The sequence below is a fragment of the Equus caballus genome, chromosome 6, assembly GCF_041296265.1.
Source record: "Equus caballus isolate H_3958 breed thoroughbred chromosome 6, TB-T2T, whole genome shotgun sequence".
NCBI classification, from domain to species: Eukaryota; Metazoa; Chordata; class Mammalia; order Perissodactyla; family Equidae; genus Equus; species Equus caballus.
The window spans coordinates 17,994,831-18,113,686 of record NC_091689.1 but is presented as its reverse complement, the minus strand read 5'-3'; the positions used below and the strand labels follow the sequence as shown (position 1 = coordinate 18,113,686).

At 39.8% G+C, this 118,856-nt stretch overlaps 1 protein-coding gene, 1 long non-coding RNA gene and 1 pseudogene across 52 annotated transcripts; 1 reads left to right on the top strand and 2 right to left on the bottom strand.

Annotated features, from left to right (window-relative positions):
- Nucleotides 1-5,372: 5,372 nt before the first annotated feature.
- Nucleotides 5,373-6,447, bottom strand: LOC138924741 (bcl-2-interacting killer-like; annotated as a pseudogene).
- Nucleotides 6,448-26,873: 20,426 nt separating this feature from the next.
- On the bottom strand, nucleotides 26,874-118,540 carry SP100 (SP100 nuclear antigen). 50 transcript variants are annotated; one of them, XM_005610682.4, is made up of 30 exons: nucleotides 118,277-118,430; nucleotides 100,260-100,298; nucleotides 87,118-87,280; nucleotides 85,851-86,019; nucleotides 82,670-82,753; nucleotides 81,211-81,270; nucleotides 78,141-78,290; nucleotides 77,603-77,686; nucleotides 74,966-75,106; nucleotides 73,893-73,976; nucleotides 71,911-71,994; nucleotides 70,995-71,048; nucleotides 70,459-70,551; nucleotides 69,258-69,311; nucleotides 68,875-68,934; nucleotides 68,539-68,622; nucleotides 64,525-64,581; nucleotides 63,503-63,556; nucleotides 51,143-51,187; nucleotides 47,532-47,603; nucleotides 43,557-43,601; nucleotides 42,126-42,230; nucleotides 40,001-40,143; nucleotides 37,716-37,754; nucleotides 35,256-35,300; nucleotides 30,603-30,718; nucleotides 29,007-29,127; nucleotides 28,651-28,722; nucleotides 27,975-28,118; nucleotides 26,874-27,193 (listed from the first exon to the last, which is right to left on the bottom strand). In XM_005610682.4, exons 1-30 carry the CDS (start codon nucleotides 118,306-118,308, stop codon nucleotides 27,086-27,088), a joined length of 2,601 nt encoding a protein of 866 aa, XP_005610739.2. In that variant the 5' UTR covers nucleotides 118,309-118,430; the 3' UTR covers nucleotides 26,874-27,085. The 50 variants fall into 50 exon arrangements, with proteins under 50 accessions (XP_005610739.2, XP_005610741.2, XP_005610740.2 ...); XM_005610684.4 differs by having other exon boundaries at nucleotides 35,256-35,297; XM_005610683.4 differs by having other exon boundaries at nucleotides 74,966-75,103.
- On the top strand, nucleotides 48,904-65,041 carry LOC111773857 (uncharacterized). Of its 2 annotated transcripts, XR_011439855.1 has the most exons (4): nucleotides 48,918-49,267; nucleotides 52,587-52,640; nucleotides 52,767-52,932; nucleotides 64,231-65,041. It is a non-coding gene; the product is annotated as an uncharacterized lncRNA (long non-coding RNA). The 2 variants fall into 2 exon arrangements; XR_011439854.1 differs by lacking the exon at nucleotides 52,587-52,640 and having other exon boundaries at nucleotides 48,904-49,267.
- Nucleotides 118,541-118,856: the final 316 nt, after the last annotated feature.

Sequence of the window (118,856 nt, the reverse complement as noted above, 5' to 3'; positions counted from 1 at the left end):
AACCGCACATTTCACAGAGAGCTCCCATTGGTAAGAAGGGTCCTCTTTATGTCACCTCTGGTGTGGAGACACTTCTCCATCACACCTTGCCTCCAGAGCAGGTGTCAGATGCTGCCTATGAACTCCTGCTAGTAAATACTCACACTGCTGGGGGATGAAGCTCTCCCCATGATGGTATCCACTTACAACCACCCACTTCATGTCTCCCCTTGAAAGACAACTGTCTGCTGTGGTTATACTTACCTTAAGACCCAGCTTTTTCTTCTCTGTTCAAGCCACCATTGAGATTCCACTTGCAGGAGGCACTCATGGAACGGAGAATCCGTAGGGCAAGCCAGTGGAAGCCAATAGATTGTGCTCTGGTGGAGGCTGTCCAGATGGGTATCCAAATGCCACTTCACTGCTTGGTGACTTCATATACCACTCTCCCCCCTTCCCGGCTCGCTGCCTGAGTCCTCTGCATGGAGCTCACTTCAGAGCATTGCAGCCTAAGGGGAAATCCAGAGGGCAGCATTCCTGGTCCTTGGGGACTCCTAGGCCCAATGAAGGCCCCAGGGACCTAGGACAGTGGACAGTTCAGAAAGCAGATGGAAAAGAGTCAAAGACACAAGGGTCTCCTCACAATTTGACCTGAGATTTCTTGGTCTAGGTCATAAATCCATTTATAGGCACAGGAATGTCCATATAGGAAAACCATCTCATGCACCAAGTCATTATGTTAATTCACTCTTACTTAGAAGGAAATAATTGTACTTCTAACCTTGATTTTGAACTATTTGGTTGGAGGGTTGAGAAGAGAGTTCTGCTTTTCCAGGATGGACGGCAGGATGAGTTCGGAGAGGAAAAGGTACAAGACGCTTCCCAAGAGGTCTGTGCAATAGCAACATTACGTCACCAGAGGGCAGTGTAGACTATCTGGAGATTCTTGAGCGAGGCAAGGTATCAGAGGACCAGCAGGTAAAAGAAAAAGTTTCACTGTTAAAGTTAGAATAAGCAATAATCCGGGTAGTAGAGTCTTTTCTTTCATTCTGCTCTATGTTTATCTTTTCATAATCTTATTGGCCATTTGTATATCCTCTTTGGAGAAAGGCCTACTGAAGTCCTTTGCCCGTTTTTGAATTGTCTGTGGTTCCTGGTTGTTGACCTTCAGAAATTCTTTATGTATTCTGAATATTAATCTTTATCACATATGATTTGCAAATATTGTCTTCCACTCAGTAGGTTGTCTTTTCACTTTTCTTGATATTGTCTTTTGAGGCACGACATTTCTTAATTTCGATGAAATCCAATTTAACTATTTTTTCAATCGTTGCCTGTGCTATTGGTGTCATATCCTGAAATCATTGTCAAATCCAGTGTCGTGAATATTTTCCCCAGCTTTCTACGATTTTTATAGTTTTTTTCTCTTAATGTTATGTCTTTGATCTATTTTGAGTTAATTTTTGTATATGGGATAGGTATGGGTCCGACTTCATTTTAGCATGTGGATATCCAGTTTCCCCAGCACCATTTGTTGAAAAGACCATCCCTTTGTCTTGGCACCCTTGTTGAAAATCAATTGACCATGTAGATGAGGGCTTATTTCTGAAGTCTATTCAAGGTCTCTTGCAATTCCATATAAATTTGAGGATCGGCTTTTCCATTCCTGTGAAAAAGGATGTTGGAATTTCGGTAGGAATTGTGATGACTCTGTAGATGGCTTTGGGTAGTATGGGCATCTTAACAATGTTGAGTCTTCCTATCCATGGACACGGGATGTCCTTCCACTTATTTAGGCCTTCGTTAATTTCTTTCGGCAATGCTTTGTAGTTTTCAGCACACAAGTCTTTCATTTCCTTGGTTAGATTTATTCCTAACTATTTACTTCTTTCGGATGCGAATGTAGATGGAATTGCTTGCTTAATTTTTTTTAGTTGCTGAAGAATATCTCTGGGCTGGGGATCAGCCCGAGGAGAAAGCTTAAGATCTTTTTCAGGTCTTTTCTGAGCCTACATCTGTCCCTGGGCTTGTGTGATGCCTTTCTAAATTCCCCTGTATTTGTGGTTACTTTTGAGTGTCCTAATCTTAAACGTCTGGCTTCCAAAAGGGGAGAAAGGGAAAAAAGAAACAAAAACGCCAAAACAAGTGAAGCTGCTTTAAATCCCCAGGAAACCACCTCAACCAGCGGGGGTTGCAACAATGGCTGCTTGCACCTCAGCAACGAAAACAGCAATCAGCGATAAGATCACAGAACCCCAGATTTGGAGGACCAGTTCATTATTGCCTATCCTGGCTCTAGAAAGCCACCTCAGGAACATGGACACAGCTGTCTGCCACCGGGCTGGGGGGTGGGCAATACGTAGCCACTAGAGTGCTCAAGGCTGACATTGGCCAAAACTAGCCACACTTTACCAGTCGAGCTTTCTCCTGGAAGCTGCAAGCATTCAAATAGACTCCAGAGTTTCAAAACAGGGACTTCAGACAGTTTCTGCTAGTTAGTTGTTGTCTAAGGGATGACACAGATTCCTGGTGCTTCCTACTCTGCTGTCTTCCCTGATGTCCCCTCCTATTATTAAGCCCCATAATAAAATTAAGGGACGAAAATGAAATCTCCCATTCTTTGTAGGTTAAGCTCCCAAAGAAATTGTAGCCCCAAAGTCCCCTCTGGCTGAACAATGTCCTTGTTCTGCTCAGACTTAGCTGCAGAGAATTGAGCGCAGTCTAGATTCTTACTGCCCTGTCCACAGCAGCCGGTGACCCTTGGGAGATGTGGCTCTGTTAGTACCAATCCAGGTTCATCCAACCCTTGGTCTTCTATGTGTCCCACATTCTCTAAGTCCAAGAGGCCAGAGGGTCACCAGAATTGATAAGAATATCACTAGTCTGGTTCCAACCCACAAAATAATAACAAAAAAACACTAGCAAATTTGTAGCCAACCTAGCAATGACAATTCCTTGATCCCAGGACCCCTAAATTCATAGATTCTAGCAAAGACTTCCTCTTACCTGGGGTGTGGGGAACAGACAGATCAAACCACAGAGGGAGGAAAAATCATCAGTCAGTGTCTACTGTTCATTGTGGATCTTCATTTTAACTGGGATTGGCTTCCATCTGAATGTCAATTGTGGCCTATGTTTTCTGCATCCTGGAGAAGACCTATTTCAATGGCTTCCTTCTTCAGAGTGGTATTTGTCTTCCACAAATGTTGTAAATTTTCAGTAATAGCACCCCCTGTTCTCGAGGCTTCTTGTGGCTCCCTTTTCCCCCACGGTGTCCATCCTGGATATTTAAAGCTTCTTGATTTCCATTTGCCCTTTGAGCCCTGTGCTCTGGCACACCAATGGTGAGTCCGTGTTGGACCTATCTATGAAGCAGCTTCTTTTCCAGCAGGCCCCTCTCCAAGCAAAGACTATAGCTACGTAGCTCTCTTGGCATTTGTGGGGATTTGAGGGGCCCCCACAATAACGCCTTTTATGTGCTTGATTTCAGAGCCACTTAAGAGAGATAAGAAGTCAGGTAGTTGGAGATCATAACATCAGCTTTATTACTAATCAAAACTTGACTGAGGGACATGCTTAGATATGTGACCACAATGGATTTCCTCATACTGGGCGCCATGATTAGGGAACCTGCCCCAGCCAGGCAGGACCTGCTCTCGCAATGCCTATTCCAGTCTAGAAGCCTCTTCTCTGCCCCTAGGATGGCTCCGGAGAGATAGGCAGGAAGAGCCCATACTTCACAGCCTGTGCTCCCTCTCCAGAAACATCTAAGAATTTATGTTTCATGGAGAGGAGGAGGATGCAGGGAGGGACCAGGAGTGTCACGCTGATTGATGTCCTCCCTCTGAGAAGGAGACATTGGGAGCTGGGAATAAATGTTCCCACCCAAAGTTCTCAGCCTCCTGCTCTTTGCTTCCAATTTTCATCCACAGGAAGAAGCCTGGGCTCTTCATTCTTCAACCGTAGTGGCCACTGTTGCTGCTGCTGCCTCCTGCCCCTGAATTCTGAGGGCCCAGGGACCCTACTCCTCTGGGTGATAAACTCCTGGTGTCAGCTTTGACTCCTCCCTCAATACAGGATCCTGAGCTGAAGCTGTTTTTGGTGACGCTTACAAAGACAGTTACCTCAGTGGTCCAGTAAGGACCAACGTGTCTGCTGACCTGTGCTTCTCCCCAGCCTCAAATCGTCCCCTACTTCTGAGTGTTGTAGGCCTTGAATAATCTGAGCTGTCTCTGTGGGAGCAGAAATGTCATGTTTCAGTCCTTTCCCTGAAGCCATGAAAAGGCCTCTGTTATTACATACTTCCTTAAGTTGTTCCAGCAGGATCTCTCAAAGTTCAGCCCGCTTCTTAGGTTAGTTCTGCCCTTGTTCTTCTATATGTGGGTAGGATGCTGTTTCTAGGATCAGAAAATCTTTTTTCTTTCTCACTCTTTTTGTCTTAATCACTAGACCAAAACCTAGTTCTTAAACCGATCTCTATTTCTTCCAAAACCTTTTTTCTTCACATACTGAATTCTGAGGATTTTTTAAAGTTAGGAAACTTTCTTTCATAAGTTAACAAATACCCTGGCTCAAATTGGCCTAAATAATGAGAAGATGAGAGATAATGAGAGATCTTTCATAATGGAAAGTCTAGCAGTAGGACACAGGTGTCAGACTTGGTTGATTCAGTCGCCCAATGATGTCATCAGGCCCTTAGGTACTTTCCATCTTTATGCTCTGATGCCATCAGCGTTAACTTCACCCTAAGGCTGCTGGTCCCTCTCGTGGTCATAAGATGGTTACTAGCAGCAAATAGGTGACCTGCCGTCTTGTTTAAGAGCCACACAGAGAAAAAGACTGAATGGTTTTACACAAAAGCACCAGGCTTGTCTTTTCACTCTCTTAATGGTGTCTTTTGATGAACAAAAGTTCTCAATTTTAGGTAAGTCTAATTTATCAATGATTTCTTTTATAGTTAGTGTTTTGGGGTCTTGTATAAGAAATCTTTGCCTTCTTCAAGCCAAGAAGATATTATCCTACATAGTCTAGAAGATTTATTGCTTTACCTTTCATATTTAGGTCTATGAGTCACTTAAAATTAATTTTTGTGTGAGGTAGGATATTCAATTCCTCCAGCACCATTTAGTGAAAAGACCTTCCTTTCCCCACTGAAACGCATCAGTGTCTCTGCTGTAAATCTGGTGACCACGTGTGTGCGTCTGTTTCTGCACTTTCTAGTCTATGGATCTATATGCCTATCTTTGTGTCCATGTTGCATTGTCTTAATTACTAAAACTTTACATCAAGTTAAACATTGTTATTCTTTTTCAAGATTGTCTTGGCTAAGCTTGGTCTTTTGCATTTCCATTTATATTTTAGAATCAGTTAGTCAATTTTCACAAAAATCCTACTTGAGTTTTGGAAACCAACATTTTATTGAGCTCTCTCCACCCCTCGGAAATCTATTCCAGCAGATTTTCTTTTTGTTGTGGGCATTACAGACAGGGAGGTGTGATCAAGACTCTCCCAGTGCTTGCCATATGACCAACCCAGGAGAGGAGGACTCCTTCTCCGGGAAAGGCAACCATAAAGTGGGCTGGGGTCAGGAGCAGAGCAGGCCCTGCCAGTCTTGGGTCAAACAGTTAACTCATAACAACTCCAGAGAGATAATCAATTAATTTCTTTCACAAAAAACAAGAAAAAACTAGTATGACACCACAGTAGTATCCTAGCACTCAGAGTTTAAATATAAAAAAGGAATCACAAAACAATTAAAAAGACAACAAAACCAACAGGGCCACCTCCAGGTGGTCAATGGGGAAGGGCGGGTCCCATCCTCCGCGCTGACCGGCAGTGGGCGTCACTGGAGGAGGAGTCCCTGACTGAGCGGCAGCATCACAGGCAGCACCAGCTCCTTCCATGGTTGGGGGACACCCTAGTTTCTGAGAGTCAGGAAGCTCCCGAACCTTATGTTTTCCCTGAGGTTAGTGAGACTATCGATAAAACTTCTAAAAACACCTTTCACATCTGTCTGGTTGTAAGGGAAAGCCAAGCTGTACATGGCCATCTGGGGCAGCTGAGCAAGGTGAGCAGCATCCATGACAATTCTTTCTCGTCATGATGAAGGCCAGCTGCAGGGCAACGTCGTCGGGGTTGTCACTGTCGGGGGAGGACTCACGGTCAACGTAGTCCGTGAGATCGATCGTGCCAGGAACCTCCTCAGGTTCCAGAACATGCTCACACAGGAAGGTGTCCAAAAAGAGGTCCCTGGAGAGGGAGCCTGCTTGAGACATTTCTTCTCTTGCGTTGGTAGTGATGGTGGCAGCGTCTGTAGTACTCGAGCCAGGAATCATATTGTCTACCCTTACTTGAATTTTCTTGAAATTATATTGGATCTATAGATCAACTAGAGAGAATTTACATCTTAACAATATTTAGTCTTCAATCCAGAAACTTGGTATACCTTTCCATTTATTTAGGCTTTTAAAAAATTATCTCAGAAAATGCTTTGTAATTTTCAGTGTAGTATTCTTGCACATCTTTTGTTAGATTTATGTTTATTATTGACAGTTTTTGAAGCTTTTGAAAGTGGTATTGTTTTCTATTTTTATTTCAACTTATTTGTTACAAATATATAAAAATTTAATATGCAAAAATAAACTGTGTTTCTTTAAAGTTACCTTGCTAAATTACTAATTAATTCTAATAGTTTGTCTATAAATTATTTAAAATTTTCTACACAATCATCTGCAAATAATGGTAGTTCTATTTCTTTCTTTTTACATTATTTAAAAAATTTATTTTCCTTGCCTTATTGCATTGGCTAGGATTTCCACTAAATGTTAAATAGAAATGGTGACTGTAGACATCTTTGTCTAGCTTCAGATTGAGTGAGAAGTAGTTAATATTTCACCTTTAAGTATGATGTTAGGCATAATTGCTGGGTTTTTCTTGGTATACATTACTTAGAGTAAGAAAGTTACTTTCTATCCTTCATTTTTGGAGAGTTAAAAAAATAATGAACAGATGTTGAATTTTATCAAGTGCTTTTTCTGGATCTATTGAGATTATTATATGATTTTCTCCTTTGTCAATGTAGTGATATACATTCCTTGATTTTTAAATATTAAAGAATTCTTGTATTTTTAGAATAAGTCCCACTTAGTCAGGATGTGTTATTCTTTTTATCTGTTGCTGGATTTGGTTTTTAAATGTTCTGTTGGAGTTTCTCCATCTATGTCTATGAGAGATACTGACCTATAATTTTCATTTTTATAATGTCTTTTTTATTAGGATTTTGCTGCCCTCCTTTGGCAAGTGGGGGTGTGTTCTCTTTTTTTACTCACTGTAGATTGGTAATAATCCTTCCTTAAATGTATGTTTTGAAGAATTCACACGTGAAGTCATCTGGGCCTGGATTTTTTTTGTTTGCTTGTTTTCTTTTTTTGTTTGTTTGGGAAGGGCGTCTCAAAATCTTGATGTTTATTTACTTATTGCATTTTTCCCCCCTTAGGATGTTCGCAATAGTCCAGAACAAGGAGAAGATTTTCCACAAGAACTTTCTGTGTCACTTCAAGGAAAATCAGGTGGAAATGGCAAATGCAATAACAAAGCCATTTCCTTTCCTTGAGAGCCTCAGAGATCACGCCTTCATCACCAAAAAAATCTATAATGTACGTGAAGTTTATTATATCTCCTCATGGTAATTCAGCCCCATATTAATTTATGTCTGGCACCCTGGATTCAAAATTTAGTATATCAATAATGGGCTGATAGTCCTTTTGTGCATTTCACGGGAAGACTCTTTTAAGTTAATCATCCTGTAAGGTGGAGGGTAACATGGCAAGCAGACATCACTAAAGATATTTCTATTCTCGCTGAAGACTTTCTCTTCTGTGGCATGTGCTGGAGTGGGGGTAGATGGTAATGGTGATATGGCTGGATTGAAACGGATAGGTTTTGCAAATGGACGGCAATTTATACCACATAACAAAATAAAACAAAATTAAAATAATTAAGAGAACTGGGCAGTATTCCATTATAATATCCACTTACATCATATGACATCTCCAGAGAATCTGTGCTATTATAAATGCACTTTCTGCCTGCTGTTGTCTCCTACAAAGTGTGCAAATTTTGTTAGGTGGTTCTGGAGTCTCAGAATTCAAGTAAATGTGATTTATCTCATGGAGAAATAGAGGAGGAAGCCATCTCTCCACCGTGTAACTGTGCGGTTCCTTTGTGCACTTTACAGCGAGGGCACGACCATCTCCCTACTTCCTAGAGTTATTTCACGACTTCTCACACCTGGGGTTGGGCAGTAGCTGCTGTGCGGTCGACAGAATTGCTATAAGATCCATTCTTGAAAACGCCTGGCAAGATGAAAGCTCAAAAGTTAAGAGAAAGAGTTCCTTTGTTATTTTAAGCAGTTGATCAAATATTTAAGAAGCTCTAAAGTATGACATGAAAAATAGTAGTCTATGTACATTGAGAAAGTAGAATGAGTGTTCTATGCAATTAGGTCCTAGATGCTTGTTTAACTTTGCAACTATTATTTTATATACTTTTTCCATTGCACTTTCTAAAAGGATTCTCAAGAAGCCTGTAGAAACTTGGTTCCTGTAGAGAGAGTGGTATATCATGCACCCTGTCACCTTGAGAAGGCATTTGATAGGTGACTTCTACAGGCCCTGTGCAGCGGGATACATCTGAGGGAGTGTCCTGACTTAATTCAGGTTCACAGAAGCTTCAAAAATGGTAATCAATTCTCTCCTCCCTCTTGGGGTCCAGGTCTACTTCCCATTCATTCACTCAGTCATTCATTTAACAAGTATCTATGAAATACTTACCATGTCCCAGGCCCTGTGCTAGTCAGTGTGGGTGTAAGTAACAAAACCAATGTGTTCTCTGATCTCGTCACTGAAATGATCAGTCACACGACTACTCTGCCAGGGCCTACTTTGGGTTTAATTATGTCCTTTTTTCTTCTTCTGGAAATGTGTGATTTATCCTCTTTCACAGGTGCCTGATAAAGAGGAGGTGCTCCTGGACACGTTGTGACGTTTATTTTAAGGTGACCAGAGTGTCGTTGATTTCAATATACAACTTTATCTGAGACAGTTTGGCAAAAAATTAGCTCTCCAAATAAAGAAGAGAGAAGTCGTAAGAGCCCACTCAGCCTAGAAGGCTGAGCTGACTCCGCACACGATGGTCGGTTAGAGGCAGACTGGGCAGTTTCTGACGTCCTAAACTGAGGATAGGAATTTTATTTTCACAGTAACAGGGGAGTAAGTTCTTAAGCAAGGAAAAAAAATCAAAAGACACTAATATAAGGTATGGAGTGTATTGATTTGTGAAAATAGTACATTGATTAAAATAAGAGTAATCTAATTTCTATACTGATACCTGTGTTAGAGAAAGAAATAGAGAGAATCAAATACCTGGGCACAAATTTCAAGTCAATAATTTTTAAAGGCCTTATTGAGATATGATTCACATACTTTCAGTCAATATGTTTGTAACCAGGATGTCCCCAGGCCATGAGTAAGAAGAGAATGGCAGTTACCTCTCCTGCCCACATCTCAGGAGCTCTGAACCTCTCCACAGATTTTGAGGACTCCTCTCATTGAGCCCAGAGTCCACATCATACATGTTAGTTTCTGGGGCTCCCCATGCTGAGGTGACCTCACCTACACTCGCTGCTGTCCACCTGCCCCCGAGGGAGGTCGCAGTGGCTGCCTCCAGGACCGTGTTGTCCACAGGAGCTGCCAGTCAGTGACTCAAAGCCGAGAAGCTGGGGACTGTTGTCCAGGTGCGACACCTTCTCCTGCTGACTGCTTCCCACCTTCATCCCTCCACCCCATCCTAACCCAGCCCCTTATCGGAACGCCTGAGCACGGTCTCCTTCACCTTTTCAGGGCTTTCGGCCCTTTGTTCTCCTCGTGTCTTCCACCTGATCTTGCCTGGATTTGAAGACGTGCCCTGGGATGACAAAGCATCTGTGGTCCCCACAACCCTGTCCATCTCATCTCCCATGTGCATTGTCCCAGGAGGAGCTCCTGCCATCAGCCCTGGGGCAGCACGGGCCCCACCACCTCCCCTGGCATCTCCTCCTCCCTGGACTCCTCACAGAGACTCATCCTGGGCTTCTTGGTTTGTTTCATTCCTCCTACGTTTAATGGGTCATCCACATGTAGGTGCCCTGGGCTGGTGTCCTGGCCTCCCCTTGCTGGCAGCCTCCTGGTCCAGGTGTCTCTGGAGGTCCTCCAGGGCCGGAATATGCACTCCTTGCTTGTAGCTTCATAGAGTCCTTGCTTTGTTCCTGGGATCTGGGCCCCCCTGGGAGCTCTGTCCAGTTCCTTCTCCTGTCCTCTGGTTTGTTTCTTTGGGAATGGCTCATCTTCCAATTAAGCCCAACTCTCCCCTTGTTTAGCTGCATCTTTAAAACTGATAGACTTGCTCTTTTATACACATGGATCTCTCTACGATCTTCATTTTTCTCTGGAGGAAATACCTATTTCTTCCCCAAGGTTTGTACACTTCACAGACATTCCACCAAAGAATTTATATTGAGATAAGCTTTCACTCCTTTCTGATCATCTTCTTGGGTGATTAATTACTGTTTGTAACTTTCCCACTGCTCCACCATCCTCAAAACCCGAGAGGCCCATCACCTATAGGATTTCAGTGTTTCTTTGTTTGTTTGTTTTTCTCTTCGTTATCCTTGGAAAGGGTCAAGCAACACCAAGTCAGGAGCCACTGACATTCAGAGTGATCCAAGGGCCAGAAGTTCCCCACTGAAGTAGGTGGATTCATGCGGGGTCCAGATGTGTGATTATGAGGTGGCATCCCTGGTCACTTGCCTGAAACCTCTAATTAAATTTTCCCTCTGTTCAGTGATCTAAGACAAATATTTTTCCCAGGAAAGTGATAGAAAAGAGACATAAAAAATGCCCAGCACTTAGCCACGTTATGAATGAGGTAATTATGTAGGGATGAAAATTTTGTTTTCGGGTTACTAAGAGGAAAAGGAGGCAAAGGAACCAAGCTCTGGAAGGGAGACTGATGCTGGAGAAAGAATACCAGAGCAACATGGGACAGGTAGATGAGTGTTACTTTTTATTGATTCCAAAATAACCTGACTTAAAGTGGAATCCAAGACATTAGCAAGAGGAGGCAAAGAAAGACTTTCTTCCCAATAACCTGGTAGGTGGAATAAGAATCTAAGTGTGAATTGTGAGTTTCCATATGGAGACCTTCAGTGTGAAGCTGTGAACGGCTAGACCTATGGGCTCATGGTCAACATCAAAGAGGAGACTCTTGATGACGGTGGAAGAAGGGACTGATTTAAATGTGGGGGATGTTGTTCAAGAGCAGGAATAGTCAAGGAGAAAGGCAGTTATAGAGACGGAAGAGAGGAAGTGGTCAAGATGTGGAGAAGAGGATGTGGGCAATTTGAGAGAGAGAGGAAGAGGGAGGGAAATGACAGGCAAGAAAGGGGTAAGGGGCACAATAAAAACAACCATATTATTCACATCTCATTTGACTGAGCATTTACTCTGGCATTTGTGGGTCTAGTGCTCATGGCTGCCATTGGAGGGTAGTATCACTTATGTGCCCATTTTGTGGATAAGGAAGCTGAAGTCTAGAGACCATGTTTATAGCTGGCCTGAGGTCAGATAAGCAAGGATGACCCCAGGCATTCTGAATCCAAAGTCTGTGTTCCTTTTTTTAAAGGAGGTAAAATTCACATAACATAAAATTAACCATTTTAAAATATACAATTGAGTGATACTTAGTACATTTACGGTGCTGTATAACTATCACTTCTATTTGTTCCAAAACATTTCAATCACCTCAAAAGGAAGCCCCACACTCATTAAGCTATCACTTCTCATTCCCCTCTTCCCACTGCCAGGAGACATTGGTATAACTAAGAAGTGCATCTTTTAGTTTCTGTGGGTTGAGTCGGGGAAATCACAGAGAGACAGAGAGAACAGGAATGGATCCTGAGATAAGGGGTGGGGAAGACGTAGAGGAAGAGAGTTGGGAGGGAAAATAGAGATAGCAAGGACTGAGCTGGAGAACATCACCGGAAGAAGAGAGAAACAGAGACACTAGGTGACAGGAGAAGCCAGGGAGACAGAAGCCAACGGAGGCCAAGATGCAGAAATTTCTTCCTAGGATAGAAGCAGCACTGCCTGGAGATTGGACTCTGGTAGAAGATTGAGAAAGAGAGAGACAGAGAACGAGGTCTAACGAGATGGAAAGAGGCAGAGCAAAGCTTGGTTGGATTTCCGGTGGGGTTCTTGGAGCAGGAGGATTTCTTCACCAGGAGAAGTTCACTTTCGTTTCCAACCTCAAAGCTCAACATGGCCACACTTTAGTCTATTTCCTGGCCACTGCCTCTGGTCTCTCCTTTCCTTTTCTCTCTCTTCAATGCTGGGTAAATCCAAAGCTCTTGGAATGAAAAGGGGGAGAAGTCAGAAGAGTTGTGCAGCCCACTGCTGAACGGTGGACTAGGTAACTATGATTGAATGCCACATTTTAAATGACCAGTTACCTTGTTAGATCACTATGCGGAAGGAAGAGAGGCCAGCCTCTGGCTGCTTTCTAAGGTATGAGGGAGGCAAACTGAGACACAGGCGAAGCCTAGGGTACAAAATTTAAAGAGACTTTTACTTGCATGAACCTGAGAGTAAGTGCCTCCTTGAATTTGGCACCTTAGGCTTCTTGCTTTTCTCACCCTGGCCCTGCCCTGGAGGCAAGAGAGAAAGGAGAGCTGAACTCCTCAGTGGAGGAAGGTGACCAGGTGGAGAACATGAGGAGAATGAGTATAGAAGAGGTAGATAGATTGCCTGTCAAATAATGCGTTATAGGAACGAGCCTGGTTTTACCTAAGTATCCAGGAGACGTAAACATTTCCAGGTTGCAGGGTGTTGGCAGGGAGATAATTTTTATCCTACATACTTGCCAGAAGTTATCATAGGAACAAGCAAATAATGTGTGCGACTGTCATATTGGCAAGTAAGAGAGATAATTGTAGAAGACCCTTAGAAGGGAGAAGTCAGGGGGAAGGGGCTCTGAGGTATGGTCAAAGCCAGAAGAAGAGACCTGTAGCGATGGAGGGACACAACCTTTGAGACAAAGACAATGCATGGCAAGACAATGATTGGAAGTGCAGAGGCCAACGGGAGCCCTAGAGAAATAGAGAAGAAGGGGAGGAAGTGAGAGATTTGACAGAGAAGACATGAACTCGTGACTCAAAAAAGGGACAGTGAAAAAAATCATATGCAGAGAGAAGCATAGGGGGCAAAGTCAATACCAGGAAAAGAGTAAGTGGGACAGAGGCACAAAGAAACTGTGAAGATGGAGCGTTAAGTGAGAGTGAATGAGAAATTGGTAGAGGTTGCTGTGACGGGGAGAGAGGAGACACAGCGAGATATTCAGGATTTGAGGGGAGGGTCACTGGACAGAAGCTTCTGGGACAGGGGGTTGTCCCTGTTAACAGTGAGTTTTCGGGATAAAGCTTCCCCATTTTTCAGAGTGACATCTGTAAACTGTTCAGATTAAATAGGCCTCTCTCCAGCACCCATGTGTGGCTTCTGTCAACATCTGTAGCCAATTGATCCCAAGTGCACATGGCTAGACAAGATCTGTCTTCTCAGCTTATTCATCTAAGAGCCTGAAACACACCTCGCCTGGATGTCTTTCAGGAACCTCAAATTTAGCGCTTCCAAAACTAAGCTCATTTTCTTCTACCATGAAACCAGATCCTCCTCTTTCTCCTACTTTGCCTGGGTTCTCTCTAGAGTTATGGTGTCACTACTGTTCAGATTTTGTAAGCAAGAAGCTCAGGAGTCCTCCGGAGTCCTCCTCTCCCTCAACTCCCATACCCCACCAGGCACCCAGCCCGTTGACTTCACCTCAGCAGTAATTCCAAGCTGACAATGTTCCCATCGCTAGTGCCGTGATGCACCAGAATTAATCAGTACGGCTGGCTGAGCGAGTCTGTGATGGGATGACACTGCATGCGTCACAGTGGAGGTGACAGGCAGTGGCTCAGGGAGCGTGGAAGGATGCAGAAGAGGGAGACTGGTGCTCAGTGGAGGGAGCTTCTACTTAACGAAGGAAAGTTGGGGTGAAATGGAAAAATACTGTGAGACTTATGAGGAGATGTGTAGAGCAAGATAGCAAGAGGGGATAAGGAGACAGGCACATCAGGTCAGAGGAGGCAGAACAGAAAGCACTGGAGAGACACACGCAGAGGTTGAGAGAAGGAAAAAGAGGTAGAAGCCACAAGAAAGAGAAGCAGAGGCAGAGAAATGGGGAGAGATGGCTGGAAGGGGAAGAAGAGAGTGAGCAGTCAGAAAATGGAGAGCAAGATGAGCAAAGCTGGCCACTGTGGTCATCATTCCTCGCCTCAGCGTCCAGTGAGAGAGACCTGCAGGCCACAGGACTCTATGGGAAGACTGGGACCGTCTTGAGCAGGGACATTCCTGCCTAGAAATTATGCAAGCTGCCAGATCTTTCCTGGTGTCCCGTTATTGTGGGATTTCCTGCTGTGTTGGCTCCCTGGCCCCGGACCGAAACACCTAAGGGGTTTTGTTTCTTTGTGCAGTATCAGCAGTGAATCCAGTGAGGAGGAAGAGCCCCTGGAAGCCTTGATCTCAGATGAAGACGTGGGCCGGGTGCGGAGGGTGAGGACTGCCAGCCTCGGGCTGCAGAACTTCAGGCATCTGAATTCAGAGCTTCTGATTCCTAAGGCACTTTACTCTGAGTGCTCTCCACAGCCAACAGTCCTGTTAACCCTGGGAACCCATTCTTGCATTTACTTCATCCAGCCGTTTGGAAAATGTGGGAGGCTAGGTCCTATTCATAGAGTATGTGTGTTCATATATTGACATTAGAGTTGAAATAAGCTAACGTATTTCTGTTTTTCTTTTTTCTTTCACGTGTTCACGCCTAATGTGGTATAATAAAAAAATATGTATTTGGCCTTTGTCCCTAGTTCCTGGTACAGAGTTCCCAAAAACCAAAGATTTTCCTGAGTGATAAGAGCATCTTTTAAAAACCAACCAGGTGATTAGAGGATTAGACCTTTCAGCTCCTCCTCTCGACCTCTGGGGAAAAAAGAGGGGCAGAAAATTAAGTCCAATCACCAATGGCTAATGATTCAGTCAATGATGCCTACACAATGGAACCTCGATAAAACCCCCTAAACAGTAGAGTTTGGGAAGCTTCTGAGTTGACAAATACATTGAAGTGCTGGGAGGGTGGCGTGCTGGAGAGAGCATGGAAGGTCTGGGCCCCTTTACCTCCACCCCTCCCCTATGCATCTCTTCCATTCGCCTGTTCTCAAGTTGTATTCTTGAAAATAAGACTGTAATCATAAGTAGAGCACTTTCCTGAGTTCTCTGAGTCATTCTAGCAAATTATTGAACCAAGGGGTCATGGGAACCCTTGAATTTGAAGTTTGTCACGCAGAAGCATGGGTATCCTGGGAAGGAGTGGAGAGGGTTCTGATGCACACACGCATTCAGGGATTTGTCTTCCAGTGTTGCCCTGGGCAAGAAATAGAGGCAGAAGAAATGTGTAGAAGTTAGTGGGAAGGATAAGAAGTAGGAAATCAAGGTGTAGAAAAAGGCAGAGCAAGACGGCAGAACTGCCCATCCTGGGTGAATTTTCTCAGCCTCTGCTGATTGTGACTAAAGCAACATTAACCTCAGGAGTCGGTTAATTCCAAAAGCAGACTACAGTGCCAGGAGTGACATGATTTTCTCTGGTCTTTCCTAGTTTCTTTGCTAAGGAATTTCCTTGTCTGTTGGCTCCTTGGCCACACACTGAGGCTTCCAAGGGATCTGATTCTTTTGTACAGAGAGCAGCAATGACTGGAAAGGAGCTTCCCAAGAGAGCAGGAGGCTCTAGGTCACCACCTAGAATTATCAGCAGGAGGATCAAAGAGCTGACTTAAGAGCATTAAGGAGCAGGAGATTATATAGCTGGTAAAAAGGAAGGTCCAGCTAAGATTGCTAAATTAGGTAGACAGTTGGATAACTTTCCACAGAGGAATAAAACCATACCACTTTTGGGTTGACCTCTCCACCAGTCTATAAAGTTATAAGAATATATCAATTTCTGCAGCTCACCTCTAACCTTACCAGGCTAGCTGTTTGAACCTTTATCAATTGTAAATTGTTAATCAGATGTATTGTGATATTCTCCAAGAGCGGCAGATTAAGGTCAATCAGGCTGTTAAGAAAAACGAAATACGCTTGGCAACAAGGCAAAAGGATGACTGCATGATTTGTTTACTATTAATTAGGGCCCTGTCTTTGTGAGGTTATAGATTTAACATATTAACTTATAGATTTTTGTCCAGTCGGGGTGCAAAATATTTGTTTGGTAGAAAAGATCACCCCAAAGATTATGGTTTTATTGCCTTGCAGGATATTAACCAGTTTTGGCTCTAATTTGGGAAACTTGTTTCAGCCAGCATGCCTTTTTTGGCTAACTTTATAAAGCTCTGTTCCTGGACTTCTATGTGGGTGTGTTACACATCTTGAAATTAATAAGCAAATTCATTCATTTATTTAGAGAACATCAGAGGCAACTCTTTGAAAATAAATGTTGGAAAGGAAACTAGGAAGCTTCTAGCTCATCACCAAAAATTGGGCCGGGTAAGGCATGCAGTCCTGGGTTTGAGGATTCCAAGAGTCTGAGTTCAGAGCTACTCTTTCCTGATGACTTTTACTCTGAGCACCAAACACATGAAAATGAATCAGTGATACTAAAATCTCATTCTCTACATTTCTTTTACTGCATGTGCAAAGAGACAAGAAATCATTATAAATTCATATGTAACAGTATGAGCACTATTGATCAAATAGATGTGCTCAGGGGCTGGCCCGGTGGTGCAGCAGATAAGTTCGCGCGTTCTGCTTCTCAGCAGCCTGGGGTTCGCCGGTTCGAATCCCAGGTGTGGACATGGACCACCTGGCAAAAGTTATGCTGTGGTAGGCGTCCCACGTGTAAAGTAGAGGAAGATGGGCACGGATGTTAGCTCAGGGCCAGTCTTCCTCAGCAAAAAGAGGAGGATTGGCAGCAGTTAGCTCAGGGCTAATCTTCCTCAAAAATAAAATAAAATAAAATAAATAGATGTGCTCATATTCTGATGCTCTAGAAATATACTCATAAATGAAATATTTTTGATTACTTATTGTCATGCCTATTAATACTGAAATCCGTAGATTTTTGCACATCATTTATTAGATTTGTTCCGATATATTCTTTTAAAAAATTTTTAATGGCAAAATACACACATAAAATTTACCATGTTAACCATTTTTTAAATTTTCAGTTCAGTGGTATAAAATACATTCACAGTGTTATGCAACTGCCACTACCATCCTTCTCCGGAACACTTTTAACCTTGTAAAACTGAAACTCTACACCCATTAAGCAATAGCTTTCCATTCCCCCTCTCCCTCCTGCTCCTGGCGACCACCATTCTAATTTCTGTCTCTATGATTTTCATTACTCTTAGTATCTCACATAAGTGGAATCATAGAGTGTTTTTTTTTTTTTTTGAGGAAGATTAGCCCTGAGCTAACATCCACCACCAATCCTCCTCTTTTTGCTGAAGAAGATTGGTTCTGAGCTAACATCTGTGCCCATCTCCCTCTACTTTATATGTGGGACACCTGTCACAGCATAGCTTAACAAGCAGGGCGTAGGTCCTCACCCAGGATCCGAACCAGCGAACCCAGTGCCACCAAAACGGAGCGCACAAACTTAACTATGCCGCAGGGCAGGCTTAGCTATGCCGCAGGGCAGGCCCTGGGTGTCTGTCTTTTCGTGACTGGCTTATTTCACTTAGCATGTTGTCCTCAAGATTCATCCATGTGGTAGCGTATGTCAGAATTTCCCTCCTTTTTAAGACTGACTGATAAGGTGGGACTTACTGTCTTTCTCAATCGCATAGGAAATCTTCCAGCTTTCCATCATTAAATATGAAGTATGTTGTAGATATTTTATGGATGACCTTTAAATTAAGGACGCTTCCTTCTGTTCATAGTTTGCTAAGCTTTTTTAAAAATCATGAATATTGACTTTTATGAAATGTTTTTCTGAACCTATGGAAAGGATCAAATGGCTTTTCTCTTGTAATCTGTTAATGGGTTGCATTACAATAACTGATTTTTTTAAATGCTAAAACAATCTGCACTTCTAGAATAAACTCAGCTTGGTCATAAGAACTATACGTTTTAATATATCACTGGCTTTATTTTTAATCTTTGAGAGTTTTTCAACCATGTCCATAAGTGAGATCCTTTTTTAAAACACAAAGTTCTTGTTTTGCTGCTTGTCATGGTTTAGAATCATGATTATGCTGATCTCACAAAAAAGTCAGGCATTTTTCCTTCTGTTTCTATTCTCTGGAAGAGTATGGTAAAGTTTGGTGTAATTTCTTCCTTAAATGCTTGGTAAAATACACAAGTGAAGCCATCTGGGCCTGAAATTTTAATTGAAGAAAGGTTTTTAAATTATAGATTCAATTTCTTTTGTAGATATAGAACAATCAGATTTTCTACTTTCGCATGCATCTGTTTTGTAAGTTGTGTTTTTTCATCTAAATTTTCAAATTATTTGGCATAGAGTTGATCATAACATCCTGTTGATATATTTTAATATCTTTAGGATGTGTAAAAAAAATTTTTTTTTTATTCCTAATATTTGTTTTTGTTACTCCTATCTTTAAAAAAATGGTCTGACTTGGGGCTGGCCCCGTGGCCGAGTGGTTAAGTTTGCGTGCTCCGCTGCAGGCGGCCCAGTGCTTCGTTGGTTCGGATCCTGGGCGCGGACATGGCACTGCTCATCAAACCACGCTGAGGCAGCGTCCCACATGCCACAACTAGAAGAACCCACAACGAAGAATATACAACTATGCACCGGGGGGCTTTGGGGAGAAAAAGGAAAAAAAAAATGGTCTGACTTGTAAGGGGTTTGTTAACTTAACGAGTTTTTTCAAAGAACCAGCTTTTGGCTTTAACTTTATTGATCTCTCCTGAAAGCTTGTTTTCTATATCCTTAGTTTCTTTTCTCATCTTGACTTTTTTCTTTTATTTACTTTCTTAGAATTTATTTTGCACTTCTTTTTCTAATTTTTTGAGATAGATGCTTAGATCATTGATTTTAAGCTTTTCTTCTTTTCTAATGTACGCATTGACGGATACAATTTTTCCTTTTAAGTATTGCTTTAGGTGCATTCCATGAATTTTGATATGTGACATTTTTATTATAATTCAGGAAAAGTTTTTCTAAGTTCAATTGTGATTTCTTCTTTGATCCATGAGATATTTACAAGTTTATTTATTAATTTCCATTTAGATGGGAGATTTCCTTTTTGTTATTGACTTTTAGCTTAATTTTATTACTCTCAGAGAATATACTTGGTACTATTTTGGTCTTTTAAAATTTAAGACTTGCTTCATGGCCCCCCATTTGTCATTTTTACGTGTGTTCCATGTGTATGTGAAAAGAATGTATATCTACCAAGATCAAGTAGGATTTATCCCTGGGATACAAGGATGGTTCAACATATCCAAATAAATCAATATGGTATACCACATTAGTAGAATGAAAGATAAAAATCATACGGTCATCTCAATAGATGCAGAAACAGCATTTGACAAAATACAACATCCTTTCCTGATAAGAATGCTCAACAAAGCAGATATAGAAGGAACATGCCTCAACATAATAAAGACAATAGATGAGAAGCCCACAGTAAACATCATACTGAATGGTAACGTGTTGAAAGCTTTTCCTCTAAGATCAAGAACAAGACAAGGGTATCCACTCTCGCAGCTCCTATTCAACATAGTGCTGGATGTCCTAGCCAGAGCAATCAGGCAAAACAAACAAATAAACAAAAAGAAATAAAAACCATCCAAATTTGGAAGGAAGAAGTAAAATTGTATCTATTTGAAGAAGACATGATCTTATATATAGAAAATCCTATAAACAAAAAAATTGTTAAAACTAATAGGCAAATTCAGTAAACCTGCAAGATACAAAATCAACATAAAATAACAATGGAATGTCTGAAAAAGGAATAAAGAAAACAATCCCATTCACAACTTCATCAAAAACAATATAAATATTTAGGAATAAATTTAACCAAGGAGGTAAACAATGTACACTGAAAACTACAAGACTATGATGAAAGAAATTGAAGAAGACACAAACAAATGGAAAGCTATCCTGTATTCATGAATTGAAAAAATTAATATTCTTAAAATGTCCATACTACCCACACCCATCTGTAGATTCAATGCAATCCCTATCAATATCCCAATGGCATTTTTCACACAAATAGAAAAAACAGTCCTAAAATTTGTATGGAAATACAAAAGACCCTGAATAGCCAAAGCAATCCTGAGAAAGGAGGAGTCATCACACTTCCTAATTTCAAACTATACTACAAAGCTATAGTAATAAAAAAAAGTATGGTACTGGCATAAAAATAGACACACAGACTAATAAAACAGAATTAAGATCCCAGAAATAAACTGTCACATATACAGTGAACTAATATTTGACAAGAGAGCCAAAAATACTCAGTGGGGAAAAGATAGTCTCTCCAATTAATGGTGTCGACAAAATTGGATAATCACATGCAGAAGAATGAAATTGGATTCCTATCTTACACCACTCACAAAAATTAACTTGAAATAGATTAAAGACTTACATGTAAGACCTGAAACCATAAAATTCCCAGAAGAAAACATAGAGAAAAAGATCTTTGGTATTGGTCTTGGCAATGATTTTTTGAATATGACACCAAAAGCATAAGCAAGAAAAACAAAAATAAACCAGTGGGACTATATTAAACTAAAAAGCTTCTTCACAGAAAAAAAAATCAGCAAAATGAAGAGGCAATCTATGGAATGGGAGAAAATATTTCCAACCCACAAATCAGATAAGGAGTTAATATCTAAAATATATACAGAACTCATACACCTCAATAGCAAAAAAACAGTCCGATTAAGAAGTGGGCAGAGGAACTGAATGGACATTTTTCCAAAGAAGGCATACAAATGGCCAACAGTGCTCAACATCACTAATCGTAAGGGAAAGGCAAGTCAAAACCACAATGAGATATCACCTTGTACTGATAAAATGGCTACTGTCAAGAAGATGAGCTAAGTGTTGGTGAGGGTGCAGAGAAAAGGGAACACTTGTGCGCTGATAGTGGGAGTGCAAATTGGTGCAGCCACTGTGGAAAACAGTATGAAGCTTCCTCAAAAAAATAAAAGGAGAACTATCATGTGATCTAGCAATCCTACTTCTGGGTATATATCCAAAGGAAAGAAAATCGCTCTCTCAAAGAGATATCGGCATGCCCATGTTCACCGCAGCATTAGTCACAATAGCTAAGACATAGAAACATGGTAAGTGTCCTTAGATGGATGAATGGAAAAAGAAAATGTGGTATGATATGCAATGGAATATTATTTAGCAATAAAAAGAAGAAAATTCTACCATCTGTGACATCATGAATGGACCTTGAGGCTACGATGCTAAGTGAAATAAGTCAGGCAACGACAAAATACTATATGATCTCACTTATATGTCGAATCTAAAAAACCCCAAACTCATAGAAACAGAGAGTAGAATGGTGGACGCCAGGGGGTCAGAGAAATGGGGAGATATTAGTCAAAGGATAGAAACTTCCAGCTATAAGATGGATACTTCTGGGCATCTAATATTCAGCATGGGGAATATGGTTAACAATACTGTATTATATACATGAAAGTTGCTAAGAGAGCAGATCTGAAATGTCCTTACCACACACACAAATTTGTAATTATGTGAAGTGATGGGTAAACTAACCTTGTTGTGGTATCATTTTGCAATGTATGCATTAAAAAAGAAAAAGAATCTTGCTATGGTCATGATGGTGTTTTGAGTCTCTTTATATCATTGTCACCTTGAGCCCTCTATTCAACAGCCTTTGAATGGGCTGGCATTTACCTTTGGCAGCTGCACAGGGACTCTGGTAAAAGACACTTCAGGTCTCTTTGGAGAAGACTGGGGATTGTTTATTGTATATACTTGTGGCATATAGAGTCTTTCAATGAAGGGGTTCCAAGTCTGTGAACTAGGTTAGATACAAAAACTGGGTAAGTACTCTCAATTTCCCTTTGTGGTAGTGGACATAAGCTTTCTTTCTTCTTGGAACACTGTGGTTGTGTTGTTTTAGATGCCCATGAGTCAAGGTGTTCTAATTGCCATTCTGCCTTTGCCGACTATTTTTGTAATTACATCCACCTGGCCCCTGTTGATTATGTGGCATAGTATCTGGCATTCCCCTTCTAGAATTCCATCAGGCCCATTCATACTAGGAAGTTCCATTACGTGGTACCATCTTGTAGCATCAGCTCCAGTTTACAGAGGAGAGGCAAAAGTGGGGTTCTCAAAAGTGCCAGCACTCCTGCACAAGTGCATTTTTTATTGGTTTCGTGAAGGAAATATCCTCTGGGCTTATAGGCGTATTGAAGCCATAGCGCATGTCTTCTTGTCTCATGTAATATACCCATTTTAACATTCCTACCCTCCTGAGCCTTCTGACTCCTTCAATACTATGCCAAGGCATTTGGGGCATGTCCACCTCATTTACAAAATGCCGTCCTTTTTTCCAAGCTTCAAGGAGCTGACTCAGTCATAGATAGGACCAGCTCCAGGTGCCCTTGCCAGTACCTTATACCTTGACGCAGAGGAGAAGGCCTCAAGGTCAAAAAAGTCTCCATTATCCAATCTTATATTCTACCCTTCCTGGTCCAACACCCTAAAAATCTACTCCTACAAGTGTTTCTCTGTTGTTTCTAATAAATATTAGCCAGGTCTTGCTAGGTTATGCTGTGGCAATTAACAACCCTCAAGTTCCAATGTCTTACACAACAGAGTTTACTTCTCACTTACTCAAAGCCCACAGTGGATCTGGGAGCCTCTCTAGGGTGGTAGTGAATATATATTCCAAGCTGTTTCAATGTGTAGGCTCTGTCATCTCAAAACAAGGCCTCCATAATCAATGAGGTGGGAGAAAGCATGCATGGAAAATTCTCACTGCTCTTCTAGAATCGGCCTGCAAATGACACATGCCACTTCTGATCGTATCCATTTGTCAGTGTACTGGTCATTTGACCCTGCCTAATGCAAGGGGTTGGAAAGTTTAAGGATATATATGTGATATCTGGTGAACACTACTGTCTCTGCCACAAATAAAAATGGTAGACTGGAAAAGAACCGATTCTAGACAATGATGGAATAATGAAGCCACATTACTAAATCCCCTAACTCAACAAAGCAAACAAAAAGGGAGTTAAAAAGAAAAAAAGTCAAAATTTAAACAATAAATCTAAATGAAAAATATAACTTTATCACGAGGCAAAGGATTGAAAACAGAATATGCTACAAGAGAGTGCTCAAGAATAAAATATTTTGCTTGGTCTGCGACGGGACTGGTCAATTTTTCTGGGTAGCTGTAGTCCCAGAAAGCTTATTTTCTGGCAGGATCTCTGAACCTTTTACCTGTTTAGGAGACCATCCTCTTTTCAGTCATCAAATCAGTAAAGAAAGATAGAGCTTTGGATACATTTGTTTCTGAATCATCCCTAAATAATTTTATCAATTGTAATAAGAAACTTTTTTGACTAGGTCTACCATGAGATGGAAACTGCATTTATTACCCAAAACTCTTCTGTCAGACAGTTCATCATGGTGATTCAGGCTCTCAGAATTAGCTGAGGGTCAGTGTTCAATGATCCTTTAAGGACATGGGAATTTTCCTTTTTCCAGTGTATAGTTAACCTTGGGAAATAGACATTTGGGAAGGGTTAAGAAACATATCAACCCTGGTTTGTTTTATTTTTTTGGAAGATTAGCCCTGAGCTAACATCTGCTGCCAATCCTCCTCTTTTTCACTGAGGAAGACTGGCCCTGAATTAACATCCATGCCCATCTTCCTCTACTTTATGTGTGGGATGCTGCCACAGCATGGCTTGACAAATGGTGCATAGGTCCACACTGGGAATCCGAACAGGTGAACCCCAGGCCACTGAAGTGAATGTATAAACTTAACTGCTGCGCCACCGGGCAGGCCCCTCAACGCTGGTTTTTATGGCCTCCATTTGTCTCAGTTTCCATCAACTATCTGAGTCGACACTAGAATTGCTCCCCTTTGCTTGAATTATCATTTTGAATACAGAATCCCTACTATGTGTAGCCACCTGCGCTCTCGTGTTCTGGGAGGATCACAGGGCATCCTGCCAAGACCCAATTAGATCAGCTCATCTGCAGTTGAGTCTTACATATGTGATCTATATGGAGACATGCAAGGTCACCACGATGCCACAGCAGAGCCATTCCCCAACAGAACCAAGAATTATCAGAGGTTTTAGTGCCCAAGTGAAGAATGCTTCCATCAGCTGTACCAAGTATGATTCTATGAATTGAAAATTGGAAATTATATGCAACCATGACAGGCTTCCTGATGCCACTGGGTATGGGCCAAAAATGGATGCTGTCCAGTATTCAGTAAGGTAATCAGTGACCAAAATACATAAATAACAATAGCTTTCTATAACGGGTAATAATCAAAATAATAAAATATAATGGGAAAAGGTTGCTTTCACAATAAGGAGCAAAAAAGTATAAAATATGTGAGAGTTAAAAAAAAGAAATAAGTTAAGTCTTGTGTGAGGAGAAGAGAAAACTTTACTTAAGAACCTAGTAAAAGACTGAAATAAATGAAAGCACAAAATATGATCCTTTACAGAAAGACTTGATATTTTCTACTGTAAATTTAACCCCGTGTTAGTCAATAAGAGAACTTGACAAGACAGTTTTAAATTTTACTTAGAAAAATAAATGAGCATATATGGCCATGTGAGTTTGAAAAAGAAGTATAATATGACGTTGTTTGCACAGCAACAGGCAAAGTGGTCAGTGAGGCCACAGGCACATCGTCGTGAAGGGGTGGGAGAAATGAGGTATGTTATAAAACTATGGGCTCAGAACAAGACAAGGGTGCCCACTTTCACCACTCCTATGCAACATAGTTCTGGAGGTGCTGGCCAGAGCAATTCGGCAGGAAAAAGAAATAAAAGGAATCCAAATAGGTAACGAAGAAGTAAAACTCTCGTTGTTTGCAGACGACATGATCTTATACATAGAAAACCCCAAAGAATCCACAGAAAAACTATTAGAAATAATCAACAACTACAGCAAAGTAGCAGGGTATAAAATTAACGTGCATAAATCAGTAGCATTTCTATACACTAACAATAAACTAACAGAAAAAGAACTCAAGAACTCTATCCCATTCACAATCGCAACGAAAAGAATAAAATACCTTGGGATAAACTTAACCAAGGAAGTGAAGGATCTATACAATGAAAACTACAAGACTTTCTTGAAAGAAATAGGCGATGACATAAAGAGATGGAAAAACATTCCTTGCACATGGATTGGAAGAATAAACATAGTTAAAATGTCCATACTACCTAAAGCAATATACAGATTCAATGCTATCCCAATCAGAATCCCAAGAACATTCTTCACAGAAATTGAACAAACAATCCTAAAATTCATATGGGGCAACAAAAGACCGCGAATTGCTAAAGCAATCCTGAGCAAAAAAACCAAAGCCGGCGGAATCACAATCCCCGATTTCAAAACATACTACAAAGCTACAGTGATCAAAACAGCATGGTACTGGTACAAAAACAGGTCCACAGATCAATGGAACAGAATTGAAAGCCCAGAGATAAAACCACACATCTATGGACAGCTAATCTTCGACAAAGGAGCAGAGGGCCTACAATGGAGAAAAGAAAGTCTCTTCAACAAACGGTGCTGGGAAAACTGGACAGCCACATGCAAAAGATTGAAAATTGACCATTCTTTTTCACCACACACCAAAATAAACTCAAAATGGATCAAAGACCTAAAGATTAGGCCTGAGACAATAAGTCTTTTGGAAGAGAATATAGGCAGTACACTCTTTGACATCAGTTTCAAAAGAATCTTTTCGGACACTGTAACTCCTCAGTTGAGGGAAACAATAGAAAGAATAAACAAATGGGACTTCATCAGACTAAAGAGCTTCTTCAAGGCAAGGGAAAATAGGATTGAAACAAAAAAACAGCTCACTAATTGGGAAAAAATATTTACAAGCCACTTATCCGACAAAGGGTTAATCTCCATAATATACAAAGAACTCACACTGCTTAACAACAAAAAAACAAACAACCCGATCAAAAAATGGGCAGAGGACATGAACAGACATTTCTCAAAAGAAGATATGAATATGGCCAATAGACACATGAAAAGATGTTCATCATCGCTAATCATCAGGGAAATGCAAATCAAAACTACACTAAGATATCACCTTACCCCCGTTAGATTGGCAAAAACATCCAAAACCAAGAACGACAAATGTTGGAGAGGTTGTGGAGAAAGAGGAACCCTCATACACTGTTGGTGGGAATGCAAACTGGTACAGCCACTATGGAAAACAGTATGGAGATTTCTCAAAAAGTTAAAAATAGAAATACCCTCTGACCCAGCCATCCCATTACTGGGTATCTATCCTAAGAACCTGATATCAGATATCTCAAGAGTCCGTTGCACCCCTATGTTCATCGCAGCATTATTTACAATAGCCAAGACGTGGAACCAGCCTACATGCCCAGAAACTGATGATTGGATAAAGAAGATGTGGTATATATACACAATGGAATACTACTCAGCCATAAAAAAAGACGAAATTGGCCCATTCACAACAATGTGGATGGACCTCGAGGGCATTATGTTAAGCGAAATAAGTCAGTCAGAGAAAGACGAACTCTATATGACTCCACTCATAGGTGGAAATTAGTATATTGAGAAGGAGATCTGATCGGTGGTTACCAGGGAAAAGGGGGGGTGGGGGGAGGGTACGGAGGGGGAAGTGGTGTACCCACAACATGACTAACAAAAATGTACAACTGAAATCTCACAAGGTTGTAATCTATCATAACATTAATAAAAAAAAAAAAAAAACAAAAAAACTATGGGCTCAAACTGAGAACTGGTTTTTACTTATTTCCTGAATTGCAAAAATGTTTTTGAAATTATTCTCAAATTTGTCCTCTAGTTGAAGTCCCAGCCGGACGAATTTCCTGTCCTGAAAAAGCAAAGACAAAAACAATAATAGCCATTGTCAATGAGTGTAGACTCCCAAAGTTTCAGAAAATCCAGAGCTTCATTTTAGACTACCCCAAACATTGTGAGAATTAATCCAGTTAAGAGTAGCTTATGTTCCCTGATAGCTTGATCATTTCTCTTTATCCAGAAGACAGAAGAGCAAAAATAGTGCCATAACTGCCGTCTAATTTTTCATGAGAAATTTATTGATTGATTTGATTTTACAAAATTCTAGTTTTTTTATTTTGAACACAGCACATACTACTTGTAACAATACGATAGCACAGAAATGTCTAAGGTAAATTCATGGTGTCTTCTTTTTCCCTTCATTCTCACCCCTTGAGGTAATCTCTGTTAATTTTTTGACACAGCACTAGGAAATTCAGATCTAAAGAAGTCCAAGATTTTGAAATTTGAGAAATTCAATTTCGTATCTTCCTTTAGAGAAGAGAAACACTGGTTGCCTTTAAAATGCACTTCTATTTCTTGTTGAATGGAGTAGGTCTGCAGTCTACTGCTCTCTATGGGAGAAAATCGACTATCTAGAAGAGAGTAAGCTCTGAGGTCGTAGGGTAACGTTTGCAATGACATTTTCTGGTTTGTTGTTATTTTCCCCTCTGTAGACCACAGGGCTTTTAGAATACTTCTAGAATGATTACTTGTCACATCATGAGAGAAGTTGTAACATTTACCTGAGACAAGAGACTGAAAGGCAAAGTGACTTAATTGAAAGAAAAAGGGATGCAGGTAGAGACGCTTACCTTGTAAAATGCCCTGTGGTTCTGAAAGATGAGGCGCATGTCCCGCACAAACCCCTCCACTCGGGCATACATCTTCTTATTCAGCTTTTTCTTGACTTTGTTCAACCACATGGGCTTCCTCTGGCTCCAGAATGCCTGTTTACTCTGTTGACGAAAGTCCCAGAGGGCAGGACCTTAGCATGGTTCTACCTTCTACAGGCTTCCTCTGTTACTGACTGAGTGTTCGTATTCCCACCCTTCTCCCCAAATCATGTGTTGAATCTTAACCTCCAATGTGATGGTATTGGGAAGTGGGGCCTTCGGGAGATAATTAGCTCATGAGGGTAGAGTGCCCGTGAACAGGATTAGTGGCCTTATAAAAGACATCCCAGAGCGTGTGCTCTCTCTCTTTCCTCCCTGTGAGGATATTACTAGCAGTTGGCAGTCTGTAGCCTGGAAAGAGGGTTCTCACCAGAACTGGACCATGCTGGCACCCTCATCTGAGACTTCTAGTCTGCAGAACTGTGAGAAATACATTTCTGTTGTGTAAGCTACCCAGTCTACGGTGTTTCGTTATAGCAGCCTAAGTTGACTAGGACATCCATCAGTAAGGCAAAGATAATGGCAACTTGTACCCTCTGGATTCATATGACAAATTTGACAAATGCCAGTTTGGGGCTTTGTTGCTGTTACTTACATAGTATGGTTTTGAGGCAAAAAAGGGGCTTTCTGAACAGGAGTAGATCTTCAAGAGGAGGAACTCACATTTCTGCAAAATACCGAGGAGATCTTAAGTGAAAAGTCGCTTGGAGAGAATGAACTCTTATGAATGCTCAGACAGAACACACAACTCCCAAACTTGTAGACGTGAAACAAACATGGAATGGAGATTTTCTTTGGAAGACTAATTTTGATGTTAGGTCATGTGACCAAAGCACAGCAAAGGGACAGCAATTTGCCTTTGGACACCATTCCTCCAGCTCCCTGCAAGCCTGTGCTGCTTGTTTCAACTAAACAGAAAGGAAGAGGCTCCAGGTTCACATTTCAACTCACCAACTTCTCCTCATGCAGCATCTGCCTCTTCAGGACCTCAGATTCCTGATGACGTTGTTGGTTTTCTGAGCACCTTTCCTGAATAATCTCCATGCTGCAGAAGATGCAACTCCATGGGTTCCTGAGAGGTAAGACATAATGGGAGCAAGTGCAGGTCCTCTGTGAATCAGCCACCATTCCTATAGCTGCTAAAGTGTTCTGTTCAAGAATGACTAGTGCTTTCCACCTTGTATCCAACTTCTCTCTTGGAGGCACCTCTGCACTAGAGCCCTACTTGGGCTCAATTGCCAACGACACCCATCCCATCAATAGTGGTAGCAGGGCTGACAGTCTATTGAGTGGAGTGGCATGTGGGTGATGGACTGTCATTCACCTCAAAACTTAGGCTTCCCTTATGAGCCCCTGTGAGCTTGGTAATGAGACTCTGCAGAGTTGAGCATTGGAAGTCTATGCCTTAAACACCAGAGTCTTGGGCCTCGATGAACCATCAGACCATAGTAAAAATCAGGAATCCGGCTCTCATTTATCAACTTTACTGAATAAGCACCGAGCACATGCTACAGGCATCCTCCCCTCTGGCACTGCCATAACTATACCTAGAATCTGTGCTGCAGAAACTTCTTGGAAAGGAAGTCTACCAACACAGTGTCAGATATCTTCCATTTGTCCCTAGATTCGTTCTCCACTGTTCTCTACCAGGCTCTCTGTGCTGAGAGGCTTTTGATGATCAGGTGGATACAATAATCCATCCTAGAGATGTCATTTAGCCTCTCCCCTGGGCCACCCAGTACTTGCTCAAGGAGTCCATTACAAAGTGCCCCTGGTACAGGGATGGGGTCCATATGTGGGCTCAACAAGAAAGCAAATTTGCCTTCTGCCGTTGCAGATTGCCCACCTACAGAGGTTTATGCTGAATCCCTGAAATGGTACCATTATCTGGGAGCTACCCGAGAGTAGGTGGATTACGTTAGATTCTTCCCGTTATGGAGGGGCAATGCTCTGTCCTCATAAGGACAGACACATTCCTGGTACACATCATCCTCTGCCCACACCACCACTTATAGAATTGCCTGATGAGTCTCCATGTTATCCCACATACCATCACCTCTGACACATTTTACGGAAGGGGAAATACAGTAGTGGAATTCAGGGTCTTATCATATACCCTGTGACTTAAGTTCAGCTGACTTGATAGGCTACTAGGATGACCTTCTGTAGGCTCATCACAGCCCCAGCTTTGTCTGCTGTGTGATATTCCCACGGCAGGTCGAATATGCTTTAAGCCAGAAGCTAATGTATGGTGTCATCACCTCATCAAAGTGCATGGGTCTGGGAACCAAGTGGGGAAGGTGGTGGTGACCCCTCTTTATACTACACCTAAAAACCACCTGAAGAGTTTTTGCTACCTATTAATATACTGCTGCCAGCACTGTTAAATAGCTCTGGATCATATTTCTGGACCCTAATACTTAAGGATGCTACTCCTTCTGCAGCAAGACACATATAAGCAGAGACAAACTTTGCAGGCTGAGTGTGCATGGTGGGAGGAGCTGTAACACAAGAAGGAAGGGCAAGAGGGGGCTGGGTCTCACTAACCTGTCAGCATCTATAAGCTGGATGTGGCATTTCTCATGAAAGGACCTTGGACACGTATCACAGCAGAACAGTTGTCCCCTTGTACAGCACACCTCACATTCATTTGAGTTTTGTGGCTGGAAGGGGAGATAAGGCAGACATCACTGGGATTAGCGAGAACCTGGAAGGTCAACATATTGGGACTCTAGAAGAAACAGCGTTTGCTTGTAGCATCAAGATGACACTTGTAAATTTCTCCCCTCAAAATATTAAGGAACAATATTGAGCAGAGATTTCAGAAGAAGACATTCTGGTATGCAGCAAAGTTCAGGAGGAAGTGGCTGTGTTTTAGACCAGAAAAGTTTTCCTTATGAAGACAGAGATTCTGATACAGAAAGGCTAGCAACTAAAAAGGGATGAATTAAAGATAATCTGAGAAACTTATCATTCTGCTGGCAAAACATGGCTCATGAATACAGTGCCTTATCTAGTTGTCTACATTGCATCATCTAAGTTAACTCATTGAAGAGTGATTTACTGAGAATTGAATATGATGGAATAAACTTCTGGGATATCACTGCATCCCATTTTCTCAGCCATGAGTTCCCCATGAGTTGAAGGACCTGGGAAGGAGTTCCTGGACTATGAATTCTGTGCCTGGGGGGCCCCTGGGCCTGTGACAGTACCTCTAGGTTGGAAAGACCATGGGCACAGATGACCAAGTGAAAGCCAGGGAGGATGGAGCTCCTCAGCTGTTGGAGCTTGGGGGAAGACGCCCCATGACTTAGCTTGGCATGTAAGGTGTGGAGATGCCATCTCTGAATGGCCAGGGAGTGTAGTAACAGCAACCACTAAGGTTGAAGGCCCAGGCTCTATCCTCACTTTCTGAGCCCATGGAAGAAGACCTGGTGCTTTGTTCTATGTAAGGAAGATGGAGGAGTCCACAAAATTGAGGCTGGATTTTTCACCAATCTCAATATGTAGGACCTTTATCCAGATTTAATTTCATTTAGTGAAGTTAAAAATTTGACAGTGTTTGCATGCAAGTTTTGTAGAATAACAAACACATGTTAAAAATAGTAGAATTTCGGGGCTGGTCCAGTGGTGTAGTGGTTGGGTTCGTGTGCTCCACTTCAGTGGCCTGGGGTCCGCCAATTCAGATCCTGGGCACAGACCTACACACTGCTCATCAAGCCATGCTGTGGCAGCTTCCCACATAGAGGAACTAGAAGGACTTACAATTAGAATACACAACTATGTACTGGGGCTTTGGGGAGAAAAAAAAAGAGGAAGATTGGCAACAGATGTTAGCTCAGGGTGAATTTTAAAAAAAGGAAAAAAAGGAAACAGAATTTATAGACCAAAATAAAAATTGGTCAACGAATGAGCCTATTGGTAGGCAAGGGAAGTCACAATTTTTTCCTTTTTGGTGATAATCTATGTAGCAATAACATGTGAATCCCTACATGCTATAATCTCCATGTATGAGAGTAGTGTGTCTGTGCTAAAAAAATAAATGTCCAGAAGGATGGGTACCTTGCTCCTCTCCTGGGACCACCCGAGCAGAAAGAGAGCAGCTTGAGGAGAACTATGTGGTGGGTAAACATTTCATTCAATGGGTAGCAGCTCTACACCTAGATGAAAACATTCTGTCTACACCATGGGCTGGAAGGAGTAATTCACATCCTGGTGTGACAATCCAGGTACAAAATAATGCACAGACTTGGGGACTGGCCCACCCACTGATGGGTGGTTGGGACTCTGGTGGGTGGTCAGGAAGTTGGGAGGTGACAGGGAGCACTCTTATGCTTTGTTCTGTGACACTCCACTCTCTTGGATTTTTTCTCCTAACATTCTGCCTCTTTATTTTCAGGATATTCTCTTAGAATGCTGGAATTCCTTGGGGCTCTGTCCTATATCCCCTGCTCATTTCACTTTCCTGGATGACCACAACTACTTCATGACCACACCTACCACATTTATCCCCAGACTTTAAGACCTGTATCTCTGGTCTCCTTTTGAGCCTCCAAACATCCAAACTCTACTTTCCCTCAGATCCAATTAGATGTCTTTGCTCGCACCTAAACCCCATCCTACTTCCAACCACATTCCTTGTCTTCCTGTCTTGAATCTGCTCCTCTTTTAGTGCTTCCTGTCTCACCAAGCATCCCACTATCCACCCAGGAGCCCCATTCCAGATATCCAATCCATTTCCAGTCCTGCTGATCCCAATTTTTAAATATCTCATCTCATTCTCAGTGCTTCTGTGCAGTCTGCTGCTATAAGGATGCAGAGGCACTACTTATAATACTATCTTCTGAGCCAAAGCAGAATGGCCTGCTATTTGGGTTACAAATCATAACGATCAGAATACCATCCCTGGGCCCAATGAGCTGAGGTGAACTGGGATATCTCAATTTGTAAATTCTCTTCATTTATAAATTTAATATAAGAAGAAGAGACGCAAAAGTCACATATATGAGGAAATTCTAGGCTGCAAGATGTATCTTGCCCATGTGCTACCTTTCAATAGGACAACTGTGGAATGGCCTGTTAGGGACATCCTTGGGCACATCCCCACATGGGCCTGGGTTGCCCTGGCATGGGGCCATGTAACTGTTTTTCCTTTTTGTCATAACAGATGAGACTCATGTATGCTGACCACTATTTTTAGGCTGCTGGGTCAAGGTTTCTAAACATCATGCTATAAAGTACACTGCAAGTGAGCCCTGAGAAAGACTAAATAACACGTGAATCCTGTGCTTGAAGTTCCATTGTCTAGGAAGCCTGCAAACTTGATGTATACCTCTTTAATCTTTTTAGCAAGAAATTTATCCTTTTGTTTAGCAGTGATTCTCAACCTGCTGTACAATAGACTCACCTGGGAAACGTTAAAGAAATTCTGACTCCCGGGGTCCCCTTCGCAGAGATTTTGGTTCAATTACCCTGAGTTGGGGGATAGGCAATATGATTTTCCTTTTTCCTTTTTTCTTTCTTTCTTTTTTAAACATTGGCACCTGAGCTAACATCTGTTGCCAATCTTTTTTTTTCTCCCCCTCAAAGTCCCCTAGTACCTAGTTGTATATTCCAATTGTGAGTGCCTCTGGTTGTGCTGGCAATATGGTTTTAATGTGCAGTCATTAGTTGAGCCCTCTGGCTTCTAAAGCAGTGGTCTTTGAACCAGCAGCATCAACATCATCTGGAACTTGTTAGAAATGCAAATTCTTGGGCTCCACCCCTTACCTACTGAATCAGAAGCCCAGGAAATTCTGATGGACACTACAGGTTGAACAGCACCAGTCTACAGTGGCCCACAACTTTGTGCATTCAAAGCACCAGAGGAGCTTTGGAAAATCTCCATCCTCAGGTGGCACCTCAGAACCATAACATCAGAACCTCTGGGAGTGGGATCCCCAAGGTGATCGGAATGTGCAGCCAAGATTGAGATCCTAAGATCTAGAGGAATTTCTCCCGAGCAAGGGGCGGGGGTTGTAAGTAGAGTCATTATTAGCCTACAAGCTCTGACACAAGAAAAGTTATGAGAAAGGGTGAGGACATCCTTGCTGGAAGAGTTGCCTTTTCATCTTCACAGAGGGCTTGGCTGTGGACTGTGAGAAATAACTCTCCTTGTCCACTTCAGTCATCAGTAAAGTTACACGGACACCAGAGATGAGAGCTCTTCCACTACTCAATTGTGGATGTATCTAGATCTTGCTGGGCAATGCATTTGCTAGAAAACCAGAGGGATGGCAACTCTTTTCTATCTCCTCTCTCTTGGTGTCTGGTATCAGTCCAGCTGAACAACATTCTATAGTGAGAGGTGCCCCCTGGAATTGTGCAAAAGGGTGACTGACTAAAATGTCCATCTTACTGCAATGAAAGCAATCAAAGTTTGATTTAGCTTAGAGAGAGAAGCCATCTACGATTTTGGCAGACCTTAAATCAGGCAGCCATATGGCCAGCGGAGAATGGACAGGACCTGTAGGATCAGAATGGTCTGCACATTATTGAGCACCAGCCAAGCAGTTTGAGTAAAAATGCCTGTGATTTGCTACATGGTGATCATTTCAATCCTAACCAGCTCAGCACCCTATCTCCCTTGGGATGGGCTACAGGGGTTCCATAAAGGACCCACTTGCCCTGTGTCCATTTCTCTGCAGGACTCACAACAGGGTCCACATCTTGAACTCACCAGCCTGGCCTGGCTTATTCCTTCTGGGTGATGCTTAAACCCATCTTAGCTCTGCCTGCACCTTGGAGTGGAGTTTTTGGGATTTTCCTTCCCTTGCCTTCTTTAAAATGCTGTGATCCTCTCAAATTTACTCTTTTCCCCTAATCTGCAGGCCAGCCCCGCCCACTACCACTTCAAGCCCCATCTCTAGAGATCCCAGTGGTCTAGAGCTCTGCCTCTTGTACTCACTTTCGAGGGGAAATGAGGAGATGGGAAGGTTTCCACTGAACAAATGGAAAGGATGCTTTCATGCTGAGACACCCAACCTTAAAACCATCTACCTGGTGTAGGTGATGCATCAGCTGTTCTCTGCCCATCACACACAGCAACGTGCTCCCACTGAGTGCGAGCATGCTTCAGGGAAAAGCAGCAATGGCACAGATAATGTACTGAGGGAGAAGGCCTGGATTATTTTGGTGGTACAGGTGGGACTTAGTACTTACATAAGGGTCAACAAAGGCATCATCATGAGATCCTGGTACTGCCTGCTGAAAAGAGAGAATGATTGAGTGACAATGTTGAATATGATATTTCATTAACCATACATCTGAGCAGTCTTCTTCATGTAAGAGATTCATGCCAGAGCCCTCTTTTTGTTTCATATCTGCCTTTATGGGTCTATATATCTAATAGAGAGTAAAAAAGCATTAAATTTTGTGTCAGTGACAGTTTGGCCCTATGCAACTTCCATTCCCTGGTTCTCAGACTCAAGGCAGGCCTTTGTGAAGCCATGTAGGGAGTCTGGCTGCCCTGGATTCCACAGACGGAGTTGAAGCTGCAATGAGAGAATCAGGCTGAGGACTCACCACCCACAGCCTCTAGTGCCCACAGGACCCAGGGTCCTGGATGCCATGCATGTGTCCCAGAGAATTCCACCACCTTCGCAAGCTCTCCTAGGGCACAGTCCTGAAGATAGAATGGGTCCAAGGTCCTTCAGTGCTGTCTGAAGGTAAACACATCTCCACTTTCTCCTGAATCCCAAGAACTTGCATTGACCTTGGATATCAGTAGAATGACTTGATCTCTTTCCAGTCTGGAACAATGACTGCCTCAGCTTTTATCTCCAGCTTGGGACAGAGAGGCCATTAACAAACCACCCAGTGTGCTCCACAGCATAATGACTTGGGAGGTGGCCATGTCACTGCTGGCCTCTCTGAATGGCCTAGAATCCCCCACCCCATTAATTATTCTCCCATGTTAGACAATGAAGTTGAAACAATCTTTTGGGTCTGTCGTTTTGGCCTCCTTTGCATCGCCATTGGCCAAGCACATCATCTGATGCTTAGCAGTTGCCCCACAGTTGTTTGTTAAGTGGATACCCAAGTGCACAAACAAACGAAAACAGCTGAGACTCAGGAGGAGAGGTTTCTTAGCAACCAGTAAATTATCAGCTTGGAGTTTTATATCTTACTATCTTGGAGCACCTCAGCTATCACTATTGAGTTTAACAGGAAACTTATGAGTAGGGAAGCTGCCAACAGCACCACCTGTCACTGCCATTTGGTGCTGAGAGTGACACAAGCAACAGAAGCCAAGGGGCTGGGGAAGGAAGAGACCCTCTGGAGAGATCTTCTGAGAACTGCGGTGGTCATGCCTTAGGAGCTATAAGCCTAGAGGGAGCCACAAGAAGGTGCCTGTGATAAAAGAATGGGAGAAGGCCAATTCAATTAACAGACTGAGTTACCTTTGGCTCCTTAGGACCGGCTAGAGATGTTCAGTCTTAGTGAACAGATCAAATAACATCTCTTTCTTCAGAAAACCCAGTGGATTCCTAACCTAGTTAATGAGTCTCTAGCATAAAGTCAGTAGGGGAGGTAGCCCCAGAAACCAGTTTTGGGAAGATCACAACTTCCTGGTGTGGCAGAGATGGCCAGGGTCACCTATGTTGGAGGTTAGGAAAATGGAAGTTCTTCCATCTCTTTCTTCACTGCACAGGTTCTCGCTCACATCCAGTCTTGGGGAGGCCATGGAAGGCATCAGCTATCTCACCACCTTCCCTGGAATCCACACAGCAGGGAAGCCACTGGGCCCTGAACTCCACATACTACTTTGAAGGAACGAGAATTCACCTTCATAGATGGAACCAAGGTCTGCAAACCCCCTCTGATGGAGCCAAAGTGCCTCTCCACAATGGAAAAGATTTTCCAGGTCAGCAGCCTCTCCCACACGACACATCTACCTCCTACCCACTCTATTCTCTGAGGTGTCATCTCCATAAAGGAAAAAAAATTTCCCTTGAAGAAGGATTGCTTGAAGAAGGATTTAGTGTGAGACAGTGTGTGTGTGTGTGTGTGTGTGTGTGTGTGTGCGTGTATGTGAAAGAGAGGAAAGATACAAAAGAAAAGGGGAGAATGTGCTTTTCGTTCTTGGCTTCCCTGGGTGACTTAGGGCTATATATGCATTCTAAAGGGGAATTCTCTACATTAGGTTGGCTGGAGTGACCATGGGACATTTCTGGGGAAAGTTTTGCTCCATTCTTATTTCATTAAAGCTAGATCTCAGAAAAACCAACGAAAAAACAATCAGTGTTGCAAAGGCAATAGTCATTAAATGTATCATTTTGTGCATTTCAAAATCATGCTTTTCCAACTCCAGCCCCAACTTTTATGTTTCATTTTAAGACAGTATGGCATATATATCCTTTTCTAAAACAAACATATAAGGTCAGCTCTCTTATATTATCTACTTGTAAAGGTTATTCCCTCCTCTATCTCAAATGTATTAATGCTCAAAGAAGTCCTGGCCTCATACACTGTAATTTTTGGAAGCAGCAACTGCACCATGTTATAAACCAAGTTCAATCATAATTGGTTAATTTATAAACTATTTAAAACAAGGTCAAAGAGATGGAAAATCAACAACATGAGAGATGAGACATTGGCAGACGGTCATCTGATAATCACCTTTTTTCTTTTTCTTGGTGGGTTTGGTAGAAATCCTTTCTGAAAGAGAAATGAAATTAATGCAATGATGGGTCTTTGCTTCTCTTTTGTGAGGCTGGTATTGCCAGCTTCCTTCTAGATATGTCCCACTGTCAACACAAAGTCAAGGTGTCTTCATGGAAAATAACCTCTCTCCAAATCTGTAAGATGCTGCTCTCTGTTATCCAGACTCAGCTCTAAAAATGACACCCTCTCCCTTGCTCTCCTTATAAAGTCTTGCCAGGTTTTCCTTCACAACCTCTTCTACACCCACTGCTTCCTTTCCATCCCGGCCCCCTGCCCAGTGCCCCTGGAGCTTGTGACTTTATACCTCACATACTACAGCTGCTGCATTGGAACACACCTGGTAAGTGACTGGTGTCAGGCCCCCTCAGTGGCCTTGGGTACACAAAGGTGTCCAGGCCTTTGGGGACACAAGTGGGAAGGGCTAGCATTTAATGGGTAAGGACAATAAAGTGTAAATCATGCTTTCACAGAGTATTTTGCGATCCAGGAATGGGTGAGAATGGTAGGCTGAATAATGTTCCCCCAAAGACATTCAAGTCCTAATCCTCAGATCTGTGAATATGTTAACTTATGTGGTAAAAGGGACTTTACAGACATAATTAAATTAAGAATCTTGAAATGGGGAGATTATTCTGATTCTCTATGGGAGCCCAAGGTAATCACAAGGATCCTTATAAGAGGCAGGCAGGAGGATCAGAGTGAGTAGTAAGAGATGTGATTATAGAACAAGAGGTTGGAATGACGCGAGGAGGGGGCCTTGAGTCAAGCAATGCAGGCGGCATCTAGAAACTTAAAACAGCATGAAATAGATTCTCCTTGGAAGGTTCCAAAAGGAACTAGCCTGCGGACACCTTGACTTGAGACTAATAAAACTGATTTAAGGCTCTGGCCTCCAGAACTATAAGGTAATAGATCTGTATTTTTTTAAGCTACACTAGGCTTGTGGAAAGTTGTTATAGCAGCAACAGGAAACAAATATAGTGAGTTTTAAAGGACTTTAGAGAGTGTGACATTTGATTTGGGCCTTGCAGTTTGAGTGACACTGTACCAGGCAGAAAGGCAGAGAAGGTCATTTGAGGTTTCCACGGCTTTAAGTGCTCCACCCTCCAATCCATCTTGCATTCTCCCATCAGATTAATACTTCTAAAGCACTATTCCAACTCTGTCAGTCAGTCCCTAACTCAAACCTCCCGTGATTCCCCCCATGATTAAAGGAAGGATGCAGACTCCTTCCTCCGGCCTCAGGGCCTCTACAATCAGCCCAGGCCATTTATTGAACCTTATTACCTACAACTTCTTGAGAAATCACGGGGAAGATTTTCATGCCATCCTTTCCATATAGGATCTTGTTCCTTCATTTTTGTTTGTCAGAACTATCCTTCTAAGACCCAGCTCAGTGCAAACTCTTCCAGGAAACTGTACTCAACCTCAAAGCCAGAAATGACTTCCCTCCCCCAAGCTACTGCATCTCTTCCTGCCAGCATCTCTTGTTGAAGCACTGATGTGCTGTGCAGTCCTATGGTTAAGAATGTGCAGCCATCCTCCTGGTTAGGGACCGGGCTTTTGCACCAGTAGTCCCTGCAGCTTTGATACATCTCAATAGATATTTGCTGAGCACAGAGCTTTTCATGGTCATTCAAGTGGCACAAGAAAGGGCTGTCTGGGGCATGTGATGAGTCAGAAGGCACGGGTTCATCAGCAACAAAGACCCGACCTGTTTTGTCCACATCAGGGGGCTGATATGAGGACCAAAGGAGGTATTTTAAAGTGCAATTTATTTATATCCTCTTTCAAGAATGAATTTCATATGGCTATCAAAAGAAATAATATTGAAATATTCTGTAATCCAGGAAACACCCATACTGCTGTATCATTTTCAGAATCATAGTTCTTCTGTGTTACTTTAAACATTGGCCCCAAAGATCTAAGACCTTCCCCCCTCTATTTAAATTACTTTCCTGTGACCAAATTACACAATGGCAATTATTAGTGGCAGAGTCAAGGCCCCGATTTACTGTTCTACCTTCAAAAGGATAACAGTTCATGCATTTAAAGGGTTTAGCTGTACTATAAGCCAGTCAAGATAACACCTGAGTGGAATGTTAGTAATAACATATGCATTGTGACGTGGGCGAGGCGGGTCATGATGGTTTTCTGGACACTGGGAAATTCTGCTAAAGCTTGGAGTTGGTGAATTGGGACACTAAATCCTTGATTTCAGCCCTTTGTCACTAGAATACCTCAATCAGGAATTTCAGGGGCCATCCAGCGCAGCGCACAGACAGCTTCCAGTTCTTGGATGGTCCGTAGTTTCCTTTGACTTCAAATTCCCTCAGGGTGAACCAGCTTTGACCCTCACTCTGGATGCACTTCTCTGAGACTCCTGTGAGATCAAGACAAGTTGAGCTCCCTTCGTCACCAGGGAGTGCCCCTGACTGTGAAAACCCCAGAACTCGGCCTCCTACCACGTGGATCTCGGTCACCTATTTTGGGCTCAGAATCAACAGCTAGAGAGCTGAGTTCCGTCTCAGGGGCCCCACAGCAGCCTGAAAGGCGAGGTGGAAGGGGACTTCCTGCCGTGTGTGCACACTTCTTTGACCTTTGTGCAATAATTACCACCCACGTTTACTTTTAAAAATTATTTCACCACACTCAAAAGAGAAAAAAAAAAGAAAAAAATGAAAAAAAAAAAAAAGGCTCTAAAGAAGAATGAACGGGATTCTTTCCCTTCCCTTCTCTGTCACCTGAGATAGAGCCAGGCTGAGTTTTGGGGGCTGCAGATGAGGGCCACAGGTGGCTGTGTGGCAGCTGCCTCCATAGCCATATCTCCCTCCTCTTGTACAATGTTGATCATCCAGCTAACAGTGATCAATTATTCCTCATATTCTGGACTCGTGGCTATTTTATGTTAAAAGTGATTATGGAAATATTATCAAGTGGAAGAGTTAAATTACACACACGCAATATAGTCATAGGGCAAACATTTATACTTGTTGGTGCCCAAAGAACTGTATTTGGGGAGGGAGGAATCAATCCTGACAGATGAACATTTGTACTGTACTTTAACAATTAGAATTTTCAAAGTATTTTATATCTATCATTTTTTTCTCATAATAATACGGTGAGGTGGACCAGCCTCGCTGGCCTAGCGGTTACGTTCAGCGTGCTCTGTTTAGGTGGCCTGAGTTCGTTCCCAGGTGTGGACCGACATCACTTGTCTGTCGGTGGCCATACTGTGGGGGTGGCTCACATACAAAAAGAGGAAGATTGGCAACAGATGGTAGCTCAGGGTGAAATCTTCCTCAGCAAAAAAACCCCCAAACAAACAAACAAAAAACGGGGATGCAAGTTTTATTATTATTCCCATTTTCTAGAGGGGGAAGTTCAGGTTGAGAAAGACCAAGAACCTTGGCCCGGACAAAACAGCCACTCTTGGGATAGCTGAAACTTCAATCCAGGTCTTCTGATTCTACACCCTGTGCTCCTCCTGGTTAGTGCAAGGCCATCAGATGTTACAGGGAATGGGGCTGTGAAGGCTGTTGTTGGATTTCTCAAATGTGTCCACTTTCCACACCGATATTGAAGTACTTGCTCTTGTGTTGGATGCTGGATGGACATCCTGTGGACCTTTCCCATGGGGGAAAGCAGAGATGGCCTGGTAGGCTAATGTTTATAAATTTTTAAAAGTGTGGAAATGCCATCTTTCCTCCAGTCTATCTGGGATGCTGTGCAGAAATGAGCTAACAGGGCAGAACTGAGACTGCAATCTTTAGAAAGTTCTGCTTGCAAGGTTGGCCCTTGGCTGGCATCTTGGAATTTAGATTTTGGGAAGGGCCTACCTTTCCCAGAACTTAAAGAGTGGTTCACTGTGCCTAAACTGTTTATTCAAACAGTATGGTTTGTGATGAAAACTTGCTTTCCTTCTGGGAGTCTGGAATTTTGGCATGTGCTAGGCAGAGGGTACTTACGTAACTAACCCCTGATAAAGACCTGATAAAGACTCCTAGGCTCAGGGCAGCTTCCCTGGTGGACAACATTTCACACATGTTGTTACTATTTGTTGCTGGAGAATTAAGTGTGTCCTGTGTGACTCCACTTGGAGAAGACTCTTGGAAACTGGCACCTGGTTTCCTTCGGACCTTGTCCCATGTGCCTTTTCTTTTGCTGATTGTGCTTTGTATTCTTTCAATTTAATAAATCATAGCCATGAGTTCGACCATATGCTGAGTCCTGTGAGCCCTCCTAGTGAATCACTAAACCTGAGGATGGTCTTGGAGACACCCACACAGATGTTTACTCCCTGAACGATATATGATTCACATGAGTGTTTTCCAGTTGAAAAGCAAAGGAGACCATGAAACCTACCTTCCTTCATTTTCTCCTTATATAAAATTCCCTTCACCTCACCACAGGTCACGGGAAGTTCAGGAAGTCGAAAATTTATGTTTTCATCTCTGGGAATTCTTGGACCTGCAAGAAAGCATTATTTTTTTCATTCCATCTTTCTCTACAAGTGTGCACTGGCCTTCCTCACCCATCTTGAGATTCTGCTTTTATAACTTAAAATGTATTGGAGGGATTTCCCCCATGAATTGGTTACATTTCTGGGTCTTTCTTTTATGGCATATTAGATACATAAAGAAAATATTCTCCACTCCTATCCTCTAAAATCCCACACAAAATCCTCATGTGGAAGGATCTGAATTCCCAAGCTTGTTGGCTACAATACCTATTGTACAATGATTTTCCTCCTGATGTTTTCAAGGGAGATTTCTAGTCATATTATTGCTTTGAAGTTAGGTCGATGGAGAAAAAACCCTCAAATTTTAGCTTTGTCTCCTGACTGGAGGTATCAACTGGAGGAACGGAAAGCAGCATTACAATGGGGCACCTAGTGAGGGCAGTGTTTGTCTTCCTTCCCTGCTCTTTGCTTTGTTTAACTTCTCTTTCATGTGAGCTTTCTCTGTGGCTAAATAGGAAGCTCAGGGTGGGGTGCTCTAGAAGCAAGTGCAAATTGCTCAGGAAGAGGGCCTCTGCACATTTGGGTGGAGGCACCTGGATCTGATTCTGTTGAAGCAGGTGCTGAAAGTCTTACAATGAAATTTGGTAGCCGGAGCACCTGCTCCTGCTCTTCTGGCCAACACTGAGGGTGATCCATTAAAGACACATGTGGGGCTTCTCTCTGGGATGGCGTGGTGGGCTGTCCGTGGTCCTTCCAGAGTCAGTTCAGAGATGCATAGACCATTAGAGCTGGGAGTTGGGGGGCGGGGGGAGATGGCTAGGAGGCCACTCAGTCTAATTCCCCTGCCACCTACCCATTCACAGAGGAGGAAATTGTGGCAGAAAAGATCAAATGACAAGCCAAAGTCATACAATCAAAGGAAGTTTAGGAATTAGGATACAGGTCTTGTATTACTACCCAGGGTCTCCCTTGGTGGGCAACCTGAGACCTTTTTATGTGGGCAAGAGAAGGGTCAGCTAAATATCATGTGAGTCATACACTTTATATTTTTTTCTTTACATTCTCCTCCCTGAAAGTCATCAGTGTAGTGAAGGGTGCCCTGCACAGGCCCAAGGAGGCCTGCAGTCTCTCACAGATCAACTGGCTAATCAATGGAGTGGGTATTATCACTACTCCATCAGTTGTCGAAATTGACCAAGGCCAATGAATATCCCAATGTTTGTTACTGGCTCTACCAGCCAATTAAGAAAATCGATTGATCACTCAAAGCACAGATTATAAAATAAATATTTAGATGCTTAATTATTAAAAGTATATTAATCACTTCTTTTTACCTCTTCTGCCTCTTTTCAAAGGCCCAGTGGTGACTGTTTTTCTCCCTGAGAAAGTAGAAAAATAACATAAATGTCTCTTGTTGATAACACTGCATTGCAAATAGTAATGCAAAAACACCATTTAAATGTAACTTTTCAGGAGCCTGTCTAATACTTCAAGAAAAGTATCAAATGCCTGAATCAGGAGTTAGGAACTTTTTCTATAAAGGGCCAGATAGTAAATATTCAAGGTCCATAATCTCTCTTGTGACTACTCAGCTTGCTGTTGCATTGTGAAAGCATCCACAGATAACACATAAACGAAAAGATGTGGCTGTGACTGTGTTCTAAGAAAACTTTATTTACAAAACAGTCAGTGGACTGGATTTGCCCCGTGGGCCCCAGTTTGCTGAAGCCTGGCCTAGACTAGTTACAAAAATGATGCTTAACTGAGATTCACCCTATATTTCTTTTATGAGTATCTCCAAATCATTCCAAATAAATACGAAACAGTGTTTTATGTATTTTCCAAGCAACAGGGTGAGAAGAATAATGAAATTAGACATCTATTGAGTGCTTATTGTGTGCCAGGAACTATCCTTAGACCTTGCCTCTACTAAGTTACTTCATCCTTAGAATAAATTTATTAAATAGGGACTAAATACTATCCTCTTTTTACAGATGAGGAAATTGAGGTGCACACATAAAAATACAAATTAAATAAATGTATTGAAGATTTTCTTTGAGAAAGAGACAGAAATAAGAGGCAGTAATATAAAGTCTCAAGGGAGACCACATGGTAGACTCTACTGATCGGAAAGCTGCCACAAATTTAAACTTGAAAGTAGACTTTTGTACTGAAGATCATGGCAAAAATGAACAAAGACTTCAAAACTAACCCAATGAAGGAGAATTTACAGAAGCTGACGCCTAAGCTCTAAAAGTTGTAGGGTTAGAGATAACACAAAGTGTTGACAAAAAGATGTCTTGGAAGATTGTAGCATTTGATTTAGGTGTTGATTGTGTCCAAGAAAAGAGCGAGTCATGTCCACCTGCATGTTCAGGTCTGCCGTCATCCGAATGTGTTTGCATGTTGAAGTTAGGAACCCACAGTGGATGCTCTTTCTTTCTAAAGGTCTGTGCACATCATTCTGTACCCATGGTTGTCCTCCTGGTGTGCTAATTTGGGTAGTGCAGGTCCTAGAAGAAAATCTTCAGATACTCAATCATGACTGATTTTTCCTTTAAGCAGATTATGATCAGATGAGGCTGGAAAGGAATCTTTCCCTCAATCAAGCAGGAAAAATTTTCGAGTTGGTGACGTTATTTCATTGTCTGTGTCTTTTCCCTAACAATTACTCAAAAGTTGTTGTTGTTGTTGTTTTTAACCCCATCAAGATAAAAATGGCCCCATGAGACATTTATTGATGATTCCCTGCCAAGAGGAATCACATCCCAAGATCAAGCACATTCTACTTTATAAGGTGTTATCTTTAAGAAGTTTATCAAGATATTATTGAGGTGCACTAGACGGAGAGATTGCTAAACCTGCCTGAAAGAATCATAAGTAGATGAAGTTTTCTCAAAAAATTGCAAAGAACGTGATTGTGCCAAGTACAGTATTTGGTATGGTTTCCAGGTGCAAAAGGTCATCCACACAGGTGTAGCTCTCTGTGGATCAGTCCTCTCCTGTCACTCATGATGCTGAGTGATAGGTGTACCCAGGAAAACTGGCAAGTTCTCATTCTCTCTCTCTCTCTCTTTTCCTGCAAGGGTCAAGGCCCACTGTCCCCTGAGAAGACACTGTGCTTATTTTGGCTTCCTCCTTGCTCTGTCTGTCCTCTCCTTTCCCATTAGGTGACCAAATCAAAACCGCAGTCTTGGCTGTAAGCTGAGTTCATTCAGCAGTAGCCATTATTGGCAAACATACACTCTCTTGCTCTCAGTTTCTCTCTCTTCAAATCCTTCTGGGACTAGTGTGTGAGCCAGGATCTGCTTTCGTCAAAACCTGTTGCAGACCAACAACTTCAGGGAAAACAAACAGAAACTCATTGTACTCCAGCTTAGTTCTCAGCATGGAGAAATTTGGGCTGAAGACCAGATCATATGCACCAAATTGTTGCTGAGCTTTGCTTTACAACGGTCGTTCGTGTGTTAGCTTGTTCCAGCATCTTCTTGTTATCTTACATCCAGGAAGTAAAATGCCTTGGCAAGGCAGGATTTAACTATTCTTGGGTCTGCCATCTTAATAACCACCTACCAACACTAAAACCTCATGTTAACCCTTATAAATAATAATGTGGTCAGAAAAATTAAGTTGTTCAGAAATAATTTTCTGAATAGTTGGGACAAATCATTATGGGCAAAAAGGTATATCAGAATGTTTAGGTGGCTTTTGTTTGCCTCAGAGAATCAGCAGAGTCCTCAACATTCAAGAACAGTGCAATCAGAACCCAGTATGCCTATATCCAAAGCAAAGTGCTAGTCTAACCCTGCTGCACAGATCATTGTAGGGGGTGGTGAGGCTGGGTCTGCCAGCGTAGGCTTTCCCCACCTCCAGGCCTTATGACAGACACCACCTTTCTTTGGAGAGAATTATCAGACACCTCCCTCTGAGCTAAGAGAGAAGGTGTTAAAAGATCCACACAGGAGATGGACCTCTGTCCTTGGCAATGTCAGAGAAGGAGAGCCTATCAGTCTTGTCTCCAAGAAATGTAAAGGTGAGGGTCATGGCTAGAGTGTTTTGTGGTGGGAGAAGGGCTAAACCAGGAGCCAGCAGAGGAATCAATGAGGAAGCACGATTTCCATGGCTTGGTGGAGGATCTCTGGATGGGAACTGAAATGGATGTTCTTGAGAGGTCCTCTGCCCAGGAGAAACACCTGGATTGATGAGGTAACTGCGGCGGGGGTGTGGATCTTCCAGAAGGATCATCCAATGTCATAATTCCCAAGTAGGTTGGCCACCATCAACAACTGAGAGGCGGTAAAATATATTGCTTTTGCTATACTACTGGGGGGAATTTCTAGCCAAATCTTTTTTTCCAATTATGTGCCCAGAGAAAGAATTTACACTGTTATTTGTCTATAATTTGACAAGTTTGACTGTAGATTTGAGCCAGGGACTGGCTGAGCAGCAAGCAGGGTCACAATGGAGCATCCCAGCAGGAGGTGGTGTCTGTCTTATCTGCTTGCTTCATTTCTCCTTCACAGGAGCCTTCTCCTGGCTGAGAAGGAAGTTCAGTGGAGTTCTAGAGTCATCTGCAAATTGCACACAGAGGAAGCTTTCCATCTTAGAAGCTCTACATGGTGGTGGGAGGGCCAGGAACTGAGAATTTGACTACACAGAAACAGAGGTAAACGTCTTGAAATGAACTTCAGAACGATGAGCTGCTGTTTCTGCCATTCAAGTCAGCAAAATTGGGATTCCATTAAAGATCTAGGGACTCCATTAAAAACTCCCTGTTCACAATGCAGAAGAGAGAACTGTCCATGCTCCTTCCTTAGTCCATTGGGAGATCCACAGGATGCAAAGCTGTATATGAAGCTAGGATGGACCTTGGAGGGCAGTCAGCCTATTTATTATTACTTATGATCTCAGTTTATTTCACTTTACAGATTAGTAAACTAAGGCAGAGGAGGCGAGGCAACAGGCCCAAATCCACATGGTTGTTCCAGGGTGGTGAGATGTGAGGAAGGACAGCTATAGCCCTTGTGTGTTACACAGTGTTTTATGGCCACAACTATTTCCAGCCTTGAAAGCTATCAGTTCAGCAGAGGCAGCACTGCAGATTCATCATTAAGTTACCTGTTTGTGATATTATCAACTTCCTTTTCCTGTCATGTTTTAGAAATTGACTAAATCTGACATTTCTCAACAGTTAGCACAGCTACATAAAACAATTAGGGAAATAGGTTTGTTACTAAAAGCATATATTAAAGCATGGGAATTTAGATGTTTAGTTACTGAAAATCTATCTTTTTTTTTTTTTTTTTTACCTTTTGGTCTGCCTCTTTTCCATGACACTCTTCCCATCAGAGTTTGGATTTTATTTACACCTCTCTTTTTCACTGAGAAAATAGAAAAATATATAAACAGATGCTGCTGAAAAGTTTCGTTGTATATAGAAATGCTTTTTAAAAATTCTGCTTTGCTGTAACCTTTCAAGAGCCTCATGCATAAAGAAAAACATGTGACCCATAGTCTTGCACTTACCAAGCCTTTGATACTTAACCTTGGTTCATCCTATAGTTCATTTTCTTTACCCTCACATTAATTCAAATTCATTTACATCCACATTAATAATAAAAAAAGAATTTAAGTCAGAGTCTCATTCCTTGTATCTCAAGAAACACTGTGAGAATAATAATGAGAACTAACAGGTGGTAAGTGCTTATTATGTGCTTGATACAAACACAAGACAATTAAATCTATAAATTTATTTATGAGATAGGGACTTTTACTATCCCCATTACCAATGAAGAAATGAAGCATCCAGAAATGTAAAAATTAAGTGAAGCAATGCAGATTTCCTTTGGTTGAGAGGCAGACATCAATAGCAGCAATGCAAGAATTTAGGTTGTCTAGAGAGATGTGACGGTGAGTTGCACAGTTGAAACACTGGCCATCATCTTAGTCCTGAGTGAAGGCTTTTGGGGTGAAAATATAGTGAAAATGACCAAAGATCTTGTCCACATGGGTTTGGACAGAAAATTAGGATCTAAGAAGTTAACCAAGAGAATATCACCCAAGGGGAATTTATAGAATTAGAAATTCAGGTCCTAGAAAGCCTTAGGGTTGCAGATACAAAGAAGGGTAGATTAAAACCCTGTCTCAGGGGAATATGCTCTCAGATTCAGCAGGTGATGAGTTGTGGGTGGAAGATGATGAGGCATAAGAAGTACATCTCCTGAGACCCATGTTCAAACATGTTGATCTCCAGGGCAGGGCCATGAAGTGTTCACTCACCCTTCCTTCCTTCCTCTCTTCCCTTGTTCCTCTTTTACTCCTTCCCTCCCTCCCTCTGTCTATGTCTGTCTTCAGTTCTATGGCTGGACTACATTTGAGGCTTGTTCACCCAAAGACATCTTGGACAAACACATTCTTTTTCTGTCCCTCTGTGTCTTTCTCTGCTACTGTTGGATTCACCTTTCACCAAAGCCTGTTGAGGCAAAATGAGCTATGGGTATAAAAGTAGTTTAGTTCAGATTACCAGAGTTTTCCTTACTGCAAAATTCGATGTTTAAGAACTGCTAATAATACAAAGTTATAATACTTTATAATTGTTCTTGTGAATTTTCTTGCTCAAATATGCCACAGGAAGTAGGAGTGGCTGTTAGTGGGTTTCCTGTTCAAATATTGTCTATGAACATCACAGACTTGCTATAGAAATTGAGTAAAGTGCTCCCCTCCCCTCCAGGCAAGTGAGAAGGTTCAGCTTTAAGATAATTGATCTGTGTCTCCAGGAATTTGAGGGAGGCAGAGAAGTTTAAAGACTCAAGTCTGGAGAGTCTAGATGCTCTGTTTATCTTGTTGACTATGTTGAGAACCAGCTACATGCCCACTGACAATAGGACCATGAAGAGGCATGATTCTCATGGGCCTCCCTGAGGAAGGGAGGAGCTCAGTTAGTTCTTCTTGAGAGATGCTCTGTCCGGAAGTATCATTTGGATGGATAAGGTGACCCCAGCAGAAGTGTGGACCTCCTAGAAGCTGGGAGACTAAGACGGAAGTGGTAAGCAGTCAATCGGAGTTCCTATATTAGGGGAACTTCAGTGTTCTTAAGAAGGGGTCTCTGAAGAACTCATAAATGTTGCTAATGAAACCCCCATATTTGGGAGGCATGATGGATCCATCGTAAGAGGGCCACTCTTACTCCTTAGCACTTCTTTCTCTTTCTCCTCCCAAAACTTGAATTAGCTAAAAGTGGTAAATACTAGATGGGGTTAGAGAGGAAGAATGGATGAGAGAAGAGGCTGGCCTCAACCAACTTCCTCAGTACATAGTTGCCTGTTTTAATATTACATCAGCTCCGACTTTTTAATAATGAATAAGAATATCCCTGCTGCTGAAAGGGACTAGCATAGCTCTGGGGCTTACCCAAGACTTCATCCTGGGGCATAAAAAATACTATTTGAGAGAACACATTTGAAAAGAAAGCAGGAGAAGGAACAAATGTGATTTGAACTTAGACTACAAATTCCCACTGTTTTAATAAAGCAGCTAAGGTAGAAAGGTTTCACAAAAACTCAGAAGAAAAAAAATCTTAGACCTGGTTAAGTATAACCTGGGAAATAACCAAGATGATAAAGATAAGCATAGAGATAAAATGATAGAGATGCTAGAAATATATGTATATATTTATTTATATTTAAATGTGTTTATACTTTTGTTATATTACACAAATATATGAATACGTATTTGTGATAGAATTAGTCAGAAGAAATGGAAAGGAAATAAGATGTATCCACATACGTTTTTAACTCTAGAGGAAGAAGCTCTGCCACCTCTACAGTACCATATAAACCTAGTAGCAGTATTTTATATAATGTGATGTTAAAGAATGAACAAAAGAAATAAAGTCTACGAGAGAAACATAGGTAGAATGGCAGAGGGAATGGAAAAAGAAGAGAGGCAAGGAAGAGGAAGAAAAGAAGGAATGCAATAGAAATGAAAAATTGCAGAACCTAATGCAGAAAATGGAGCGCCACTCATCTCTTTCATCCTCTACTGCACAAACAGTGTGATGTCTGCTCTGATTGAGGTTTAAATAACTGTGTTTCCCAGGTTTAGATCTGATGTGGTACCAGGACTCTGTCTTCTGCTTAATTGATTCAAGTTCCCTGTGTATGTTTCTCCTTATTCTGTTGAGGGCTGTGCTCCTTAGTTACAACAAACCTTTCCAACGCTTTCTCCTTGTCCCTCATTTCCCACTCAAGGCTGACTTGTCTCTGTTCACATAGCTCTGTGCTGCATCTGGGTTCCAGTTCCTTTTCTTGTCAGAGGCCAATGGAGAGTCTGAATTTTCCTCCTTGATTGAGGAAATCAGTGACTTTGGATGAAAACATGGAGGGCAAGTAAGCAGATTGCTATTTGTCACCCATAATCATTCTCTTTTTCTGCCATAGGAATAGAGTTACAGCTGGACCTAAGACTGTCTGACTAGAGATCATATTTCTCAGACTCACTTGCAGCTAGCTCTGGTCCTGTGACTAAGTTTTGGCCAATGGGATATGAGCTGAAGACTCTGGGTCTTTCCACTAAAAGAAATAGATAGGTGATTTCCTTGTCCATTTCTCCCATTCCTACTGGTTGAGAGACAATGGTAACCAGATAACTTTCTTGGGCCCAGAGAGAGAAACCATATGTTGAGGAAGGCAGGTTCTTCCTAACATTTCTGGACTATTTGATGAAAGAGAAACAAATTATGTGATTTAAGCAGTTGTATTTTTGGGTCTCTTTGTTACAACGACTTAGCCTGTGTTACTCTAAATAATCCACTAGTGATGAAGCCCATAGGAGGTTTCTGGGCTGCAGCAAAGATGGGGTCTGGCAGGAAGATCAGTGCTGCAGTAAGCTCACACATGTGAATCCTCACATTTATTCTTACCTTTTCGGAGACTGTTTTTTTTATTCATACAACGTCTCTTTTTTCCTGCAAATAGAAAAGAAAATAATCCTTTAGAATTATAAACAGAGATTTATAAGCTTTATGTGTCAGTAACCTTCAAGAACTTCATTTTTGTCTTCATTCCACTTTTGGGATAACTCCCTAGCTACCAACATATCATCTTGGTTGTCATTACACTGAAAATAATAGCAATGAAAACATTTACACGGTACCTGGCATTTACAGTATGCTTTTACATATTCAATGAGGTGTTCTCATTCACAATAAAGGAAACGTAAAAAGCAACAGAAATCAGCAGAAGCTGACAGAAGAGAGGGAAGGTCATAGGGGTCAAGGACCAGTAGATTTCACCAGTACAGTGCACATCCTGGAATTTAGAGCCTTGCCATGAAAAGCTAAGGCTATCATCCATGTTCTCGATACCAAAACTTAAGAAAGAAGTAAAAGAAAAAAAAAAGCCCCTCAGAGAAATGAAGACAAGTTTAGAAGGAAAATAAAAGAGATTAGACGTTTCAGAAATTAAAGTGAAGGGATTGATTATAGAAAGTAGAAAAGGAAACAAAGACGTTTAAGAACAATTTAGAAAACTTTGAGAGAAAATAAGGAAGAATCACTGGAGTTCTTGAAGAAGAAAATCAAAGTAATGGAGGAAATACTTAAAGATAAACTCAAGAAAAACGTTACTGAGATTATAACAAAAAATTGAATATACATATTATAAATACATATATTTTCACTCTGTAGTGGAGAAAATTGACTTCAAACATTTAACCTTGAAATACATTCCAGAAAACTTACTGGACTTTAAAGGTAAAGAAAGAATTAAATGGGCAGACTAGGCAAAAAGATTAAGTCATTTTTCAAAGGAGGGGGACCTTATTGGCTACAGAATTTTCCACAGTAACAGGACAGTGGATGAAAATCTACAAGATACTTCTAGAAATAAATAGTGAGCAAATTATTTTTCAGGTATAAATAACAAAAACAAATACTTTTGAATAGAAAAATTGTGTAAATATCATTCCTATGAGTCCATATATTGAGAAAACTACTGAAGGATCCACTTCAGCAAACCAAGACAAAATCGGAAAATTTGGGGAAAGGGATTCAAATAAAAGTGTGGAGTGAGGTGACAGACCAGAATGATCAACAGTTATCCCCTGGCAATATGGAAATAGTATAATAGCAAAAAGAAAAACAAAAAGTAGGAGGAAGGGGAAAATATGGGTGGTGGAGCAAGGTTATCATCTGTTATATAGCCAGAAGTCAAAGGGTATTATTTGGACAAATCAAGGGGTAAACATAAAGGACACTTAATAGGTGAGAGGTAAACATAAAGGGAACATCAGGGCCTAAACTGGATAAGAGAGGAAAGAGACTGGACAGAGGAAAACGACGTATGCTGATTTTACGAATCTTTCAGGTGGTAAACTAATGAATACTGTCTAAAATAGAGGACCAAAAGTGTCACATACAGGTAATCCTTTTTTTTTTTTTTTAAAGATTGACACGTGAGCTAAGCTAACATCTGTTGAGAATCTTCTTTTCTTTTTTTTTCCTTCTTCTTCTCCCCAATCCCCCCCCCCCCCCCCCCCGTACATAGTTGTATATTCTAGTTGCAGGTCTTTCTGGCTCTGCTCTGTGGGATGCCACCTCAGCATGACTTGATGAGCGGTGCCACGTCTGCGCCCAGGATCCGAACCAGTGAAACCCTGGGCCACCAAAGTGGAGACGCCAACTTAACCACTCGGCCACAAGGCTGCCCCAAGGTAATTCTAAGAGTAATCACTAGAGCAAAAATACAAACCTTTCTAAATATCAGAAATATATAATCCTAATCAATGAAAATATGGGACATGAGCAAGGGCTCAACCACTCATTTCTCTTAAGGGAAAGATGCAAAAGTGGCTCAGATTTCTTCTACTCAGATGCCATTGACCAGAACTTAGTCATGTGGCCAGGGCTAACTGCAGGGACGGTTGAGAGGTTTAGTCTTAGCTAAGCAGCCATGTGACCAGTTGTAGCCATGTGACCAGCTGTAACGACTAGAACAAAAATGCAAATCTTAAATATCAGAAGTACACACACGCACATAAATGTATAGAAGACAGAATGCAGAGAGTCAACATTTTTAATATTCAAGATACTAGAATATATAATACAAATTCATCTAACAGAAATAAGATCAAACATTTTGGTCCTATCAATAAAAGCAAATGGGCTTAACTCATTTAAATAAAAGATTTTGAGATTAAATTACACAGTAGATCTCAACTTTCAATCATGTTAGGGACTCATGTAAAAACATTAAAATATTGAAAATAAATGTATAGGCAAAGGTATATTCAGCCTACATCAGCTGAAACAAACCAGGGAATCATGATATGAATAGCAAAAGAAAACATAACTCAGGCCAAAAAGTTTTAAGCAAGTAGAAATTACAGGAAATACAATGAGAAATACGTAGAAACACACTACTAGTAGACAACTTTATTTTTACCTTCCTCAGTCCATGAGATATCAAGTGGACAAAATGAGGAAGCTATGATACATTTAACTAGGTTGATATGACTGATACATATTCAGCTCCATATTGAGAAAATAGAGAATACACATTTTTTTCCCACCCTTTCTTAAACAACCCTTGGGTCAAAGAAGAAATATACATCCAAACGGCAGGCTATCTAGCAAGTAACAACAGCAAAAATATTGCCTGTGAGAACCTATGCATTATCTAACTTAAAAAACATTAATTTTAGAAAGAATGAAAAAATATATATATACAACCAATCTTCATTATTCATGGGTTCCATATTTGGGAACTCTCTTGCTAAACTTTATTTGTAATCCCCAAATCAATCACTTATGGCACTTTCAAGGTCATTCACAGACATGTGCAGAGTAGTAAAAAGATTTGAGTTGCTGGATGCACATGTTCCTAGCTGAAGTTGAATAAGGTGATGCTCTGCCTTCTTGTCTCAGATCTCATTCTGTAAACAAGCGTCCTTTCGTGATCTATGGAGTGCCGTGTTTTTTGCATTTTTAAAAATTTAATATATGTATGATCTACCCATTAGTGTAGGTGGAGTGTTAAATTCCTCTACTATTATTGTTGACTGTCTATTTCCCCTTTTATGTCTGTTAATAATTTCTTTATATATTTAGGTGCTTCTAGGTTGGGTGCATAGATATTTACAAGTGTTATATTCTCTTGTTGGAGTGTTCCCTTTATCATTATGTAGTGTCCTTCTTTGTCTCTTGTTACAGTTTATGTTTTAAAGCCTGTTTCATCTGATATAAATATCGTTACTCCAGCTTTCTTTTCATTGCCATTTGCATGGAGTATCTTTTTCCATCCCTTCACTTTCAGTTTGTGAGTGTCTTTAGGTCTGAAGCATGTCTCTTGTATGCAGCATAGATATAGGTCTTTTTTTTTTTTTTATCCAGTAAGCCACCCTATGCCTTTTGACTGGAATATTTAGTCCATTGATATTTAAAGTAGCTATTGATAAGTATGTACTTATTGCTATTTTGTTACTTTTTTTCTGGGTGTTTTAGTAATTCTTCTCTGTTCTTTTCTTCTTCTCTTGCTCTTGTCCCTTGTGGTTTGATGGCTTTTTTTGATATCATATCTAACTTCTTTTTTTGTGCCTGGCTGCAGAGGTTGTAGGCACCCTGTCTATGTGGGTCCACAAGCTGCCTGAGGGCTTGCTGTTGGGTGGGGCCAGTCCCTAGGGTGGGCTTCCTGCCCTAGCTGAGCTGGTTTGAATCAGTGCTCCAGTGGGTGCAGCAGACTGTGGGCTAACAGGCCAGCAGAAGAACTCCAATGGTGTCTTCCAGCGTCTGTGTCAGCACGCCTGTACTAGGTCACAGTAATGGCTACCACCAATGTCTCAGTCCCTGGAGAGATCTCACCTCTCACCAAGATGCACCCAGAGCCTATCAGATGAACCTTTTCACCAAAGGACTGTGCACCTTTCTTTCTGGTGATTTTAGGTTGCTTTCTGAAACAGGTGAATTTGTGCATGGGCCTTTTAAGAGCCAGCCTTTCCCCCCTTATGTCCAATAGCTTTTCTGGGGGTATTCCCCATTGTTGTTAGTAGCTAGCACAGCCAGATATTATGACACTCATCTTGGTTGTGCTGAGTCTAATGTGTGTTTATAGCAGTTATGCTCCCCTGCTCAGATCCCCTGCTCCTCCAGGGAAGGCTTCGTACCTTAAGGTTGCTCCTGGCCAGCTGTGAAGTGCCGTGGTTCTTGAAGGTGGCTTTTTTCCTCTCCAGAAAGGAATTTCTGCCTCTTTCATCTCACTTAGCACTGTCCCTTGTGGTGGGGGTTCTTTTTTATCCAGTTTTCAGTTCTCTCTCAGGGGTAATTTTTCCAAGAGTAGTTGTAAATTGGTTGTGTCTGTGGGAGGAGGTGAGTTCAGAGTCCTCTTACCCACCATCTTGACACCGTCTCCAATTTTGCTCTTTAAAATGGCCCCCAAGGGGCTGGCCCAGTGGTGCAGTGGTTAAGTTCACACGTTCTGCTTTGGTGGCCCGGGATTCACCAGTTTGGATCCCCAGTGCGGACATGGCACTGCCTGGCACTGTGGTAGGCGTCCCACATATAAAGTATAGGAAGATGGGCATGGATGTTGGCTCAGGGCCAGTCTTCCTCAGCAAAAAGAGGAGGATTGGCAGCAGATGTTAGTTCAGGGCTAATCTTCCTCCAAAAAAAAAAGGCCCCCAAGTGTAGTGGTGAAGTGTTATCTAGCATTCCTAAGCACAAAAAGGCTGTGCCTTATGGAGAAAAGATGTGTGTTAGAGAACTTCATTCAGGCATGAGTTATAATACTATTGGCTGTGATTTCAACATTAATGAATCTTCATATATATTAAGTCATCTTTAAACAGAGACATTCATAAAACAAAGGTATGTATTGATCAGTTGACAAAAATGTTATGAACAGAGGCTTGCAGGAACACAGCCCTCCATTTCCTCTAGCAGCAATAGTTCAATATTAGCTGACTCAGTGTTTGGGTGGCTTTACAGAACATATCTACCACGAATAAGGAGAATCAGCTGTATATGTATATATATGTTTACATGTATAAATACATAACACACAGTGTATTTTAAGAATCCACCCACTTTTTTCATTGTTTATTTTTTTGTTTATTTTTAAAGATCAGCACCTGAACTAACAACTTGCCAATCTCTCTCTTTTTTTGTTTTTGCTTTTTCTCCCCAACCGCCCCCCCCCCCCGTAGATAGTTGTATACTTTTAGTTGTGGGTCCTTCTAGTTGTGGCATGTGGGATGCCACCTCAACAAGGCCTGATGAGTGCTGCCATGTCCGTGCGCAGTATCTGAACCAGCGAAAACCTGGGCTGCCGAAGTGGAGTGCGCGAACTTAACCACTCGGCCATGGGGCCGGCCCCTTCCTTGTTTTTTATTTCAGTTATTGTACTTTTCAATCCAGATTTCTATTTTTTAATATAATTTCTATCTCTTTATTGATATTTACTATTTGGTGAGAAGTCATTTTCTTACTTTTTTCATATGGTTTACATTAGTTCATTGAATATATTTAAAACAGCTGATTTAAAGCCTTTGTTTAATTGATGTCAAAGAACTGTCTGCCTATATTTTCTTCTAGGAATTTTATAGTTTCAGGTCTTACATTCAAGTCTTTAATCCATTTTGTATTTATTTTTGTATATGGTGTGAGATAGTGGTCCAGTTTCATTATTTTGTGTATAGCTGTCCAGTTTTCTCAACATCATTTATTGAAGAGATGTCTTTTCCCCATTGTATATTCTTGCCTCCTTCATCATAGATTAATTGACCATATATGTGTGAATTTACTTCTGGGCTCTCTATTCTATTCCATTAATCTATATCTATTTTTGTGCCAGGACTGTACCATTTTCATCACTATTGCTTTGTAGTATAGTTTGAAATCAGGGAGCATGGTGCCTCCAGCTTTGTTCTTCTTTTTCAAGATTGCTTTGGCTATTCAGGGTCTTTTCTTGTTCCATACAAATTTTAGGATTCTTTGTTCTAGTTCTGTGATAAATGCCATTGGTACTTTGATGGGGATTGCATTGAATCTGTAGATTTCTTTGGGTAGCATGGACATTTTAACAATATTAATTCTTCCAATATATGAGCACAGTTTATCTTTCCATTTATTTGTGTCATCTTTAATGTCTTTCATCAATGTCTCATAGTTTTCAGAGTACAGATCTTTTACCTCTTTGTTTAAATTTATTCCTAGGTATTTTATCCTTTTTGATCAATTGTAAATGGGGTTGTTTTCTTAACTTCTCTTTCTGATAGCTTGTTATTAGTGCATAGAAACCCAACCGATTTCTGTATTTCAATTTTGTATCCTACAACTTTACTCAATTCATTTATTAGTTCTAATAGTTTTTTTGAGGTAGTCTTTAGGGTTTTAAATATATAGCATCACGTCATCTGCAAATAGTGACAGTTTTACTTCTTTCTTTCCAATTTGGATGACTTTTATTTCTTTTTCTTACTTAATTGCTGTGGTAGGACTTGCAATACTATGTTGAATAAAAGTGGCGAGAGTGGTCATCCTTGTCTTGTTCCTGATCTTAGAGGAAAAGCTTTCAGCTTTTTACCATTGAGTATGATGTTGGTTGTAATTCTACTTTTGAGTATTTATCCAAAGAAAACAAAACCACTAATTTGAAGGACTAGCCTGGTGTTGTAGTGGTTAAGTTCATGTGCTCTGCTTTGGCATCTGAGGGTTTGTGGGTTCACATCCCGGGTGGCAACCTACACATGGCTCATGAAGCCATGCTCTGGCAGCGTCCTACATATAAAATAGAAGAAGGTTGGCACAGATGTGAGCTCAGGGCTGAGCTTCCTCACCAAAACAAACAAACCCCCCCAAACCTCCCCCTAATTTGAAGAGATATATGCACCCCTATGCTCACTTTAGCATTATTTACAACAACCAAGCTATGGAAGCAACCTAAGTGTCCATCAATAGATGAATGGATAAAGAAGATGTGGTATATATACACAATGGAACATTACTCAGCCATAAAAAAAGAATGAAATCTTGCCATTTGTGATAATGTGTGTGGACCTAGGGGGGAATTATGCTAAGTGAAATAAGTCAGATAGAGAAAGATAAATACCACATGAGTTTACTTATATGTCAAATCTAAAAGACAAAAACAAACAAGACTAAACAGAAACAGACTCATAGATACAGGAAACAAACGTGGTTACCAGAGCTGGGAAGAGGTTGAGGGTGGGCAATATAGGTGAAGAGGATTAAGAGGTATAAACTTCCAGTTATAAAATAAATGTTATGGGTATGTAATGTACTGCATAGGAAATATATCCAATAATATTGTAATAACTTTGTATGGTGACAGATGGTAACTAGACTTATTGTGGTGATCATTTTGTAACGTACATAAATATTGAATCACTCTGATGTACACTTGAAATGAATAGGATATTGTATGTCAATTATACTTAAATAAAAAAATAAAACTTTCATCTAGTAATTCCTGTATCTGGTCTTCCTTAGGGACTATTTCTGTTTTTCCTGAGTATAGGAAAATACTTTGTTGTTTCTTTGCATGTCAAGTAATTTTTTAAAAAAGCCTGACATTTTATGTAATACAATATGGTAACTCTGGAAATCAGATACTCCTCTCTCCCCCAATTTTGTTGCTATTGCTGTTTGTTGTTGTTACTGCTAGCTTTTATTGTTTATTTAGTGCTTTTTTTCTGAACTAATTCTGTAAAGTCTGTATTTTTTGCCAGGTGGCCACTGTAGTCTCTGTTCAGTTAGCTTAGTAGTCAGCTAATGATTAGAAAGAGATTTCCTTAAATATCTGGAACTGGTAAGTTTCCCAGTCTTTGCCAAGGGGTCTTTGCCTGTGTTGATGCACGGCTTCAACAAATAGCTAGGCAGTTTACAACTCTACCTTAGCTCTCACTTCCTTCTTGCACAGAACCTCAAGGTTAGCCCGAGGTGAGAGCTCAGGTCTTTCTTAGCTCTTTCCTGAGTGTGCACACAGCCCTAGGTACATGTACTTCCCTAGACATGTGTGTGACCTTCTAGATGACCAGAAACATGTTCGAGTTTTATATATAGATGTATTTATATTTATTATATATATAGCACTTATTATATATAAATATATATGTATTAAATATAATTTTTTATAATATTTATTTATATATAATTTAACATTTATTTATGTATAATTTATATATTTAATATATTTTCTTATAATTTATAATTGTATATATTTATATGTAACATCTTTATATTATATATCTACATAAGCATATTTCTATATTATGTATAAACATTTACATATAATATATAATTATACATTTATATATAAAGTATATGTATTTATATATGTTAGAGTATTATACACATGTGTATTTTCAGAATCCAGCCATCCACTGCCACCAGCTTAGTCCAATCCACCATCATACTTTCCCAAACCATTATAATGACCTCCTTACTGATCTCTCATCCTACACCCTCCTAAAGTCTTTTTCCATGTGAATTCCAGGGCAATCTTTTAAAAACATAATTCAGATCATATCATTCCTCAGGTCACAACTTTCCAATGTCTTCTCCTTTTACTAAGACAAGAATCTAAAGTCTTTACCATGACCTGTAAGGTCTACATGATCCTGACAAACCACTTCCCCCTCCATCCCCTCTACTTCCCCAGCCAGTGGCCTCCGTGCCACTTCCTCAAAAAACCATGCACGTTCTGTCTTGGGCTTTGCACTAAGGTCTTCTCAGCCTCACCTCTGTGGCTTAGTCCATTATCTCATTTGGCTATGTACTTATTTTTCAATTTGCCAATGAGGCTCTCCCTGGACACCCTATATAAGATGGCATGTTTCTTTTACTCTATATCTCCATTACTCCTTATTTTATACTTATTTGTGTATTGCCTATATCCCCCTATTAGAATGTAAACTCAATATAATTTTGTTCACTTCTTTATCTCTACTGAGTGGCTTTGACAATAAATATTTGTTGAATAAATGAATGAAGAATCTAAAAAGAAAAGAGAATAAATAAATAGTGAGATATATCATGTTCATGAATTGGAAGACTCAATATTTTAGAGATGTCATTTCTTTCCAAATTCATTCTATACAATTGCAATAAAAAATTCAACAGGGTTTTTTAGGGAACTTGATAAGATGATACCAAAATTTATATGAAAGAACAAATGATTATAATAGCCAAGACAATTCTGAAAAAGAAAAAAATTGAGAGAAACTTGCTTTACCAGATATCAAGATATTATAAGGTTTTAATATTTAATAGGGTATACTATGTGTTGATGCAGAATAGATAGAGCAATGGATCAGACTAGAAAGCCCAGAAATAAATCCATACATATATAGCAGTTTGATGCATGCCATATGTGACATTACACATTATGGGAGAAGCTGAGACAATTGATTACCTATGTCAGAAAACATTAGACCCCTACCTCATATCACACACACAAAAATCAATTCTAAAAGGATTAAAGATCTAAATGAGGAAAGAAATGAGTGTATTCGCCTGGTATTCCCAGAAGCCAATGTTGAGATAAGAGTGTGTGCTCAGTCAGTTTATTTTTGAAACTACCTTAAGCTTCAGGAATAGAGAAATGGGAAGAAGGAAAGAGTCAGAGAGAAAGCCAACTGGATTGGTTGCCACTGTGGTCAACTGGTTCCTGATCCTGCTGGGGATCCCTTGAGGAGCCATAAAAAAATGATTCTCAAACTGTTCATCCTAAAAATGGAATCACTGGATCCTGTCCTCCATTGGTCAAGATGTCCCATAAAAGAGGAAAGATATGAAAAGATAACCTGAAAGGTAGCTTCAGGTTAGGTCAAGATTTCTTAAATAAGATAGAGAAGCATAAGCACAAGGATAATATAGACTAATTAGATTACATAAAGATAAAATCTTCCATACATAAAAAACATGATACAACAGGTGAAAAGACAGATCAAAGGGTGATATAAAAGAAGCTGGAGGGGATATTTAAGAAATGGAGACCAGGGAAGGCCTCTCTGAGGAAGAGACAGTTGAGCTGAGAAGAAAAGTATTTTATGTAGCGTCAACATCAAGTGCAAACTTCCTGAGGCAGAAACTTACTCAGTTTGTTCAAAGAGGCCAGAGTAGTATGTGAAAGAAAGAATGGTAAGAGATGAGATTTAAGAGGTGATCAAAGGGGCAGCTTATGTAATGCTTTTAGGCATGGTAAGGAGGTTAAACTTTTGTCTAGGTTCAACTGGAAACCGTTGAAAGGGTGTAAGTAATTGGGTGTCAGACTATTGAGTGGAGAATGAATTATACGTGGGCTGATACAGATTTAAGTGACAAGACGGGTGGCTGTAGTAGAAAAATCTATATACTTCCTATTTTACTGCTTTTAGGTAAAATCTTTTTCAGGCCCTTCTCTGTTTCTGCCAACAAAATTGAACTCTATGGGTCTGTGTTTCTTATAAAACTAAAGAAATTCCAGAGACCAGACTTTAAAAATGTAAGTCTTCATAACTAACAAAATTACAGGAAAAGATGGAGGGAAAGTCCTCTCAATTCATAGCTGTGGAAGGAGAGAGACCGTTCTATACCATAAAACTAATGTAAAGAATCTGATTTGACAAAGTGTCAAAATGAGAAATTTCATAAGAAGAGAAGTCTTGTTCTCTTGAAAAATACGGAGATGTGTCTATTCGTAACCATTACCAATTTGTTCTGTTCTCTGTTAACAAAAATTTGTCCTTGGAAGAGTTATTTGAAGGGATCTTGTAACACTCCCCCAAATTAGAAATTGTTTCCACTTCTCATGAAACTAATTTCCAAAGAAACTTTAATTCTGATTGATTGTCTTGAAAACTTTTGGGCCTGGTCATAATATTTTAGGTGATGTCTACGTCTCTAAATTGTATAGACACTTGTAAGATTTTAATGTGATTTAAGAATTTCTGATTTAAGAAATAGATCCTTGGCATTCTGATTTCCTCACATGCAAGTAGTAATCAAATGACCACAGATTTCCTATTTAAATAAAGATTTTGAGATTCTTGTCTCATTTAAATTCACTCCAGCTATAATACAATGGGAAAAAAAGATATCCATAGTAACAGACAAATTTGCACAACATATAAAACAAAAAAAAGTGTAGGAAAATTCTTATCAGAAGAACGTTAAATAAGGTGTGAATAAGTCTACAAAAGTCTCTGTTCTCCTCAAATGAATCTGCAAATTCAATGCATTTCTAATCACAGCTTCCAATGAACTTGGGAAGGAGGTGGGAGGAAGCTTCCTGAGCAGATTCTGAGCTCCACTTTCTTTTCTGTAGCTCCTTCGATTACAAAAGAAAAACCAGTATATAGACAGGTAAAGACACTGTGTGATCAAAGTGATAATTCAAATCACAATGTAGCAGCGTAGGCAATCGCTTTAAAATTTCCACCTCACATACACACAAAAAGGCAAAATCCACGGGATTGTGGATGTAAACATTAAAAATGATCAGGTACTTCAAATGCCCTAGAATCAAATACAGAAAAATATTTAAAAAGTCTTCAGTTAGAAATGGCTGTTGCAAATGATAGGAAACCCAAGACCCAGAGAGCCAAAAGCTGACAAATTTGACTATGTAAAAATTTATAACGTCTCTAAGACAAAAGATTCTAATAACAAACCTATAAGAAAAACAACAAATGAGGTTACATATTAACAACGTATATGACCAAAATTTAACATATATATCATATAAGGATTTCTATATTCATTCAGCATAGTAAGAAAAAGACAAATACCACAATAGGAAACAATGACACAGCATTCTATGACAGAAAATTCTATGAAGAAAAACAAATGACCAATAAACTAAAAATGCTCAATCACACCAGAAATGAAGGGTGCCATGTTAAAGCAGTCCTTAAATAAGACTTTTTATAGATCAATTAAAAATGTTAAATGCTTTTATCATCTAGATATAATACATTAATTTTTAAAAGCAAGAAAAGGAAAGTATATATAGAATTACCGTATTTAGATAAATAAAAATATATTCCAAAATGTATAAATACATGCATGAAAAACTGGGGAAAGATATACACCAACATTTATAAGAAACATACATTTAAAATCAGAGTAAAAAGCAACAGGAAGACATGAGCATTTTGAAAAAAATAGTTACTTTAAAGGCATTCATTTTCTGTCATATGAAAGGTATAGAAAATGCTAATAAACTTTAGCATTAAAAGATAGTTCAATTGTAACATCAAAATCAAGTAAATTCTTAATCACTCTTACTTCTTTTCCCACTGTGTTTTCCCAAAGTAGAATTGTTTCCAATATCCATGGTATCTAGAAAGTAATAAGCAGAGGTCAGAGAAGCGTAACTTATGAATAAAAATTACAAATGTTATTGTGGAAGGCGTGAATTTATAATGATGTTCTGAGTATCATTTCCCTGTCTCCATTCTAAAGGAACTAGACAGGCAACGAAGTGCTATCTAAGGTCTTGCTTTATTTCTCTGAGACTTTGAAAAAGCTCTTAATTACATATGTGCATCACTTTCCTCATTTACGAAACAAGGATAACAACAGTTGTCCTATTCAGGCTTTAACTTTTTTATGAAGATGAAGTAAGATTTTATTTGCAAGAGTTAATGAGAAGTCACTATATAAATCAATAACGTGCTGGAGGGCATCCTTCAAAACGAAACGTTGAGTTTAAGAATAGTTCTCAGAGGTCTTTTTTCCTGACAGTTAGCAGGACCATTTGTCTTTTGAGCCCTTTCCAAGGTAGTGACAGAGTGACACTATCGTCTATCAGCAGAAGAACACTTGGATTTCTTTGTTCCACGGGTAAAGGTAGAAGTCACTATATAACTCCAGCACTTTAGTATCAATATGCCAATATAGTAAATGAGATACTGCTGTTTTTGCCAGTGTATTTCTTCTACATCATCCATGTGTAATCAAGATGGCCCATTCTATTAAACACAACTTTGTAACAATCTCTTGTCTGCCTGCAGTTCCCAAAAGGATCAGATCAAGCAAATGCAGAAAGTGGGATTACGGCATTGACTGGACCCACTTCTCGTCACAGTGTGCTCAGACTGAAATGCAGCAGGAAACAGGATCTCTGATTTCAGACACCTGACATCCTGCAGCCCAGGCCCTGCAGTTTTAATCTTCATAACTGGCCCACGCCCTGTTGATGGGCTGCCTGATGTTCTTTTTGAACCTTGAACACCAACCACAGACATACGCAGGTTCTATTGTATCCGCTGAACCACCTCCACCCAAAGGCCCATGGGCAGCCTTACCCATCATGTCAGATGGTTGATTATTCTCAGTTCTTGCTTCTTGGCTTCCTGGAACACCTTTTGAAAAACACATGATATAGGAACATTTCTCATTTCCAGGTTCTTGTAGCACTGCTCTTAAGTTGTGATCTGTAAGAAATTTTCATTTGCACCTCCTCCCTTCCGATGATCCTCTTTTTCTCTACTCCCACATCAAAGGATGGTTCTACCTCTGAAATCGTTTTCTCTTCATTGTCTGTCCCTTCCTTTCAACCTGGTTTTTTTTTTATCCTTTTCGTTTAGCCCAAATCTGTATTTTTGTTTTTCTATTTTTTCTTATATTCTTCTCCATCCACTCATTGATGACTTTTTTTTACATATTTTGAGTACACCTTTATGTGATGTTACTCTTCTCTAGAAATATTATTTATTACATTTATATGTATATGCAGTACATATATATAGAATTCAATTGTTAAAATAATTTTTGTAAATATTCTGTATAAATACTATAATAAACTAATTTTTGCCAGACAAATTTCCCAGTGTTGGAATATAGAAAGTGAAAAACTTTTTTCACTCACTCAGCAAGTTTCCTTCTTTTATGTGTCAGATGCTGACAATAATGCAGGGCACAGGATTACTGAAGCATTGGTGCTTGTCAGTCTTATGAGCAACCAGGGAATTGACACACAAATGAGTGAACATATTGAAATATGATATACGATAACAGATCATATAGGGGTGCATAAAGCAAGAAGAACTAGCCTAGTTTGAGATGAGGAACCTCTCCCTGAGGATGTATCACGGAAGCAGGAGTTGGCCAAATTAGGGAGGAAGGAGGTCAAGATGATAATACTAAATGGATGGAGAAGCTTGTGCAAAGGTCAGGGTTCAGCAAATGTGAATAACCAAAAGGAGTTTAGCATGTCTGAACATGGAGTGAGAGAATAAGGGGCAATGAAGAGGATGGAGAAAGAGGCAGGAGTCCCAAAGTAGGTGGCTTTGGAGACCACACAAAGGGTAACTGACTTAATCCTAAAGGAAATTAAAGGATATTTCATTTTATGTAGGAAGCAGCATGAACATATTTGCATTTTTGAAAGATCAATTTAACTAAATCACTTAGAATACATCTTGTGGGAGGAAGTTAGAAGGAAGACAAACAGGAGACTGTGGCTCCAGTTCAAGTAACAAGTGATATAGATATGGGTTAGAGTGATAGCTATGGGAATAGAGATAAATGGACAGGTTGGAGACACTTAAAAGAATTGATGGAGTTAGTGACAGATGGGGTATATCGACTGAGGAGATGGCAGTGCCATGGATGACTCTGAGAATTTAAATTTGAAAGAATGGGTAAATTGATGCTGGTTTTAAAGGAAAATATGTGCTCACTTTTGGAAGTGTTGAGTTTGAAGGTCTTGAGAGAGACCCACGTAAATAGAGAAGACTAGAACTTTCAGAACCTTGGACAAAGACTTTCCCGACAATTGAATGATTGAGTTTAGACATTTACACAGGGCTAGGTTGGATATCTATGCTTAGGAAGCATTAGGTTGTGGATGGTGATTGAAGGCATAAGAGTGGATGAAACACCTGGGGTGAGGTCTCTTGTAATCTGGGTGAGTTACAGGCTCTACTTCGATTCCTGGGGACACTTTACCCTGAAAACTCACTTCTATCGTGAGCCACTTCTGTGCCAATGTTGCTTTTGTCTTATGATCATTTCAGATCCCACAATTTCTCCATCTCTCTCTTCTCCTCCTTTTACACTGTCCCCTCTTTCTACCATTTTCTCTCATCTTTTAACTCTTTCTCTACATAGTTCTCTTTCTGCCTCATCTTTACTCCTCTTCATTTATTACCCTATGTATGTATCTCATTCTTATCTATTTCCTATGTTTCTCTCCCCAGATCAAGTTTTGGTATCAAAGTAAACCTCTTTCTACTGTAACTTCCCTTTCTGTTTTTTCTTTCCTTCTAGTCCATTTCTCTCAATCTTATCTGACACTTTGGCTTTTTTTTTTTTTTTTTTTTTTTTACAATTACAATCTTGGTCTTTATATTTCCTTCCTCTATATTCAGCTTCATCTCACAGATTACTACTTTTATCACCACCAAATGTCTGCTCTTTTGACCCTGACCACACTCTTGGCCACTATTACATTTGCCAGCTCCCTGGGAGTTTTCTATATTGCAGGTCTGTCAGTCAGTCATGGACTTTATTACCACGTTTCTGGTACAATTTCTGGGAGCCCTCTTGAAAATTACCTCTCTTCCCCCACAAAACTCCTCAATCTGGTCATATTTGAATTCCACATACACTTGGAAAAACTCGAAACTTACTCAGAGAGGTTTTCATTTGGAGACCTCAGCCTATCTTTTTCATTCTTTCTCCTTATGTTATCCATTCAGTGACCTCTCCCTCTATTTAGGAGCCCAGCTCTTCTCTTTTGGCTCCCTCAACCCTGTTGAAAGCAGCCTGAGTCTGTGCACAAGTCTCTATATGTGTACATAAGTGTGTGTGCATGTACATGAAATGTCTAGAGGGAGAGTTAAGGTAAAGAAGGAAGAGCTTTTCCTCTGTGCAGACCAAAAAACAAAGATAATTGATAGTATTATAATTGGCTTCTCCATCACATTCTAACAGGATGGCATCTCTTCTGATTCTCTTCCTCTACTCATTTCAAGACCTTTGAACTCACAACACACTGATGGACAATATGGAAATGGACGGACTTTCGACTGTGATCAGGAAACACACTTCAGTGTGGTCATGCTCATCTATGTTTGCCACTCAGACGAGCTGAGACGATACCTATTCCAATGACTTTATCTTATATCCAACAAAGATTTGCTTTGTCCTTTCCTATCTAGCCACACCTCATTCTCCTCCCTATTTGTTAATTTTCTGCCTATTGCCCTGACTTACACATTTCTATCTCCATCACTTGATTCTCCATTGCTGTGAGCTTCTCTCTCCTTGATTTCTTGTGTCCTCTGTGTTGCTTTCCCTCTTTTCATCATTGAGTCTCTTAATCTCTGTTCCTTTTTATTTCTCTGTTCATCATTTTTGGTTCTGTCTTTCTAGGTATTTTATATGCCATATAGCTGGCTCCATGCCTATATTCTTTGTTTCTTTATGACTTTTATTTTTATCTACCTATCATCTATATTTCCAATATTCACACCAATATTGGTGGTTATATATCGAATAATGTATATATATAATGTTTGAATGTGTCTATGTGTATATATACATATAGATTTATTTATTGGTGTTAAGTTTTCTTGCATCAGGCACTGATACATTCCACTGTGAATATGCCAGGTCCCTTGTACCTCTTCTTTGGACTTTGATCATGTTTGTGGCACAGCTCTTATCTTCCTGCCTGTTACATACAACAGTCATTCTCTTTAACCATATACATTTGTATATCTGTTTTCTCATCCCAAGATGGGGATAGTAAGAGTTAGCCTGCCTAAGTATCAAGAATTTTATAATGACAAAGTAAGCTCTTATTTGCTGAAGTACTGTAAAATAACATGACATAATCCAATTACAATGGGATGGACATCTGTCAAAAACTATACTAAAGTTTGAGAGTGGTTGATCTGAAGCTTTTATTTCTGTCTATAATTACATAGCAGGACCAAATGTCTTTTGAGGCTTTTACAATTACAAATAACATTAATGTCAACCAATATATCACTAAAGAAATCTAAGATCTTAGTGTTCGTAGGCATGACAGCAAGCATTAAAATATATACCATCATTTTGCTATTCATTTCTTCTACAGCGACGATATATAATTACATACATTTAGTCAATAGGATTCATCCTATTAAACATGAGTTCATAATAATTTCCTGCCTCCTTCCGTTTTCTAAAATGCTGGAAAAGAGTTCCCAGGATTAACTGGATACAAGGTCGTCAAGGTGCTTAGAATAAAATGCATCTGGAAACAGTAGCTTTTAAATCAGATTCCCAACATTCTGCAGGCCAAGGCTTGGCATCCTAATCTTCTTTACCTGACCCACTTCTTAGGGCTGAGATAGAAGTTTCCTGAGGCTCTTCTCCATTATTCAATTCTGAAAAGTCATCACTGCCGATCCCTGCAGAAAGAAGTAAAATTCCTTAACCGTCTCAGTCTGTGTCCTAGGAATCAATCCAGCATGGAAGTCTTTAAAAGGAAAATTGGAAATGGAAGCTCATGTAGGACCAGTAGGAATCTTCCTACCACCAGGCCACCTTGTGGTTCCATTTGACCTATCTGTCAAAGTTGCTCCAGGAACCATCCCTAAGGGCTGGGAAAAAGTTTGCCATGGAAGACACTCTCTTTTGTCATCATTTCTTATGCTTCTTACCCTTTGCGCTTGTATGCACATACTTCTTCTTCTTGCAGCTCTGTATGTTATCCAGAAAGACTGTGGAAACAACATTTTCAAGATGTTAGGTCAAGGCCTCTATCAGCTGGGCCCTGAATAATCACGTGGAGCAGAGCACTCTTCCATCCTGGGAAATAATTTACCCTACTTATGCGAATGAAGAATAAACTTGTATTGCACTCGCATCATTGAACTTTTTGAGGTCTATGTGTTATATCAATTAGCCCATCCCACCTAGTTAAAAATGTATAATTTCAACAAATTAAATATTCTTATTTTAAAGGGTATAACAAAAAATTTGAATGAAGCCTTTGTAGCAAAGAAAGACATTTGTTACATCAAGATTTTTTAATTGCTCTTACATCTTTTCGTATTACTTATCCCCAGAATAGATTTGCTTCCAAAATCCGCAGGATCTAGAAAGAAAAGGAAAACACAATGAGTAATCTATAACTAAAAGAGTTGTAAATCTTATGGCTATTCACGCTGTAGACAGGATTTAGACTAGAAAGATGCAATGATAATCATTTGTGTCTCTTCCCATCTAAAGGAAATAGGTCGCTACCAAATGGAGCAAAGGCCCACATTCCTTTGGCCCCAGTTGCAAAATCAAAGCAGTTTTGAAAACCAATACTTTTTCATAGGTTTGCAGCTAACTAATTTGGCAGCAAATCTGGACCCGTGCTACCATGAGTCCATGTAAAATCTTTATTTATCACACTGAGGGTGAATTCACACAATCTGCTGCAGGAACGTTAATATAGTATATTTGAGAATGGGATTCTGCCTCAGACCCTCTTGGGAGTGTTTTGTAACATATATGAAATACAGCACATTGTATTTTAAAACAACACAATATTATTATTTCACATCTGGATTCAAAGGTTTTGAATTAAGGATTATGGATGTTTGCTAGGAGTTCAGGCTGTTAGTTCTGCCTCTTCCAGTAACTTTCCGTAAGTGATGTGTAAAAGATTCTTAAATGCTTATGTATGGGAGTTTCCCCATCTGTGGAATGCAGGAGAACAACAGTTATCTGGCCTACCTTTTAGGTTTTCGTAAGCATAAAAGGATAGCTTATTTGTGAAGATATTTTCAAATATCATTGTCATGTTGGGGACCATTTGTGAAGAGTAATAAATTGAATTTGATGTTAATAACCAGAAGCTTTTCTTTCTGTCAATAATTAGAGAGTATGACCAGAGTCTTTTGAGTTTTGAACAAGTTTATGACAAAATCAAGTAATGGCAGACTATTCCACTTTCTCTGTTCTCTACAGAAAAGGCAGTGGGCAGGGGTGGAAATCACTATATAATCCAAAAATTGGGGGGATGTGTCTGACAGCATGTAGTAAAAACAGCACTGCTGTTCAACTAGAGCCATCTTATTAAGCTTGAATTTATAGTGATTCCTTTTTTTGCATTTTTCAAAATCGCCACATGAGATAAATGCAGAGAATGGACTCCCAGGTTGTGGAATGAGCTCAGAGTAAAATGTACCAGGAAAGAAGAGCTCTGAACTCAGACTCCTGATGTCCTGGAGCCCGGTAATGGCAGTCCTTACCCTCCTCATCGGGATCTCTTCGCCAGACAGAGCTCCTGGCTCCCAGAGGTGCCTCATCCACGCTGGACTCTGAAGAGTCTTTATATGCCATCACTGCAGAAGGAGCAAATGTCCCTTGAAGGTCTCAGTATATGACAAAGGAACCAAGATAGGAAAACCCCCAGTAGCTCTGAAAACCCAAGGCAAGAACGTTTCTAGGACAGCCTTGGAAGCCTGGTTTTGAAGAAGGCAGATCTCCCCCTTGGCTGCTTCCCAAACTCTGTTTGAAACAGAGTGCCACCCCTCCCCCATCTAAAACTCCTTGGAATGTTTACTTGGGAAAGAAATTTTAAATTTTATTGTGTTTGAGTCTTTGACTTCTTTGGGTTTGCTTGTTACAGTCATTAGTCTAACTAATACAAAAATTAAAATACAAACTATCTTAAATTAAAACAAATTTGTATTTTACTTTGAAGGATATACCAAAGACTTAGGATGAATCTTTTGTAGAAAACACTGTCCGTTTACAACCGTGAAGAGCTCTTATTTGTTCTTACATCTTTTCCTAGGGCCTTTTCTGCATGTTGGTAATTTTCTCAAATCCATGAGCTCTATAAAGTAAGATGGAGGAAATAGTTATTTGTTTGCAAAAGTCTTATGATTTCTATGACAACTCACATGGCAGATGGGCTTGCAATGGCAACAACATTTTGATGATCATTTCCTTCTCTTTCCTTCAACTGAATCTAGTTCTGGTGGCCAGAGGTCACAATGCCAGGTTCTTGCCCTGCTCTCCCTTTTACTCTCCATGTGAATTTGTGAATGACGCTTACACACCACTGGCTCCAGCTCCTCATCTATAAGGCTAGGATAACCTGGTAACCATATCTCCCTCTTAAGGTTTGTGTGAAAACAAAGTAAAGCTTTATTTACAAAAGCCCTGTGAAAAAATCACAGTAGAAGCCAATGGTTTAACTAATTTGGGTTTAAGAGTAGTTGATCACAAACTATTTTTCCAATAATAATTAAATAGCAGCACAAATTATTCTTTGAAGACTTTCTAAGTGTGGAACTAATGACAATATTGTCAACAAATAGAGGACTACTGTGCTACCTATGATCAGTAGAATATAAAGCATACTGATAGAGAATAAGCACATTGTTTCAACACTTTAGCGTTAATAGACATGATAGAGTGTAGTAAAAGATACTGTCCTTTTACTAGCATATTTTTGCTACATTTTCTGTCCATCAATATATTGGCCCATGCAGTTAAACAACCATTTATAACCCTTCTCTCCTCCTTCCACTTCTCAATAGGGTCAGAGAAGTTAAATGCAGAAATTGGTATTCTAGAAATAATGGAACCAAGGCATATGGAGAATGCTCAGAATAAGATTCATCAGGAAAACAGAACCCTGGATTTCGATTCCGGTTATTTGTTGTCCAAGGTGGCAAACCTAATATTCTTACCTGGTGTAAGCTGAGATCGTGAACAGGTGGCTTCTTGGATCTCTCCTCCTTCTCTTGATTCTAATGAGTCAAAGTTATTGATCACTGCACAAAAGAATAGGAATCCTTAAGGGTCTCAGTGTGTGACCGAGGACCTGATACAGCAGGAAATTCCCCACTAAGGAAACTTGGAAAAATCTTGAAAACCAATGGAAATCGTGGCCTGTGCTCAGGCCACTCTGATCTGCCTTTCTAAGTCATCTGTCCTGTAGGTTAGTGATGCTCCATTTCTTGTCCCCACAGCAAGGGGCAACGTTACTCTGTTGGAACCTTACCTTCCTACATTTCACTCTCTTCTATTTCTTATTCCTTCTACTTGTCATATCACACTTCCTTCGCTTCTGCTGTTTCTCATGCCAGGAGATCTTAAAACTCCTGTGTCAAAGATGGAAGAGCCTCATTTACCTCCTGCCAATCTGGTGTCTCCTTGAACTGTTTGCAAGGCTGAGAAACAATATTCTCTTGTGTTTGAGCCATAGACATATTTTGGGACTACTTTTTAGAGCAGTTTGCCTACACTAAGACAAAAGTTAGAATGTGCACTCTAAAAACTGAAGCAGGCTTACATTTTACTTTGACAGATCTACCGAGCAATTAGAGTGAACATATTATTTAAAATATTGTTCTTTTGTAACATCAAGATCAGGTAACATTTTTATTTGTTCTTAGGTCTTTTCCTAGTATTTTCCCCCAAATAGGCAGGTTTCTTATATCCTCTGGGTCTAGAAAGTAGAAAGGGAAAACAAATCACCGATTTGTACACTAAAGAGCTACAAATCTTATGACAACTCATGGTACCCATAAGATTGAGGAAACACAACATTTTGATAGTCATTTCCACCTCCAATTTTACAAAAGAAATAAGGCAGAATGCAGGACACTCGTCTTGTCTTTCCCTTTAATTGTCTATGAGACTTTTTGGAAGACCTTGAAACATTTATGTGATTGTGTTTTCTCATCAAGAAAACAAGAATAACAATGTACATCCTGCTTACCCCTTAAGGTTGTTGCAAAGGAAAAAGTAAGATATTATTTGCAAAGGTGCCTTGAAATATCACTATTATGACACAACTTGCTGAAGAACTATGTCAGAAACAATACTTTCTGTGAAAAACAATACTTCAGCCCAACCAGAAGGACCTACCACTAGAATATACAATTATGGACTGGGGGGCTTTGGGGAGAAGAAGGAAAAAGACAATACTTTATCTGAAGTCTTTTTACGGCTAACACTAGATAGCTGGATGAGTTATCTTATGACAATATAAGAATATGACCTTCCAATAAAGGAATATTTAAGTTTCTGTTCCCTATAGAAATCACTGTATAAATCCAATGCTATAAACATAGAAACCAGTTTTAAAAACAAGCTCATGGGGCCGGCCTGGTGGCGCAGTGCTTAAGTTCGCATGTTCCGCTTCTCTGTGGCCCGGCGTTCGCCAGTTTGGATCCTGGGTGCAGACATGGCACCGCTTGTCAAGCCATGCTGTGGTAGGCATCCCACACATAAAGCAGAGGAAGATGGGCAGGGATGTTAGCTTAGGGCCAGTCTTCCTCAGCAAAAAGAGGAGGATAGGTAGCAGTTAGCTCAGGGCTGATCTTCCTCAAAAATAAAAATAAAGATAAAAATAAATAAATAAAAACAAAAAAAAAAACCCAAGCTCACTATTTTGCTATCCTATTTCTACTATATAGTCAACATATGGGTGCATATATTGATTAATAGAAGCCATCATTAATGCGTCTTCTCTTCAAAAAGAAAATATAATAGTTTCTTATCTCCTTGCACATCCCAAAAAGGTTAAGTAAAATAAATGCTGAGAGTGGGATTACAGGAGAAACTGGATCCATCATACAAAATGGGTTCAGAATAAGACGCCTCAGAACCAGTAGCTCTTCATTCAGGTTCCTGCAGCCCAAGCCTTGCCCTCCCGCTTCCTTACCAGGGCAACTTTTCAGTATCCAGGTTGAAGCTTCTGAGAACTCATCTCCATCGCTGGATTCTGCAGAGTCGTCACTGCTGATCACTGCACAGAGGAGCAAAACCCCTTAGGGTTTCAGGATGGGGCCAAGGAGCCCACGCAGCAGGAAACCCCATTATGAGAGCACTAGGAAGACCTAGAAGCTAATTTAACTCAAGGCCCCCTGGTCTGTGCTTGAATGTGTGTGGCCTGCAGGTTGCTCCAGGTCCTACACAAAAGGTGATAAAATTCATGCACAGAGGGCAGCTTTGACCACCCTGAGACTCTTCCTACCCCAACCATCATGCTACCTCTTACCTTCACCCTCACTCAACATCTTACCCCCATCTTTGTTCTCCCTCCTACCTTCACCCTCATTCTCCTTCCTACCTCCACCCTCATTCTACCTCTTACCCTCACACTCAGTTTACCTCTTTCTTTCTTCCTTCCTCCCTCCCTTCCTTCCTCCCTCCCTTCCTTCCTCCCTCCCTCCCTCTCTGCCTTCCTCCCTCCCTCCCTCTCTCTCACTCTCTCTCTCTTTCCTTCCTTCCTTCCTTCTTTCCTTCTTTCCTTCCTTCCTTCTTTCCTTCTTTCCTTCCTTCCTTCTTTCTTCCTTCCTTCCTTCCTTCCTTCCTTTCTTTCTTCGCTGTCCCCTTGGCCCGGCCCATTTCCTCTACTTAAGTCTCTCTGGTGGTGGTATCTCTTTATAGCTTTCTTTGTCTTCATTTCTTTCTCCATCTCCTCTCACGAATATTTTGTTTCCCCAATTTTTTCCCTCTTCTTTATCTCCTACCACCATACTTTCCTCTCTTGCTTTAGAAATAGTCTCTCAGACATCAATACTTAAACCTACCATTTCTGTCTTTTGGTATTTTTCCAATTCCTGGGGACTCTCTTGTGCTGAGCTCACTGCATAAGGTGCTGGTTTCCTCCCCTTCCTGCCTCTGTGCAAGGCCACCGGGACTACTTTGAAGGACCCTGGACTTTGATAACGTGTTCCAGCCCCTTGCCTGGTACCTGTGATTCACATTACGCATTCTTTTAGTCAGCCTTACCTATTACATCAGATGCCTGGTTAGAGTTAGCCCTTGTTTGGGATTGCCTTTCATCTCCTGGGTTAAAAATTTCCTTCTTTATATCCACCAGATGTACAGAACAGGAATTCAGTTGGATTCCATGGCTGAGTAGCCGTGCTGCTGGACCAAACGGTAATGAACAAAGAATTTTCACTTGTCTCCCCAAAAAGGAGTAATCACCCTTCGTTACCATTAATAAGTCCTTCTCCCTGTAATTCCACTGCAGGGGTGAAGCTAACCCTTTCTCCCTTCTCTTTTCTTGCTGCTCAATTCTGTTCCTTCCTTTGCGCTTTACTTAATTCCGGGTTTTTTTTGCTTGTTTTTACTTACTCTTCTCGTCCTTTTATGAATAATTTTTTGCTTTTCAAAAAATAAAAGTTTTATTTGCAGTATAACACACATAGATAAAAACGGGTAAATCGTAAATTATGAATTATCACAAAGGAAGCATACCTGGGTAACCATCACTTTGGTCAAAATTACTAACACCCCGGAAGCTTCTTAATGATGCTTTCCACGAACTTTCCCCACCACCTAGCTCAAGTAAACCACCACCTTGATTTTTGATACCATCAGCGATTAATTTGGCTTGTTCTGAAATGTATATAAATTTGTATAAATGGAATCATGCCCCCTTCTCTTATTTGCTCTCTCTCTGTCTCTTTGTCATTTGGGGGGAATTTGGCTTCCTTTCTCAACATTATGTTTATTAAAGTTATTTGTAACCATTTTGTATATTTATTTTCACTGCTGTACGGTATTTCATTGTAGAAATGGACGATTAAAAAAATAAAACCATAAAAAATCTATTTGTGCTGTTTCAAGCTTTTGGCTATTATGAATAATGCTGCTTTCCTATGTGTTTTTTTCAACATAGCATGCATTTCTGTTGGTTTCTGCTGAGTGATGTAATTCTCAAGTCATAGGCTATATGTATTTTCAACTTTGGAAGACTATATCAAACTGCTTTGTAAAAGCACGTGTAAAGGCAGAAATACAATTGAGAGAGCTTGGCAAATTCAAGTAACTAAAAGGAGTTTGGTGTGATGGGAATGTAGTGTGAGGGAGTGAGAGGCAAGTGATGGTGGAATATGCAACTGCATGGTAGGTGTCCTTCAATACTCGAACCAGGAGCAAGATAGGATGGAGGAGCCCTGCAGGGGATTGTTCCTCTATCTGAAGTGAGAAGTGATAGGGAGCTGGATCAGAGAGCATGAGGGGGATGAAGAGAAATGGACAGGTTGGAGATATTTTAAAGTTGGAATTCACAGAAGTGGCAAACAAAGTTGTGGTTGTTTTCATTCACTAAATTATGGGACTGTTTGTTACACGGCAATAGATAACTGATGCAACTTCCAAATAGAGATGTCTTTCAGATCTTTGAATAAAGATTTTCAGGCACTTGGAGGAATGAGTCTAGAGGACAAGTCTGGGCTGGAGATGTGTGTTTAGGAATTAATAGATTATCGATGGTGGCTGAAGCCATGGAGAAGATGAGACACCTGGGGAGAGACTTATTTTTATCTGAGAGGGTTACAGAGCCATTTTGATCATTGCAGACACGTTACCCTTGTCAATCATAGTAGGAACAGCCTCTTGTGCCTTCTTTCCCATGACTGTCTCCTTAAATTGAACAATGTCCTGATTCGTCTTCTCTCTCTTTACTTGGTCCACTCTCTACTGATTTTTCATTCATTACCTGTTATCCCATTCTCTACGTAGTTCTCTTTGTGACTCCTCCCGTTTTTTTCTATTTGTTCATATTCATTTCCCTCTGTATCTTTCTCTATTCACACTCTTTTACTCTACATTTTTTTTTAAATCACTGTCCCCCAGTGTCCAGCAGGGTTTAGGGTACAAGAAGGTGCAGAGAGTGAGATCCTCCTTACATGTGCCCTCGGGCTTCCCTATCTCATGCTACACCTGGCCCTGCTGTCCTCTGCCTGATTTTTCGGTTTATCCATTCTCTGTTACATTTTCTACTTTCTCCTATTCTCTGTTTCTTAATTGTTAATGTGACCTTCTGTATGCTTCTTCTGAATCAATTTTTGTCTTTCTATACATTTTCCTTATCTCAAGCATTCCCATCATCACCAAAGTTCTCCCTCTGTGCCTTTGTCCACCATACTGAGTCCCTCCACCTCCCACTTCTTTTCTAAAGGTCCTTCGTCTGGGCTTCCTTACTTGCAAGTCTGACCAGGAGCATCATGCATGATTTCCATGTTTCTCCTATAACTTCTGAAAAGCAAGTTGCAACTTACTTCTTTTCCCCAACTCCATAACATGGCACTGTTTAGATTCCATGTCAATTTATCTGAAACCTATCTCACTAGTGTACTTTGTTATTTGGTGTCCCTAGTCTACCTTTCCCATATTCTCTCTCTTTACGTTCTCTCCCTAGGGACAGCCCCTCCATTAAAGAGCTCAGCTCTCTTTCCCCTTTGCACTTCATGCCTGTTAAAAGCAGCCAGAGGCTACACACAAGGTTGTGGATCTTGGGAGGTGTTAGGGCTGGGGTGGAGGCAAGGTGTAGTATGGGAGAACAAAGGAAAGCTTTTGCTGTCACAGAAAAATGAAGAAATAATTTAAAAAATTGGTAACGTAAGTAATAATTACTTTCTTCATCACAGGACGCTGGGCTGGGTGTTTCCCTTCTTGCATCTCCATTATTCTCTTGGATAGGTGCTTGTTCACAGGACTCTGAAGACAAAAAAGACCACAGCTGAGATCCGACAAAGCCTTGCTCTGCCTTATTTCCATTTTGCTACACCTCACTCAGCTTCACTTTCCTTCTCACATTTCCACTTACAGCTTGTGCAAATATTGCCAACTTCACCCCATGAAAGTGTTGGTGCTCCATGGTTCCGCAACCAATCTCTCCCTGATATCTTTGGACTTTTCTTTCTGTCTTTCCTCCCTAACGAGTCACTGCAACTCTTTCCCCTTGTCTCCTAGTTCTTCCTTTCTGACTTTCTTCCTCCAGGTCTCTCCCATCAATGTATCAGGCTCCATTCCTGTCCTCTATGTGTCTGTGTGATTTTCCCCTTCTTTGTTAATAGATGCCTCCTTGAGTCATGCATTACTCCATTCTCTGTCACCAGCAAGGACTCCTTGGCCCCTCCACACTCATGCAAACCCAGTCAGTCAGTCCTACCTGCTGGCTCAGACTCTCGGGCACATTGTTCATTTGCTTGATGGCTTTCTAGTTCATTATTTTTGTCACTTGTGGTATCTTTTCTGTTTGTATTTATCTGTTCTGTTTCACGGAGGTGCTCTGAGAGTCCATTTTCAGGTGGGGCTGTACCTAAACCACATTTTGATTCATAGATATTTTATTTGCCCCCTGCATCAATCAGAGTCCAACAAGAAAATACAAATCACTCTAAGCTTATAAAGCAGAGGAAATTTAATCCAGGGTACTGGTTACACAGTTGATGGGAGAGCTGATAAGTTCAAATAAAGGAACAGAGCAACCAGAAGAATTGTCAACAGGAAGCTATAAGAGGGACCAAGAGTGAGCCTAGTGACCAGAGTCATTGTGTGGGTAGAAGCTGGACCATGGCTGGCCTGCTTGATGGGAGATAGTCATGGGTGAGATGAAGTCACTGTCAGAATTGTGCCAGAGTTAGTGATGGGGCGAGGGCTTCTCCCTTGATTTCACTCTCCAACCTCTTCCTACTGTCTCCCATATTAGGAAGCCAGCATTGAGGAAGCTGGCAAGCAAGTCTGCAGGGGTTAGTGGCCAGAAACGGAAGGCAGAGTGGAACAAGGGTGGGTAAGGAATGAACTCTTTGGAAACAACCCAGGACAAGCACACACTCCTTCCCACAGGGTGAGCCTCCTCTGCTCTTTGTGGGTTCCATCAACCCATCCCACTGTATTCTCACCAACCTCAATAGAGTACGAATGGATAAATATATTTTTCAGTGCACTGTGGGGTGTTTTCATTTCGTGCCATTTTTCTAAACATAGTAATTTATGTAAAGTATGATTTAAAAATAATTCCCAAAATTTTATTATAGAACATGGGCCCTGGTGCATATTTTCTGCCCCATTTACAGCTCCTTGGAGCCTCCTCTTGGCATGGTGGGCACAAGACACAGCCCCGTCCTCACCTGTGCATGTCACAGCCAGCTGTCCCTTCTGGGTCAGACTCTTGGACACACTTATTGCGCATCATTTGGGTTGTAGGCTGAAACTTCTCTCTTTATTTTCATTGCTCCCCATCACTGAGATGCTCTCAGATTCCATTTCCAAGCAGGGTTGCACCCAGACCACATTGTGAGTTATAACTCATTGCTTCCTCCCCTCATGCCCTATACACACACCCTGTATCCCTTCTCTTCTGCTCATTACTAGTCACAATTCCATCCACTCACCTTCTCCTGTTCTCACCAGCTGCACTCGTAGATGAACAGCTAAGAATTTGGATTAATGCATGTTGTTTTTTATATTTTTAAGTAACTTTCTGAATAGACACGATTTGCTAAAATTATAACTATGCTTTCAAAAATCACTGATTTTTTCTTTTATAAAATATACTATTATTTTTTTGATGGGAAAGATTTGCCCTGAGCTAACATCTGTTGCCAATCTTCCTGTGCTTTTTTTGCCTCCCCAAAGCCCCAGGACATAGTTGTATAGTCTAGCTATAAGTCCTTCTAGCTCTTCTACATGAGCCACTGCTACAGCATGGCTACTGACAGACAAATGGTGTGGTTCTGCTCCTGGGACCCGAACCTGGGCTGCCAAAGTGGAGCGTGCCAAACTTTTACCACTAGGTCATCAGGGCTGGCCCTATAAAAATGTTTTGTTAATTAGAACATCCTTTCTTAAATAACACATCCCAACTGGAAGCTACATAATAAGGGTTTTTCATGGTGCAAGAATTCCTTGAGACTCTTCTACACTACTCATTTCCAAAGGAGAGTCATGGAATAAAGACGTGAAATTCACTATAGACTAGTGCATTCTAAGGGCAGGCAAATCGTGGCCCTCAGTTGACCTTCATGGGCCAGAGGTTGGTATTACTTTTATCACTGCTTCTACAGCCTGGGGAATAATTAAATCCACAATGGATATCTGTGAGAGAAGACAATCCCAAAGTTTACTGTAATGGTTAAAAGTTTAGACTCTGGTGCCAGATACAAATTATGATGATAATTAAATGTAGTAATAGTAACAAATGCATGGAACACTGATGAAGAACCAGGCATGATTGTGAATACTTTACATGACAAAACTAGTTTAAAATCCATCACCCTGTGAAGCAGGTACTATTATCTCATGCATTTTATAGATGATGAAACTGAAGGACAAAGAGGGGAAGTAACTTCCCCAAGAGCACAGGGAGAATTTGAAGTCAGGTTGTGGGCATCCAGACCCCTTGCTCTGACACTACCTTACAGCAGACTTCAATCCCAACTCTCAGTTAAGTGAATTTGCACAACCAAATTCTCTAAGCTGATTCTTTCCTGTCTGAAAAATGGAGATGCTATAACAGTATTTTAAGGTGTTTGAGAAGATTAAATAAAATATTACCTGTGTCATTATATGGGATACTGTGACTGATCAGAAAATTAAGTCATTATGATCAATGCCTTAAATTTATAATATTTAAAATATTTAGTAACGTTATTAAGAGTGCCATGGATTAAGGGGAGTCAAGAGTTGTAAACAGTGATTATTAGTTGCTAAAGTACCAAAGGATTTTAGCAGAGACCCATCTAGTGTTTGGAGGGCAGCTCCTGGCCCATTGCCCCGGGGATGATGGGAGAGGGTTTGCACAGGAGGCACTTGGTGTCCATTGTGCTGTGTGAGGGAACCAACCTGTGAGGTACCCTGTTGCAAGAGGAACACTCATCTCCCCCTCCCCCTACCACTCTCGCCACAGCAGTGGCCACCACTGGACATGATCTCAAAGCACCAAAGCAGTGATCAGATTCAAGCAATACAGAGGCAGAAAACTGTGAAGCCAGTCACATGGGCAAAATATCCAGAGCTGTCAGGAGCTGACAGCAAGAGTGTTTGAGGAGGATGGGAGGAGCGACCCTCCCAGGCAACCCAGAGTAGGAAGACTGTTATCTAAGTCCTTGGAGAAACTGCAGAGGCAAAGACTGACAATTCTGGGCAATCTGTGATACACAGAAGCAGGCCCCACCACAGCACATCCCAGAATGCATCAAGAACAGCAAAGGATCACAGAACAGTCAACACAAACAGACCGTGATAAGACGAGGATTCTTCACCTGACCAGGATGGGCTTCGCGAGTTTTCGCCAGTTCCTAGGGGGAAGAAATTAGAAGTTTATTTCAGTAATTGGAGTATGGGCTGTGCCATTCTCCCCTAATCCCTTTTTCTACAAAATCCCTTTTTTATAAAGGGAGTTGGAGACCCCCTCCAGGGGTCAATGAGATCAGTACAGAGCCTATCAATCAATACAGAGACCATCTGACCTGGCAGATCCCACTCAACTCTTACAGCCCAAATCCATCCCTCTAGAGTCGGATCTGGGGTCAGCTGCACCCCTGGTTGAGAGGGCTCCACCAGGTCATCTCACTGTGTGTCCTCCATGAGGCACTTGGGTAAGTGCTGATGGCTTTTCTTGTCAACCACAGTCATAGTGAACCTGCCTTTGTCCCCAGAGCTGTCCCTGACTGGTAGCCTTACCTCAGTTCCTACAAAGTCTGGGTGCCTTGTCCTCACCCCCTCTTACTCCACACTCTCCCTCTACACATCTGTTCACTCTGTCTTGTTGGCCTTTCCATGGGGATTCAGTGTCTGATTCTCCTCTACTTCCTCCAGCTCCCAGTATTCTTTTTCTCTCTTTCTCTCTGCATATATTTCTTTATTTTTGTTTCATGTTTCTGTCTTTTCCGTTAGATTATCTGGGTAGTGTACAGGGTTAAGAACATGGGCTCTGGGTTCAGAATTCCTGGGTTCATCCTTGCTCGTTTGACCCCAGCCCAACTACATACATGGTCTCCAGACTTCAGCTTCCTTATCTGCATAATGGGCACATAAGTGATACTACCCTCCAATGGCAGCCATGAGCACTGAACCCACAAGTGCCAGAGTAAATGCTCAGTCAACTGAGATGTGAATAATATGGTTGTTTTTATTGTGTCCTTTACCCCTTTCTCCTCTGTCATTTCCCCTCCTTCCTCCTCTTTCTTTCTCTCAAAGTGCCCACATCCTCTTCTCCACATCTTGACTACTTTCTCTCTTGTCTCTATATGACTGCCTTTCTCCTTGAATATTCCTGCTCTTGAACAACGTCTCCCACATTTAAGTCAGTCCCTTCTTCTGCCATCATCAAAGGTCTCTTGTTTGATGCTAACTTTGGCCCATAGTTCTAGCCCTTCACAGCTTCACATTGATCTTCTCCTACAGGGGACTCTCTAAATTGAAATTACTTCCAGGTAGTCATTTTCTTTAAATCTGGTTTACTGACACACTGGGTTCCTCTTCCTTTGTCTTAGTCATTGGACCAACAGTCTCTTGTCAGAGATCTTCCTCCAGGATTTGGCTTCAGGTCAGACACTCATGCAAACACCCTCCCGTCTTCTCCATGCTCCTTCAATATCTCCCTGATTCACAGTGTCCACTCAGGGCTCAGCCCCCATCTCCCTTTCTCCTTTCCTCATAGCAGATGAGAATGGGTGTTTATCAGGTCGCAATCACCTTGTTCAAGTCTTAGCTGGATATTAGGCCTCTCCTCCATCTGTTCTCCTTCCCTTTCCTGGAGATACCTTTTCTCTTGGACTGCTGAAGAGAAGGTGAGAGAGAAGAAGGCAATTAGAGATCTCCATCAGAAACCAGAGACAACATCGCAAAATTACACGGTTAGGAATTTCCAAACCTCGGGTCACTCAGAGCTCAGATCCTCATGGTAAAATACCCCTCATCTTCTCTGAAACAGAAGAGAACCCCCAGCAAGGGAGCCTTTATGTTTCCCACTCAAACGTGGGGATGAAGGAGTTTTGGAAACATTATGTGCCTGTTGCTCGTGTAAAAAAAAAAAACTTCAGCTAGCCAGGAAAGCATACATCAAAATAAACGGTAGAATTGAAATATGTTTTCTGAACTGTTCAAGCTGTAAGGGAGAAACAGAGGGGTTTCCTTGGAAAAAGAGTTAAGATCCTAGAGAGATCCGTGTGTATAATAGGGAAAGTCCACCAGCCTGAAAGAAACAGCTAGAGAAGAGGAGGGTTTGGCTTACTTGAGTCCGGGACTATGAATGGTTCTCAAAGTGACAAGCCAGAAGACACAGGGAGGAACTAGACAGAGCTTCCATGGGGGAAAGATCCCAGGAACAAAGTAAAGACTCTCTGAAGCTACAAGCAGAGAGTGTATATCGCAGTGCTGGAAGACGTCCCCAAGAGTGTGGATCAGGGGCCCGGGAGGCTGCCAACGAGGGGGCCTAGGACACCAGACCAGGGCCCCTGCATGTGGATGACCCAGAAAACGTAGGAGGAAGCAAATAAACTAAGAAGCACAGGGGAGTGTCTCTGTGAGGAGTCCAGGGAGGAGGAGATGCCATGGGAGGTGATGGGGCCTGTGCTGCCCCAGGGCTGATGACAGGAGCTCCTCCTGGGACAATGCCTGCAGGAGGTGAGATGGACAGGACTGTGGGGACCACAGATGCTTTGTCATCCCAGGACACATCTTCAAATACTGGCAAAATCAGGTAGAAGATATGAGGAGAACAAAGGGCACAAACCAGAAAGGTGGAGGAGTCCTCTGCACAGGTTTTCCTATGAGGGGTTGGGGTTGGCGTGGTAGTGGAGGGCTTCTTTGCACTGGATGAAGGTGGGGGCCAGTCAGCAGGAGAAGGTGTCCCACCCTGGGCTAAACTCCCCAATCTCCTGGCTTTGGGCTCTTGACCTACATGTCCCATGGACAACAGGGTCCCGGAGTCAGCCACTGCCATCTCCCCTAGGGGCAGGTGGGTGGCAGCAAGTGTTGGTGCAGGTAATCTCAGCATGAGGAGCCCCAGAAACTAACATGTGTGATGTGGATACTGGGCCCGGGGAGGGGCGTCCTGGCAGTCCATGGAGAGGATCAGAGCTCCTGAGATGTGGGCAGTAAAGGTAGCTGCCATTCCCTTCGTACCCAAGGCCTGGGGACATCTGGATTACAAAAGTAATATTGACGTGAAATTTGTGACTAGGTATTTGACTTCCTTTATTCCTTTTTTGAGTTGAATGACTTGCTGTAGAAATTTTGTTTTTATATTTTTTTTAATTTTTAAAATTTTTCAAAATTTTTTAATTAATTAATTTTTTTCTTTAAAGATTGGCACCTGAGCTAACAACTGTTGCCAATCTATTTTCTTTTCTTTATGTTTTTTCTCCCCAAATCCCCCCAGTACATAGTTGTATATTTTAGTTGTGGGTCCTTCTAGTTGTGGCATGTGGGACGCCGCCTCAACGTGGCTTGATGAGTGGTGCCTTGTCTGTACCCAGGATCCGAACCAGTAAAAGCCTGGGCCGCTGCAGCAGAGCACGCAACTTAACCACTCAGCCATGGGGCTGGCCCAGAAATTTTGTTTTTAATTAGATAAGATTGCTATTGACATGAATCAACAAGACATAAGCTTTATGCTTACTTTTTTCCCCTTTCTTATAAACCTGTTAGCGTCTCTTTATTGCCTAGTAATAAACTTCAAATTGCTTAGCTTTATATGCTAGACTTTGCAAAATCTTCTTCAAACTTCTCTCTCTTGAATCAGCTCCCACAGTCTGCTTCTCACTCTCTGACTGAACCAAATGGAATTTGTCCTTGTTTTGAAAACACATTAGACTCTTTCACAATCCATGCCTGATCCATAGCATCCACCCTCCTCAGGACATGTGACCGTTTTTCTTATCTTATCTGGAGAACTCCACTGAGCCCAAACTGTGTTGGAATAAAAAGTTTTCTAGGCAAGTGCCTCTCTCTCTCTCTCTGTCTACGTAGTAGAGCATTCTCTTAACTGTGTTCCGTTAAACAAGTATAAATCATGCCTTCTCGGGAAAAATTCAAGAGTCAAACCTTTAGTTTTGTATAGCATCAAAAATAGTCCTGGGCAGAACAAGAGGTTTTGTGATTATTTGAGTAATGTTTGCTTCACTCCTTGTGGAGAAAGAGTTAATAAAACCATTTCTGCTTTTTTAAGAGCAAATTTCATGTTGGATTAACTTTCTTACTCTGGCAACCTGATGAAGGTGGCCTTTCTTCTGTGTTACTAGGCCAACACTGGGTTTAGGGTTAAAAATGAGCCATAAATAGTAGATTGCATGTAGATGGGGGTACGGGAGGGTGTTCATCTATGGACTATAAGTCATACTTTGGTCTTCCTTCATTGTGGTGACTCTTGAAACTCAGCTTGTCCATCATGGGGTACCTGAATGTTACGATTATGGAGTTGTTACATGAGATATCGACCCCCATGGTCATGGTGCTACTAAATCAATGTGGATCCTGCATTTACCAGTAAGCTGTCACTTGAGATGGGCAGTAGTGAACCAGGTAGACTGCTGTGTGGACTACTGCAAGGGGTATCACAGAAGAGGAGCAAATGATGCCGCCCTATCGGGATGCTGTGTTCCCTGTCATTTGTCCTTCTAAGTAAATATGATCCCATGTGGCTCTGGCCATCCTGTGAGTCTAAAAATACCTAGTTAAGCAGATCTCTAGGTGGGTGTTGTGTGCCATAGTTACTATACCATAAGCTTTGAGAAGGCTCATGATATGTGTGTTTTTAAACTGCTATATCCCCACTGCCCAGCACCATGTGTGGCACATGGTAGGAGCTCAATATATATTTATCAAAAAAAAAATTTGTCCTGGACATCAAAAGGTCAGTAATAAACCCAATTACCCTTTTCGAAGCTTTTATAAATGTACTGCAAATCGGGGTACTCCTGCATGTTGACCTCGCTGAACAAGGCTTCCAGAAGCGGCACATCAAAAGTCTTCTCCAGTTCACTGAGCACATGGTATACCACTCTTTGTATAGGGACCAGGTTTCTACAAGAATCCTGAGCATCCTTAAAAAAATATTGAATGGAGAAAATATAAATACAGACTTCCAAGTTATAGAAGAGCCCTTGAAAGTGAATTTATGGGTAATGTACTCCAATTTCTCTACCTAGGTATCTTCTCAGGGAAAGTTTTAGGATTTCTATATATTTGTATGGCTACTAAGTGAAACTAGTAAATCCTTCCTCCTTAAAAATACCCATTTGTGAATAAGATCTTCTCACACTCATTTACATTAGATGTAAGAAGAAGCAATTTTGAAGAATAAAACTGGGTTCAAAGTTAAATGTTGCATGGCCCTTTAAGAACTTGGTCATATGTTCTAGGAATAGACTTAGCAGGTGATGAGCAGTTGTTTTGTTGATTGGACAAGCTCTGAACTGACTTGGCGTGGAAGAACTCAGGAAGCCAGGTGACAGTTCTCCTCTTTGTGAACTTGACCACAGAAAAAGCATATTCACAGCGCAAAGGGAAGACTTGCATCTCCGTATATCCAGCAACACCTATTGCTAAAATAACCCAAATTCCTAGACTCCAGAAATACCAAAAAGATAAAAAAGAAAAGAAAGGAGAAGAAAACTGAAAACTGTTGGGCAAAATATAGCAAGTATCCATTTTCAAATTTGTCCTAAGAAGACATCAATTCTGTGTGTGCTTTAATGTTCTCAGGTCAAAGCATTTAAACCGAAGTTCATTGAAATGAAATGCTGTATCAATTATTGTTTCATTAAATCAATTCATTAAATTTATTAATCAATTAAAACTACTTTTAATTCTTATGCTATATTGTGTGCATTCCTGCAAGGCATTATACGTCTGTGGGACACACCTGCTTCAGATCCAGCCAATCTCCACTGCTATTCACCCCAACTCCAGTGGGCACCATGGAGCACCATTCCTTCAGAAGCAGGACTGTCTCTGGTGATGCCTGCTTCTCCTTTCCCTTTGTACATACACGAACACTTACAGCAATAATTGAAAAGGTCCCCCAGTCATAGGAGGCTCCTCAGTTGGAAAGCTGTGCCCTGATGTTTGGGTCCAGGATATCAAAGCATAACTTAGTCTGGGGCTGGTTAACCAGATTGGGACATGACAAATTTACTTACTTCATACATTTTATTGGTAATGAGTTCACGGTCGCGGAGGCCCTCAAAGAAAGGGTATGCTTTTTTAATTGCACTTGAAATCTCCACCTTATGTCTTTTGAAGTGCCTGAATACAGTCTCATAGAACAGCCTGTCTTGTGCGTTCTTGTCTTCTGTGGATATGCTGGGGAGAAAAGACACCATGAGAAAATAGTCATCAAGACTTCGAGATGCTTGTGGAGGCCATAGGATTTTATGTATGAAGGATATAGGACTTTATATAGGAAACATTTTATATTTGAAGGCTATTTCATCCATAGGATTTTATATATGAAGAACCAACATATATGAAGTAAGTAGTCCTGAGGAGGGACTAGAATAAATGGAACTGAAGCAATAAATGGAGATATAATAGAAGAAAGTATAGAGGTTAAGAAAGATTTATACACAGGAGTGAAAAAGTCAGCCTTCCCAGTCAAAGCCATTGTAAAGATATGTTCTCTTATACATATCTGTAATATTTTGTTAATTAAAATTTTTTAAAATTTGTATAAAATTGAGATGGAGTAAACAAGTCATCCACAGAACAATAAAAAATAATGGAATAATAGTAGAATCCAACCTTGAAAATGCACCTTAATTAACAACTCAGAGAAAATATCTCAGAAAGAGAAAGACAAGGTGTCCCTTCTCTGATCTACAGCTCTTAAGAGAAATACCATCTTGGATAATAAAACTAGTTCATAAATGATAAGATGTGGTTTGATAATGATATGCTATGGTACAAATGGAGAATTTCGCAGTAATATCAATTATTTCTCCCGGGACTTCTGCTTTCTGTTAATATAAATCTGTCTGTGCTATTGTCATATATAGTGAATCTTTTTAGGCATCTGAATTTCAGAAATTGCTGCTCTTTCCTGTGAAAGTAATTTTAAACCAGAGTCTGTATTTCTGGTTCATAGTTGATCATTTTATTGCTCTGATATTAGTGTTTTAACCAACATCTTGTGTCCCTGAATATTATGAAGACTCAGAAGATTTCTTTGTCAAATTAGACGAGAATTACTGGCACTTCTCAGTACCCAACACGCATCAGGGAATAATAATGTCACGCTATTGTGTTGAATTTTATTTTTCAAAAAAGTTTCTGGTTAAATTTTGCAGACTGCAAAGAAGTGTTTGTCTTTTCTTTTATTAAAAGCCCACTAAAATACTAAAAAAGGAACTGGGTTCACAATAACAAAGAGAATGGCAGGGGCAGTGAGCAGATGAGAGATTTCAACCCAAACCTATAAGACAAAAAAGGAACTCTAATTGCTATTGTAGGTAAATGATGCTCCCAGGAGTCAGGAAGCAACCAGTGTGCCCTGTGGAATGCTGAAGAGGCAGGGGGGATAATAAGGGAGTCAGGATCCTGAAAACTAATGTGTTATTTGTAAAACGAAGAACAGAACAGTGCATCTTCTACCTCTCAACCCATAAGGTGGCTACCTGGAGCCAGGCAGCCTCTCAAAGGCAAACATTGCTGTCCTGTCTATCACCGTATGTTCACTTGGATTGTTATTGGATTTCGTATATGGAATAGTATATCATGTATGCTTTTGTGCCTTACTTCTTTTGCTCATCATCCATGTTGTTGGATGAGTAGTAGTTTCTTTCTTTCTATTGTCGAGGCTATTCCACTGTGTGGGTCTATCACTGTTCTTGCCCAAGTCTCTTTGTGGCATGACTTTTTTCATTTCTCTTGGGTAAATAACTAGGAGTAGAATTGCTGGGTCATTGTGTAGGAGTGTTTATCCACTTTAGAACCTGCCAAACTGCTTTCAAAGTCTATTAGGAATAGCCTTTTAAATTTAGCCATTCCAGTGTGTGTGATGTGGTATCTCAAATAGTTTTAATTTGTATTTCTTTAATAAGTAATGATGTTGAGCACATTTTTATATGCTTATTGGCAATTCATATATCTTCATTTGTAAAGTATCTCTTCAAGTCTTGGCCCATTTATATTTTTGGGTTGTCTTTTACTTATTGCTGTGTAGGAGTTTGTTATAAATTACGAAAGAAATGTTTTGTTTGATTTATGTATTGCGAACATTTTCTCCCAACTTGTGGTTTGTCTTTCACTTTCTAAATCATTTCTTTAATGAGGAGAAATTTTTAATTTTGATGAAGCCAAATATATCAACTTTTTTTCTTTTGTGCTTAATGACTTTAGTGTACTATCTAAGAAATCTTTGCCTACCCCAAGTTAATGAAAATATTCAAAAAGCAATTTACAATATAAGCATGGGTCTATTTCCGGATTTTCTATTCTACATCATTGATCTGATTGTCTATCGTTATGCCAATAGCAAATTGGCTTGAATACTATAGCTTATAGAAAGTCTTGAAGTCATTAGAGAAAGATTTTCTTGGCTTTTCTAGGTCTTTTGTTTTTTAACATATCTTTTAAAATAAAATTGTCAATTTCCACAGGAAAAACCTTTTGGATTTTTACTAGGTTTGCATTGAACCTATAGATAAATTTGGTGAGAACTGACATCTTAACAATATTGAGCTCCAGTCTGTTAACATTGTATAGCTCTCTGTTTATTTGGTTTTCCTTAATTTAATTTAAGAAGTGCTTATAGTTTTTAGTGTAGAAGTCACGCACAACTTCCATTAAACTTACTTCTAGTTATTTCATTCTTTCTGGTGCTACTTTAAATGGTATTGCTTTTTAAATTGCTTATTACTATTGTATGAAAATAGAATGTTTTTCAAAAATATTAATCATGCATTCATCACCTTGCTAAATTCGTGTATTTTAGTAATGTATTTGATAGATTTCTTTTGGATTGTATAGAAATAAGTAACTATGTCATCAGTAAATAAAACTTTTCTACTTCTTCCTTTCCAACAATTTTCTTTTTCTTTTTCTCCCTTATTGCTCCATTAGGCATTTAAATACAATATTGAGGAGAAGTGGTGAGAGTGGACTTCCTTGCTTGTTTCCTATCTTAGAGAAAAAGCATTCAGTATCACCATTAAGTAGGATGTTTGCTGTACACGTGTGTGTGTGCGTGCACACATATATATATTTTAAATATATGTATTTTAAATGAGACTGAGGAAGTTTCTATCCATTCCTAGTTTGCAGAGTTTTACCGTGGACAGATGTGGAATATTATCAAATGCATTTATATGGTTTTGCTTCTTTATTCTTTAAATTGGTGAATCACATTGATTGATTTCCAGAACCTCCTCTTAAGTAGGAACAGATAACCACAGGTCAGTAGACTTTTGAGGAAATTCTCCAAACAGCAGAAAGAAAGAATAAAATGAAAAAGAGAAAAAAGTTACTCCAGAAGAAACAGAGATATTATAGGAAACAGGAGAAACTTAAAAACCTCTAATATTTTTAGAGAGAGTGGAGAACACATATTGCACCCCAAGATACAATGAAAAAGGAGCTATCAAAGAAACAGATAGTGGCCTTAGATATTTTTTACAACTGAGTTTTGGAAATTGAGTAAAATTTACTAAAATGGTTATAAAATAAAATCGAGGAAATTTCCCAGAAAATTAAGTAAAGAGATTAAGTGGAGGAAAAATGAGTAAATTTGAGAGAAAATATAAGAGGGTAAAGATTAATTTAGGTGGTCTAACAGCCACCTAATTGGAGTCAAGAAAACGTGCAAGGAAAATGCAGAGGAGGAACACATCAAGAGAATTTTTTAAGGAGATACTATGGAGCAGAAGGACATGAAGTTTTTCAAAGGACAAAATTGGGTACTTAGACAAATGAATTTTAAAAGAACCAAACAAAGGCACATCATTATAAAATGACAACAATTAAAAATCAAAGAGAACTTAAAAGCTTCCAGAAAGAATTATGAAACCGGTCACCTGTGGAGGAATAATGGCAAGAATAGCTTGAGACATCTCGTCATTGACAGTAACTGTACATAGCCCTTCAAAACTTGGAGTGAATCAGGACAACTTCAGACATGTAGGGCTGAGAAATTTTACTTTAAAAACACCCTTTGTGGGTATTTTTCCTAAAATTTTATTTCCTTCATGTATATACCAATGCATATATATGAAGTTTTAAAAATGCATTTTATACATGCTCTTAAATTTTTATGCAACTACTGCAGTCATTTGTTGTCACTTAATGATGGCAATACATTCTGAGAATTGTGTCATTAGGCGATTTTGTTATTGTGTGAACATGATAGATGGTATAGCCTACTACACACCTAAGCTGTATGGTATTAATCTTATGGGATCACCATTGTATAAGTGGTGGGCTGTTGACCAAAATGTCATTATGCCACGCATGACTGTATTTTTCTTTTTATGTGTTGCTTGTTTCCAACCACGTCTCTCCTTCCTTTCCATCCACATCACTGTTCCTACTCCGCTTGCATAATTCATTTTAGGAAACTTGCATGTATTTGTCCCTAAATTCTCTCTAAGCCAATAATTCCATCTACCTATATCTATAACCTACCAACATTTGGCAGGGTTTTTTTCATCATATTACATTGTAATATTATATCATTTTATTTCTATGCATTATAGACAGTTTTCTGCATCAAATTTGTCTTGTACATTAATACCTTGCAAAAAAATTTTCTAAGTCCTCTAGTATGGTTCTAGTTTATCTATTTGTTTATTTTGTAAGTGTATAACATTGAGCAGCACACATCCACCCTTAGGAAAACACAATAGGATGGATTCTAGAAAAACAGGGAAGTAATCCAGTAATGAGGAAGATGTGAAAACTAGAAACCAGTGGACTCAATCCTGGAGACATTAGAGGGAAACCCAAGATGGCAGTCTGACATCAGACTGAGAACAAGAACATCTTAGATTGGAATAGGTGATGATTACAGCTTATAGATAAGTGCAATGAATGACAGCAATGTCATAGGGCTAGGAGGAAGGAATTTGGAATACTCTGTTATAAGGTACCTGTGCTACAGGTGAAATAGTATAAAATGTATTTTGCAAACTCTAAGCAACCACTAAAAACATTGAAAAAGAAGTACAAATGATATGTTAACAGAAGAGATAGTATGGAACCATATAAAATGCTAAATTAAAACCAGAGGCGGCAGAAAAAGAGGGGAAAAAGACAAACAAAGAACAAATACAATGAGTAAACACGGTACAGTTACAAACACCGTAGATATTAATCCAATAGATCAGTAATCACTTTCAGTGAATGGTCTAAAGACTCCAATTAAAAGCAGAAATTGTCAACATGACTCATAAAACAAGACTCAACCCAAGAAAAACCCGTAAATATAAAGACGCAGGTTAAGAATGGAGATAGAGAGATCATGCTAACACTAATCAAAAGAAAGATGGAATAGTTATAGTATTTCAAGGGAAACAAGACTTCCGAACAAGAAAAATTATCAAATCATCTCTTGAGCATTACATAGGACAAAGGGGTTGGTTTTCCAAAAGACATAACAATCCTTAACACACAGCATCAAATTATCTGGGGTAAACGTTGATAGAACTGCAACTGAAATAGACAAATCCACTAATACACTTGGATACTTGAACAACTCTCTTTTAGTAATTTATACACCAAGCAGGTAGAGAAGCAATAAGAATACGGTTGACCAGAACATCACTACCTATCAACTCTATCTATTTGACATCTTTAGACTACTCCATCCAACAACAGCAGAACAGACATATTTCTCAAGATCAGAGGGAATAATCACCTTCACCAAGATAGACCACACTGTGGCCATAACACACCCCTTAACAAATTTAAAAGAATAGAAATCATAAAAAGTATGTTCTCAGACAACAAAGTAATTAAACTGCAAACTGATAACAGAAAGATAGGTAGAAAATACCCAAACACTTGGAGATTTAAAAATACGCTTCTAAACAACAGATGTGTCAGAGAAGAAGTCTCAAGAGAAATTTAAAAATATTTTGAACTAAATGAAACTGAACATACAACTTATCAAAATGTGATGGGTGCAGAAAAAAAGGAGTGATTAGAGAGAAATGTATTCCACTAAATGTATGTATTAAAAAAAGAAAAAGGGGGCCGGTCCTGTGGCCAAGTGGTTAAGTTCGTGCACTCTGTTTCGGGGGCCCAGGGTTGGGATCGGATCCTGGGCGCGGACGTGGCACCGCTCACTAGGCCATGTTGAGGTGGCGTCCCACATGCCACAAGTAGAAGGACCCACAACTGAAATATACAACTATGTACTGGGGGGATTTGGGGAGAAAAAAAAACAGGGAAAAAAGATTAAAAAAAAAGAAGATTGGCAAGAGTTGTTAGCTCAGGTGCCAATCGTGAAGTCAAAGTTTAAAAAGAAAAGAAGAGAAAAGATGTAACCTCAATAATTTACATTTCTCTGCTTAGGAAACTGGAAAAGGAAAAGCAGCTTAAGTCTAAAGCACTAGAAGGAAAGAAAGAAAAATTAAAGCAGAAATCAGTGAAATTGGAACTAGGACACAAAAGAGAAAAATCCACAAAACCTAAAGCTGGTTCTTGGAAAAGTTCAATAAAATTGATAAACTTCTACTCAGGCTACCCAAGAAGAAAAAAGAGAGAAGATACAAATTATCAATATCAGAAGTGAAGGCAGAATCATTACAACTAATTCCATGGACGTTAAAAAAAAATAACAAAAAGAAATACTTTTAACAAATCTATTCCCACAAACTTGTTAACTTAAATAAAATGAACCAAATCCTAGAAAGACACAACTACTGAAACTCACACAAGGAGAAATGGATAATTTGAACAGGCGTAGGTCCATTAAAAAAACAGAATCAGTAATTAATAACTTAGAAAAAACTAAGCACTAAGCCCAGATGGTTTCACTGGTAAATTCTACTAAACATTAAGAATTTATATCAATTACCCATGATCTTGTCTAGAAAATAGAAGCAGAGAGAACACTTCTTAATTCCTTCTATGAGTCCAACATTACTATAATACCAAAAACAGATAAAGACAAACTACAGACCAGTATCTCTCATGAAAATACTTGCAAAAGTCTTCAAGAAAATCTTAGCAAATTGAATTCAACAGTGTGTAAAAAAAATTATGCAGCATGACCACGTGGAATTTATTCCAAATATGCAAGACTGGTTCAATATTCAAAATCAATCTGTGTAATCCACAACAACAGGCTAAATAAGAAATATTGAATGATCATATCAATTGATGCAGAAAAGTCATTTGATAAAACCCAACATCATTCATGTAAAATCTCTCAGAGAGGAACTTCTTCAACTTAAGAAAGAACATCTATAAAAAACCTATAGCCAATATCACGCTTACTGTTGAGAACCTGCACACTTTCCCCCTAAGATCAGGAACAAGGCAAAGATGTCCTCTTTACCACTCCTATACAATGTGGTACTGGAAGGCATAGCTAGTGTAAAAAAAGAAGAAAAGGAAGTTTAAGGTATAGAGTTTGCAAAGGAAGAGATAAAACTGTCTTTGTTTGCAGATGACATGATTGTCTATGTATAAAAATCCCAAAGAATTAAAAAAAAACTCTTGGAACTAATAGGTAAGTATAGCAAGGTCGCTAGACATAGATTCATATATGAAGGTCAACTGGTTTTGCACATGCCAGCACTGAAAAATCGGAATTTGAAATGAAATGAAACAATGCCATTCATAGTAGCAGCAAAACCATGAAATACTCAGGTATGAACCTAACAAAATGTGTACAGGATCTATATGCAGAAAATCATTCTAGAAAGAGAAAAATTCTACTTTGCTAAATAATATAATAGCAACTATCTTGACGTAAAGCTTCGAATTGTATTAAAAAAGTGTTGATCTGAGTGGTAAAGGGAAATTTGAGTTAAATAATTTCTTTTAAGAATGAAAAATGTGAACAATATAGTTTCAAATTCGATGCTAAGAATTGCAGAAATATAGGTTAAAAATAATTTTTAAAAACTGGAAGTAACCACTGGTTAAGCGAAATCAGACTCTATAAAACCTTATGAAACACTAAAAAACAAAATCAAAAAGAAACATAGCTTGCATTTTTGAGAGAAAAAACAACGAAAACAACAGGCATTCTAAAAGTTAAAACAGAAAAAAAAAAGTATGAAAAATATACTGTTTAAAACACTAAATGCAAGTGAAACGATGATATTGAAAGGCACAGGATCAAAAATGGAATCCAACAAAAGACACAAGAAAGACGAAGTGACACAAAATTTGTTAAATTCAAAGATAGGGAAGTTATGGTGTTCAAATGTAAACAAGACAAAAATAGGAGTGTTCATATCCATATCAAAGTAAAATTCAAGAACAAATAATGGGACAAATGTTTTATGGATGGGAAAAACAATTCACCTTTAGTTTTTGACTCTTCACATATTAAAAACATGGTCAAAATACACAGCTCTGGAGAAATTAGCAAGCATGATATGCTATTTAATCTGGTAATCTAAAAACAAGGAACACACTATTTTTTCCCAATGTCCTTAAAATGTATATCAATGTAGATCATCACGTTGGCCACAAAAGAAGTCTCAAAAAGTTATAACCAGCAGAAGCTGAACAGACTGCACGTTAAAGCAAAAAGTCACCCAGAGATTTTATAAAACAAAAAAGTACTGTGTTGGGCCAAAGATGAAATAAAACTTCTGTTCGAGGGTATTTCAAAAAAAGAAGAAAAAGGAAAATGAAATGAAAATGAATAAAGATGGTTCAACATTAGGAAATCTCTTTATATAATTTCTTACATCAGCAAACACAAGGAAGAAAAAGTATATAAATATATCCCTAAATGATTTTTAAAAGGAATTTGATAAGAACCAAGAGCTACTTTTTAAAAACTATATGAAATAGACATTATCACAATAGAAAGTCTTCAAAAATAGCAAATATTACAGTGAACATGGAAATGATGATGTCATTTAAATAGAAAAAATGATGGCAATGCCTACTATTACTACCATTGTCTTACATATATTTTTAGAAGTTTTAGTTAATGCAATAGAATAAGAGAATGAAGTCACTGGTATAAATACTAAAATAAGATACAACATCGTATGTCCTGTGATTATATACATAGAAACCCCAGAGACCTAACTAAAACCCATAAAAACGAGAAGAAGAATTTGCCAACATGCATGAATAAAAACATAGATAAATAAAACTTATAGATTTTATTTGGAACAACATAAATTGAAAAGAAATATAATACTTCAGAAGCAATAGCAAATACATACGCATATATTTATAAACACCTGAAAAACATGGACCTAAATGAAGAAAACCCTAAAATCTTATTGAAGGATCTAAACAAGATCTAAATAAACAGACATAAATGAGGTACCCCCAATTAGGAAAACATAGCGATTTTAAAACATCCATCCTTTTGAAATTACTGTGTAAGTGTGGTGCACTTGTAATGTGCAATCCCACTGAAACTGGTAAGATAATGTAAAAACTTATATGATAGAACAAATATGAGTCAAACCAAGAAAAATATAAAAAGAAAGAAGGTAGAGGAAGATTTAATAGATTTAAGTGTAAAAGATATTAAAAGAAATGTAGAAAAATATTTTGACACATATGACAAAGGGTAAATATATCTGATATACAAAGATTCCAGCTTATTAATGAAATATGACAAATAACCCCAAAGAAAATGGACCTGAACAGGCAGCTTAGGGAAGAGAAAATGAAAATGTCCAATGAATATGTGAATACACACAAACTAAAACATCAATGAGAAATGGCTTCTCACTTATTAGATTGGCAAATACAATATCTTAAGTGACACTGCAGTGGGGAGAAGGTTCAGAGAAACAGACATCCATTGCTGGTATGAACGTGAATTGCTAAAGTCTTTTCAGAAAAGATCTGGCAATATCTGCTAAATTTTAAGATACACTACAGCTGGACCCGGAGTTAGTCCCACTTTTGGAACCTATCTTATGGAAATAAAAACACAAATATGCATCTTATAGAAACAAGAGCTCCAGAACTTTCAGTGGCTCCCCATTTCCCCCGAGTAAAAGCCAAGTCTTTACAGAGTTCAAAGGGCCCAAAAGGATCCAGCCCTTCTCTCCTGTCTCCCAGCTCGCTTCTCACTGGCCGCACCCTCCTCTTTGCTGTTTCTTGACTACACCAAGCACACTCCAGCCCCAGGAACTTGGTGCTGGCTGTCTCCTCTGCCTGGTTTGTTCTTTGTTCAGAGATTCACGTCATGAACTAACTCCCTCATCTCCTTAAGATCCTTGCTCCATCTCACCTTCTCAAGGAGGCCTGCTTTGACCAACCTGCTTAAAATCATAGCCCCAGCCTTCCACCCTGCCCCCATACTCCCAACCCTCTAATCTAGCTCTATTTTTTGTCCACGTCCTTATCACTCCCTAACATATTAAATTAATTACTTATTTATTTTATTTAGCGTTTATTGTCTTATTCATTGTCTCTCTTCTCTCAAAAATACATGTGCCATAAGCACAGGGATTTTGTGTTTTGTTCCTTGATTTTTTCTTGAGTACTTGATATGCACAAAGCACTAATAAATGTTTGTTGGTTGGATGCCCGTAAATATAAAAGCTTTTATCGAAGCAAAAGTTTTATTGTAGCAAAATACAACAATAACAACATAACACTGACCCATAAAGCTGAAAACAACCTGACTGTCCAGTTGGCTGAATGATTGAATAAATTATGGCAAATCTATACTGCTGGAATATTATACAGCTACTTATTTCTAGTAACTTAGATGGAGGGGCAGTTTCATTGATGAATAGAAACATCAAGTTCAGATTGACAGGTTATGACCTCATCCATTTTTATTCAAACCAAAGTAATAAAAATCTTTTATTTGTGTGTAAAGTTGGGAACAAATACTGGGAATAGCATGGAACTCTACACCCCAGGCTGTTAACACTGGCTTAATGAACAGTGCCAGAGTTCCACCCAGCTCCCTTCAGATCCTTCTTTTACTATTTTCTGGCAACCTCAGAAGAAATAGAAATAGTAGAGCCAACAGAACAAGATGTTAGAGTAAGTATATTTAATACTACCACAGCTTATGAGATAATATTGTTTTTATAAAATAATTAACTAGGAAACTTAGAAATTAAGAGTTTTGCTTTTAGATTCAAAAATAAAGGTAGGCAAAATAATAAAATATATAGGAATAAATTTAACAAATGAAACACAAGACATATGCTGAAACTACAGAACATTGCTAAGAAAAATTAAAGATCTCAATAAATAGAAACATTCATGGGTTGGAAGCGTCAATATTTTTAAGGTGGCAATTCTCCCCAAATTGATCTATAGATTCAACGCAATTCTTATCAAAGTTCCAGCAGGGCTTTTTGCAGAAAGTGAGAAGCTGATTATAAAATGGATGTGGAAATGCAAAGCGCCCAAAATAGTGAAAACGATCTTGAAAAAGAAAAACAAAGTTGGAGGACTTATGCTTCCTGATTTTGATACTTATTTTAAAGCTATGTTAATTAAGACAGTTATAGTACTGACATAAAAATAGATATGTGGATCAAAGGAACAGAATTGAGAGTTCAGAAATAAACCCTTCTGTTTGGGGTCAGTTGATTTTCAACAAAAGTGCCAAGGCAATTCAATGAGGAAAAGATAGTCTTTTCAACAACTGGTGCTGGGACATTTGGATATCTACATGCAAAAACATTAATTTATACCCTTACCTCACACTGTTTGCAAAAATCACCTCAAAATGGATCATGGATCTAAATGGAAGAGCAGGACCAGACTCAGGGGCATGCATTCTACGCACTTACACAGCTCTTGTACCAGGTTTAATGTTGTGCTTTCACCGTTTGGAAATTCTTAATGGTTTGTGAACAAAACGCCCCCCAATTTCTTTTTCACTGGGCCCCACAAATTATGTAGTTGGTCCTGTGTAAGAAGGAAAACGATAAAACTTTTAGAAGAAAATATAGGAGAAAATATTTGTGGCCTTGGGTTAAACAAAAAGGTAGATACAACCCCAAAAGCATGATTCATAAAAGAATAAATTGGAATTACACAAAATTTAAATATTTTGTGTTTCAAAAGGCACCATTAATAAAATAAAAGACTAGTTCCAGTCTGGGAGAAAATATTAGCCAATCATATTTCTAATGAATGACTGCATCCAGATATGTAAAGAGTTCTTACAACTCAGTAATTAGACAAACAGCCCAGTTAAAAGATGGGCTAATGATTTGAACAGATGGTTCTCCAAGGAGATATATGGAAGGTAGCAAACACGTGAAAAGACGCTCAACATCATTAATCACTAGGGAAAAAGCAAATTAAAATCAAAATGAGATATCAATGCATAAACACTGAATTGGCTACAATCAAAGACATAAAATAACAGGGGTTTGCAAGATTGCGGAAAAACTGGAACCCTTAGACATTTCTGGTAGGAGCGTAAAATGGTCCTTCTGAACAACTGCAAATTAGTTTCTCAAAAAGTTAAACATAATATTGCCATATGACTCAATGATCCTACTCTTAGGTACCTACCTAGAAATGAAAATATACGTCCACTCAAAGACTTGTATGCAAATATTTATGGCAGCATTTTCCATAATGCTCAAAAAGTGGAAACAATCCAAATATCCATCAACTGGTGAATGGATAAATAAAATTTCATAGATCCATCCAATGAATACTATTCAGCAATAAAAAGGAACGAAATACTAATGCATGCTACACCATAGATGACCCTCAAAAACGTTATGCTCAGTGAAAGAAGCAAGAAGCAAACACCAATATGACTTATGATTCCACCTATATGAAACGTCCAGAAAAAGGAAAATCTACAGAGACTGAAGGTAGATTAGTGGTTGCCTGAGGCTGGGGGATAGAAATAGGAATTGACAGAAATAGCCACGAGCGAACTTTTTGAGGTAATGAAAATGTTCTAAACTTGCATTATGGTTGTGGTTGCAGAACTCTATAAATTTACTAAAAATCGTTGAACGGTACACTTAAAATAAGCAAATTTTATGGTATGTAAATTATACCTCATTAAAACTGTTTAAAAAATAAAGGCAGATGTGTTAGCTGAATAGACTCGAAGAAAAGTTAGCTAGCCACATTTTCTTTCTGGAATGCAAGAAAAAAAAGAAGATATGTAAAATATGAAAAAATTAAGACATACTGTGTAATCTGATGTTTCAACATTCTGCTGATGGGAATTCTAGATGGAGAGAAGAGAAAGAATGAGAACAAGGAAATCAAATAAAAAGAGGAAAAAAATTCTCCTTTTGTTATTGCTGAAGGGTGTCTTGCAATCATAATAAGAACCACAAGAGTCGATTCTGTCCAGCCATAACATTGGTTTGGAAAGAGGAGGCATGTGTGGGAAGCTCAGGAGCCCATGTGAGTGCCCCCAGGCATTTCTAGCAGAGGGCATTACTATGGACAGCCTGAGACCATCATGAAACACTAATGGGAAGTGCAGTGTGCTCTGTAGCAAAACTAACATCAGAAACAAATAGAATTTAGGTTGAAAAGTATTACAAAGAAAGCAGAAGTTTATTTCATACTGATAAAATGTCCACTTCACCAGACTGTATGGTAGAAGTCATGATCTGTAAGGAAGTATCTTTAAAATATTGAAGGGAAATATTTTACAGCTATGTAGTGGCAGAGTTGGGGCCAGAACACCCCCTCCCTAATCTCCCTACCCACCCTCTCACCTCCTACCCTCCCTCCTGACTGGCATTAGGTGGTGCCTTATTAATCACTACATTATATTGCCTTTCAAACTGGAGAAGCCTCAAGAATGACATTCACTAGGCCACAAAAGAAAGCATAATAGACTCCCAAGTTAAAAAATCTTAAGGAACACATTTCCTAACCACATATGATAAGATCAGAATAAACAATCAGGAAAAGGAAGGCCTCTCCCAGTCTATCCACTGAGAAATTTCCAAAGCTCCTTCTAACAGTCCTTAGTTTGAAGAGCAAATCAAAATAGAAATTACAGGTGATTAAGAAATAAACTCCTATGAAAACATTACGTATAAAAACCACAGACATACCCAAAGTGGCACAGAGGTGAACATTCATGGCCTAAAATGCATTTACTAGAAAACAAGATACATTGAAAAGTAAATTAAGTTTTAAGTCAAGGTATTGATAAAGAAATCAAGGTAATCCCCCCAAGAAAATTGAAGACAAGAATTCAGAAGGAAAAAAATATATAAATATAATGAAAAAAGCAGGATTTAATTAAATGCCAAACAAAAAATAAGAGTAACTGGGGCTAGCCCAGTGGCATAGTGGTTAAGTTTACACGTTCTGCTTTGGCGTTCTGGGGTTTGCAGATTTGGATCCAGGGTGTGGACCTGCACACTGCTCATCAAGCCATGCTGTGGCGGCATCCCACATACAAAATAGAGGAAGATTGGCACAGACGTTAGCTCAGTGACAGTCTTCCTCAAGCAAAAAGAGGGAGATTGGGAACAGATGTTAGCTCGGGGCCAATCTTCCTCACAAAAAACAAAACAGAGAGAGTAATGAATTAACAGAACCAAAAGGTGGTTCTTTGAAGAGAATAAATAGAACATTTGATCAACAGAACAAAAGGAAAATATAAATGAACAATACTGGGAATAAAGAAAAAGACATGCCTCCAGTTAAGGAAAAGATTAAAACTTTATAAAAGAAATCCTTGCATAACTTTCTACCAATAAATACGGTAATCTAGGAAAAATGATTACCTTTTAGGAAAATACTAATGGTCAAAACTGAGAGTTAATATGAGAACTAAGAACTGGAATTAACAGAAGAAATGGACAAGGTACTTGCAGGCCGACCCTAACCCTGCCCTCTCCCCAAACCCACACACACAGTTTCAAACAGTTTTATAGACAATTGCCAGCAATCTTTCAAGGAACATAAAATGTTCATATTAAATAAACCATTCCAATACATTTTTTAAAAAAATTTCAAATCATCCCAAAACATCAGGAAACTACTCTAAGTCTGCTATCAAGACGAGATAAATACAAGATAAAGGAAAATTGTAGGTTAATGTTGCTTAACACTTAAGGTTAAATCCCTTAATAAAATATTAGCAAGTCCAGTCCAAGAGTGGATGACAAAGTAGTATGATGTGATCAAGTCGGTGTTATCTCGGGAATTCTAGGACAGGTCACGTTAGAAACTCTCTCCATGCTTTTGATTAAACCTGGCAGATTGAATACATCTGCATTTATCTGCACGCCCTCTGAAATCCTTCTAAATGCCTGTCAGAGAGTTACATGGCAGAAAGTAGCCAGGGTGAGAGAACAGGGGAGGAAAGGACATCAAACACCAGATTTCAAGCAAATATTTCAGAACACGGCATGTGGATGTATAAACAGGAGCCAGTTTCACAGAGTGAAGGCATGAGAAGCCTAATTGGACCTCTGAGTTCCACCATATACAAAATCAACTCAAAATGGATTAAAGACTTAAACGTAAGACCTGAAACCGCAATGTAGTGTACAGCATGGGGACTATAGTTAATAATAGTGTATTGTATATTTGAAAGTTGTTGAGAGAGTAGACCTTAAAAGTTTTCATCACAAGCAAAGCAAATTTTGTAGCTGTGTATGGTAATTGATGTTAACTAGACTTATTGTGGTGATCATTTTGCAATATATACAAATATTGAATCATTATGTTGTACATTTGAAACTAATATAATGTTATGTCAATTGTATCTAAATAAAAAATTCATAAATTAAAAAAAACCACAAAAAATATATTCTTATCATATAACCCATGATAGTGCTCTTTGGAATTTACCAAAAGGAAGGAATTGAAAAATTATGTCCACACCAACACCTACACATGGATGTTTATAGCAACTGTATTCATAACTGCCAAAATTTGGAAGCAACCAAGAGGTCCTCCAAAAGGTGAAGGGGTAAATAAACTGGTACATTCAGACAATGGAATATTTTTCAGTGCCAAAAAGAAATAAGCTATCAAGCCACAAAAAGACTGGGAGGAAACTTAAATGCATGTTACTAAGTGCAAGAAGCCAATCTGAAAATGTTACATTCTGTATGATTCCAATCACATGACATTCGGGATAAAGCAAAACTAGGGAGGCAGTGAAAAAATCAGTGGTCTGGTAACCACCAGCAGGGTTAAAGGGAGGGATGGATAGGCAGACCACAGAGGATTTTTAGAGCAGAGAAACTGCTCTGTATAATACTATAATGGTGGATACACGTCATTATATATTTCTCCAAACCCATAGAATGCACAAGAGGGAATCCTAATTAATCTATGGACTTGGGGTGATAATGATGTGTCAATACAGGTTCATAATTGTAACAAATGTACCACTTTGGTGAGGGATGTTGATAACGGAGTAGGCTATACATGTTTGGGGGAGAAGATATAGGAGAAATCTCTACTTTCTACTCAATTTCTGCTGTAAATCTAAACTGCTATTTAGGTCTACATAAAACATATAAAAACCCACATAAACCCCTGAAACTGTAAAACTTCTCAAAGAAACATAGGACAGAAACCTTCTTGACATTGTTTGTGGAAAGAATTTATTGGATTTGACATCAAAAGCACAGGCAACAAAACCAAAAATAGACAAGTGGGACTACATCAAACTAAAAAGCACTGCACAGCAAAGGAAACCATCAACAGAGTGAAAAGGCAACTATGGAATGGGAGAAAATGTATGTAAACCATCTATCTGAAAAGGGGTTAATATCCAAAATATAAAGGAATCTCCTATACCTCAATAGCAAAAAATCCCAAAAACCAAACAAAAAAATAAGTAAAGGACTTGAATAGACATTTATCCAAGAAGACATATAAATTGCTACCAGGTATGTGAAAAGGTGCTCAACATCTCTAATCATGAGGGAAATGCAGATCAAAACCACAATGAGATATCATCTTACACTTGTTAGGATGGCTACTGTTAAAAAACACAAAAGATAACAAGTACCAGCCAAGAGGTGGAGAAATTGGAACTTGTGTACATTTTCAGAGGGAAAAGAGTGAGGCAGCCACTATTGAAAACAGTTTGAAGATTCCTCAAAAAAATAAAAAATAGAACTACTATATGATCCAGCAGTCTTATCATGAGTATTTATCTATAAGAATTGAAATCAGAATCTGGAAGAGATATCTGCACCCCAGTGTTTATTTCAGCATTATTTACAATTGCCAAAATGTGGAAACAACCCAAATGTTCATTGACAGATGAATGGATAAAGAAAACATGGAATATACTTACAATGGAATATTATTTAGCCTTAAAAAAGAAGGAAATCCTGTCATTTGCAACAACATGGATGAACCTAAAGGACATTACACTAAGCAAAATAAACCAGTCACAGAAGGACAAATATTGCACGATTCCTCTTATATGAGGTATCTAAAATAGTGAAACTCATAGAAATAGAGAATAGAATGGTTGCCAGGGACTGGGGGAGGAGGAAATGAGGAATTATTTTTCAATGGGTAAAAAGTTTTAGTTATGCAACATGAGTAAGTTCTAGACGCCTGCTTAAAACATAGTACCTACAGTTAATAAACAAGAGGAAAATTTTGGAGGTGATGGATATGTTTACTGCCTTGGTTGTGGTGATAGTATCATGGTTGTATGCATATGTCCAAACTCAGCAAGATGCATACATTAGATGTGTACAATTTTTTTATATATCAATTATACCTCAATAAATCTTTAAAAAATATAATTACTTACACAGGGGGAAACTGACAAGAGGCAAACCAATTTGGGATTCTGAATTGTGGAAGAGGTCTGGAATCAGAGGCACCATGAATTCAGAAGATAGGTTTGGAGGTAAAAATAAAAACTGGCACAATGAAGCTCACCAGTCAACTAGAGGCATCCCTTTACACAGATCCCTAATTAGGTTTTCACGTCTTATTCCCAAATGTGGATGGACACCCAATGGACAACTGACAGAATCTTCGAGAAAAAACAAATAACAAGGCAGGAGCTGGGAAGAAACTAACTCTTGAAAGAACCTTGGAAGAAACAGATGGAATAAAAAAAAATATCATCCTCAGTATTAAGGAGAAAATATTGGATTCATTAAAAAAAGAAAAAGGGATGGTGTAAAAAAGAAGTAACTTTTAAAAAGAGCTGTTGGAAACTAAAAGTATGATGGCAGAAATTTAAAAATCACTAGAAGGAAGTAACGAGCTAAGAAAATTTCACAGACGGTAGGTTCAAAAGAAAAAACATAAAAGATTGCCAAGAAAAAACAAAAACCAGGAAGCCTGTTGAAGATCAACCTTATGTTGTTACATGCCATCAAAGCAGTTCTGACTCCTGGCAATTCTATGAATGAATGATGTTCACGACATCCTATTCTCAACAGCCCTACTCAGCTCCTGTAGACTCATGACTGTGGCTTCCTTCATGGAGTCAATCATCTCATACCTGGCCTTCCTCTTTTCCTGCTGCCTTCTACTTTTCCCAGCATTCTCGTCTATTCCCACAGCATCCTGCCTTCTCATGATGTGCCCAATAGGACAGCCTCAGTTTGATCATTTTTGCCTCCAGCGATAGTTCAGGCTTCATTTGCTCTAGGACCCACTTGTTTGTCTTTCTGTCAGGATCAACCTAAGAGAGGTAATATCCAACTAAAAGGAATTCCAAAAAGATAGAAGAGAGAAAGCAGGAGGGAGAAAATCATCAAAGGAATATTATAAGCTAAATTATGTGAATCGAAACAAATGTTTCCATTTGAAAGGGCCCTGGACTGCCCAGAACAAAGAATTCAACCAGCACCCAAAGCAAGGCAAATTTCAGAAATCATTAAATTTCAGAAATTAAGAAATCAAGGAGAAGAACCAGAAAGTCTCAGAGAGGCAAAGCAGGTGCTACACAGAGAAAGCATCGAGAATTAGAACGGCAGCAGGCTTATCAACAATGCTGGAAACTGCAGGACAACGGACTACATTAATTTCCAAAATAGACCTTTATACTCAACAAATTTTCATGTAAGTGTGAGGATAAAAAATAAAGATTTTTTTAAGTACGTGAATGATCTTAAAAATACATGTATGTCTTCTATGAACTCTTACTCGGGAGGCTATGGATAATGTGCTACATCAAAATGGGAGAGTAGAACAAGAAAGTGGAATCGTGTTTCCCCATATTGAGAAGAGTTTTATAGTTCTGTAGTGAGTTTGGGAAGAACTGGTAATGAGCACACAAAATGTGGGTAAAGATATCACAAAGCAATAGTTGTTTATGGGGAGAGGTAAGTGTTGCACACGAAAGAAATGCGATTGTAATATATCACATGATCTAGCTAGAAGGAACACTTAGATAGTCATAATAATGGTAATCCTCATGGTTAACCCCAAACTGTGATGTATCATATGAAAGGAAGGGGAACGGAAAGGAGCGTTAGGAGAGAAACCTCCTTCTTCTGCAGTGTTATGTGAATAGATTGTCTGAAATTTTTTAAAAAATCACAGAACAGCTGTATCAGCATATCATTTAGAATTATGGACGTAAATACCGTAAAGAAGAGCTAAGAGATTAAAAAGAATCCATCTAATCAGCTGGACATAGGGTAGGAGGGATGCAGGAAAGGATTGCTGGTTTTTTTAAAGGCCTTGTTGACTATTTGATATTTTAATATATCAAACATACATATTTGATATATGTATATGTATTATTTTGGTGAAATTAGCAACCAAATTAGTAAAATATTTCAATATAATTTACTATGGATTAAACAAATTAAGGGAGAACAAATATATGATCATCTCAAAAGATTCTATTAAAATTGCTTTGATAAATATCCAAAACATGATCCTGAAAAAAAGAAACAACTTTTAGTAAACAAGGACTAGCAGTAAATGTCCTTAACTTGATAAAGAGCGTCTATCAGAAAATCTCAATTTAACATTATAAACATCCTCCTAAAATCAGAAACAAATTTAAAATGTTTGTTCTTATTGCTGCTATTCAGTATTGCTCTGGCAATGCGCTAGCTAATGCACTGAGGCAAAAAAAAAAAAAAAAAAAAAAGAAAGAAAAACTACAGGGGAGTAAATTCTGAAAAAAAGGAGATAAAACTATCATTTGTAGAAGATGTAGTTATTTATCTAGAAAATATAAGACAACATTAGAAGGGAGAGGACCACTTAGTAAGATTTCTATCCATAAGACCGACAAACTCAATAGATTTCCTCTATGCCAGCCAAAAAAGTTAGAAATGTAAAAGAAAAATGAGTTCCCATTTACAAATACAATTGTAAAATGCCTAGCATGACATTTACCCAATGGGAATATCACAAGGCTCATTAAAAACCAACTTTACTATAGAACTTGACCATGTACTGTAGAACTTGATTATACACTTGAATCAGTGGAGAGAAATAGAATGTTTCTAGTTAGGATCCTTCAGAATTTTTAAAAATGTAAATTCTTCCTAAATTTATTTGTTCATTCAGTGTCTGTTAATTGAATCCCAGCAAGATAGGTTACAGAATATTAACAACTAGTTCTAAAATTTATTTAGAAGAGAAAATATTCAAGAATAGCTAGGAATATTTTGAAAAGAGGAATGATAAAGACGTTTATCTGTAAAGCCATGGTAACTAAAACATTTCAGTATCAAAAGAGGAATTTAAAAAAAATGGGAATATGGATCAGAACAGAGATCACCTATACATAAAAGAGAACCTAGTATATATTAAAGACGTTACTTCAAATCAGTAGTTAAAGGATAAGCTACGAAGTTAATACTATTGCATAAATGGTCCTTTTTTGGGGAAGAAAAAAAAGGTAGTTCTGTATCTCATTTCACATGCAAAAATAAATTTCCCATGGAATTAAGAATGAAATGTAAACCAACCAACCAACTAAACAAACTATACAATCTTCTGTCTTTCCCTTGTATCTGTCATTCCACTGGCCACTCCGTATTCAATGAAGATTTTAGCATTTGCCTTATCAGAGCTCCTTACAAATTTCTTGATTATTTCAATATCCACAGAAAAATTCCATTAAATACTGTGATCTTTCAACTTATTGATCTTCTTACCTCTAATAATCTTGTCATTTACTCCATTTCTGCAACTTGCTTCCACGGTCATATTTTAGACCTCATCATTCCTTCAATTTGTGCAGCCTCCAAAATCTCACTTTCAAATGTGACCACCACCTCATACAGCCGTGTCACGTCTTCTAATTCCTGAACTCCAACATATCTTTGATCCCCTCCCCTCAGACCTTCAATTCTACTATCATTTTATTAACCATAACCACTTCCATGTCTTCACTTCTTTTCTTACCCAGCTAAAGTTCACGGCTTATTGTTATAATCCAGTGTTCTTAACCTTGGCTGTACATTAGAATCACTCAAGGAGATTTAAAACATCCTGATACCCAGGTGCAACTGGGAGTGGGATCAATAAGTTCAAAGCTCCTTCATCATGTGGTCAAGTTCTAGAACTGCTGTTAAAATTTGCCTCTTAAATTCACCCTCAACTTCCTTGCTCACATCTCCCTCCACTGAATTCATCTAACAAATCATTAAGCCTGGCTAATACCAGATTAGCTCCTTTCCACTCATCTGCACCCAAGCTGTGGAGAAAAACACAATGGTGCTAAGTACGCTCTCTTTAAGTTTATGACCATCAAGCTGAAATGGACTCCCAATGTTGTTCAGTGGTCATACATTTTGCTATTCATTTCACTTTTCCTTCACTGAATGACTGTGTTACAGCTTTGCCACCCTCAAACTCCAACCACCCCCTCTCCCTCCTTTCCTTGTCCTCTCAACTGAGAATATAGATGAAACCAGAGTGCAACTGTATCCTCCCACCATGAAATACATCAGCCCGTCTATATCTGTATCCATTGGCCTTCCCTCCTGTTTCAGTGCATGAAAGACATCAATCTAAGGTCAATCCATCCACTTGGGCACTGCTTTCCATCACCCAGGTACAATGAATACAGAAATTGTCCCCTCTCATTCCTACCTGATCAACTTTTCCTTCTCTATTAGAATATCCCTGTAAACACACAAGCATGCTTCAATATTACCCATTTAAAAATCTCCCTACATCCCACTCCCCACTCAAATTATCCTTTTCTGTTTCCCCTTTGAAATTTTTGCCTATATTCACTGTCTCCACTTTCTCTCCTCTCATTCCCTCTTGAACCCATTCAAATTTTATCCCTACCAATAATCTATACTTAATACCCTGAGTTTATATCTTCCCTGACCTCCACACTACTAAATCCAAAGGCCAATTCTCAGTCCTTCCCTTCCTCCATCCCTCAGCCTCATTGACATCACTGTACACTTTTTTCTCCTGAAAAATGCTTTCGTCGTTTGGCTTCTGAGATGCCATGCTTTTGTGGCTTTCCTGCTGCCTCCTTGCTATTCTCTCCGCTCTTTCTGCACATATGGACTGCCTCAGGGCCAGTCCTCTGACATCTTCTCCATCTGCACTCCTTCCCTATGTAATCTCATCTATTCCCATGGCTTTGAATACCAGCCACATGGACAATTCCCAAATGTGCATCTCTACCATACATCTCTTCCCCAGACTCCAGATTCATAGTCAACCATCTCTACTTTGATGACACTGGTAAGCTTTTCACACTCAGCCAGGCAACAATTTATTACTGATCTTTTGAATCACCTCTTGAAACCTGCTCATTCTTCAGTTTTCTTATCTATGGGATTCAGCAAATACTTATAACACTTACTAAATGCTAAGCCTCATTCTGAGTTCTTACTTATATTAACTCATCAAATCCTGACAGCACCTATGAGGTATATGCTATTATTATCTCATTTTCAAATGAAGAAACAGAGGTACAGAGAAGTTAATCAATTTTCCCAAGGGCATATAACTATTAAAGAACAGAATGAGCCTTTGGACCAGAGTCCAGGCCCTTTATAACTACACAATTTTTCCATCTAGGCAAATGACAACTCTATCCTTCAAATTCTTTGGACAAAACCTTTGGAGTTTTCTACGACACCTCTCTTTCTCTAATACCCAGCATTTAATCCATCTGCAGTTGTCTTTGGCTCTACCATAGAAATCTACCCAGTATTCCAACCCCTTTCTTTGTATCTATTGCACCAACCTGGTCTCAGCTACCACCGTCTCCTGTCTGGACTATTGCAATTGCTACTAACCAGCCTCCCTGCTTCCACTCTTGCCACACTGCAGCTATTCTCCAAGCATCAAACATAAGCAGAGACCTTTTAAAAACTAAAACCAGATCATTTGACTCTACTGAAAACCCTCCAATGGCTCCCCATTTCATTTTGAATAAAATCTAAAGTCTTGACCATGACCTACAAGGGACTACATGACTATCTCTTAGAAACTCTGCAACCTCGCTTCCTACCCCTCCTCTTCTAGATCATTGCCCTTTGGCACCCTAACTTCCTAGCTTTCTTCAGACATTCCAAGCATGTTTCTATATCTGACCTTTCATTGGTTGTTTCTTCTGCTTGGAACATTTCTTCAGAAATTTGCTTGGTGCTTTTCCTCACTTCATTCAGGATTTTTATCAAATATCAACCTCTTAGAAAGCCCTCCTAGGACGTCCTGTCTAAAATAGCATTCCCGTTACACTCTATCTATCCATATATCTCACAGGTTTTCTTCTTTATACTCCCACCACTTTCTGCCATTACATTATATGTTTATTTGTTCGTCTGTTTATTTTGTCTTTCTCACTGGAATGTCATCCCTGTTAGAGCAGGGACTTGGTCTGCTTTGCTCACCATTATATTCCAGCACCTAATCAAGTGCTGGAAACATGGAGTCAGGAAATATTTGTGAATGAGTGAATAAAGTATTAGAATAATATGTAGCAGAATATGGTTAGAATTCTGAGTATATGAAAGGTGTTCTTAAATAAGACACCAGAGGGATAACATTGGTAAACTTGAGTATCTAAAAAAAATTTTAATGTGATTTTTGAGTAAAATGTGAAAGTGAAACTAGACTATAGACTAAAGCTTACTTAGTACCTATATAAAGTAATCTAAACAAAAATTCATCAGAGAGTAGGATGGAATAGTTTGAGGTAGACCAGAAATCCCATCTAGAACAATAGAAGAGCTGGATAGAAGACCAAAAAAACTATTTCGAAAGGGATTAGAGAGCTCCAGAAACAACATAGATGACAGAGACTAAGATTCTAGAGACAGGAGAACTTTGGGAGCTGAGGGGCTAAAGTTGTTTTTCTGGGGAGTATTTGCTGAGGAGCAGAGGCTGAGATTCTGGGCTTGGCCAAGATCAAGGAGTGCTGCTCTGAGCAGAGAAACAGAAGAGCTTGAGGTGGCCATGCAGGCCTGGAGAATCGAGGGGCCCCAACACACAGACAATTACCCCTCCCAAGATAAAGTTGTTCAGGCCAGGAGGCTGGAGGAACTATGTCAAAAATCTTTAAAAAGCAAAGCAGAATTACCTGCAGGCTCACCATGCAGAAAGGACAAGGACATCATGATGAGGTCCAGAGAACAGAAAGAAAGAGAGTGGAAGTCCCTGCAGGGGGTGGTGATCTGGCTATGGGTTCTGTAGCCTTTTTGTTCCCTGTGGGCACTTGTAACTCTGGACACAGTTAGAAGCTGAGAATCTGAACTTGGCACAGGCAAAGGGCTGTGGCTGGAGGACAAAGAAACTAATAGAATTTTGATGGTTGTGTGTCGTTGGAATGCAAAATTAGAGACCAAGGAAACAAAAACTTGTTTGGTTTTTTCCCTCAAGAACTTTTCTCAGTTGTAAAGCTGCATGAAGCAAGAGGCTGAAAATATGACAAAACCTTTGAAAAGCAGAGGAAATCTGATTGCAGTCTCTCAGTTGAAAGCCCAGGATGTCCTCATCTGGGATCAGGGCAAACCAGAGGTATTTAAAATCTTATCAAAAAAATGCAAACTAATCTTGATTCATTTCCTGCCCTGATTTGCTTCAGGTAATTTGCCTCATTATTTTACCTGCCTAGCAGAGGCGTGGGGCTTACCCTCATGTGGAAGAGAACAACATCTGGAGGTCTATATCTTGTGTACACAATGTCTGGCATTCAATCAGAAATAATTAATGTCAAAAGATAGGACTAGAGGACACAAGAGACATAATAGAAGCAGATGCCCAGATGATTCAGAGATGGGAGTTAGCACACAAAATCTATGACTAAAATGGTGAAGAAAATGGATGAAAAGATGGAGAAAATAAAGAGTTAGACAATTCCACCAGAGAATTGGAACCCATAGAAAACAATCAAATGAAAATTTTAGACCTGAAAAATACAATTTCTTAAATTAAACTTAGTGGAAAGATTCAGCAGAAGATTGGTCTAAAAAGATTAGTGAATTAACTGACTAGAAGATATCCAACTGAAGTACGAAAACTATAAAAATGGAAAAATCCAGAAAAGTGTGTAAGGAATATGTGAGAAACAGTCAAAAAGTCTAATATAATCTGCATTTGAGTCCTAGAAAGGGAGAGAAGGGAGCTGAGGAGAGGGCAGAAGAAATATTTGAAGAGTTAGTGGTTAAAAATTTTCCAAAACGGATAAAAAACATCAACCACAAATTCAAGAAACTCTCAAAACCTCAACAGGATAAATGCAAAATAAAAACAATCAAAAAACCTCCCAACAAACAAACAAATTTAGACTCACTACGCTATAAATGCTAAGAGAAAAATCTTAGAAGCAGTCGGAAAAATACTTCACGAGCCAAAACAAAACCTCAAGCCATAAACTTTGAAAAATGGCAGTTAATCGACCAGTCAGTCAATGACCATAAGTTTCTGGTGTGGTGGGGCAGGATTCCAAAAACCTTAATACCTCACAACTCCCATAAGCAATGCAGCTTTCTGTCGAAAAAGCTTAAAAGTTGGAAAAAGCATTTTAAAAGGTTATTAATCATTGAAGAGATGAAACTGCGGTAAGGATTTATAATGCAAAAGTAAAGAGGAAGCAGAAACAGGTAAGCACGCACAGAACCAGTTTTGATCGTGGGCATTCGCTGATCCCAGAGAATCAGGTCCTCAGATCTGACAGCCCTAAGGGGCGAGAGGGACAGAGATGAAGTCTAGAGTCCACACCGGGTAGAAGACCTACAGGAGTCCAGACCATGACCATCACATCTGCACAGACGATAAAAGAGAGGGGGCAGCTCTGACCTGGAATTGCTCCCCAGTAAACCACTTGGGTTCCTCCAGCTTCCCTCAGGCCCTGACCCTGTGATAAAGTGTTCCTGGACGGGTTGTGCCCTCAGGCACCTGGACCTGGGCCCAGCAAACAGAAATCCTTTCCAAAGACTGTACCTCCACTGCAGGCCTAAATTTTACCCATAAACAATTTTTTATTTTATTTATTTTACTTTTTTTAGGAAGATTAGCCCTGAGCTAACTACTGCCAATCCTCCTCTTTTTGCTGAGGAAGATTGGCCCTGAGCTAACATCCATGCCCATCTTCCTCTACTTTATATGTGGGACGCCTGCCACAGCATGGCTTGCCAAGCGGTACCATGTCCGCACGCAGGATCCGAACTGGCAAAGCCCGGTCCTCTGAGAAGCAGAACGTGCGCATTTAACTGCTGCGCCACCTGGCCGGCCCCCGCCGCCCCGCCATAAACAATTTTTAAAATACAATTCCAATACCCAGTCAAAGATAATCAGCAAAATAAGCAAAACAATCGTTGTGAATAGACTGTGGAAAGGGAAAAATAGCAACTTTATAGTAGAAAAGTCTGGCAAACACCACCTAAACCAAATGATCAAGGTGACCATCCCTGGTGATAAGTCAGGTTGACATATCCCCTGATAAATATGACAGGGAGGGCACTTCATCTCTGTGGTATTCCTTCATAAAACCCATAACCCCAGTCTAACCACGAGAAAAACACCAAGATGAACCCAAATTGAAAGACATTCTACAAAATGCCTGATGAGTATTCTTCAAATTGTTGAGGTCATGAAAGACAAGGAAAGACTGAAAAACTGTCACAGACCAGAAGAGAATAGGTGACAAGGTAGCTAAATGCAATGTGGTACCCTGCACTGAATCCTGGAACAGAAAACAACAAAAGTGGAAAAACCGATGAAATTGAAAAAAGTCTGGGGTTTAGTTAAGAGTGATGTACCAATGCTGTTTTTTTAGTTTTGACAAATGTACCACGGTGACATAAGAGGATCAATCACAGGAAATGAAAGTGGGTGTGCAGTATAGAGAAAATTCTGTACTATCTTTGCAACTTTTTCATAAATATAAAATTATTCCAAAGTAAAAAGTTTATTTAAAAAAAATCTTTATGCGTGAGAACAGCAGAAACAACAGAAAACAGGGCCATATTGAAAGCATCAGATGCCAACTATAAAACTTCTTTAACCTGTGTAACTCTTTTATTAGGAAAGAAAACCTACAGCAAACATCATCCATAATTGTGCAACGACAAAAGCTTTCCCTTTGGGATTGAGATCAACACACAGATGATGACTATCATTACTTGTATTCACCATAACACCGGAAGTCCCAGCCAAGAAAATAAGGCAAGAAAAAGAAGTAATAAATATAAGGATTAGATTGGAAGAAACAAAACTGTCATTATGTAAACATTATGTAAATTTGTATATATGCATTTATATCTCCCAAGTCGATTGGACTCTGTACAGCAGAGCAGATGCCTGCCTGGTCTTTTTGTGCCATCCTCTCAGCTTCCGGTGCTCTATCAGACAATACTCCGCTGCTATTCACAGGGTTTTCTTGGCCAATTTTTTTGGAAGTGAGTGCCACATCTTTCTTCCTGGTCTGTCTTAATCTGGAAACTCTACTGAAACCTGTCCACCATGGGTGACCCTGCTGGTATTTGAAATCCCAGTAGCAGAGCTTTCAGCATCACAGCAACACGCAGCTGCCACACAGTATGACAACTGACAGACGCATGGCATGTGTGGTTCCTTGACCAGAAATCAACCCGGGCCACGGTGAGAGCGCCAAATCTTAACCACTAGAACACCAGGGCTGGCTTATATTTCCATGTAAGTCTTTAGAATTAAAAAGAGTTTGGGGCCGGCCCTGGGGCCGAGGGTTAAGTTCGTGTGCTCTGCTTTGGCCGCCAAGGGTTTCGCTGGTTCGGATCCTGGGTGTGGACATGGCACTGCTCATCAGGCCATGTTGAGGCGGCGTCCCACATACCACAACTAGAAGGACCCACAACTAAAATATACAACTACATACTGGGGGGATTTGGGGAGAAAAAGCAGAAAAAAAAAGAAGATTGGCAATAGTTGTTAGCCCAGGTGCCAATCTTTAAAAAACAAAAGAGTTTGGCAAAGATTCAATTTATTTTTATATCTCAGTAACAAACAGCTAGAAAGTTGATTTTAAACTATGTAGACGTAATACCATAAAGATATCAAATCTCTATGAATAAATCTAGAAGAAGTACAAGACCTCTAGGGAGAAAAACATAAATTTTACTAAAAATATTTTTAATTAGAAATATATGTATACCATGTTAATGAGATAGAAGACACAATATCACGAAGCTGTCAATTCACTTCAGATTGATCTATAGATTCAAGGCAATCCTACACAAAATCCCAGCGAGATTTTCACGAGCTGATTTGGAGACACAAAGGCCTAGATGCCTTGGAAGAAGAAAAGAGGATGGAAGGCTTACTCCCCAGTTATCAAGGGTTCATGTGGAGGGTGGTCATTACGACCGTGAGGTACTGGTATAAGGAGGGGCTCTCCTAGGCCAACCGCAAAGAGTGAGACAGAAACAGACGTGCGTATACAGCAAGGAAATGTGAAAAAAACATCTCCCCAGATGAAGACGTGTAAACAGTGGGTGAGGGGAGAGCTACCCAGCTCGAGCATGAGTGACATGAGCTGTAGAACGATGGCAGGCAGGTGAAAAACAAGGTAACGCAACACAGAAACCAAACCGCAGACACAATCAACCGGGAAGAATAACCCAGAGGGCGAGGAAGACACCCCCAAAGCACTCACCATCACACAAACCTAAATAAATAGAGCAGCTGTGTGAAGACGGGACGATAAAGTAACAAGTGTGGATTAAAGCGGAGCTTGCAGAGCTGTACAAACAAATTAAGATCACCCCTAAAATAAACACAATCAACTTAAAAAAATTGGAAATAGCAAGAAACCAAAAAACTACTAAAAATTAAATGACTGTCATGGACGAAGAGTTTGAAACAACCATTATGAACACAAAACAGAAAACAAAAGGGGTAAAAGTATTAGTGGGCAGATAAAAGCTGTGAAGGCTAAAGTTGTGCCAACGGAAGAATAATTTTAGCCAAAAATCAAAAAAGAAAGTTTTTGGAGATACTAGAGAAGAAACTTTCCCTGAAGTAAAGTTAGAATGGAACCTGCCACCCTGAAGAAGATGGCGTGCATGGAATTCACCAGTAACTTTCTGCCTGGCTTTATTTATTTATAATAACAAGGGTGCACCTACCTTATAAAACCAATGCTATAATAAGACTATACTTTAATTTTTTATTTTTATTTATTTATTTTTGCTAAGGAAGATTCGCCGTGGGCTAAAGATAAAGTTAAAAGACAAAGAAACTATATTTATAACTTTTAGAATATTTTGCAAATTTTCCTTTATTGTTAAAGATAGGACTATCACCTCAACTGAATAACATTGGCAATAAATAAACTATCAATTCATAGAAGAGGAAACTTAAATGGCCAATAAACAGTGTTCAACCTCCCATGTAATGTGGAGAATGCAAATTAAGAAGCAGCTCCTTATCCACCACCTTTGCAAAGTTTGGGTGCGGTGAGGTGGCTCACCTCATTTGCTATTAGTAGGAGCATATAGCGGTTCAGCCACTTAGAAAGGCAACATGGCAGGATCTATAAACAAGTATATATTAGTATCCTTTGCCTTAACAATTCTACTTTTTTGGTTATTGACACAAGACAAATATACTAATATGTGCAAAAATGTAAAGAAATATATACTTGTTATCACAGCTGTTTGGTAAAAGTGAACAATTGAAAATGACCTAAATGTCCATTAATGCGGGAGAATGGTTTAAAAATTATGGTCTGTCGATTCTGTGGACTAGCACGTAGCTGTTAAAAGAGTGAGATAGATCTCTGCGATTACTAAGGTGATCTCTATGATTTTCACTATTAAAATAAGTGAAAACTCGAAATGCAAAATGGCATATACAATATAATCTCATTTATTAAAAAAATAAGCACACAAATTGTGTATTTAGGAAAATGAGTTATATACGTAAATGCATAGAAAAAGATCTGGAAGGTTATGCCCACAATGCTTAGCAGGACCAGGCACGGAAGCTGCTGGGGGGCGGTTGGTGAACAGGACTTTGTTCCTCTATATACTTCCGGGTCGCCTGAAATTTTATGAACAAGAATGTATAATGTATTTCTTTTGTATTAAAAAACCAAAAGATTAAAAATATTAAGTAATGTTATTTCTGAGCCATTTCTAGAGAAAAAGATAGGATTTCTGCCATTTTCCTTGTCAGAAGTATAACCCGTTCTAGAACAAAAAATCAAAGTAAAAATGAAAACACCCAGCCTGCACTAGTCTTTGGCATCTTGGGCCTTTCTCTTCCTTTTACTTTCTTCCATCAAGATCAGTGGAGGAACAGCCCAGACTCCCAGCCAGAGACGGAAACAGGCCCAGAGCTGACCGAGGCTGGCGCTTGGAACAGGTACGAGACCCCAGCACCCAGTGTTTGAAAAGAAGTCAGGGGTTTACCCTGAATTTTATATTCTCTAAACTCCCTTCCTTGAAATGACCGATGTGAAGGTAGAGGAGGTTTGAGGAAAATGAGAGGATTCAGAGGTTGGGAGGAAGAAGAAATCCTGCCACAAAGCCTCATAAAGGACAGCTGACTTCAGATAGGCCCGACAGCTGAGCGGTAGTTATAAAACAACAAAGTCACGTGCCTTGTGGCAACCGGACTCACACCAGCAGGCGGCCTGCTGCAGTTTTAAACTCCGATGTCCTCATTACATGTGCCTGCATTTCATTATATTGCACGTGAGCGTTCTTGTAAAGCAGGTCTAGAGAACAGGTTTAGTTTAGTGTCTAAACAGCAGCCTCTGAAGCAGCAGCGTGGCCAGAGAGAAAGGTAAACGAAAGGGGGGTAAAGACTGACCTGGCGCTGAAGTTGCTGCCCCCACTGGCCATCTTGCCGCCCCAGGGCCCTGCCTGGACTGGAGCTTGGCCTCTGAGCCTCCAGTCTCCCCAGCCTGGGTCCAGGGTGGCTGCTGAGCCCTGAGCAGGAAGTCTGAACCAACTCACCCAGAGAGAGCTCCGCCCAAATGGGGAAAAAGAGAAGTGAAAGTAGCTCAGTGTGCGGTGCAGAGGCTCTCTTCCTCCTCCTGCAGCTTCACTGTGGTGCTCAGCGATCACGTGGATCACGTCGCAGCAGGAATGCAGAACAAGCAGTGACAGTCAGGGCCTGGAGGGCTGGGGAAAGAGGAGCAGAGCCAGCCCCCAGGAGTCACTTGTTTGTGCAAAGACACCAGAAACACCTGTATGGAGCCCCCTGTCCTCAGCTGCTGTGCCTTCTAAGAGGGTGTCAGAGTTTACATGGGGTGCCTGCCCCTTCCCCTTGTCGACATGGCTGTTGGGGAGAGGGAAAGACAGGAATTGCAAATCTTCTTGCCAGTGGGAGAGCCTGGACCTGACAGAGGTAGGTCCCAGTGTGTGGACACAGAGCTGGAGAGAGCGCA

Excerpts from the sequence above, each read along its gene's own strand:
- SP100 (XM_005610682.4), bottom strand. The coding sequence starts at position 118,308 with ATGGCCAGTGGGGGCAGCAACTTCAGCGCCAG. Across the intron at positions 68,623-68,874 it reads TGTGCATACAAGCGCAAAGG|GGATCGGCAGTGATGACTTT; the intron begins GTAAGAAGCATA and ends TTCTTTCTGCAG. Across the intron at positions 51,188-63,502 it reads AAAACACAGTGGGAAAAGAA|GAAAAAAGAGACGTTGTATG; the intron begins GTAAGAGTGATT and ends TTCTATTTGCAG.